Genomic DNA, 144,179 nt, shown 5'->3' on the forward strand with positions numbered 1-144,179 from the left:
ATTACCTCTGCTGCATTGTTGTACTGCAGTGTACGGCTTTGATGGAACACTTCCCGGCCGAGCAGGACACCCGGAATTGTGGGATACCGAGTGACCCTACAAACTCCACAGCTGCCTGGCAGTGATGGATCTGGGGCTCCGGGTCGTGGACGGGTCAGGGGTGGAGAAGGGGTCTCTGTCTGACCTTTGACCCGCTGGAGCACTTACAGGCATGTGGGTGAGAATGTGTTCACTCTGTGTGCTCTCCCTCAAATGACAGATAAGTGCATCTCACTAACCTCGTAACCGGCCCAAACATTAGCGTTTCATCTCTCCTTCGCGGCAAGCTGTGGGTCAGTGTAATTGAATCACTTTGGTGATAGACCGGTTTCTTTCTTCTCTCTTATCTGAATCTGTATTTAAGGGTGAAATCCAGAGAATATTCAAAATTCTAGCATATAATTATGAAAAGATGTACTTTTATGGTTAAGAGTGGAAAAAACAATATTGCACTACGTGATTAATTTAACAGTGACATTAAATAATAAAAAAGAATGGTCTGAAATTATATCCAGAGATATTACACTCAATAAATCTTACTGTATTTTTTCCAGTTTCTTAATTTCCTTGTCAGTACCGAACATGCCTGCTTTTGCTCTCGCAGTCGATCGCAATATCACAACCTGCTGCACAGATCAACTTTAGTATGTTGAAACTATCCCTGAGCCGGAGTTTTCTAACTTACCCAACGTTCGGCTCTCCGTAACTTTCCCCACAGCCGGTAACTCAAACACCCTCCCTCTCTCGCCGGAGCATTAGTGCGTTCGAACGCAGAGAACCTATTCCCTCGTTCCTCCGGCAGCGGCAGGAATATCTACATACTACTTAAACACAAAAGGGGAGCGAAGCAAAAAAAATAAATAAATAAAACAACCTAAAAAAAAAGAAAAAACTCCCAAAAGTCAAACACAAAAAAACCCCAACTTTTTTTCAAAGAAGAGCGCGTACGGTAAACAACATATTTTAGGGGGACGCGGTCTCCAACCGTCGCGGGCGGAGAAGCAGCTCGGCAGTCGACCGCGTGCGAGGCAGCAGCCACGTGGGAGTCTGTGCAGCTGCTGCCGGCACCTCGGCGGTCATCCGCGTTCGGGGAGGCGCTCAGGTGCGACCCCGCGCGCCACCGAGCCCGCGGCACAACTGCCGCCAGCGACGGAAGACGCCGGAACGCCATATGTGTCACTCGCCGACACAAAACACTTCCACTACCCCCGCACGCCGTCCCTCCCCCCCCCCCCGCGCGCTCTTCGCCACCGCCACCCCCTGAAACCATATGGAAATTCATTTACATTATGCATATGCACTTCGTGCGGGTCCGTGTCGTACTCCCGCTCTCCGCGTGCACCCAGAGTAGTTTTGTTCTTCTCCGGGTTGCGGCGCGAGCATCCAAAAAAAATCGCTATTTTGTTTGTGCCAGAAAGTGGAACAAATCGGGAATCTGTGAAAGGGACGTTGAAAAGGACCGTGGAGCCAGGTGCATCTGCAGGGCGTAGCTGATTTTGATCGTTGGCACCGGAGTAGGTGCACTATCCGGTGGCATTATTTCACAGGTCACCCTCGCTTCTGAGCTTGCGCTGACCAGCTTCGCCCAATCGAAGGATAAAGGCCACAGATATCGTTCCAGTTTTAAAAAGAGAACAGTGCTTAATTATGGTTCCTTTTCCGTTTTTGTGCAAATCAAAGTTTCCACAGATACAAGTTAGGTTATGTTTTCAAAACGAGTAATCTTTTGAGTGAGGTTCATTTGTTAAGACAAATGGAAAGTGACCACACTTTGTACAGGAGTTACTAAAATACATTGTGCAGAAAAGCAAAGGGGCGAAGCAAAAGACTTTGAACGCTTTATTTAAAAAGATCCCTCCGGTGGTTGGATGTGAAAAGGAAATTCAGGAACCATGTTCAGTTGGACATTTCAAATGTTCACGAATCCATCTTTGTAAGAGCCGTTAATGCGGAGTGCGCCCGGTACATCCAAATAAACAGCCTCCCTGGGGATCGTTTTCAAATACCTATCGATTCCCCCTCCCTCTAAAAAAACAAAATCAATTTCAGGTTTCAATTAGACATAGCCTTCATGTTCAATAATAATTGTAATTGTAAGGTAAACTACCGATCTTCCGTTGTAGTTTTTTCTTTTTTTCAGAGAAGGCCCTGGAATGCCTTTTAAAGTGTCTGGCTACGCCTCCACTTGCTCGTGTCCAGAGGGTCGTTGGGCCAATCCATCAGTGACAGCCTTTCTGCCTAAAAGACCTGCTCCTGGGCTGGATAAACCTCTACTGATCACAACCCCCCCAACCCCCCTCCCCAACAAAAAAAATGAAATGGTCCATACAGCACTCTGACCTCCATCTTACCCCTTGACCCGCCGCTCACCCCAGACAGGGTTCAGAATGGAGGGCAGACACAGGTCAGGCCTCAGGCATCTCCAGCTGACCCCTGGCATGGCCATTTGTATCAACATGCGTTCAACCCAAGCGTAGAAAGCAGAGCTCAGACACGTTTCTTTTCTTAATACTGTGAAAATCCGCTGGAGGAAAGCAATCCTGGATATGGTTTTATCGTGCAGCTATGTCAATGCCATTGGCTCAAGAGAAATATCATTGCCACACTTGTACTGATCATTTTGGTAAAAGGCTGTATGCCAATTATCTGCCCTTACCTATATGTTATTATTCGTATTATCATTTTGGTACAAGAGCAGGTTGTAGATAGTGGTGTATTTTTTCTCTGAGCTTGTTTTCCCAAAATATCGTGTTCTGCATTAAACTGAGTGCTGTACACTCCCAGAAATAAAGCGGGAGTGGAGGTATATTTTTCTTTTTCAAGGATTAAATTTCCCCAAATGTACCCTGAAAGTGCAGCAATGTTCTCATTGGGTGTAATATAGTACATTTTCCAAGCAAAAAAGGTACAAATGAATTATATATTGCTGGCTCAGGGGTCATTTTTATGTACCTACTCTACAGGATACCGTCCCAGCGAGAGGAATTTGTGCCTTTTTAGGCACTTTTCACTTTTCATGCCTTTATTATGTGTAATGAGAGATGAATAAGTGGCTATGCTGTAAGTGCATGTGAAGGAAATTGAATGTATTTTTTCTCTTTTGTCATCAAAACATGCTGCAATATTGTTTTTATTAATTCTGAAGAGTACCCCCCCCCCCCCCCCCACCCCCAACCCCACCAGACACTCTTCCTCAGGTTGACAAATTCCCGCCTGCAATCTTTCAATCCCTTGTCCGAAAAAAAAAAGCACCCTCTGATCTCAGGCACGGGCCTATATCGGGAAGCCGCAATTAAGCAACTTAATTAATAGCCATGTTCGAAGGAATAATATTTACTGTAATGGAATGTCCTCATCTGCATTTTTATATTAAGTCAAGAGAGTCGCTCTACCTACCCACCCCCTCCTCCGCCACCATCCCATTGTGATTTCCGATGCCTCGGCGTTGAGCTGATTCCCTTTCTCCTGCGGAGTGTCAGGGCCTAGCAAAAACACTTCCGCGACTCCAAGGGATTAACCCATATCTTGTGAATGTCTAGTCCGTCGTTGAAAGCCGGAGACTATCTGAGGGACGATTTTCTGGTGCTTTTGTAAGCTGAACTTTACATCAAAGTGCTTGATTAATTACTGATAAGGGGCTGATAAAATATTAATGCATTTTGTAATTAACTAGCTTCAGAGCAATGTCCTCATACCCTCAGCTACAGTAAGTCTCTTCTTTTTTAAGTCTTTTTTTTTTACTGTCTATTTCTGCTTCATTCTTTCGTTTTCTTTCCTTTACATAAAATTATTATTTTAAAATGTATGACAAGCTGGAGGGTTACAAACAAAACTGAGATTTCGGTCCCAGACTAGCAGAGGGGAGATTAGCCTTTTCTAATTTTAGTCAGTTTTGAAGACTATAGTGGAGCGGATGAGATGACAGTTGCTCCTTCTTTGAAAGGAAAGAAATAAAATAAACTTGGTACTGGCATTTTTACAGCACTGCCTAATTTGTCCAGTGTTGAAGGTTAATTTATGTTCTCCATGTTCTGCATATTCAGCTCCATTTTAATTGTAAATGAACAATGTCACTCTCTGGAGATTTCTTGCAAGCCTGTCACGATGGGACAAAATAAAAAAAGAAGTCATGAAAATAAAATATGGTATTGCTCCACAATATACTCAGTGATCACTTTATTAGGTAGACCTATCACACCAGCTTGTTAATGCAAATATTCCGTCAGCCATTCATGTGGCAGCAACTGAATGTATAAAAGCATGCAGGCGTGGTCAAGAGGTTCAGCTGTTTTTCAGACAAAATGGAATGGGGAAGAAATGTGATCTAAGTGAGTTTGACCGTGGAATGATTGTTGGTGCCAGACAGGATGGTTTGAGTATCTCAGAAATTGCTGGTCAGGGATGTTCCCGCACAACAGTTTCTCGAATTTTCAGAGAATGGAGCGAAAGAAAAAAAAGTGATAGCAGTTCTGCGAGCAGAAAGTCATTGTTAATGCGAGAGGTCAGAGGAGAATAGCCAGACTGGTCAAAGCTGACAGGAAGGTGACAGTAACACAAATAACCACACATTATAACAGTGGTATGCAGAAGAGCATCTCTGAACACACAACGCATCAAAGCTCTAAGTGGATAGGCTACAGCAGCAGAAGACAAAAGTCTAAAAATTCAAAATAAGTCCAATAAATACCCAATAAAGTGCTCACTGAGTGTATATACACCATTCAGTTGACCTATATCACATCACATAGTGTACACATACACATTAAAACTCTATTACAAGATGTATTTCAGTGTAAGAGAAATTCTGTATTGTGGTCATATGAAATAAGACTTTAGAATACATTATTAATATTTAACCAACATGAACAGAAATAGACATCTTCTACATCCAGAAAGGAAATGGCTTGTGCTAACTTTGAGTGTGTGGGTTTGAGTGTGCAGTGAAACATTGAATGACTTCACGTCAAAATAAACTTTTTCTGTCATTTCTATTTTCTTATTTAAATCTCCTGTCTTTGCTTTAATGTTGTCATACTGTCGGTTGTATTGTTTTGACAAAGTCAAATTCTTCAGCTTGGACCATTTTTAATTTCAATTAATCCAAATATTTAAAAAATCCCTGGAAAATCCCTGCTAAATATCCAGGTTTTAAGCGTATCAAATCGCATGTTTCCCTATTCTGGAAAAGATTGCACCTGTTAATGTCAGAAAAGAATAATGCATGCCAAAGGCAAATGCCAGTATGTATTGATGCTGTTTTGTAAAGTTGTACAGAACGCGAATCAGCTCAAGGCAGGACAGCTTGGATGTAAACATTTTGAGCAGAATTTTATTTCTACAGAAAATTAAGCATGTTTGCAGTTCTGGAAAACCACTATGAAATTTACAAACTAAAACTATTATCCAACATTAATATAAGTTTTATTGTATTCATGGAGTTAATTCTACACTGTCAGCGTACCAGTACTATTTTGAAGGCTCAGACTTTAAATAATAATAATAATAATAATAATAATAATAATATGTTCAACAATAAACCACAACATAAACCACCAATCACCCTAAGACATGGTATATAAATCTTATGCTGATCAATGAAATGAGCTAAATGTCCTGCAAAAAGTCTTACAAATTGTATTCCTTATGAATAATATAATTGATTTATCTGACAATTTTTAAAGTATACAAATTGCAGCTCTTCCCAGCTTTGAAAGGAATGAAGTGTGAAGCCATGTTTGGTACTGACTGTGTGTGTGTGTGCGCGCGCGTGTGTGTGAGTGTATCATAATATGATAAATGTGTTGTACCTCATAATCTATGTGCTTCAAAATATGATATATGTGAGCATGAACTTTGAATTATGACCTAAACAGCAACTCATTAATCTTTCAAAACTTCCATAGAATATATTCTTTAGGGTTACATTATTCATAGAATATAAAACATGGTGCGGCTGGCTGGTTGGGGGATGGGAGATAGACTGCGGATGACAAACGGCATGTTATTTTGGTGTTTATTTTGGTATTTCAAATTCAAACCCCTCAGATCCTCAGCAGACGACTGAAGAGGACACGAGACAACAATAGCCTAATAAAACCACATACACCAGGGTCAGCAGACATTGCTCTCCAGCTCCAATGTGCTAAAAGAGGTCAACGGGTTAGATAGGTCTTAATTTATGTATACTTCATGAGTGAATTAGTCTTTCATGAACACTCCCTGTAAATGTGTAAGTGTGTGTGTGTGTGTGTGTGTGAGAGGCCTGTACAACACACAGTGAATGCTTAGAGGGTGTCTCTTGTCCTCTCTATTGCTTTTGATGGAGTCTCGCTCCAGATTCCAGTGAATCTAATAAACTGGACCCAAGCCTAGTCTTGCTAAAACTGCATGACACAATTGCATGATAACAATTGAAAGAATACCAGCAATTTACTGGGGGCATTATGACCAATAATGACAGAACCATTATTTTATGTCTCATATGTCAAAGCAAAGTCACCAAGCTCCAAAACAACTTATTAAATAGCAGTAGAGCGTTTATAACTAGATTTAACCGCAATTACGCTAGCGCACACACGCGCGCACACACACGCACATGTGTGTGCACACAAAATGAACAGCAAGTGAAGCATTGCCTTGGTGGCTGACATCATCACAAGAGAACACACAGCCCCATTGTTCTTCTGCCTTCGACAATTTGCAGCTTGCTGAAGGTGTGACCTCACCCTAAATAGCTATCTCGCCTCCCGTCTGTTACCTGTAAATAATTGTTTTACCTGCGATACGTTCACCAGCAGCGGCACGTTCAAATGAGCTGTGAATATTCATCACCTGGATCTCTCTGTGACTTTTTCCCTTTTTTTTTTACACAAATACATTTCTGTCATTGTGTTCCAGAAGGTGCTGCCATACATTGCTTAATGATCATTATGCAAAGATCCCTCCTCATGACATCTGTCATCTGTCACTCATCGAACTGGACCCGGGCCCAGATTCAGTCTAACCGCACGGCACTTTGTCCTCAACTTTGAATCGCAAAATCAGGGGAAGTGTTTTCGTGTTTTATTTGTGACAGTTTTTTTTTCTCTTATTTTCACCAAATTCAAATAAAAAAAATAACATCTATTCATATTAACTAAGCCATTAGCAAAAGTGGCTAATTAGCCAGAGGTTGGGCAAATATGTTTCATAGTTGTAAATACTGTGGTTTTCGTGCAAAAGTCACATTGCTGAACAACTTGTTCATGTTAGGAAGTTCCTGAAGTGTTTCTTTTCACTATATTAAACATTGGTTGTGATGCCCCAAAAGAAACAAATAATTTGATGGAAACATATAATTGAATGGTACATTATTTGATACAATACAAATAAATGATTTGTTCAAATGGCTTGCCAATAGATTAGTTATTTGTGAAGTAAATTCATCGACCCAAGTCAGATGGTAAGCACCAGATATTTTTGAACTACACATGCTACAAGGATGTAGTTGTCCTATTTTATGATTCACAATGTTAAAAAGCATAATTCTATTGACATAAGGCAAGAAATAAGCTCTAAAAGATTGCTTACTAATGAGTCCATTTTCGGAATGAACACACACAAAGCGTCACATTTTGTGATGAAATTTATTGAGGCAGTAGGATACTGTCATCGGCTTTGTAGCATAGTGAAATTAGCATTGTTCGCTGTTCTACTGTGATCGCCAAAGGTAATGTTAATTACATAAAATGACTCGAGGATGTGTTGTGTTTGGATGCAACAACCCATGTTACAGTGGCACACCAATGCTCATGTAGGGCCTGAAAATGTAGTGTCGTGTCTGCCAGTTGTATCCTGGAATCGAGGGATTTTTTCTTCTTCTATTTTTTCAGAATAGGTTACCTCATTCAGATGAAAAATGACTCAAATTGTAGTAAGTTTGCATTGGTCAAATTTTACATGTTTCTTTTGTTGTCAAGTGCTGTCTGCTGCATGTTAGCTAGCTAATGCAACTTGCCGTAATGGCAAAGTTAGCAATATTGCTCCAAGTAGAGCAGGTTGCAGCTAGTGTGTAATGATGTTTATATAAATGCATAGTACATCATTCATTCACAATGTGGAGGCAAAGAACCACGCAGGGGATATATCAGAAAGCAGAATTACCGAGTTAGCTGGCTAAGTTCACAGAGTAGAACCTGGAACCCTTCCAAAACTGGAACATAAACTGAAGTAAAAATGGCTGTTATGGGTTTTACTCTGTGAACTTATCCACAGAGTAAAACATGAACTCAGTAACCCTGCTTTGTGATATACCCCCCGATGTGAAGCTAACTAGACAGTTAGCTAGCAAGACATATACTCCATTTATTCAAAACTGCCGCTATAGCAAGCCTACAGCTAGTATCAGCCTATAAATTGTAGCAAAGCTGTCTTCATTAGCAATGCTGTATAAAGCACTTCAGTCAACATGTGGCTATGTGCAGTAATATCTTTTACATAAATGCAAATATTGGGGTTGTAATGGGATAAAGTCATGCTCGAAACTCCACTTATCAAACCCAAAATAGTTGTGACTAATTAAATACACAGCTAGCTAGCTGGCTAGTTATGAAAAAAATAATTCCATAGCCTGTTTTACTTGATCTTCTCATCGAAATTGCAGCGCTAATGTTACTCCCTCATCCGTAGGCCTGAAACCGATGCACTGTTGCTGGGAAAAAAATCCTAGGGGAAACCCTGCAGTTATAATATAATATAGCGTTATTATAAATATTATAATACTGCAATACAGTAGCGGCTGGTATAAATGGGCTAACAAGGCTAAGCCCTCCCTATCTTTTTGAAGAAAAAAAAACGGAAAATACTTTTTCAAAAATTACTTTGTGTAGGTCTCGTTTGTCATTTTATTTCATGTCAATAAATGAATTGAATCAGATTAGTTTGAAGTATGGTGAAACCAACTACAACAGCACTATCTAATGGTCATTAGAAAAGCATAGGCTATTACCAATATGTTAGCTACAGGGCTACTTGTTCTCAGTCCCCGCATATTACAGTATCAAGTGTGTGATGTGCTTTATATAATGACATGCCCCCTCAATTTGCTATCCATTTGGGCTGAATCTATTCAGCTCATTACAGTCTGAAGGCCTGTGTGTGACATGCCCCCTCAATTTGTGATCCATTGAAGGCGTGTGAGTAGTGGCGAATTAAGGAAATGCCGACCACAAATAACAACAACGTGGACTATGTACTTCACTAATCATTGGTTTTCTAAGATGTCTTTGGAGGAAAATTAAGAGATTGAGGACCAAACAGGACAAATTACTAAATTGTAAGTGACTGGCTGGCTAACAGCGAACGTAGCTAAGAATTGGCTTTTTTGCGTCCCATGTTTGCTTTTAGAAGTAGACACGGCATGGACTCAGCAAGGCATTACAAGGCATTTATTGGAAAAATTTGGAAGCAGGATTTGGAAATTCATATTGGAAGTATTGCCGTCATATTGGCGTCAAACTGTCAATGCTGGGTAAGACAAAATTGGTTTGTCATCTTAAGGAAGGTAGCTAATCGTAACTCCATATATGTAATAATTTCTACGCTAAAAAAACTTGCCATTGGCTATGAAGCATGTCTTAACGAACTGGACTGTACTGAAGGGTTGAAGTTTCATTACAACGTCATAGCCCTGTGGGTCTTCAACTTGTGCGGCTATTCTCTGAAGAAGTGGTGGCTGCTTTTTGACTGACGTTATGTTAAGCAGCCAAAAACAGTACACTGCAGAACTCTGCTTCATGTTTATGGCATGTTGTATTTGTAAGTGTTTCCTTAAGTTTGTGGTATTACGTCCAACAGATTTTTTACATAAATTGCTGGTATGACTTACTGCTTGGTGCTAAAAACTAAAAACTTCCAGTGATTAGCAGTTCTGCGGGCAAAAACACATTGTTAATGAGAGAGGTCAGTGGAGAAGGACCAGACTGGTCAAAGCTGACAGGAAGGTTACAGTAACTCAAATAATGATGCATTACATAGTGGTATGCGGAAGAGCATCTCTGAACACACAATGTGTCAAACCTCTTAAGTGGATAGGCTACAGCAGCAGAAGACCAATATGTCAAAAGTATTGGTCTAATAAATACCTACTAAAGTGCTCACTGTGTGTATGTCTGAATTGACTACTACTGTCCCCTGCAAATTCAGGTAATTCAAAAAGTAATAAGGCAAGGCACTGTCTGATGATATTTTGGAAAAACTCTGAACATAAAATGTATAAATGTATCACTGTATGGTTGGTTTGTGCTGCTTTGTTGCTGCCTACCAAAGGGTAACTCTGTGAACATAAACAACACAGCCAAAGACAGATCCACGTTGTGTCTCGTTTACCCTACCTCAGTGTGGAGCTTCTATAGGCTACAAGAACATGCACACTGAATTTGATAGACAAATGAATTCACCACTCCCAAGCAGAATGGTTTGTCGCTTAGCCAACCAGACTATGAGACTTATTCCGATGCAAATTTACTGTATGCTTAAGCCTATGAAACATAATATTTTTGGTGGAGTGCGGCCACACCCTTGCCAGCGTCCTTGGTCCGAGTACTGATTGAAATCGGAAGCCATTGAGAAGAAAAAAAACAAAACAATAAAGTTCTGGTTAGAAAATTCTCTGCATGCAGTGAACAGTGAATGACGGCGGAATGGGTACAGCTGTCGGGCACTTTGACGTGGAGTTGGGAAGGGAGGGATGGGAGCTGGCACCAGTTGCTGGAGAGGGGCCGGGGGTACGGTGGGGCCTGACGAGGATGAGAAACAGCATGTGCCAGCCTCTGCCCTTGTCAACACTTCCCTGTCGGTCATCACTCACCATCTCGGCCGACAAGGCCCGGAGAGAGAGATCATCAATTGCCAATGCAATTCAGCAGATCCACCTCATAAATTTTAATTAAACAGCCCTTGAAAATAAATGGTCAGAAAATATAAAACATCTGCCGGGTGGATCATTTACATTTTTTAGACGGTAGATCATCAGCCATATTTCTGATAACAGCGAATCAATTAAATAAATTCAGCAGTGCGGGTGAAGGAGAAATGAGGCCAACCTTGATGGTGCAACTGGTGTCAAGGCGCGTTCTCTCTCTCTCTTTCTCTCTCTCCATCTCTCTTTCTCTCTATCTCTCCATCTCTCTCTCCCTCTCTTTCTCTCTCTCTCACTCATTCTCTCTCTTTCTATCTCTCTCCCTCTCTCTTTCTCTCTCTCTCTCTCCCTCTCTCATTCTCTCCCTCATTTTTTCTCTCTCTCACTCTCTCCTTTTTTCCTCCTTTTCACCTGCTCTCTCTTCCTCCCTTCTGGGATGTGTGTGGTATCAGGCATATCAAATGATATAATATCATTAATCATACGTCCATTATTTGCACTTCAGTAAGAACAGGAATTTATTTTAGAATATATGAATTGCAACACAATTGCTAGTAGATGAAGTATGGTTAATCTATGAGAGAATTCCTTTGTAATACATTCTTAGTAAAATCCTTAATTTTAGTAAGATTAAAAAATATGACCTGTGTGAGCTACATTTAATTGCTATAATAACAATGCCACTGTTCTTGGTTTCTCTATGGCCGAGTGTCCTGGTTCAGAGTTGAGCTTGCGGCCCTCACCAACCCATTGTGTTTGTGATTCGCTCTGTTGCTTTAATACGGAGTGAGCTGTGCCTAGCAGTTCTGGAGGAATTATATTTGTGCCCCCCGTCTCCGTTTTCTGGGCACGTCAGATACCGCAGTTTGTCAGGAAAGCGCTGCTGCCTTCGATCAGTTGTGACCGATGCCCGATTTTCAGGACTGATGTGTAGCGAGGCGCATCTCAGGGCCTTTCGGTCTTTGTCTCCTCGCCTCCCCCTTGTCTGGCCCCACGCGCCACAGGAAACCACACATGAGTGTCTGTTATAGCATCCGATGTGACATCCAATGTGCAGTGTAAACCCCCCAAATTGGATTGAATATGAAAGCTGAAAACGTCCGTAGTACTGAGGTTGGGACTGTTTATATGCCAGCCATTCATTGAGAACAATAACAGCAATAATACTTTACAACAACAACAAAAATAAGGATAATAATCATATTAATTATTGTTTCTGGAATTGTATACCCAATCTCATCATTAATACCAAAAATATTCTCTAAAAACACATAAATCGGTTATAATTGCGATAGGTTATATCTTGTTCTAATATAACAAAGCATACCGGGGGACATGGTATTAACTTGTCTTTTAGATGGAAAGGGGTGTTTCACCTTTGGTGTTTATTTATGATGTTTTCCCTGCCACCGGTCATATATCTCGAATCCTCTATCAGTTAATTGTTTCCCAGTTTCCAGCTTCCCCGCTTTACGGCGTGGCCCGTATATTGGGGGTAATCTAACTGCTCGTCTGATTGTGTCCTGAGTGAGAGTCATTGGGCAGACTTCGATTGGCTCTTGTCACCGTTCTGGATGAATGCTGCAGGTGCTATCGTGTTTGTTATTGGTTTGTGGCTGATTGAACGACAGTAGACTGCACTACGTCTTCTCATAATCGAGTAGCTCCTGAACGCTAATCTGATTTTCGGCAAGAAGGCCTGCTCACTACCGCTGATTAGGGTCGTTGGATATCATCTGCCTTCTGTGATTTGGCAAGCCAAAAAAAACAACGATATGGAATTACTGTTACTTTTCTCACAATTGTACATTATGTGGAGTGTTGGTGCGCTTCAATGTTGCTCGACTGTAATAATAAAAAAAAAAACGAAAACACAAAAACCCCATTTATCATAATTCCTTTTTGAACACTTTTTTCAGCTAAGGCCTGTGTTTGACTGATCAGACCTCAATTCTCTATCTGGAATAGGCTATAATGATGTCCCGGTGGTGCTTGTGGGTACACAAACGGGGGTCCTGGGGGGGTCTTGGCAGAGTTTTTTTTCACTTTTTGGTCACTTCATTCACAATCGTCCATCAATTCACAGCAGGATAATGGGCAATTCTGAACTTTATTCTTCCTGTAGTGTAGCTCTTTTTTTATGCCCACTCCTGTGTCTCCCTTTTGGGTGGCCAGACAACCCTTTTGGGGTAACCACGGCCCTGGAGCCAATTGACGGAATTGGGACGGTCAGGACTTGACTGTTCCGTATGCTAGAACAGTGCCTTAACAGGAAAGCCTCTAAACAGGCCCATTTCTTTACATTTAAAAAAAAGGCAGTTAAGTCAAGTCTGAAGAATCTAACTTGCAGTGTGTGTGTTTATCCATAGCTGCCAGCTAAGTACACCGCTGTTCAAAACCTAGTAACAAACAAAAGCATTGTTCACCAGCAGCTCATCAGTAGTACAGTAGGGACAGCCGGTCGCACAGCTTCTGCATAAATACCTCTGCGCCTTTAAGATTTGAAGTCGGGCCGCTTCTGTACAAAGAGATAAGTGTGGAATTATGGCCGTGGTCCTGTGGAGAGCCATGGTCCGAGGGTGATTTAAAACGGTCATTTAAGGCTGGAACCCGATCTGACAGTGTCCTCTTAGGTTACACGGGGGGGCCGATTGAAAACGGCGACGTGTAAACCCTTCTCTTTAAAATGTAAAGCCCATCATGTCAGACGGAGCCACGCTGTTTCCCACACAATAAAAAGTGATTTATTTACTGTTTTAGCCTGTCAGCGAGGCTTTCCGCCATTCCATAAGGTCTAATTTATACTTAAATTGCCCGGCTGGATATACCAGGCCGGGGCACGGTACGGAACGCCACGCGTGTTTTCCATCGGCAGAGCTGGAGAGGTGCAATTCCAAACCCCAACCATCCACCCCCTGCCCCACCCTGCATGCCAAACCAGTCCCCCACCCCCCACTGCCACCTCTCTGATGGCCGGTACACCCCCCCCCCCACAACTCGCAAGGCCTTGTAAAGTCCTCTTGGCCAGACATTACCACACCTCAGGGGTTAAAGTAATTGCATCGGAGCCCCATCCTTTGGAGAAGTCACTCACAGAGAATCATTAACAAGGGGGAACAATTATAGGCTGCTCAGATAATTGATCGAAAACCGTCTTGGGGAGGTTAAAAGGTATTAAAAATCGCTATTTTCCTAATTTACTGGAGCTGTCAAAAACGGAGAAAGGGAAGGAAATCAGAATCTCGGGCCTTCGCCCGGTTCCATAATGGCTTTCAATTAGACGCTTTCACTGATTATATACTGTGCTAACACCAGTATGTTGCCTAATCGACTAATTTTGTGCATACAGGTCATTGGATTTTAATTTATGACTTTGGTTTATGGATATTTTTTCTCACACTCGCCAATTCTAATGACTTGGCACTGACCATCACAAAACACTTAAACACTGACCCTCCTCTCAGCATCCAAGCTGACATGGTCTAATGTAGATAGGGAGATCATCTTGACCAAGGGCCCCTTTTATCTCCCATAATGTCAATTTTTCTTTGCAAAGGAGCCATAACACTGGTTATCGTGCTGTTCATTTTCTATTAAGAAATCCATCTGATTCTTACCAGTACCATTTTTAGTTACCTTTTCAGGCCGATAAGCTGCAACTATACAATATGGTAGCTCTCAAGCATTCACTAACTAAATAAATTTTCATTGCAATAGTCTATATATATAACAGCAATATAGTTACATTCTACATAGTTACATTCGCATAACTTTTGCACATGAATGACAATCATTTTGATACAAGAAATAGTTGCTGAGTCAGATTTACTGTTTAATATGTCTATGGCAAATGGCTTGACAATTCTGCTGAATCAAGTCTTTTTTGCAGCCTAGGCACCTCTACTTATATCCAGAGGCCAGTTTAACATATCACTAATTCAATTGGTGGCCCAGGTCAAAAGCTACATTTTAATCATCTGACTTTAATGCTTTTATGTTTGTGTCACTCTTATAAGTTGGAAGTAGTCATACATAAATAAACATAGGAGGGAGCCAGCACAATTGTAGCACAAATCAACTAAAATAAATGGCATTCCTTATCGGTTGCTGGTTTATACATTCATGCAGGATACACTCTTTTGAGCCAAGTGTTTTTTTCCTGGAATGTAATGTGGATATTAATGATTTATTTAATGATTTTGTTGGTACAATTGTTTAAGTTTGTTTAAGTTGTACACAAGTTTGTGATCACCTCAAACATAACTTATTCAAGCAGAAAAGTGTACAGTATGGTCTTCGTGGTAAAATTTCACCACTTCTGATTGCGTTACTTTGGAGTAATTAAGCTGGTTCTCCACTACATAAATATAATATGCTTCATGTGTTAACATGTTATTACATTCATTTTGTTCTGATGAGAAGTCAAAACACATCAGAACTTGAGTATTTCTTTCACATTTAACTTTTCTCGTAGAATTCACAATATTGCTGTTAACCGTCTATATAGCTGCCACCTTGTGGTTGAGTCATCAACGTCCCAAATAATTGTCAGTTTCATATTTCTGTAATAATATAAACTGCAACTATAATAAAACCGCAAAATGGTGATGCCAGGTTGTAAAAAAGATGCTCCACTTGCAAGAACAGTAGTTCAGATGCTTATCAGCCTCTTATTTGCAAAACAGGGTAATAAACCACAAGCCTCCACCTCGCCACGCTTACAGTTTACAATCCTCACCTCATCACAGACTCAGACAATAAAAGGCATATTCTAATAATCCTTGATACCATTTCTTTACGCCAAAAAATAATGTTCCAATATAAGAACAAAAGTATTCAATTCAGAAGTTGCATGAATAAACACATTGGTATTTTTTCTTAGCTCACTTTTATTGCACATCCAGCGAACATATTTCCATATAAAAATTATTCGATAGATATATTTATGGAACCAAATATCTCACCTGTTTCTGACTAACGTTGGAGTTTGTTTTGTAATCTGTTCAGCCATTTTTGAGAAAACTATCAATTTGTCTGGACTATACCTAAGCAACATGAACTGTTTCTTGTTGTTGCATAAATGCATTGCTAGGTCAGTTCAGTACCAAAATGTAAAACATGGTAAGGTTTTCCTACCCTTTCCAATAAGGTATAATGTATCAAATTCAGGTGATGGACAGTTTCGGAATATCGCTGCATTTGCATAGCAGAATGAATATACACTCAGTGATCACTTTATTAGGTAGACCTGTACATCAGCTTGTTAAAGCAAATATTTAAACAGCTAATCAAGAATCATGAAATGATCATGAAATTCTTAAAATCACTGGCAGCAACTAAATGCTAAATCATGCTGGTCAAGAGGTTCAGCTGTTTTTCAGGCAAAATGTCGGAATGGGAAAGAAATGTCATCTAAGTAACTTTGACTGTGGAAAGATTATTGGTGCCAGGCAGGGTGGTTTGAGTATCTCAGAAACTGCTGATCCCCTGGGAATTTCATGCACAACAGACTCTAGAGTTTGCAGATAATGGTGCAAAAAAAAAGCCATTTCTAAGACGGCACCAGACCACAGTGAGAGCCATTATCTCAAATGGAGAAGACTTGGAACAGTGATGAATCTTCTTAGGAGTGGCCAAGATCTTTAATGGCACAGCAACAACACATCCAGGAAGTACCAAAAGATCCCGGAAGAACATCCAAAGAACTGCCTCTCCAGACTCAGCTAAGGTTAGTGTTCATAACTCAACTCAACAATAAGAAAAAGACTGGGAATAAATGGGATTCATAGGAGAGTAGCAAGGCAGAAACCAGTACTAAGCAGGGAAACATCAATGCTTGTCTCACTTTTGCAAAAATGTACCTGGAAAGCAAGCACAGAACATTGCATGAAGAATGTTGAAGAGGAAGCATTCAAAATCCAAAAAGCATCTTTAAAATTAGGGGGGGGGGGGGGGGGTTGCACTAGCAAGCAATACCACAATATCCATCCATCCATCCATTATCTGAACCCGCTTATCCTGATCAGGGTCGCAGGGGGCTGGAGCCTATCCCAGCATACATTGGGCGAAAGGCAGGAATACACCCTGGACAGGTCGCCAGTCCATCGCAGGGCACACGCACCATTCACTCACACACTCATGCCTACGGGCAATTTAGACTCTCCAATCGGCCTAACCTGCATGTCTTTGGACTGTGGGAGGAAACCGGAGTACCCGGAGGAAACCCACGCAGACACGGGGAGAACATGCAAACTCCGCACAGAGAGGCCCCGGCCGACGGGGATTCGAACCCAGGACCTCCTTGCTGTGAGGCGGCAGTGCTACCCACTGCACCATCCGTGCCGCCAATACCACAATATGGAATTGCTATATGCAAGTGATGAAGATTGCTGTCAAGTTGGCATCTTAATATTTATGATACTTCATTCAGAATGCTCAATGTTTCTATTGTACTTTGTCAGTATCTGCAGGTTGTGGAACTAGTTGTTCTGTACAGTAGTAGCCTCTATGCCATCTGTATTCTGTACCCACAATAAGGATGTCTGCCAAATAAATAAATGATAATGAGAACAGAACCTTTCATTCTATCATTATTTTAACAACTCCAGGGTCAGTGAATAATATTCTTGGAAACATGTCTCTCTGCATGGGTTCTCATAGCATGCTTCAAAAATCTTACATTTTTCATGAACAATCCTCACATTAAATGGCATCCATCCTTTAATGTAAAAGCAATAACTGTTTGGTGAATTCAATTTCTGATGAGTATTCTCCTGATGTGAGCAATACTTTTATTTATTTTGATATACACTCAATGAGCAATTTATTAGATAGAGCTGTACACCAGCTTGTTAATGCAAATACTTAATCAGCCAATCATGTGGCAGCAACTAAATGCATAATTATATGCAGACATGGTCAAGAGGTCCAGCTGCTGTTCAGACCAAATGTCAGAATAGGGAAGAAATGTGATCAAAGTGACTTTGACCGTGGAATGATTGTTGGTGCCCGACAGGGTTGATTGAATATCTCAGAAACTACTGATCTACTGGGATTTTTGCACACAACAGTCTCTAGAGTTAACAGAGAATAGTGCAAATAACAAAAAAACATTGAGTGAGCAGCAGTTCTGCAGGCAAAAACACATTGTTAATGAGAGAGGTCAGTGGAGAAGGGCCAGACTGGTCAAAACTAACAGGAAGGTGACAGTAATGCAAATAACCACACATTACAGTGGCATGCAGTGGCAAGAGCATCTCTGAACACACAACGCGTCAAACCTCTAAGTGGATCGGCTACAGCAGCAGAGGACTTAAAAAGTTAAAAACTAAGTCTAATAAAGTGCTCACTGAATGTATATTCACAATTGCATGCATAACCAGAAAAAGAAAAAGGTGTGTCAAAAACGTTTCATTCCTGATACTGTCTGAATTATCTCATATATATATTATTAAAATGTTTATTTTGCACTGGCAGGACATCCTGAAAGACATGTGTATGTATCATAGCAGTCTAAAAGGGGCTCTTAAGTGAAAAAGAATGCCCGTATATATTATTCATTGCCTTTCACATTCAATCACAAACCTGCCATTGGAACCAGTGGAGGAGAGTTACTTACTCACAATCTGCTTGGGTTATACTGACACAACATCATGCCATTTGGTTTGAAAGCTGCATGCATCATGGAAAAATGCATCGCGCCTTCAAATCGGGTCCATTTTTCTCATTAGCCCACATCCTTCCCTCCTTTACAGCTGGCTGATCGGCAATCAGTGCCAGTTTGTCTCGGCCTTGGTGAACAGCAGTCACTTCTCATTTAGACTTGGTGTTGCTAGTGCAAGATGCTTTGTTTACTCCACCACAGTATGTAAGCCATGGTACAACAAAAATGAAACACTGCTGAAAAAAAACAGCTCAAGCTAGGTTTTGAAACAGCTAGTAGCTGGTTGCCCAGTTAGACCAGGTCGACTCAACACGGTTTGACCAGGTTTTGAAAGCTGGGAGCTGGTATTTCAAGCTGGTTATTTTACACCAGAGAACACAACCAAATCAATCCAACACTTGCCTGAATGAGGTTCCTCAACCATTCATTCATAAGCTTCTTCCATCTTGAGAAGCAGTCATGTGGCATGATGTTTGTTAGTGGTGCTTAAAAACCAAGGCTGCGTCACACTGGCACAATCTCAGTTGGGAATGTGTGGATATGCCAGTCAGATTGGGCTCCCCCTCCTTGCTTTGCCTCCTTTAAACAGGCAAATCATGCTTTTCAGCCAGGTGAAGAAAATGAAGGCTTTGAAATGGGAGCCTTCATTAAGATTGATCAGGGCGGACCCTGCAGGCTGCAGGCCAGTGGCTCCATGTGTTGCCATTCGCAATGCTCCATAGGTCCAGAACAGAAGCGGCTCTGTGGGTGTGCCTCTTCATAAAATTAAATGAAACACCTAACTATTTTAACCAGTGGAGTGAGTGGGCCCACATTATAGTAGTGTTGTTCTCTCTCTCTCTCACAGTACAACACCAGACAAACCTCCAGTACAAAAATGCATGGTTTAGGCCTATATCACTTCTCCAAAATGCATATGTTCAGAATATAAAAAGAATATTACAAGATAAAAAAGAGAACATTGGCAACTGCAAGTATATCCCAAATGAAAACAACCACCGAAACACAAAAGAGCGTCCATGTGGAAAACTAAACTGCCATTTGAGAGCACATGCAGGGGGGGGCACCCACAACTGGCTTATACATGTTAATCTAACGCTGCTGCTCTATTCTAACAGCCATCAATACGAAAGGGGACGGGGGTCCTATTTTTCCGCCTGTCACCCAGGTCTACTCACTTGTCAGGGAGAAAAACAGGAGAAATAAAATGAAGAATGATTGAAAAGACGGAACACCATCGAGAGAGGCCTTTCCGCAGCCCGAGCGTGCCCAACGAGCTCCACAAAGTGAGGTATGTCGAATCTACAAGCAAAGTATTTACTCTGCCTACGAGGGAGAAAGATTACCTCGCATGCAGTTGATTTATGGACGGTGAAAGCCATCCCTTATAGTGTGCACAGCCATCATCTCCTCTCCTTTGTAATTCCCTGCATTCCTTGTCTCAAAGCCCTTGATACCCAGTTAGCCCTGAGGTATAATGCTTGATAATATAACTACTGCCTCTGTCACCGCTTTTTTTGTGCAAATACATTATTTGTGACCAAGAACGCGAAAGATTTATGTACGGGTATGGCAAGCGGAAAAAAATCTGCATTGATTAAAAGCCCTAGATAGACCATCCCATACCGCCCAGAGAACATCCGTTATTTTGCATTTTGACACGTCGATTGATAACTCATAAATGCGAACAGGGGATGACAAATGCGGATGGAAACCGGCTTTGACAAAAATGATAACAGTATCAGTCTCGAGGGGCGACAGAGGTATAAGCGGGAGCTGTTTAAAATATTTAATCATTTTATGAAGGCTGCAAGATGTTGTTTGACCCTGAAGGACTGTGAATGTCACATGGATCAGGAATTGCCAAGTCTTTGAAGTGATGTTTTAAAAAAGCTGTGTTATTATAGATCCTCCTTGACATACTATCATTTTCTTACATGATTTTTTTTGAGGATATGAAAAATGGACTGTATTCCCAAGATAGATAAAAAGAAAAACCTCCTTTGTAGAACACACTAAAATTTCTCAAGAGAGGCTTTTGTGCTGGTTCTACCATTATTTACATATTAAATGCAAATAAAAGGATGCTATTGTCTAATGTCTCACTATCAAGCTGAGTAAAATAGCATCTAATACATCAGCCGTGGTGCTAAACCATCTATGAACAACTGAAAAACCCCAGGCCATTTGCTCAATAAAACCAGCTGGATTATCAGATCCCTAGTTTATTGCCAGTGCATGCTGGTATTATCATAGCCCGTAGAGTCTAAATCTACCGCATGTATCAATGAGCCGGGTCATCAATTCATCGGTTTCGGTCCCAGTTTGTGTCCTTTTTACGACAATATGAAAAACATGGCATGGCCACGAAGATTATACACAAACAGATTTGGAGGATGTTTAGGGGGAGTCATTCCACATAAAACCGGATTGCGAGGCAAGCCAGCTGACCGTCAGTGTTCTCCTCTCCTCTTATTGCCCATATCGCTTATGCCAAATGAGCAATAAGCATCAGCTATCGCCTCTCTTCTCTTCATCTGTGAAGAGTTTATCTGTAGAATCCTGCCTGGTTGTCTCAACTTTACCTGCAATAACTACAGCTGGCTCCTCTCCCAAGTATGACCCCACAGCAAAAAAACAAAAAACTAAATCCTACATAAAAAATAAATGTCCTAAATTGTTCAGATTGCTTTGGATTGCCCTGTGTCCAACTACTGTCTTAGCCTGCATATACAGTACAGTATGGGATGGAACTACCTCCACATGGATTGGTGCCTCCACCAAACATCTATGCAACCTGGTCACCATTCTGAGGTATCCCCCATAATACAGGTATATGGTGGGAATAGCCAGATGATATGAGGTCCAACAAAACTCCATTACATTAAATTACCAGGTTTCTTCCGAATTTAAAATGTCCACACCTATTTGTAGGACCATCCATTGAGCTATCACAGTATATTTCACATACAGTGTGCCTCACTCATGTGAAGTATAACAGCCTCTGGGATGTGACTGCTTTCACATGGAGGTCTTCTGATTTGAATGGCACTTCCCCCAACTGCCTAAATCAAAACAAATATGGTGTGACAATTAAAAGCATCTGACAAGTCAGGATATTATGCTAATTAGAAGATGTCATCACATCTTTAAGAGAAAAGCCTCTGGGCCTGACATGGAAGCCCCACCCCTCCTCAAAGCCCCCCCACTCCCCCACCCCCACCCCATAAATATGCTCATTTTGACCTAGTTCTTCAGACAAACCAGCATCTTGTCATATCAACTCAAGTCCATGTCTCAACAGGTAACAATGACGAATACTGCTCTTTAATTCAGACCTTAATTGCGGTGGCAGCCTGACAGGGGCATTAAGTGGGTAAAGCCGGCCTGTAACAAATCCCAAAGTGGGCAGGTCTTCAGGCGAAGGTCGGCGTCGGAAACGACCCCTAGCCGAGCAGAAGCGAGCACTATTTTTGAGGGTTTTCATCCTCTGGACTGAACACTCTGGGCACCTGTGATGAAAACGTGGTGTTAGACGCGGAGGACAGATGTAGCCTGCCTGTCCAGGCAGTGGCCCCGCTCTGACAGTTTGCCCCCGCGGTGTTGACCCGGGCAGTTTGTTGGATGCGCCCTTGAAAACACGCACGCTGCCCTTCACACCTGCATAGCTGTCACTTCAACTCAACTCATTATACTCGCCCTGTTTCGTGCAGATGGGTGGTCGCCAAGACAACACGAGAAATTAACGATTTATCTTCACCCATTAACATCTACATTTTTGAAGATGTAAAGCGCTAGATTCCACGTTGGATTTATTGTTGAAAATCCAATAAAATACCTCTATATAACGTATATGCTAATAAACTAACAAAATTATACATACTGCTGCTCCTAGATGAGAAATGGGTCAGCAATAAAGACCTTCCTAGTACCAGAAAATGTAACTGCCCTCATCACCGCCATTGTAATCATCCTACTCATATTTCATAGCAATGTCTTCCTCACTGTCATCAGATTGTGACAGTGCGTAATGACTCTCATTATATGTTTCTTTACTACTGTACAAATAAGTGTAAACTTTGTCCTTTATTCACGCTCATCATTGTTTGGAGTCATCCATTTATCAGTCTTCGTCATCAGAAATTGACAAAGAATGACGTCTGAGGTTCAGGGCCTTTACAGCCATTAAAATATTCCACCCACACACACTGCACTAATGTCCGCACACGTACATGCACACACAGACATCAGCACTCATTGTTTTTGACACAGCAGCCAAAGTTTTATTTATGAACCTACGTACGTATGTCTAATTATGATGACACCGTACATGTAAATCCATGTGAATAAAAGGCAATAATATTGTTTCTGCAGACATGACAATCTGCATTCTCCAACAGGGACAACATAATAAGTGCTTCATCCTAGAAACAAAATAATATTTTATTTTATCTAATGTCCTATTTTTTAGTTTTAATTGTTGTTTTTTAGAAGAAGGCGACGTAACGTCTGTTTGTCACTGTGATAAGCCTTTAACAACATTAATCGAGAAGCCTAACAGATAGACAGCATGCTCAGTATTTGGCATTTTCCCAGCAGCTAACGTACTCCTTCATAGAGACGGCATGGCTTTTCAATAGCGCACAACACTAGGGACGCCAGGGAACCAGCCTGAAAGGATGATCGCAAAAATAGCGCTCTGTTCAAAAGCCCCAGAATCAAGTGGGACAATGCACAAAGCAAAGCTCTGAAAAATATTGGGCAGAAATCAGAAAAGCACAAAAAGAGACGGAATAAAAAAACAAAGACACTGAAATTCTAAACAGCACTCCCTCTAAAAACAAACCTCACAAAAAGAAATGAATTTACCATTATGTTTTATTGTTAATTGAATGACAATATTTTTTCTCCACTAGCTGAGAGGAAATGTGGTCAGTTGGTTTAATCACCATCCTCACTTTGAGTATGTCTTTTAAGGAGGAGTAGGCTATGCATCAGAAATTGACATTTCTGTATGATGAATTTTTGGCAGATGTGATGACTGTCTCTCCTTTAGAAAAAAAAGAAACAACAAAAGCATAACAAGCAGTCCCTGTACCAGTGGATATTATGAGCAGTTTGCTGAAAATAGATAAAGTCCTGGATTTAAAATGTATTTGTATTTCACTTTGACTTTAAATGAAAGAAAGTGTTAAGGTTGTTCTTCACAAACTGTTTAGCCAATTCATTGTGATGAACACCTCAAACTTTGTTAATGAAAAACACAGCAAGAACTTCAATAAATCACCATTACAGCTTTAAGTTTCAATATTTGAGTCTTGCTGTCAGCTATGATTTTACCAATATTTTGCAGCTTTATTCCTGTGAATAGGAAGGCATTGAACACAGATGATATTTCTGTTAACTTCAGTTGTTTTGGCTTTTTTTTTTTCTAATCCGGCCATGGTAATTAAGAAGAGCTGTGAATCCATTCAATATCTGGAGTATGCCCTCAACACAATCATAAACTAATACTGACGCAAATTTCTGGGTTTGTGAGTCTTTGTATCTCTGTGTTTATGCACGTGCCTGTGTAATATTTGAAGCTGTGCAGGTGTATGTGTATGTATATTTGACTTTGTGTTTGTGTGCACTACTACAGCACACCCCTGTCTGAGGGCTCTCTATCATGGCCTGCAGCTCACAGAGGTGCCTGGGTATGCAGGCCTGCAGCTTCTTAGCACATCAGCCTTTCCCCTTCCCTAATCATCTGTCCTATACGCGCTACTCTCACATAAACAGGTAGATTAATCGGACCAGGGCCACGGACACATGCGCAGAGAGCGACCCGCAACGACCAGGCGGCTTTCATCCCACAGTAATTTAACCACAGGGGTCCCCATGCGCAGCAGCCCTTAATAGCAGTAGCTGTCAATACAGACAAGGTTACTGAACTTAAGACGGGCTGTCAGCTTCCCAAAGCGCCGGCTGCCACTGTGATATTGAATATAAACATGAATGGTCATTTGTACTGACTTGAAGAAAAACTTCCATGCTGCTTTAAACAATCAAAGTTGCCTTTGGAACGGATAAATACAGGCTGGCTTGTCCAACAAGCTCTTTCTCTGTTTCGGCTCTAATAGAGATGAAATTCATCTTGGAATTATTCACAGACACTAAAGAGGAAATGCATTGCTAGCCTACTACAATGAAAGGATTGTTGTTATTTGTTTATTTGTCATGGCAGATTAAAGGTAACTCATGGTGAGAGAAGGAGAAGATTAACACACCGTGATTATCATGGTATCATAAAACTTGCAACAGACTGAAGGTTCATTTGCATATTCATAGGGCAGAAGCATTGTTTTAAGTATGTAGGTCTACCTGTTAATTAGCGGTTGTTCGCGGATTGTTTTGATTTATTAAACACTCCATCATAAACATGGAAGAAACCTGCTAATGACTGGAATGGAAAAAAATGTATTTAATCAAAACTCGGCAGAAAGTGTAATAACAGCTCACAAAGCAAAATGGTACAAGGGTAGGAGCTGTTATTGTTTTTACCAAACCTTCAAATTCCAATCAAGTTGTAAAGTTGGCGCAAAAAATATGCTGCATAAAATGACACGTGGTTTGTGTTCTTTTTGACATTAGTAGATCGCTTAAATCCGAAAAGAATTGTCATTAAATTGTAATTAACACATACAGACAATGGAAGTCCTTGGATTGGCCTTTAAAAAAGATTTTAAAAAAAACATGTTATGCAATATGAGACAATAAGGTGACACAATGCTAATTAAAGCCACCGGTTATTGTCACTCTCGGTGGATAAACATTTCATACACATCCGGAGAGGAACAGGAAAAGCCACATGTTGTGAAACGAAATCGCCAACGTGAAAACAGCACTACAGCAGAGCAGTCGCTTCATTTGGCAGGTGTTGCAAAGCTGCAAAATATGGGGGTTGGGGGTGTAGGGAAGACTCGAGAGTTGCAGCTGACTCTGACTGCACCAAACAACTGCACAACTGCTTATTCCTAAAATGACATGCGAATTAGCATAACAATTGTAGGTTGGCCTACTTCAAAAACAGAATGTCGTTCTGTTCATTTTAATAGTATTAGCCTGCCACACAGGGCAATTTGTTGTAATTTTCTAATGTTGCGCAGCCTAGCCAGAGCATGATATCTTGTTTTTAACTTTTTATTCAAATTAAGTGTTTTTTTTAATTTATTTTTTATCTGGCAATGCTACCAATGGCTGCGTAAACGATCAATAAAAACAAAATTTCAGACACCAAAAGATGATTGGCTCAAAGAAGGAAATAATTTTGTTGTGGTTCAAGTCTGGGTCAAGACCATAGAATATATTCATTCACAGAACTATATATTTTCCTACATTTTGCCTATTTTTTTCTCTGTGTTAATATGACACTGATGACCACTGGGTAGCCTTCTATATCTTATATATTGCATGGATCAGTTAGCTCTCCAACTGCGTAGCTTGTCTGTAACTGGATCCATTCTGTTATCAACATGTGCTCTAGTAAAATGCAACAAGGTCTCCTGTACCTCCCATAAATTTAAAATAGTAATGAAGTTATTGCTGAAGTAAAGATAAGCCAGTTGTAGTGCACGTAATGTTTTATTTAACCCACACACTATATACAGTGCAGTCCATGAGTAAATACCCTCAAATTAAAGGTGGCAGTCTGCATTTTAACCTCAGTTGTTTCATTTCAAATCCAATGTGCATGTGTACAGACCAAAAAAACAGAAATTGTACAACTGTCCAAATACTTATGGACTGCACTGGCAGCACAGTGACGTAAGGCCGACTTAGGTGCTCTATCACACTCCTTCTGTGGCAGGCAGTTGCAACGTAGCATTTGCCCATTGGGAAGATGTGACGGCTATGTCGTTTACTGCGGAATCAGACTTGTGTCAAAATTATCAAAGCAAACATCATACTTTTGACACCAATTTGTGTCAACATGATCAAGCAAACATTTTTGACTGAGAGCGAAGAAATAAATACTGCAAGAAAAATATTGATTTGAAGACTTTTGTGTTTGGAACAAACTATGTTTGATACGTGATGTGATGTTTTGTTTGATAGTTTTGAGACAAATCTGATTCTGTGGTGTGCAGGTGTGTTCAGAACAGCAGTAGGCAACATGACGGCAACATCCCATTGGGCAAACATTTTTATTGACTTCTTTTTTATTATTTAAAAACCCTCTCCTTTTCCCAGAAGTTGAGGTGTGAGTCATTTCGGTAGCCTATTTGCCTTGAGGCACGGCTGACCTTGGCTTGCTGCTTCTGACAACTCAATGTTCCCAGCTCTAGGCAACATGGGCTTGGATTTAATTTGCCTATTTTGTGAAAAAAAGAAGAAGAAGAAAATCATGTCTTAAGTGCAACACTCTACACAGCATTTAATCTTAGTTTCCTGACCCATTGAGAGTTCTGTCAAGCTGCCATTAGTGGCTATGAGGGCCATTGATCTCAACCTGACTCCCTGGTCTGTGACGAATAAACGAGTTTCGGGCAAGTCGCGCCGAGCCAGACCTCACTCCCTTTTCTCTGTTAGTAACGACCTGTTTGTGTTCACTCTGGACAAGTCCCTGTCCAAAGGACTGGCTTGACAATCCCCTTCTCCCTCCCCCCAAAGGAAATCCCGTTTTCTTGCATTGTCTGTTCTCATATGGACTACACCGAAAGAAACGTAAGCAGAAACTAAGAGAGGAGTGGGTGGAGAAGCTGAAAGAGAGAGAGAGACATGGTGGAAAATACTATATGGAGAAAGAGAGATAAAAATGTTGCTGGGTCTTTAGAGGAAGAGGGAGGTGAGGGAGAAGGGTGGTGGCAAATCTTTTACAACATCCCAGACTCCAAAAATGACAGCCAAGAGGTGTGGTGAACTACACATCGTGAGACAAGGCAAGGTTGCAGATATCATGTGCCCCTACCCCCCTAAACACACACTGTTTTGCAAGTGATGGCTTGTGCAGATGTCTTTTGAAATTGTATTTTCTGACATCTGGATTAAATCATTATTTGTTCTTAAATGTATCACATAGTACACCTTTTTTGTGTGTTCACAGATGACCAAAAGTATATAAAAAATTTGTTTAAAATTAATTTTTCTCCAGGAGAATGCATATGTTCACGCTATAAATGCAGCAAAAACTAAACTACAGTAAAACTATACATTTGGATTGCTCCTAGAGCTATTTCTTTTCATGCAGGCACAACCAAAAGTATCTTCAGCCAATCACTCTGTACGTAGTAGTGAAAAATTCTTGTGCCGTATCTTTCCCTGACAGTTTCATTCCATGACAGACACTCCACCATCCTGCATACATTGCTAAACTACAATATGGCATCTTGATTGCTTGAACGTTTGAAAGTAGCTTTGTTTGACAGCACTATAACTATATTGTAAATGATATACAGTACGACACAAAGTTTCACAAGCATACATACACGCTATAGCAATATCTTTCGACAGTGTTCCACTGTATAGTTTGGTGAAGCGATATCACAGAATCATTTTTCTTATATTTTGAAGATGGAGAATGACTATTACACTGATTGCATACAACTCACTTTCTAAAATACACAACAGGCACAATCAACTAATATGGGTACATTAAGGGTACCTTATACCAAGGTGTCTCCCAATGTATGTTAGCTTTTTTAATAGTCATTTTATAATCAGGATTACCCATGACTAGATGGAAAACGGCAGGATAAATTAAGTGTAGGTAAGGAAAGGAAATTGATGCTGCGCTCAACTAGATTTCAGACATGAATGCACTGGATAGAACACAGTGGGAAGAAGTAATAGTGAATTTACTTTCTTGAGACTGACAAAGGAGAAATTTACTATAGACTGAAAGGACTTTGCAGGAAGGAGACATGCTGTTGAACTCCTAGATCATTCATGTTTACATGTATACTTCCACTTTTGCATATTCTTCTTGTACTCTCTAGTTATTGCTCTGCAGAGCAGTACTAAAATTTTTAGTAAACATAATTCAAAAAAATTTGTATGAACTGCACAGAGAAATGAGATGCATAAATGTTTGATCATGTGAGAAACTCAACATCTCCATGAGCAACCACTGTATTTGTACCACTAACTGTTATATTTGTACTACTAACTGTTGTATTTTTACTGTCTACTGTATTTAACACTCCTATTATGTTTGTGGTCGATTTGACCCCATTTAGTGTTTGACATCTCTTAAAAACCAGTTAACCATTTTTTATATGGATACTGTATGATTATTCTAATTTTCTAATTTGCAGACATTAAAATGCAATAAACATAATGCTATGCAAGTCCTGTGCCAACATGGCATACAAATATGTTGTGCGGTGTTATTTTGACCCTCTGTAACTGTATAAAATTTCTCATATTTCTTTGTTATTGATTCTGGGGTCACTTTCCCATACAGGTGACCGACTTTCAGTTACTGTACCTCAGGCTCTAAAATGAGATGTTTCTCACCAATTTTTCATATTTATGGGTAAAAAGCTAGTCATTTGGGAAACAATAAGAAGGCTACACACTATGGGTCAAAATGTGTCTATTACACATTTGGGCTCAATTTGATCCCAAATGTAAAACCAGTCATAAATTCTTAACATAATATGACAAGTTGTTTACAGTTATTTGTAAGTGTGATTGCTGTCAAAGCTCTACCCTGCACTTTGCACCTATTTGACACCCCTAGCCCTATTTTCCCAATCGCTCAGACCCCTCGACATCAGTGGCTGATGGGCCAGTTTTCACATCTAGATGTCCTCCAAGTGAGAAACACAATCTCTCACAAAACTTTAAAGGCTTGTTTTTCAAAACCACTTCTCTCAGGAATACATACTATAACAAGCCATATTATCTTCAAAATGGATTTGTAGATCCCAGCGAGTGATATCTCATATATATAGTCTCACAACAAATAATGTCTTTAGTAAATGGTTGGCATTTATATAGCACCTTTATCCAAAGCACTGTATAATTGATGCTTCTCATTCACCCATTCACACACCAACGGCAATTGGCTGCCATGCAAGGCACCAACCCACTCGTCAGGAGCATTTGGGGGGTTAGGTGTCTTGCTCAGGGACACTTCAACACAGCCCGGGTGGGGGATCGAACCGGCAACCCTCCGACTGCCAGACGACTGCTCTTACTGCCTGAGCCATGTCGCCCTTTAGTGATTCCTCCTTTACCATGCTTGGTCACAAACCTCTATTAGATCCTGGGGTTGGTTTGAGTCAACACCTACTGGAAGATTTATTTGTTGTGCAGAACAGAACCAACCATTTGGACATTGTCTGCAATACAGCCTCTTAAGTGTTCTGGGATTGGCCCCCCTTCATAATTTCCCGATTCTCTAATCTTTACAACATGGAGGGCTTATATAGCCAGGTCAGTCCAAAATACTACTGTAGTCATCCAGATTGTGTAAAGATATGTGGGTCTGCACTGTACCTGGTACCCGCAAAACATTGATCTCAAAGAAAAAGAAACATGCTTGCTTCCACAAGTTTCCTGAAAAAGGTTCAATGATAATAATAAAGAATTCATATTTTTCACAGAATGGTCATGTGTAGCATGTTTTCTTTTCAAGGGCACCCAGGTCAGAATCTATCGTTTTATATTTGGCATAAATATGTATGAAACATCAGCTTTATGACAGAGAATGATGCTTCCCAAGTGTAGGAGTACCGAACCCCTCCGCCTGCCACCATGTGTCCGGAGTTGGGGTGGTGTGCTGGGGGGAGGGCGGTGTTGTTCCAGGGAAAATCCCAGAATGTCCAGGTAAATATTGTTGGATATCTTTTCAGCATTGTTTTTAAGTCTCCAGGGACATTGCAGAGAGGATTCAGGACGTTCTGAACAATTCTGTTTTGTTCCTCCAGTTAAAGTGTGGATTGCCATCCAGTTTCTTTTCATGGGTAAAATTGATTCATGATTTTCATTCAAAGCAATGCTAAGTGAATCTGTAATTTCAATATTTAAATCCACAACACTGTTGAAGTCACTGACTGATGTATTTAATGTTTTTTCATGACTGAATGAAAACCATCAGAATGCTGACAGTGTATTAAAATACTCCAAATATTTTTCAGTGACAGTGACAAAATTAATTTTGAACATTAAATATAACACTAGCTGAGGAAAGTTCTCATAACATTACTTCACAACCAAATGCGAACCTAACCACAATGTTCTCCAACATTCTTGAATTTTCATTTTGTGTTAGCTGAGAGGTCAGTGGGATTTGCATAAGGTACTGAGGTAGAAGCACCAACCACTCACTCCATTGGTTTTCTCTACAGTATGGTCCAAGTTGTCCATGGATCTCCACAGGTTGATTCACGAGGAACCAAGGAATTAGTCACATTCACCACCAGAGAATAATACTGGGCCAGGATCCACAGAGGGCAGGAAACAGATCTCGCCATTTTTCTTTTGCCAACAGAAATCAGATATTTTATTTAATGAGTCTGAGTACATATTTTTCAACAAATAACTTTAGTTTACAGTGTGGTAGAACATTATAGCCCATAGGTCTGGTGGTTCTTTATTCATTGTTCATTATTTTTAGCAATGTCTTATTATTTCGGTAGTATCTTTTTTCTCACCTGATATATTTGCAGTTTTTTTTATCTGTTTTAATGTGACACTCCTGTATTTCTGCGCCTACTGGTGCAGCACAAAACAAAGATAATGTCATGATTACCTACAGCCTACAGATCACTTTGCATTTGTTTTTCATGTCTGTATTAATGAGTTTTTTAAATAGTTTTTTGTCTGCTGCTGGTGGTAAGATATATTCACCCACTGGGGATCAATGGAGTATATTCTATTATTTTCTCTCAATCGTTTTCCTGTTTGTTTTTCAACAGGGGGGCTGACCATTTTCCTGGTTTTGAGGGCAACAGGAAGAAGACTGATCTTGTGATGACTTTGATGTTCATTTTGTCTGTACTTCTCCTACGTCCTGTACGTATTCATTGAAAATCACTGACAGGATATAATTTTGCTCCTTGAAAAAAATCTGTTTTTCCTTTTGGTAACAGTCTTTTTTAACTTCCTTTTTAATATCTTAGTCCCTTCTTTCCTGGAAGCATAATTCTAATAAATTTGTATGAACTGCACAGAAAAATGCAATACATAAATGTTTGATCATGTGACTCAACATCTCCATGTTTGATGAAAGATGCGTCAGTATTCAAAAGTGCAGCAAATCCTTATGTGAATATGACTCTGCCTCTGGAGAGAATGGTCAGCATTAATCCTGGATAAACCCAGGTGCACAGAACATTTCTGTTGTGAAAATGGGTCAGGGGTCTAAAATCGTATGCTAAATAGTTTTGAATTTTTGAATAAAGGAAAAAACATGGCTGGTGTCAAATGTTTGGTTTATTCATTCATTCCCTTGGTCATTGTAACTCTTATCAGTGATAGATAGTCCGAACAGCGATGGAACTATCCATCGGCGATATTGATAAATAAGATCAGTTTGCTGGACCATTAGCATTCTAAAGACAGATGTACAGATGTAGCTATCTATCTGCCTGCCTATCTATCTGTACGGTGCCTTCCTGCCTCCCTGTCTGCACATCCAGATTATCCAGCTCTATCTGTGCAGGTCTGTTTCCGTATATACTTTATAGCATCTACCTCCTCAACAACTTACCCAACCTACCATACAGTGCCCAACCTACCTTACAGTGTAAAGTACAGTATGTGCAATGCGCAGTTTTATCCTGTTCCTCTTTGAGGGCCATTATATTCAGAACATATTTTGATTTGTTGTTTTCCCCCCACATCATTCTGTATACAGAAATAAAGTAGGTGACTTTCCTGTCATTGTTTTTGAAGGGGAGGCGGGGGGGGGGTTGTGTGGATTTTCACAGCCTTTCGTCTGATTCCCGTGTTGTCAGTTGACAGCACTGATCGCCGTGCGATGATAGGTGCGCGATGATAGGCCATCACTGTCGAAGGCGCAGGAGTCAGAGTGGAGCATTCGCTTCGGCATGTGTTGTGTCACACCTTCATCTTTGTCTCCGGCTCTCCCGGGCTCGGCGGCGGAGCGGGGCGAAACAGCTGGGGCGGGGAGAGAGAGCGCTCCTTCGCCACCGTGTCACATGCAGCCACATGTCACACACTCTGCCATTTTCGCGTTAGACAAATATAATACAACACCCGACGCCGCCTGGCAGCCTGGGAGGGCGGAGAGAGCCGAGGCGGAGGCTGGGCGGACGCGGCCGCCCGTTTCCTCCTCTTCCCCGGCTCCTTCGCCGGATGGAGCCCGCGTCTCCGGTCAGCCACTCCCCTCCTCGCGCCCCATTGGTCAGTTCCCCTGCTGTGTTGACATCGGAATCTAAATAAAGGATATGTAAAATGACAACAAAAATAACTCTGCTGTAGGCACCTGGGTTTCCTGGAGCTAGCAGGAAACATTCATGTTTTTGGGGTCGAATATCAACATCATTATCAGTTTAACTGATTCCCCGCCCCGCCGGTGTTATTATTAGTTTGGTTTTATCTACTCAGCAACTATGGTTATATTATTTAAATGTTTAGGATTATGCTATTTTTTTTTTTGTCTGAACAAAATGTAATTGACTTAGTAAGTGCTCAGTCATAGTCACAGGGCAATCTCATTACCGTTTGTGTCAGGAACACGCAGGCACACACGTGGCCGCGTCTGAAGCCTTGCGCTTCCTGACACCGTTTCAGTCCAGCAGCTAATTGGCAGTCACTGTGTCAGTCATTGATGGGGGAAAATCCCACCAATTAAAATCCTCCCTCCCCGGAGTGTTGGGAATGGTAGTATACCACTTGCCCAGCTGACTGTGCACAACCCTCCGGGCACTGGTAGGGCCGGGGTTGACACCAGACAGCGGGACACATCCACGTACCAGAACCCACTACTAGCAGCATAAGCCACCCAGCAACCCCTATTATTTTCCTTTGGTTGTTTGTTAGTTTTGCCTAGTAGGCACCTTTTCTAGGGCACCTTACGTAGTATGCACTTTTTACGCTTGGCCCATATATACTGTACAGCCGGATCCCAACTGTAGTAGTTGAGGATCAGCGCTTTCTTCAAGGGTACAGAGGCAATGTCCCACCCCGGATTCAAACCTACAACCTTCAAGCGACTATTCCGGTCCCATGCCCCGCGCTGCCCGCTAATCCTCATCGCTGCTATTAGCATCTATCTCGTCCTTTATCTATTTATATTCACGTCCTTGGTGCGAGAACTTGGTCCGCTGCGTTTAACATCGTCGCAGAGTGAAGCGCCGCCCCCCCCATCCCCCCAGTGGCTGATGACAAGATATTACTCTGCAAAGTGACACAAAAGTGACAGCCGGTGCCCTAAATCAATGCCTGCCATGTCACGGGAGCTGAGCTTGTAAAAACCAGCCCCGTTCACTTTGGGCACTTAGCCGATTGTTCGCCTGCCTATTAACGCAGCTTTTAAAAAAAGTATATACTGTATTCATTCTTAACCGTTACAATATTAATAGAGCTCTTGAATCGAAGATTTATAACCTGCATGTGTCCAGGTGTTGTTATTATTTTATTTTTTCCCCTGGCCAGCTTGGTAGATGGGAGAAAACTTTATCTGCTTGTAAGAGATGCAGCGGCTCATGTTTAACCGTGGCGTGAGTGAGAAATGCACATTTCACAAGCGAGAAGGCAGTTAACCTTTAAACAGATGGATAATTCCGAATAGCACCGTAAAATTAATAGACTCTAAACAACAGCTCTCAAAGCAGCCAAATCTGTCACCTAGTCCATTTCCCAAAGCATATCGTATATCTTTACATCTGCACATCTGTCTTTTGCGACGGTTATCGCTAACGCGCACAGGTGAAAATATGTCCCTTAGTACAAGCCATTTTAGCTGAGAAGAGCTCCACCTGCATGCCACGAGTCTTTCTTTTGTTAATTTGTTATTGTTTTGAAACGTTCAAGGATTTTGATGATGTTGACTATTACACTTTTGTTTTTCCAATGTACGTTGTGGAGAGCTGGATGCCCAGTGATAAGATTAGTTTAGTTTGACTTTTCAGTGTGAGTTTGATCTATCTGAGTCTGTCCATGCCAGCTATAGGATGTGTTAAAATCAGACTCTGATAATTGATAAGGTTTCTGTGTACAAAAGAACATGGGAGTGCACAAAGGCCCCAAAACTGTCAACCACTGCATGCAATAAAAAGTCAGATTAAGAGCTGGCCACTGGTCATCTTGAGGGTCTGGCGGTAAGAACCAGGTGCATGTTGTTACCCTGGTGAAGTCAATTAGGTAGTCTGCCAATCAGTCATTCAGAGAGAGAGAGAAAAAGTAAGAGAGAGGGAGAGATAAAGAGAGAGAAAGCGAGATAGAGAGACAGAGGAGATAGAGAGAGAGAACACTGTCGAAGCACGCTCAAACATCCCCCCCGCCTTCTGCAGTGTCAAACTTAACTGGAAGCTTGGGCGAAAGTATTTTAATAATCAACATGATGCGCCATTATAACACCAGTGAGTAGGCGCCCCACTGCAGGCGACGGCCTTGTCAACTCCAGCAAGCCTTTCTCCGCTGAGGTCAGTAGGAGTCCCCTCCGGTCACAGCAAACCTCCTCCAGCTCTCCTTAATCTTGTTATTATAGTTAAGATCGGGATTAGTACCGAGACGGGAGGCGGAAGCACTAATGAGCCTCTTGATATGCATAATTCATACTCAAAGTGTGGGGTGGGGGGTTTTTGGGATGTTGTGACGATGGTAGCGATGATGGAATACACACACCACACACAATCGCACACACGCACAATTTGTCATCGTTGATAAATGCATAATTGAGTCACTTGAGCAAAAGCGCCCTAAATAATGAGAAACTTCAGTTCGAATCTACTGCGCCAAACTGGCGACTGCATTTATGTGACTGCAAAGTGTGCCTTGTCCGTCTAAATAAAAGCGGTTGTAAGTCGTTAATTAAAGTGTAGCCGGGTATGCGCGCTTCGCCTACACCATTCTGGACCTGTGAAGTTCCTAGAATGGGATGAGTGGGTGGGACAGGTGCTATGAAGTGGTGTGATAATTCTAACCTCTGAAGTGACTTTTTTTAAAGCTATATCCATCTCCGCTCTAATGCGATGTTAGAGAGCGTAACCCTTAGCGCAAATTGTGATGAATATCTGCAAAACGTATGCGTGGGGCAGAGAGAAAATGGGAGATGGAAAAGAACGGTTTTATTTTTTACACCTATATACTTGATGAAATCCCACCTGGATCAAAACTCGGGCACACTACACATTTATTTCAGAAGCAGGAGAGGTGCTCACACACTAAATATGCGATATTTGAACGGTTAACGACATGGGTTTCATCAGTATAAGACGCCAGGCCTCAAGCCCTGAATCGCGGTTAGTTCTCGGTTGTCCTTCAGTTAATGTGACGTTTCCGGCTCTCGCGTGACTGGCTGGGCCAGCCGTGCCACTCTGATCCCGCCTAATTCGGCTCCCCCCCCCCCCCCGTAATACCCGATTGGAGACCCCTAGTTTGGAGAGCTTGTGCCGACAGTCACGGCGCACGTAAATATCATGTCACTTTCTAAATTATGCTGGCGGTGTCAGCTTCACGCCCGGGCTCGGAGCTGCGCTCCTGACACGTGTCAGACGCCGCACGGCTCAGCACACGCTAATGGCGTGGCGGCAGGCAGGCGCCCGCCCTCCCCGCCGGAGCATGTTTGCCCACACGTCCCCTTCGGGGGAGGGCGTTCCCACCTCTTTCGGTTTTCGGAGGAGGAAAAAGTTACCGCAGCACCGGTGTCCTGCACCCAGGGAAGTGTGGAGCAATGCGCTGTCCTATATACGGATCGACTTTGCGCTTCTGCATATACTTCTATGTTCTTTATTCATGTAAATGGTAAATGTTGACATTTATATAGTGCCTTTATCCAAAGCGCTGTACAATTGATGCTTCTCATTCACTCATTCACACACACTCACACAATAGTTTTCGTCATAGTAAGAAAGTCAATAAGGCCTTCAAATGCTCTTGATGTTTTTGTAAATATATACACAATATAACACAATCTATATTTATAATGATCTACCCTAAGCTATAAAGTTATTAATGCATATAAATATTCTGCAGTAAGTAGCTTCAGAACGTACACACACACACACACATAAGTTCCAAAGTAATAGTAAGCTGTACATCAATATGATGGCTGCTATCAAAAGTGTATTCTTTTAAGTTGGTGCATTCTCCTTATTAGATTTTCTCAAGGTCTGCGGTAATGCCACACCCTTTTCTTCCCTGCATTCTCACACTAAGGCATTGATCACCAAGGAAATGTCTGCCCTAATGTCTGGTGGCATTCATTTCAATATGTATGTCTGTGAGTGTCGATGTATTGTCCGATCCAATAGGATTCCCCTGCTTGCAATTCCTCTGCATCGAACAAGAAGCAAGTAATGATCACTTTGACTAAATGGGAATCATCCTTTCCCACAACACTTCCAAACACTGTCAGATTCAACTCACATGTCCCTCACATGTAACCAATAATTGGGTTATGCTACTGTCACAGTTTTTCTGCAATCTGAATAAACACATTCACATTTTATTTCAGAAATAATTATCGGTGCCCGTGCTAGTATGGGGCATATTTGGCACCAAAGAATATCTGTTGTTGAAAATCTGTGTCCGTACATTTGCAAATAGTGTTTCATACACATAAAAAATAGCTTGTTTGGCATCATCTCAGTTTTTACAGTAACAACCATCCACGCTCATTAAAATGATTCAATCTTATCAAGTGAATGTTCGCTCTACCTACTCTAGGTCAAACTGTAACTAACTATATACATTAGCAAGCAAAGCAAGCAATGCTGGAAAAAAATATTCCTGTAATGTAGAAAAGTTGTGACAGTAACAATTTATTCTATTTTCAGTGGATGGGTAGTAAATACAGTGGGCGGCAAAACCAAGTTAATCTGTATTTGTAGCTACGTAGTAATAATAATAATAATAATAATAATAATAATAATAATAATAATAATAATAATAATAATAAATTGTTCATAATAATCTGTTTAGTTTTAGAAGTTTGATTATTGATTGAAATCCATAATTGTTTAATGTCAAAGTAACTGTATTTTTACATTTAGATTATTTGAAATATTTGTATAAATTTTTTTTAACTTTTCATGTAAAAAAAAGAAAAAAAAGAAAATAGATATGTAAACTGCATAAAGGCATAAAGGTTATACCTTATTAATTATTAGTATTAATCTAACCTTCATACAACCGAATCTGAATGATCTGAATTAAACACGAGACCTGGGTTTTATGTTCTAAAAAATTCTAGAGAGTTTTGATTCACCTTTATTAAACAATGCTGTTTTTATGTATACTGTTCATTATGTTATCCAGCGATATATTTATATCGAGAAATATTAAGTATTATTAAGTATATTTTTATAGCCTCTTTACTTATCATTCTTCATTTGCCAGTATTTTATATTACTGTATATACAGTGAGCTCCATAAGTCTTGGGACAAAGATATACTTGATTTGCCTCTGTTTGCCTCTCTTTTGCCTCCACAATTTCAGATATATAATCAAACTGTTCACCTGTGGTTAAAGTGCCGATTTTCAGCTTTTATGAAAGACAATTTTTTACATTATTTTGTAAAAACATTATTTTGGTGTTACCATGTATAAATAACAGAACTTTTTATACATAGTCCCCCCATTTCAGGCTGATTAGCCATGTGTGTCCAATCGCTTTCTTAGTGCAGGTGAGATGATAGCTTCTTTCTTCGTGTTACAAACAGTTTATTTTTGGAAGTCTTTATATATTCCATAACGCAAATCATTTGTACAGAACCATCAACAGGAAAACTTGACTTTTTTTATTTGACATGCAAACCAAATTTGAAACATTACTGCACACACGTACAAACAGTGCCATGGTAAAGTATTTGTCCCCTTCTTTGTTTCCTCTATTATTGCATATTTGTCCCATTGAATGGCTTCAGATCTTTAGACAAAATGTAATTTTAAATTAGGATTTTATTTTTTTAATTCAAAAAGTTGTAAAACACCCAAATAACTCCTGCAAAAAATGTAATTGCCCCCTTAAACTTAATAACCGGTTGAACCACCTTTAGCTGCAATAATTGCAAGCAAACCATTCCTATAATTTGGACCACTTGGAAACAGTTGTAAATCTTCCCAGGAGTGACCGGCCTGGCAGAACTCAGCAACAACTCTTCCAGGAAGTCACAAAAGATCCCAGAAGAACATCCAAAGTCCTGCAGGCCTCTGTAGCCTCAGCTAAGGTTCATGTTCATGATGTTCATGACTAAGAAAGTGACTGGGAAAATATGGGGTTCATGGGAGAATAGCAAGACAAAAAAGTGCCATGTTGTGTCATCCAAAAAGCTGATACGGTACTTCACGTACCCAAAGTCAAACATGGTGGTGGTAGTGTGATGGTGTTAGGCTGCTTTGCTGCCTCGGGATCTGGATGACTTGCCGTTATTGAAGGAACCACACATTCAGCTCTATAAAGGAAAATTCCTAAGGAGAACGTCCGGTCATCTGTCTGTGATCTGAAGCTGAAGTGTAATTGAGTTATGCAGAAAGATTACAAAGGCAAGGCCACATCTGAATGGCTGAAAAGAAACAAAATATAAGTTTTGGAGTGGCCCAATCAAGTCCTGACTTGAACCCAATAGAGATGCTGTGAATGGTCTGTTCATTCAGTTCATTCTGAATTAAACCAGTTCTGCAAAGAAGAGTGGGCTAAAATTCCTTCATAGTGATGTGAAAGACTGATATCAAATTATATGAAGCATTTGATTACCATTATTGGTGCTAAAATGTGGTGCAACTAGTTACACATTTTAAGGGGGTAATTATTATTATTATTATTTTTTCATTAAATAAATAAAATTGTGGTTTAAAAAATGTGTTTTGTGTTTAGTCAGGTTCTCTTTGTCTCATATTACTTATTTTGTCTAAAGATCTGAAACCATTCAGTGTGAAGAATATGCAAAATGGAGGAAATCAGAAAGGGCGCAAATACTTTTTTGCAGCTCTGGACTAATGCATACACATACACATGTATTTTAGTAGTTAAATCCTGCTTTTTTTTTACCAGCGCTTCTTTCCACCTGGACCTGGGAAACAATTCAAAATGCTTTCCCCACACTAACGGGAATGGAGCAATTTCTGTTCTCATTAACGTGCAGGTAAAGGTTTTTTTTTTTTTCTTATCAATTTACAATGTCGACGGCTGAGAAATCCCCCAGCAGCAGCCAACTGCGGCCTGCTTTCTCTGAGCGGCCCTATGCAATTACTGGAATGTGCAAATATGATTTAGCCCAGGTAAGCTTCAATCAGTCACCCCTGAACACAATGAAATCCTTGCCTTTTAACCACTAAAAGCTTGTGGGAAGATGGCCATGAATTCATAAATTAAAAACCATGGAAAATGTTTTCTTATTTTTCTTTGTTATCGGGCGGTGTGGATTATACTGCGGAGTGCAGGAGAGGTGTCGGTCTGTGTGGACTAATTCCGTACAGAACATAGAATACAAAATATTACATATATTTATATGGAGCAAGGAGCATCTGCAAAGGAGGAAAAATATATTTTCAGCATTTTCCACCGTTGTGTTCTGGATAAAAAGTCATAAACATCGTGTCATCCCGCATCACATCGATAAGGTAGTCCTTGTCGAGGCTGAATCCATAACTAAGGTCTTGAAGAAGATTAAAACGTGGCATTTTAGCTTTGTTGTCAGCCATCATTATTCTGTAAAGACCAGACTTTGTCACTTCTCTGTTCCTTCCAGAATGTAACCTTGTTCCGATGAATTACCCAGAAATCCCATCTGAAACATTGTTGCACTTTGGCAGTGGCACAATATTTTACAAGGATGTTGAAGGTGCTGATATCGATTCAGGACAAAAGAATGCAGCTGCAGAACTATCTCATGTCTCAGGCTAGTATTTTGAAAGATTGGTTTGCCTATTGGTTCATTGTGTTCTTTGATGCCAAGAAAAAACAATGAGCACATACTGTGGAAAAAAAACTGAACAAAGCCATTACAAACCTCTGAAGTACATTTTACCTCACACGCTATCTTTGTACAGAGTGACTAAGCGTGTTGTACATGCAAACCAAAAATGCGATCAATTTGTATCCCTCATTTCTATTTCCTCCTAAAGTCTGAATGCCTAAACATATTCAAAGGTCTCTAACATTCCCGCAATGGCGTCTGAAGCTGCTGACTAGTGCTACTTTTCCACTCTGCAGTCCACCAGCTGAGCTGCGCTGTCATTTTGTCAGTGGAGTACACTTCATACACAGTTGACTGCTGGCACCCAACTGACAAGAGGATTCGACTTGTGCGAAAAAGATGGAGAAAACTCTCCCTACTGTATCCTACCCTCCCTGTGCAAAGCTGTGGGTAGTCTGAGGGGCAGCCAGCCACAGTCAGCTGCAGCGCAGTTCAAATTCAATGCTTGACTGTGAGCTTGTACTGCTGAAAAGCAGTGCCTTAGCGGGATAGCGCCCCAAGACTGACCCTGCGTGTAAACAATTTAGAATTATATGCTAAAAAAACATTTGATCACCTTGAGTCCCGGCAGCTGGTCCTAGTCTTTTTGTAGGTCTGCGAGAAATATAAATTAATATTGTCCCCAAAGTGCGGGGAATTCTTAATGAGAACAGGCAGAGTGAAAAGAAGCTTTGTAAGAGCTTATTCCAGGGGGGAATGACTGTAGCTGGTATTAGATTGGACTGTTTCCTACCCATTACACTGTGTCTTACATAATGAGGCTATGGACCGGCAGCTTCTATCTCTCGCTACAAAAACACACACACACACACACACACACACAAGCACACACGGGCGCACACGCACACATGCACGCACACACACATGCCGTAGATTTACAATTTTGTAAAGAACATACGGTCCATTCAGTCATGAGAATGTGTGTGATGCAAAGTGAAATTAGTGACTTAAAAGTGAATGGTCCATTGCATTTTGATGTAAAATATGGCTAAGAGGTGGAGCCTGATTCTGTTCAGTCTCATGCAGCATATTGCTCTGTGCTGTACAAAGCACAAGGCACTGCAGTGGAGGTAATCCTGGCACTGGATTCACATTGTGGGTTTAAATAGCATGCAGCACACTCTTGTTTTTACCCTTGTTGCACCCCTGAGTACAGTGCCAACAGACATTTTCCTGTATAAATGGGATAACATTACAATACCACAACAAATACAAGTTTTAAAATGTGCATTTATTGTTTTCAGTGCTATTTTTACTTGTTGTTTTAATACGTACAGAATCTTGAGTACATTCACTGAGGTCACGGTAAAAAGAAAGTTTTAGGCGAGGTAATTGAAAGCTTCTTCGGAACACTGATGTCACTTGTCTCCTAGCAACAGGGGTCACTGTTCGGTCATATGGTCATTAGCATATCTATGGCTCCTCCCTGGTCTGCCTGGTTGCTGTGATGTTGGTTGTTATTCATTAATGATTTTAAAAAAGTGTGCCATAGCTTATTCTATGGCCACAAAAATATGTTTTCAGAGCCACACTGATAGATTAGCACAGGGGTAAGTACCCCCTTCCACTTTCAAAATTACCATATTGGCCTTCCAATAATCCTAATTCCTAACCTTTAAATTAGTTTTAACTGTTTCAGCCAAAAACAGATCCCTAGAATAGTGAGAGGTTGTAAACAGAATATTTCAACCTGACTAATATTTATTTCACAGAAATTATGGTGCAACAGATTTCTATTTTATTAAAGCTATTATTTAAGATAACAATACATGGCCCACCACTTTCTGTGCATTACCATTTTAATTTATCATTGTTTTTGAATGCGTATCACTTCAATCTCTCCTGGTTTCCACAGAATTAACGCTACCTATGTTAGGTTTAATATTTAGTACTGTACAGTAAAAACCGATTCTATTTTGTATACAATGAAGATTTCTATATGTCTGAAAACATTTAATGCACCTGACTGAATTGAGTGTTTCTTGTTTGATTATCGAGACATGAAATAAATTTATGTTAAACTGTACATTAGATTAACTACTTATGAGGATTACTTTATTGAGTAAATTCTCCATATTTCTGCACAACAATTGTGAATGCTGGCCATATGAAATACTATGTATAAATAGCAGCATCAATTAATTTAATGTTGTGACAGATTGCTTTCTTTGTAATTTAGTACCATTATAGACCTGGAGGACTTCATTCAGAATCTCTGATTTATTATGCAAACAATTGCATATTAAATCAGAAGTTGATTGAGCACACCTGCAATTTTTATTTGTCAAGTAGAATATGTAAGTTGTTTTGGCTGTATAGTATTAAACCATTGGCCATAGTACAAGATCTGTTTCACATTCGTATTACACATCCATTAACATGTAAGCATTGTATAAACGCCGAAACCTTAGAATTATAAGGTTCCAACTGATATTTTTGACAAAAATTAGTTTGTGTCATAAGTATGTTAAATATATGTGTGAAGTTTTACACACAAAAAATGAAAAAAGGCTACATTTAAAAGGTTGTATCTGCTTGGAGCCCATTTATGATGGTATATTAGCTCAATATCTCAAAACCAGAAAGCAGATAGAACCATATGATTCAAGGTGTGCCAGAGCAGAGTGGACTGTGATGATTTGCATTAATCTTTTGTTTGCGGATGATTGTTAGAGATCTAATAGCGAGGAGTTCAGGTCAGACCTGGAAAAGTAATCTCTGTATGTGACCATGAACAGTGGAGATACCATTGAGTATCAAGACAAATGTGCAGAACACCTGTGTATTAGCAGGGTATGCATTTTTTTGTTTGTAGCCAGGCATGGATTCAGTCAACATTTGTTTTTAACTTTGACTTCCAAATAAATGCAAATGTTGGATAATTTCTTCATAAGTGCATTTTAGCAACTTCAGCAAATGGCACAATGTATTTGGCAATCTGTGACCACAAGAAAGTAAACCTGCATTTAACTATGATTCAAGATCAAATGAATGTTGACTGTATTCAGATCATTGCCCTATCCACAGCACTTTGGGTGAAAACAAAATAATAAACAAATAACTGCTATATACAGAGTGACCAATTTATTAGGGATACCTGTACAGCGTGTTAATGCAAATGTTTAATTAGCCAATCATATGACAGCAACTAAATGCATAAAAGCATGCAGACATGGTCAAGAGGTTCAGCTGTTTTTCAGACCAAATATCTAAATGTGATCTAAGTGACTTTGACCGTGGTTGAAGGTTGGTGCCAGAAAGAGTGGTTTGAGTATCTCAGAAACTGCTGAGCCCCTGGGATTTTCACCCACAACAGTCTCTTGAGTGAAACAGAAACACTTTATTAATGAGAGACGTCAGAGGAGAATGACCAGACTGGTCAAAGCTGACAGGAAGGTGACAGTAACGCAAATAACCACACATTAAAACAGTGGTATGCAGAAGAGCATCTCTGAACACACAACACATCATAACTCTAAATGGATAGGCTACAGCAGCAGAAGACTTAATAAGTCTAAAAAATAAGTCTAATAAATACCTAATAAAGTGCTCACAGAGTGTTTCTTTGACCATGTCTTATATTATCTCTTGGTGAAATTTTACACACTAAAATCTCAATCTAAAATCTTTTCATAGCAATATCATTCAATTTTTTTATAATGTATTCAAAAAAAATTGTATTCATGTTAGGCCATCATAGTGACAAAATCATACATGTGGTGTTAAATGACCTGGATTCAGTAGTCTACCAGGCTAAAAAGTACACTGCAAGTAAAATGTTCTGGATGCCAGAAAACAAGTTAACCTGACTAATTAGTTGTAATTATTGACTAAAGTTCATAATTATCATTTGGGAAGAGCAGAACAGGAGCACTTTTATTTAGCTTTTCTTAAGAAATGAACCCACCTAGAACCTCTTACATATCATCGTACGAAGGTGACATTTAAATGAAACCCTTGTGCAAGGATCGAAAAAAAAAAACAAGAAAACATTGGGATTGCTACAGAGGTATTTTTATTTGTTTAAAAATAAGAAGAGGCATTGCCTTGATTTCCTATAAATAACTTCCTATCTGCCGCTCTCATATCAGCAGTGAAACACATTTTTCTCAGGTACCTTTCAGATTTTCTACCGACGCGAATTTCCTTGTTGTTGTTTTGTCACGTATTGTCTTTTTAATTTTTTTTAGAACGCTAAACCTTCCATTCGCAACGCTTCCCAGAGTTTACGGCACAGCACGAGGCGCGCCAGTTCTTAATATTCTCCAGCATCCGCCCCTGGCGAGAGGTGAGGAAATCTATGCAGAAGCAGTGAAGTCATTTTGTAAAAACCTTCAAACCTGCCGTGCCCCGTTATCATGCCTGGTGTCAGTTCCCCAGGTGTCTGGGAGTAATAGGAGGCTTGATTTTGTAATACACATTAAACTCCTCCAGGGCTTATATTTTAATATCCATGTTTTCCTATTTAGGTGTTAAAAAGAAGAGGAAAAAATATTTCTTTGTTTCCGGTCATTGTACTTCACTCCTGCATTTTGGTTTTGATTTAACACCTATTGAGTCAAATCTTAGGTGACCCATTTACTCTAAAAAGTGTAGGCCTATACATGACATGAAATTTAAGATTCCAAAGTTATACAGTTGTTTGTTCTACATAGATGAAAGCTCTAAAGAAGTGGATGGGCCTGTGTAAAGCACCGCTAGTGGCATTTACCTGGACTGTACTGGCAGGTTCCTCTGGGGAACCCAATGTAAATGAAGGGGGATGCAAGGAGAGCCATTTCCCAGCCATCATTTTGACACGTCCCTGGATCTTTTGATCTCACAAAGCCATACAGAGTTGTGTTGGGCATCAATGCCATTCAAGAAAGACACAAATAGCATAAGTGTTAGGCTACTTATTTGTAATAAACATACAGTAGCTTGGCAAAATCACCTAAATGAATTTGAAGATGTGTTTTTAAAGAAATATAACAATTGCAATGAGCTGCAAGTCACAAAATAGGACAAATCTTGATTGAAATTCTGTGGAAATGCACAACTGGGTCATTTGAGGGCTAGTTTTAAGTTAGCTGAATTTTTAGTGAGACAAGGTGTTCTGTAGTGAACGCCCATATGCTTTATACAGTATATACACTCACTGAGAACTTTATTAGGAACACATGTACACCTTATTCATGCAATTTTCAGCCAATCATGTTGCAGCAGTGCATTGCATAAAATCATGCATATATGGGTCAGAAGCTTCAGTTAATCAACCATCAGAATGGGAAAAAATGTGATCTATGTGACTTTGACCATGGAATGATTGTTTGTGCCAGACAAGGTGGTTTGAGTATCTCAGAAATTGCTGATCTCCTGGGATTTTCATGGACGACAGTCTCTAGAGTTTGCAGAGAATGGTGCAAATAACAAAAAACATCCAGTGAACAGCAGTTCTGTGGGCAAAAACGCCTTGTTATTGAGAGAAGTCAGCGGAGAAGGGCTAGACTGGTCAAAGCTGACAGGAAGGTGACAGTAATGCAAATAACCACACATTACAACAGTGGTATGCAGAAGAGCATCAACACACAACACGTCAAACCTCTAAGTGGATAGGCTACAGCAGCAGAAGACCAATAAGTCTAAAAAATAAGTCTAATAAATACCTAATAAAGTGCTCACTGAGTGTATGTCCAAATAACACACCTGGCCCACACACACAAACACATTCGAGACATTGTTCTCTTTTGTATTATTTCAAAAAGTCCTCATGCATCATTTTTCTTTTTACCATTCACATATTGGGTCCCACATCCAAATATAGATTAGATGTACAGTATGATTGGGCCTATTATCAGTGCCCCCTAATTACATCTCCTCTATACTCCTATCTGTGCTGTGGTCACACCGCAAAACAGCAGTCTTTACAACAGATGTAAAATCGTGTTCTTGACAACAAAGGAAGCGAAACCATTGTCATAGAACCCATTGTGTTCGGGGTAGTTGGCTAGTTCTTTCCAGTGGTTTTTCCCTAACATAGGCCATATAGTCTCTTCAGACCCTGCTCATTGCAGAATTTTGCCCCTTTGAAACCCCTGGGCCCACAACACATAATCATTTGGTAATTGAGCTGAAAAGAATAAACGGTTTGATCCCCAGAAGGAAGCAGGTATTTACCGATGAAAACCTCCAGGAAATCCCATGAATCCCGAGGCGTGCACATCTCGTGCCACAAAAGCTATGCAAATCTTCTTAAACCGTGTTTATCTACCGCTGGTTTCCGCTCACTCCGCAGGTACCCGTATTGTGGCATTTGTCATGATTACCGTGTAATTTACATAGAATACGTACTGGAACTGCGCTAAGATCCCTAACAAAGGCCGCATCTATAGAACTGCCATCTCGTTTCCGGAAGAAGAAAAACACAGGTTTAACAGCATGGTATTAAACCAACAAGTTTTTTTTTTCCTCCCTTCCCTGTTTTAGCGAGGTCCATCTCCGCAAAGTGGTGGTTATCAGTAATGCTTGCTCCCTAGGAGACAGATTCACTCCAGCTTATCTTTATCAGTCATGTTTTCTTTGTTAACTAACGCTTGTACTGCACATAGAAAAAGTTAAGCATTTTGTATAATTAGCGTATAATTAAAGAAATATGAGAGCAATTTCTTCTATGGGTGTACACAAATTTGTGGGTGTACACATATTCATGATTCTGGCAAATTGGTTTTCAGAAAAAAATCTCTGTAGAACTGCAGGCAGAATGACCTGACAAAATGCAGACAGAATGCACACAAGGGAGTATATCTCTTATACCTGCTGTTTTCTGCAGTGTGACCCAGTGCCAGCAGATCAGCTCATGAAAGGTTGCACTAGGGCATGTTATGAAGTATTGGATCTTACATATTGAGGGGGTTACCTGTATGAAGGAGACAAGATATCTCTTTGAGGCCGCTTGCAAATAATTTGGATTTTATTTCTGAATGAACCTTTTGTGAGCTTGAAGCTACATTTGAGTTTATTTTATATTCTTTCAGAAGCAGCATTTTAAGCCCTGGATCCAGTGAGACAGCAACCCTTTCTTCTTTTCCCAAAAAGTTAGAAAGTTTCCAAGTTTTCATTCCCTTTATGGTTTATAAACCAGGGTCTGTCAAAAGCCAAGCATATAAGGCTTCTTGAACAATAACCATCTTTTTGCATATCGTAATCACTGTCATCATTATCATCACTATCATCACCATTATCACCACCATCATTATCATCATGACATACAAGCTTACTTGCTGGGTGTTGAGAACTTTTTCCAGCACATTTTTTATACAGTATTTTCAAATAACTGTGAGGAAAGCAAATATAAGCAAATAATTTTTTCTGACATTTAGCTGAAAAAGTTAAATTACCTGAAAAGTTACTACTCTACTTGTGGAACAAGACAGTCTCAGAGGACAATATAAAAAATCGGAAATATAAGCTTCCACTGACTACTTGTATAAGTAAATCCAAATTTTTATAAATGATACCTTGTAAAATGTTTAAAATGTTTATATTATTTCAGAATGTCAGTGCATATTGTAATCAGATCATTGCATACAGTACAATCCATGTTTCATATGAAAAGATTGAAAAAACCAACAGTATTACCAAGAACTGCTTTAGGATTTATTTTACAATTGAGGGAAAACTGAAACAAAAAAGTTTATTGGTGAGAGCCAAAACATTTTTACAACATTAATGATAAAACATTGAAATGTATATTCATTGTGCATTGCTCATTTATTTTCACACAATATCATGCATCAAACGGATGCAAGAATAGGTAAAACTATTTCCGTAAACCAGGCGGGAGGAGCTAAAATTTCATTTAAAAAAAACAAAAACAAAAAAACAAAAAAGGAAATCTTGAGGCTCTACAGTATATACTTATATACAGAATTTGTTTTGTTTTTATTTTTTATATATAAAATGACAATATAAAAGTTAAAGAATGCACACAGTCTTAAAGTACAAAGAATGCAGAGCTGTTGCAAATGGCAAGATATGTTCTATGTAGTTTTTACATGTTTCTAATCATTTGCCTGTAACGGTCTTAAATTTTCTTTTTATGGGCTGAAATTGAAGCGACACACAATAGAAAGATAAATTGTAACAAACCATATTCAGTATTTGGAAATTATTATAAAGTGATACTTTACAATGAAGAGAAACATCATGTGTAGTTAAAAACAAACTTGCATACTGTTATTTCTTTCAACTGTTTTTTTTAACCAAAAGCAGCAACTGAATTTCCCCTTCTTTAAAAGTGTTCATAATTTATATTTGTAGTATTTGAGAATTCCTCCGAAATGTTTTTTTTAAATGTTGCAGACTACTAATTCAATTGAAAATTGCCTAAAGAAAATCCATGGTCGATCATTGAAATTAATTAAGTGTGTATGATACTGACAAAATAAAAATACTGGTTTTTCTTTGCAAAATAAAACTTTTACACGTATTTAAGGTGCAACTTCAGTCTTCAAAAGGGCTCACCCGTTATTTTGGTGTATACATTTAATTTCAGTAACTTCATATTCATTATTTTACATGGTTCTCATTTTTTTATTTTTTATTTTTTGCTTCAGCCCCCTCTATAGTCTCCATATAGACAGTAGTGTTTTTATATTTTTATAATTTTTTATATTTTTTGGAGAGCATAAACAGAAGAGAAAACTAGTGTTTAACCTTGAGTCACTAAATGACATGCACAGATCAGACAAATAGCATATAAATATGTTACAAAATAAGTGTTAGAAAACAAAAAAAGAGAAATTAAACAGGAAAAAATCAACATGGTCCAGTTAGGCAGTTTCACAATATAAGTAAGACTGATTTTGAAGGCTCAGTTCAGGCCCAGTGCAGTACTGTGATCAACGTTTAGTGCAATGATTCTCTGGTCAGATTACACAGCTGCTCCCCTGGACTGTTTTTACGGTTTCTCCAGCCTCTCTAGCTCGGTGACGTAGATCAGGTGATCCTCTGGTGATTTGCCGTGTGTTTTGCTAAGGTGCAGTTTGACTGCGTGCTTGCTGACAAAAGTCCGGTTGCACAGCTTACACTGGAATATGGAGCCAGAGTCGTCCTCGGCAAGCCCCAGGGGGCTGAACGTCTTGTCCGTTATCGCCGTGGAGACTGCCTGCTGCTCCCTGATGTGGTCTACGGATAGCTTGGAGAGGTCCTTCAGACTGAAGCCTAAATGTGACTCCAGGTGGCCGATGTAGCTGGATGGAGTCCTGAACTGAGAGGCGCAGTCGCTGCAGAGGAACACCGGCTGGCCCGAGTCAATGTTCTTCAGGAACTTGGTCCCACCTGTCCGCCTTAGCTGGTACTTCACGTTGGCCAGCCAGTGAGAGATGGTGGTCATGGAGAGGCCAGTGAATTTACAGATGTGCACACGCTCCTGTGGGCCCAGGTCAGTCATCAGATACTTGCCCTCTGGGGTCTCCCGGAGGCTGGAGGCAAACTGGGCTTGGAGGATGAGGAGATGTTGAGGGTTCCAGTTGGACTGCCGTCCCTTCCGCTTCTGGACAGGGGACAGCTCCTCCAGCGTATCATCAAACGCACTACCGTCAGCATCAGACTTCTCCGAGACGGAGGACGGGGTTGAGGATTTCGGTGTCAGACGACCCGTGAGGTTCTTTACCATGTCAGAAATGTCCATCAGCGCATTCTCTCTGAGTGGCGATGAGACAGACTCTGACAGACTGGAGAGAATGGGTCGGTTGCCACCACCACCGTTGCTATTAACCGTAGTCGATGAGCTGTTGTGGTTGGTGCTACCATTGCCATTTTTTGACTTCCTCAAGTCAATGGGCTGGTCATTGCACTCATAGTAATATCTGTTTATAGATTCTGCTGGCTTAACCTGAGTAGGGTTGTAGACGGGCTTTTCCATCATGCTGTTACTGATTTTGTACAGCATGGCCAGGGGGTCCAGGGTGGGGCCTGCAGGCTTGGACGCCTTGCCCAGGTGAGTGTTCATGATGGACTGCAACGCACTGAGGGGATTCACGAAAGGCTGTTCTGGTGAATGATCAGTGATTATTCCCAAACTGTTGCAGCCATTGCTGACTGGTGAAGCAAGAGCCTCTGTCCCATTCTTCAGGTGGTTATTATCTACCGGGGTCTCTTTCGGCTCCCTCTTACAGACAGTCTCTGTATATGGAGCGGTGGCATGTCCATTCTTCGCCATCTTCCCACAGCTGAGGTCGTCTGGCCTGGGAGAGTCCCGGCTGTACTCGTTTGTGGACATCGGGGAAGGTACTTTGACCGGTACTGGTTTTCCCTTGTCTGAGGCCTTCTCCTCCTTCTCCTTCTTCACTGACGTTGTCTTCCCTATTACCTTCTCCACCAGCTCCTCCATGGCTGAGACGTTGTTTCTGTGGGGGTGTGGTGGAGAGGGGCTCTGGGGGGAATGGATCAGTGGGCCTGGGTCAGATGACAGGGCTTTCAGGCCGCTGTTGAACGTCGGCTGCACCTGCACACTCTGCACAGCAGACAGGGAGGATTTCATCGAGCCTTGGAGCTGGTAGGCAGCGTGAATGCTGGGATATCCCCCCCAAGTGGGAGTACCCGTCTGGGCCTTGCTGATTGCACTGGACACTGTGTTTTCAAGGGACTTAAGTATATCTATTCCCCCCTTGGGAGTTTCTTCCAAGTCCTCCTCTCTGAGGTACCTATATGTCGAGTTCACATCAGACTTCTCGCCAGGTTCCTCTTTCTCCTCTTTGATCTTTTTCTCAGGTTCGTTCACCTCCATTCGCTCTTCTTCCGGCTCTTTCTTGTCCTCAGACCCTGAGGAGGAGTGTGCAGGGGACTGGGGCTGAGACTTAATATTAGGAACTGGCAGCCTTGTTGTGGTGGGGGGCAGAGGGATCGACTGGATTTTTTCTTCTACCACGGGGTCAAAGACCAGCTGCTTCCCTTTTTTTGAAGCAGAGTTGGTGACTTTGAGAAAGTGTCCGGTGACCATCATGTGGGCAGTGAGCTGTTGCAAGGTATCGTGGGAACTCCCGCACTCCATGCACTTCAGGATCTGGGCCTTGCGTGCCTCAAACTGCCAGGTGTAGCTGGCTCCGTTCTGATAGCCATAACGGTTGTTGGGTGTGACATAGGGATTGACTACCTTTGGGTCTTTCATGCTGTCCCCAAGGGGTATGCCACTGACTGTCTCTGGAGAACAAGGAGAAACCAAGTCCTGAAGTGCTCGTTTTTTGGTAGAGTGAACCAACTTGGAAGCCAAGGCTGGCACCGGTTCTTTAAGAGGCACTTTCTGGTAATGTTTCGTTTTAATCATGTGGACGCTCAGGTCCTGCAGGGATTCAAAGGAGTGCCCACAGTACATACACTTGAGGACTTTCTGGGCATCCTCCTTGCCCTCCATCTCCATCAAGGAGCGCTTCCTTGGCTTGGACCATCTCTTGCCCCTGTCCTCCTCCTTGTCCTTGTTGTCATCCCGATAGTGACCCGTCTCATTCATGTGCACAGTAAGACCCACCAGGGTGTCATAGGCTGCACTGCAGTCCTTGCACCTGAACTTGCTGGCCCCGGTGAAGACAGGGCCATAGAGTTTGTTGTTCTGCCTGTACAGTTGCACGGTGCTGAAGAGGCTAGGCTCTGGCAGAAGATGGTAAGGGGTCTGTTGCAGGGTTTTAGCTAGAGCGGCTTGGTGCCAGTCATAGGTGATGCCCCCGCCATTGGTCGCACTGGTGCTGCTGTTGCCATTGCTGCCGGTGTTGCTGTTGTTGTGGATATTGGTGGTGGTGGTGGTGGTTGTGGGAGTAGTCGTGGCAGAGATGTTTGCGCTACTGCTGCTGCTGCTGCTGCTGTTGACGTGATTGTTGATGATGCCACTGCTCCTCCCATTGTGGCTGCTGCTGTTGCTGCCACTGCCCACTGCAGGCTTGGCCTTCATGATGTCCATGGCGATGCTGGACCAGGAGGCGTCAGAGATCAGGTTTGCATAGACGGCTTTCATCTGCGCCAGGCTGTCCTGCAGGGAGAGGGCACTGTCTGTGACGCAGGCCTCCTCCTTCTCCTGGCCATCCTTAGAGGAGGTGCTCTTGTAGTCGGCCAACCGCTCGCTGCCGTCGCTAAGCGGGGAGCCGTACCCGGCGTCTGGGTTGGTGGCCGTGCTGAAGGGGGAGTTCTGGTAGCTGGGCGGGTCCTTGCCGTCCTCCTCCTCCGTGCACAGGAACTCTGCATCCTGGCCATCCAGGGACAGGCCGTCATCCTGCAGGTGCTCCTCGTCTGTGGCTGCCTTGAGCTCATCCTCGGGTACATAAGCTGGAAAACAGAAAGAAACGACAAAAAGAAGGTCAAGAGGGGGAAACAAGTCTCTTAGCATCCTGGGTGCTTGGTTTGAGCATACTAAGTAATTATGACCTCGGTGTGTATACTTGTTTGACTAAATACTTTAATTCTGAAATGCTCCACATTTTTCTCCAGAACAAAACAAATGCAGTTTTCATTACATTGCATAATTTTTTTCAAACTTCAAACTCCTTCTTTTCAGGGTGCATTCTTTACATACCCTTTAAAATTGATCAACTTTTGTTGAAGGAGGCTCAGAATGTAGTATATCTGTATGCTCAGGTCAGAGCACAAATACAGGATTCTGTTTGCGCATGCTGTGTGTAATGATTCTCCAGAGATTTTTTTTGTCAATAGTCTTGGCAGGGCACACAGGTTGGCAATTATAAAGCACCAAATATCCATATCTTGACTATGATAGATGTTACCCTTCACGGGGCTGAGTAACAAAGCTATCGACTATTACAGGACAGCAGGGGTCAAAGGGATCAGGGACACACAGCTGTAGTTTTTCAACTTGAAAGTGACAGAGAGGCAACGAGTAAATGATGAAAGGAAAATTAATCTTGAAAATAAGGAGAAAACCAAGAAAATCATGTATGCTTTTATGTGATGTAATAATGCGCCATTTCATTACTGTCGTAGTACAGTACTAATAGTATGGTTTTATACTTCTGTGCTGTTTTCATTATTTCAACACACACACACAAGCTGTGTTTCCTCCCACCATGCAATGAAGTTGTATTAACACATAAAATGAAGTCTTTAACATACATGATAAGCATTCCAAACATTTATACATTTAGTATTTGATGAAAGTATAAACAGCAGTTTTATAGTCGCCTATCTTCCTAATATGGGGAAATTGCTTTCTCGTGGTCATACAAAGTTATTTCTCCTGTCCTGAAATGTCCTACACTCCCCCTCTCAATACAAGCTGTCAGCTAATGGAAATGCATAGTAGGATTATTAAACGTAGATTGAAAAACATAATAAACCCACCAAGTTTCTATGAACAACGAGCAATACTTGCTTCTGAATATACAGCACAACATTGTAAATAAATTGTGCTAAATTGAACAAATTTCTAAATAAATGCAGCATCGCTGGAAAAAATGAATATATCCAGGGTTCAAGTTCTGTCATTTTTCTTCTTTAAGTGTGACTTAGAATGGTAAACAAACACGTTTCAAACTAGTTCATAAACTCCAAAATCAATGGTGTTCCAGCATCAGTTGTGCTTGCCCACCAAATTAGGAAATAATTGCTAAAGAAAAAGCTCATACCTGTCCTGAGGGTGTCAAGTGGTATAGTGCAGCCTGGCTTTTTGGAGTGCTTACAAATGAGCTTGTAAGATGAGATGCCCTGTGACTGTGCTGCTACTGAGCCTGACTGCACTGAGCCTGATTGAGACACTCATTTCAGAGGGAGTTACGGTAGCTTTATCTATTTCGCTTTTATTCTAAACAGCAACATAACAGGTTATCACATTCTGTTATGTTATGAAATGTTATGAAGCTCGTATAGCTATCTGTCAATCAAACTACTTGCTGAAATCTGGCACATCATAACTAGATATTAATTTCTTTGTGATGCTAGGTAGCTGACAAGATACCTTGCTCATTAGTTGATTTGTTGTAGATTTAATCGCATTTCCTAATCAGAAATAAATGAACCAGATTCTTAGACCCTATGGTAATGTAGTGAAAATCAGCTAGCATGAGAAAATAAATGAATATATAGAGCAGTATACATTTATATAACAATGAATGTCTAATATTCCTGCTAAATAGGATGTTGTTATTATTATTAGTAGTAGTATTATTATTTGTATTATTATTATTATTATTATTATTATTATTATTATTGTTATTAATGTTACTAAACAGCAGCTTTTACTGTATATTACTGTATATATGAATATATAATGAAAACTGTACTGAATGGCATTGTGAAACTGCATGAGTTGATAGTGTTTTATTTTGTTTTGTTTTTTGGTTAAATGGATGTGTGAGCTTTTGTCACTGAGCAGTATAAGCTCTTTTGGTAACAGCTTATTACCCCACATTTTTTGATGTGGGCTAACCATGACGTCAGATAAATAAAGCTGTTTTAGCCACAAACAGACTCCAAGTTATACAGAGCTTGTTACCCATGATATTCAGTGACAATTGCTGCCTTCAGGGGCATGTTACATGAAAAGCTTATGGTCATGCAGTGTATGACAAGCATGAACCGCCGATATTCATGTATTCACAACATACCATCATTGTTAATATGCGCCAACAACACATATATTTCATGTTAGCACGAATAATAATCATAAAAAAACTCAGCATTTTACAAGGTTGCTTGACAAGGTCTTGTTGCCAAAACGGTATATATCAAATCACCCTCATTCCAGACAGATATCTCTTTCTCTCTTCCTCACTGCCCAACTCAAATCTCTTTCCCTGGGGAAATCTAACAATTGGCCCTGAGTAGATGTTTGACTCCCTACTTCAGAATTATCTACAAACACAGACACGCCACTGGGAGGGGAGGGTGCGTGTGTGTGCATGTGTGTGTGTGTGTGTGTGTGTGTGTGTGTGTGTGTGTGGGAAAGGGGAGGGGGGGTGCAACAGCTCTTGTCAGGAACCACAAGTATAGGACACTGTCAAGAAATCAAAATGCACCTTCTGGGATAACAAAACCAATTATGTTATTACATAAAAAAAAATATTCAATCTATTACTTTACAACTGCAGCTAAACAATAATTTAACAGCCATTGTTAATTTCCACTGCTACTTTCATCATTATGTGTCCCCTTTATTTTTTGTCCGAACATTTTTTTCATTATAAAACAAACCTAGTATGCAGTGGCTTACTTCTCTACATCAACTAGATTCACGCACACCAGACACATTTGGTAAAGATTAATCACAAAATTACCCAAGTGTGGCATTTTGTGGCCTGAAAGCTGCTGTACAAAAATAGCCATGTATTTAAACACATTTTTATTTCCACCGTTAGTTATAAGCACTCTAGTACAGTTCCCTCTTCTGCTGTGGCATGCACACAGGCGCCTCAGAATCTGCGATTGCGGATGAGTTATTGCCCGAAGAGGCAGGGGCCCTGCTTACGAAATGTTAAGTTGACGGCAGACAGAAAGTTCTCTCAGCTAGCGGCACTGAAATGTGAGTGGAAATGACATGTCATGTTGTCACGGTCCGTGCTGTGCTAAATCTCAGAAAGCCATGTGTTTGGGGGGGTGGGGGGTGGGAAGGAGGGGCAGGAGTAGCTAAGGGGCAGTAGACCCGAACTTGTCCGACGCTGGATAACCAGACTTGTAAATCATGCGGGCCTTACGTTGCAAAATCTGGACTGCTACCTTCAACAATTTCATTCCCAAATAGAGTCTTTTACATTACTGTCTGCCCTCTTTTATCACCCTAATCCATCCAACAATCTTAATTTGTGAGTAGCTTTTCACATATTTATATTTCACCCAACTACTATATAAAGTATTTGTTGTATCCTTGCTGAAACAGAATCATATACAGTCTATGAATGAGTGTTACATTTGGAGATATGAAAGCATACAAGATTACAAGAGCATGAGAGAAGACATCCAAAAAAATGTTTTAGCTGCTTCACACAAAGCAAGCTATGCCGCTTTCTGTCTTTTTTACTGCTCAGAATCTTTTACACCAGACAATGGGCACTGCTGAATAACAGTGCGTCTGAACGCTCAACAACATGGGCTGATTCTGCAGCACCAACTAAAAAGATGAGGAAAAAAGATGAAAGCGGCAACATTCCATTTTATTAATTTTCCTGATGAGCGGTGAATGGGGGCTATGTGTTGCTAAGCGCTTAACTCGGAGCGGTAGGATTAAATTCCCTGGACTTATCTGCTGCCTGTGATGCGGCACTGGAGACAAACAAAACGACACTTCCTTTTTTTAAAAGTAAAAAAAAAAAGGCAAAATGTGTTTCTCACAGCAAGAGTAACAGCAGCCTCTGGCTGCCTCCCCACTGCTCTTCAAAACATAATCAGATGCTGTGATTAAAGTTGGAGGTAGGGAGGTGAAAGAGAAAAATTATGGGGAGGGGGGGGTGGGGGGTTAGATGTATGTAGAGGGTAGCACTTTTCAAGTGTATTTCTTGCTAGAGGGTGTAAAGATGGTTGATAAAATTAGATTAGAAACCACTGAGAAATAGAAGACAGATCGAGAAACAAAACGAGGTAACACAGGGGACAGAGAAGAGCGAAGAGGAAATGGAGAGATTAAAGATTTTAGCCCTGATTTGGCCCTTGACAAGGTTCCCACCATTACGGCTGAAACTTGACATCTGCATGCCGGAATCAGACCGCGGTTTAACAGCGTAGATGGCGCGGTCTGTCATGTGCTTAAGAGCGAAGATGATTCATCATGCGAGATGTAATTCAATTCCTGGCAAGCCAGAAAGCCTTCGCCAGAATTTGTGAAAGAAGGTGTCACGCAAAAAAAAAAAAAAAAAAGAAATTCTGAAAAGGTAGGACCAAGCAGCTGGCAAACCTTGCCTGCGGAACGGCAACAAAGGAGTAAGGAGAGAATGGCTCGGAGAGAGAAGGACCGAGAAGTACGGTACTGTAAGCACGGGCACGTAAACAACTTGTGGACGGAAGCGGATTCCGAGGAGCTTACCGGGGCGAGCCGGGCACCAGCCAGCCTAAACACGAGCGCTACAAGCGTAACAAAGGAGCCGGGTGGCTCGGGCGACACGATAGGCAAATTTGTACACCTCTGAGCAAGCGAGAACTAAAGGACGACTAATCGCGACCGCATCCCGGGGTGATTATGTGCGGCGCGCTAAAACCCGCGCGGCACGGCGCGAAACTACAGCCAGATCGCATAATGAGACGGGCGCAACGGCAAAATCACTCACTTCTGATTTCCCCCAAAAAACACCGCTACTGCGCCCGGTTCTGGGCTTTACAGAGAGAGAGAGACGACGAGGGGAAGGAGGAGAGTGGAAAAAGAGATAGAGACAGACACAGGCTCCTCAGTTTCCTCTTCATCTCCTGCCCGCACCATGAAATGTGTGTCCTAGATGCCAGTATCAGTCTTTCCTGATGAACCAGATGTGCTGTCAGCTTCAAACGGTGCACAAACCTGCCATATCATAATCTGAGTGGACGTAATACCTGATACGTGTACGCTGCTACATTTACTGCAGTGTGAGTGTGTGTGTGTGTGTGTGTGTGTGTGTGCGGCCCTATAAATTATGTATATAAATGTGCTTTAAATCTAATATTATGGTTATTGCAATAAATCTGATGCTTGTTATTTTCCTTTCATTCCCAATGCGAATTATTTTGATCCACATTTGTTCTACATTTCATATTTTCTTTAAAGAAAGAAAACAATGTGACGCGCTGATTATTTTCCTAGAATTCCAGAAAAAGAACATACAATACCATCTATCTTCAAAGACTGGAGCACAGAATCACGCTCGAGTGACTGTAGCACTAAGGACAGGTAGTTAGAGTTATGAAATGCACATTTATAGTGCACTTAAGACAACAGATAGGTCATGCGGGGTATTGGGGACAAGAACGAAAGCCCCTCACAATTTGAGGAGATTCATCCTCCAGGCCAGGAGGCCTTTGATCTCAACCCTGGCACATTTGTTTTGTCATGTCTGCGTCATCTGTTAAAAACCGTGAATGTATGCTGGGAATTCTTGGGTCAAAGCGAGCACGTCCGATAGATAACACTCAATAACACTCCACAACAGCGTGATGAGACATGGTTTGCATTTCCTACTGTGTGGACAGCTGAAAACCTCCTGCCCACAAAACAAAACAGTTAGGGAGTATGAGAGGAGGCACCCTGTGAGCACTGCCAATCAACTGTCAAAGGAACTGAAAAACATCAGTGGCAAACTCAGTCAGGCTGGCCTGGATTCAATCAATATCTGTCCTTGAAGAGTCAACCCACAATTTTTTCATATTAAAAAATAACAAATTTCATACCTTCTTAAGATGGAATTTTTGTAACAACATTCAAGGATTCAATGCGTTTGCCATTCATAAATTGCAACTTTCACACCATGTATAAAGAGTTACATGTCTAGCTAGGGATTTGCTTTTGGTTGAGTCATCACCCTGTGTGGCATCCATGAGCCCTATGTTCTTTATGAAATCTGGTCTGCGCCAGTGCCGACTATGGCCGGTAGCTCTGTAGGGCCACACGTAGTTGGCAATTGCATCATCCAAGGCAGATCCTGTAGGTTTTCACTCCAACCCTAACAAAGGACACCTCATTCAACAGCAAGAGAGAGATATCCTTAAGCTGCTATTGCCAAATTATGGTTGAAATGAAAACCTATGGACCGCAGATCTCCAGGAACAGGGTTGAGCAGGGTATGGCCTAGGGTATGGAAGGGTTCAGTCAGTTAGGGGGCCACATTAAATCACTCTCTAGTAACTACCGCCAATTGATTGGGCGCCCATGGCCTGCATATCTAAGCAACATATGAAAGGTCTTCCTCTGACTCCACCCTATGCCAGCCTAGCTGTATGAAAAGAAGCAGACGGTGACACCACGTATTTCGGGGGGGGAACCGCGGATGTCTACACTGTCCCGAATTGGCAGCGGGGTTCGCCCATGAGCGCGGCAGAGGTTGCAGATAATTGGACATTCCGAATTAGGGTGGGAATCGGACATGTTCAGCCCCAAAGTTGGCTGCCAAAAAAAGACACAAGAATGATAAGTTGCACCGTACAGGTTTTCTCCTGGTGGGGGGGGGGGGGGAGGTTCAAACAAATAAATTCATAACTGGGTTTCTTCCCGACACACATAATTAGCCCTGCGACTGCGTTGCGCAGACTTCCAGAGACCGCATGGGGCCCGCACGGACACGCGAGAGGCAGGGGAAAGGGAGTCACGGAGCCGCGGTACGCATCCGCCTTCTTCCGCCGCGGGACCGGTGACGGCTGGGATGGTGGAGCGGGGCCATCTGTGCCGACAGAGCGGCTGTCACTTCGGCTCTGGATGTCCCCGGTTCAGCCAGAGACAGGTGACACCGCAACAGGACAGGACCGGGCCTCAATGTCACAGGCACCAGAGATCAGACTGTCCGACTAGCCAAGCCAGGTCAGATGACATGACATCCATACTTTATTCCCATCACAATCTATCTATCATCCCCCACCGCATGCACGCTTGCCGGACAGCCATCCGGCAAAATTTAAACCTAAGTTTGTGTTTTTTTTTTTTTTTTTTTTTTCATATTTTTTCCCCCAAGTGAGGGGTTATGTTTTTGTGTGTTTATTTCCCCTGTGTTTTCGAATACGCGACATATTTGGCTGAAATATATTTTTACAACGGACACGTACGGGAATAAAAGTTTGCCTCTTTCAATTATTACCCTGACAGAGGGGGTGACATTTTATCATTGTACGGTATTGACATGCTATATAGACTGAAGCTGGGGTTCTCGATACACGGCTAATTTTCTCTCACGCATAACGACGCATCAACCGTCTCATTGCTTATTGCATAGGAACGGTCTGAATGAACTAGTGCAGACATTTTTCAATCATCTCAAGCCTGGAAAACATTTTTGGCCCTAAGCAGGCATGTCAGTGCATGTATAACAAAGAAAATGAGGGTGGAACTAGAAAAAACTAGAAAAATCTCCCCTCTTCCAAATGACCACTGCTTACAGAATATTTCTGAGAAAATCCTGCTGTTTTGTTTTTTCCACCCTCATCTTTTTCCCTTCGTTCAGAGTGTCTGCCAGTTGCAAAATCAATGAAAATATCTGTCAGGCTGTGAGCGCAACAGCATTTGGCCGGTGTCAAACCTAAATAAACTGGATAAGGAACCCGGGCCAGCGCTCGAACAAAAATGAAATGGGATGAGACCAGTCGAACTGTAACTCGCATGGTTCACTGGTTGATTTCTTCTCTCCCCCCCTCCGCCCCCCCCCCCCCCCCGCCCCCCTCTCCCCGGCTCTCCCTATCCCTCTCTCTCGGTTTTTTTATTTATTTATTTATTTTATTTGATTTTAGAAGGGGGCAATCACAGCAGTCATTTGTGGTACTAATGTCCAATTCAGCCTGGCTTCATTCATCTGATTTAGGTGGTCAGAGTGGTTTTTGAGTGGTCCGGGGGAAACAGGGCCTGTTTAGCGGGCGTTTTAATGGGAAACTGGCAGTCTTATTTCTTTTCTAGATGCGGTTTGTCACCAGGTCTCCATTACATGCCACTCAGCTTTGATGTCTTTGGACAGGGCTGATCAAAAGATGTCATTTGACCTACACAGCATGGCAGAAACGTGGAGGCGGCGCGTAGCAGGGACACTCTGGCTGTAAATAAAATGACATTATTATTTCCTCTGTGCCATCATGTAGAAAAGCCAATTATGGTAATGTACTGCCATGTCAGTGGAAATACGGCAATCTTTTCTGGAGCGGCTAATGCAGCGCTTCACAGCTGCGGAGCTGCCGTCTCTGACCGACTCGGCAAACAGCAGGCAGTCAGTGCGGCCCGCCCGCCGTCCGCCAGGCCCCGCCGCTGAAACTATTTAACAGCCGCACAACTAAGACATTATTTATCTCATTTACGTTTATCCATTAAGGGTCTATAATACGTGTAACCTGTGCGGGATGCCCGGCCACTGTATTTAGCTTTAAAAGGGCTTCTCCTTACCAGAAACGCAGCACTGAATAATGTCATAACAATAGAGACTTGGATATGTGTTTATATTTAAAAAGGTGATTCTCCTACATTTTGAGGAAAAGGTGATATCGTTAATGATCTCGTACTAGCATGGTCCAGGCTGCAAAACGTGTCAGTTTGTAACACTCTCTGTCAGCGTTGAATAAAATACATTTCAAAACATAACATTCCTTTTGTAATCTAAACCACTATTTCTTTTATTATTTGTTTTGTCTTTAACGCCTTTTCCGTTCAAAAAGACAATGTCTTTTGTGAAGATTCCATCGTGTAGCCTTTCTAAATTTGTTTGGGCTCTGCTGTTCTGCCCACCCTTGTAAACGTCCGCCCACCCACCCCCTTCACTGTGCAGAATAATGGACCATATGGTAGAATACCTTCAGGGCTGAGGGGAACTGGTGTGGCATCCAGGCTGCTGAACAGATTTATCTCCTTGGCTTAAGAACTTCCGGTAGAGCAATAACCACACAATTTCTACACACCCAAGCCAGGAAACATGCTGGATCACATGAATGCAGTTTGCAGTACTTAGAAAGCATTCTTGAAAAATCACAAGCCGCGTTGTGCCCTAGTGTAACCAGCTGGGAAAGGCTGGTCAAGACTTACACCGCAACGCCCTCAGCATTGGTCCAGTATATTGTCATATACCAGAAAATATACTGGACCAAAACCAAAATACACTAATGCAAACAAGAAGGGCATTCCCTAAGCAATTGAGGAGTGGCACACACTTGAAAGTTATAAGTGTACCATGACTAGAAAACACAAATTACTCAAGCTGTTTTTGAATATCCAAATGAAACAGAAGGCGTGATATCACCACACAGAAGTCCTTCGATGAAGCCTTTCAGAATGAGGGTGTGTAGTACACACAAGTGCGAACCAAATGATTTGAGAGCTCAATTGAAGAAGCTCTGTGCACTAGCCAGCAGCCACCTTTGCAATTATAGGATGCCAAAATAACTAAAAATAATGGGTCATCTGCAAAATTCAAAGCGTGGGGAGGCTTAGTTTGAAATCTGTAAGGAACATCCAAAAGGAAGCATCTGCCCTTCAAAGCAGCCTCCGTGCTCTGTAATTACTTTCAGCGGGTAAGTAATTGTTTACAAGGTAAGCCATTCCGTGGCAACAAGCACTCCATCAGACAATGACATCAGGAATAATATTCAATAATACAAATTTCCCTCAACTGCAAAAAGATCATTTACACTGGCCCTCGCTAATAACAATTCAGAGACCGAAATAGAAAAATCTAGATCGCACATTAGCATAATCTTAAACACCATTTCATCAAAAAGCGGTAGAAGAGAGAGGGAGAGGGAGAGAAAAAAGAATACACAACCTTGGTCACGCATATACGCAGTCTGCCCGTGACACGTCCGCACTAATGCCGAGTGCGTCCCACTTCATCATTTAATTTTTAAAAACCCTGAGGTCATATGACACACTATCCCCGTCATTTGCAAGTACATTAACTCGCTGGCCGAATGCGACAGCCGAATTATGTTAATGGGCTGCTAAAATGGGTCATATAGACAGTGCACTTTACATTAATTTCAAACAATGGGGAGGAGACGAGAAAGGAAGGTGACAGCTAAAGGAGAAGACTCCTTCCGCCACCATTAAGGACCTTAGAGGAAGGCGAGTAGGGAGAGAAGGAGCGATGGCTGGCTTAAACTGTTAACAAAGGCAAAGGCGTAATCCACTGCCGATTAAGACCTTACATGTCACATGATATTGGTGTAATTTCTCAACGGGGGGCAATAAATAATAAGCACATTTAATTAACTAGGCTGATTACAAACGGATATTATTCCACAGAGCTGCTGTATATAGGAAGGTAGGCCTACATTTACCCCACAATGCATTGTTATATTTTTTCGTAAGCAGTTTCACAAGTTAAAACTTTAACATCATTTACATTCAAATATTAACCATTGAAGTGTCAATCTCTACTTTTTTCATATGAAGAAAATAACAGATTTGATACCTTCTCACAATCACATTTTTAGCAATAACGATTGAACATGTTTGTGTTCTTAAATTGCTCCTCTATATGCTGTTTTCCACTGCTTGTGTCGAGTATGACATCCCCACCACATATATAAATTTGATGATGTGTAACAGGCTAGAGATTTACCCAAGGTAACAGACACATACAACTTTGCATGACGAATGCAGAAGAGCAAGCATCTAAAATCCAAAACGTGTCTTTAAAATGAGGTTTGCTATGTTGCTCAATATTATCCTGTCAGGCGACAGTGTTGGTTGTTTCTAGGCAGTTTTCTTTCTCCAAATATGCTATCACTGGATTACCATTAACTCTGGTATTTGGAGGGTGATCAAAATTTTGTGACCAACAGTGACCACAGATGTCACTAAATCCGCCAAAGCTGAGAAAAAAAAACACCAACAAGAATATTAATACGGATGAAACTGGATAGCAGAAAAGGAATACAACATCTGGGAAGACAGTTTAGATATAAAATCTTTATATTATCTCAGTTATATCATATAATTGAATTAGTGTACGAAATGTAATGTTTATGCTCTAATTAGACAAACCAGAAACAAAAGATTATCAAACATCAGTAAATATCTCAACTCAAACATTAGATCATATGATAGTTTTGATCATATTAGACACTACTTTGCTTCTATTCAAACATTCCACAATTGTCAGTGTTTCACTGTATTTTGCAACAGCTGGATGAGTAAAGGTTTTCTAGTACCACATGCAGTTTTCTGGGAGCTGGTGGTTACGGTCTGACTTTTTAATTGAACCCATACATACTAAGCTGCCGTTGCTAACTGGCAGGAGTAGCTGAGGACTTATAGAGCTGGCAGCTGGTTGCCCAGTTTGAACAAGCTACCTAGATTTAACCACCTTGATTACTTATTACTATTGTCACTATATTCCTATGTTAAACTGACTAGACCCTTTAAAAAGCCTTCTTTCAGAAATGCTTGTGCTAAGAATTGAGCACCAGCAAATTGCATTTTTCCAGCTTTAGCAAAATAAAATATTAAAAGGCAATTTACTGCCACTGTTTACAGTTTCAATAAGGATGATAATAATTGCGTGTAAATACTGTATTCAGCCACAGAAAAGTTATATAAATATTTTACTTTATTCAGGCCAAGTGCTTGTCTTGTACACAGTGACATTTGGTAAACGGAGCTGTTGTTTGGAACCCAAGTGCCATTACCTGTACTACAGAAATCCCTCTGTGTACTCACCACCGCCAACATCTTTTCAATAGAGAGTCTTTGATAAAACCGTGAAATCTCTCAGAAATTGCAGGTTGTAAGAGGTGATCTCACAACATGGTTGAGGATGGGTGGACTTGGTCCTGCCGTTTCATCAGTGGCGTGGCATGGCATGGTTCACTCAACATCCATCTCACAATAGACGCTCTCTAGGTCTGAAGAAGCTTATCCCCTTACATAAGCTTGTTTAAAATATTCCAAAGTGCGACCTTCCAAATGGCTAGCACATGCACACATCTCACACCATTGTGTATATGGAGCTATTCTCAATCCAACTGCTCTCTAAGAAAGATTCAACACAGGGAAAATGTTCCAAACAAAGACTGGTTAAGTGGCACCAAAAACTATTTGAAGAAGGCAGCCTAATAATACTTTGAATATTCTGAGATATTAAAAAAGAAAGACAAAGTCATGTTGCATCAATAATACATCAAATCAATAATAGCTTTGTGATAACTATGCACAGTGTCAATATTAAACAATTACTCTGACTTAAAAGCTTTTTTTCCCTTCCAATTTGTACATTTATATTACAGGCAAGTATGACACTTTGTCCAAAATTATACTGGATGTCAACTCGGATGACAAGTGACTTACTGGATGAGCCTGCCTTTGTCCCACATCAGATACGAGCTCCCAGAAAGAGGTATTCATCTGGCTTTCAGTCGTAATACTGCCTGTGCATCTTGCTGAGAGAGTGTTGCTTGGGCATCAACACTGCATCATTTATAAATGCCATTTTAAACAGAGCTGCCTACTTTCTCCTTCGCCAACTTCACTGTTACTCTCCTGGAACCTTGTGGAAGCAACAACTACCACAAATTTAGCTTATCCTCTGCCTTTTATCCAACAATTCTGAAATAAAAGTATATAGCTAACGATTACTGCTAGGCCTGTCGAAGCAACACAGTGGCTTTTTTTCATTCATGAATAAATACCTTTAGTATGTTTTACATGAAGAACATCTGTTTGTTTTGTCGTTCCGCACACCCACAATTGAATAAAAGTGTTTAGTGTGTTGTCTGCTGAGTGTTGACATGCATGCATATGATACAACATGATTTCTGAAGCTTGCCAAGTTCTCCTGAAACTATATCCACTTCGCAGGTTGTGCCCCAGTATAATTCAGATATAATTTTGTTTGATTCAGCCTTCTCCCAGTTAAGATTCAGCATTCTCTCTGCTCTCTAGATAAGGAGTTTGCTCAGTCTGAAACAGATAAATAATGCAAACAAGCTCTTAAGCAACTCTATCACTGGATTGTGGTTGAGCCAGAAAATATTGTGCTCAAGACTGACGGTCAGAGCATAAAAAGTAGGCCCCGATCCTTTCACAGATTTCCACACAACGGCTACATTACATTAGCTGATGCTTTTATCCAAATCGAACAGTTGGTTAGACTAAGCAAGGGACAATCCCCCATGGAGCAATGCAGGGTTAAGGGCCTTGTTCAAGGGCCCAACAACTGCACAGATCTTATTTTAGCTACACCGGGGCATGAACCACTAACCATCCAGGTCCCAGTCATGCACTTTAGATAAAATTAATACATGGCAAATATAATTTATAAGTCACTGAAAAACACAGTATTTTTAATAGGGTGCACAGTTCCATAAATAACAAACACCATTGTAGCTTTCTTATTTGGCCTTCAAGGCTTCCTTAGATAACTAAAGTATGAAGAAGGTAATGCCCATCACTCACTAATAAAAGGTTACAGATTCTGGTGAAAGCACATATCATTTTTAAACATAAGTGATCGACTAATCATGATGAGGGATATATGTTTTTGTTTTTTTTGTTTGCTCATTTGTATATTTTTAAGGTGTGCACACAGTACACTGATTGAGTGTCAGACCCTAACTGCATGTAAATAAAAAAAATTAAAAAGGCAAGCAAAAATAAATCATGATAACACTCATTCGATTGACATTTGAAGCATTGGCTGCAATTAATTTGGTAATTCTGTAAATATTCACAACAGAGGTCTTGTATTGACATCCCCAACCTGAAAATAGATGGATGAAAATTAATTTGGCACATATATGTGTCACATTTAATACAGCATGAAAGACTTGGACCGTTCCAGTGCAAGTCTGAATCAGACACTTGTACGGCCTGAGTCCAAGTCAGTCCTGAATCATACAACTGCTCCTCTGCCCTGTGAACAGGATGGAGAGGAATCAAGGCCAAAGCTGCTTCTAATGTTACAGAGCAGCAGTATGCAGACATCCTAATCCAATTGGCATTAACAAACATATCTTTAAAGCTTTACCACACCCCGAAAAGAAAACATCTGTCACTCTTGTTAATGTTCTCGTGGTTCAGGACACCGTTTTGCCCTCGGTAACTGGTCAGTGCAGGGATCACAGTGGGTCTTCATGGTGCATAAGCACAGGAATCTCTTCCTAGAAGAGGCCCTGTCTAGTTTGGAGTGACTGACAGAGGGAGGAATGAAAGTGAGGGAGGAGAGGGATTGAGGGAGAGAAAGAGTGAGAGAGGGAAGGATAGAGAGAGCTAGGTGGTTCTTTTTTATTTATAGAGTTGCTCTATTTATATCCCACTCAAAGATCAGATCAGAGGAGCAGCTCGTGGCAGAGTGCCAGGGTGGCGTAGTAGAGTGCCTCTCACTTTCTTTCTTTCTCTCTCTCCGTCCTCCCAAAAGGGGGTATAGGGGTTCACGTCTCAATATCATACTGCCCGGCGCCCAACAACCCCAACCGTGTCCGTTTGTGGCCTTCTTTCCCTTAATCCTCTCTCTGCCCTCTCTATGCTCTCTCTCTCTCCCAGGCCTCTGCCCGCTCCTGTCTTCATGCAATATGTCTGCCTAATGCCTCTCCTGTCTCTGTCTGTCTCTGTCTGTCTCTGTCATTGAGCCTCCTATACACAGCCCAGCCTGGCTCTCCTTTCTCTGGGAAGCCTCACAGGGAAACGGTCAGGATGACGAGGCTTTTTCCAACCACTGCCAGCAGGAAGTGAGCGGGGAGGGGGCAGGGAGTGGAGTGTGGAAGAGGGGCTGAGAGAGTGTTGGGGGGGGGGGGGTCTTTATCTGCAGCGCAGGGGCAGCCGATTGGACGCCTTCTCCCGCGCACACATCCGCAGCTTTCAGGGAAAAAAACGTGTTGTATAAAATTTGAGGGGAGGACGAAAACTAAATAAACATTCTTTAACGGTGTGCGGGCAGCCGGGGGATCGATGGGCCGTGTTTGTGGCGGTCGATGAGTCCCCCCCCCCCCCCCCCTCTCTTTCACCAACTGCTCACACCGAGGTGGCGTTGGAAAACAGCAACGCGACGCGACGCACCTGCACAGCTGACCCCAGATCAGCCGGGCGCGCAAAGGTCCCGACCGACAAGTTCAATAAAACGCGCGACCGCTTACCGACCGCGTCAGCGTATCCGAAATACCTACACATTCACCGGACGCCTTTTCAATTCCCTCGCATAATTAAGACGACGAAACAAACACGCTTCTGACAGGGGTATTAATAGGATCCGTACGTTTCAATCTGCTAATTTTCAGAGGGGTGCAAAGATTATCCTGTTAAATCAAAATGGCATAAAAACACGGAACAACTGAACGCGCACCACGGCACTCATCTGTAACGAGGAAAACAAGGCCCGTACTCTACGGGAAAGCCGCTACAGTCAAGTGATGCTTCAGAGAAATGTCAACAAAAACAGCTCAATTAGGAGAGGTTGGGTAATTAACAAATGGGTGATTATAGATTAATAGGGAGAAGAGTTTTTATTCTTCACCTTAATACCTTGACAAACAATTACAGACAGTAATTAATGTTCCACAGGGGGATTTTTGGTGCCGTTTCAGGAACGTACGACAATAGCGACCGCATCGGGAGCTATTCGTAAGGGCAATTCTCATTATTCAGCGGTTGAGGTGAGGTGTGAAAGGGTCAAAACTCGGGCACGATTAAGCCACAAGCCGGAATTAACATTTATACAGTGCGGCAAATCCCGCGAATTTCAGAAAAGCGACCTCACACTGACATTGTGAGTGCTCCAAAGAGCACGGGCCCAATTTTCAAAATGCTGCCGTAAATTGCCGGGATGAAAGTGGCGGAGCCTGAGTTTTTTTTACGCTACGTATCGGGCGGGCTGCTCAGCCCCGAGCCACACTCCTTTTCATTATTATTCTATACGTTCACCGCCGGTTATTTGGCTAATAAATCAAATCAATAAAAGTGAAAAGTGAAATGATTACAGCTTTATTTTAGTTTGAGCTTTTACATTTTAACTATTTTTTCCCAACGCCCACTGCAGATTTATCCGATCTAATAAAAAATAATCTATTTCAATGTCCCATTTTTTCCAAAGACAATTTTTCACAGCACTCTATTCTCTTACGGCTCACTCCTCCGGTGCCACACTTTTTTTCCATCTCTCTGCTTCTCTCTCCCTCTCTGCCTCCCCCTCTTTCTATTTCTTCCCCTACCTCTCCTTTTCGCTTCCCCCTTCCTTTCATTCCACCTCTTTCTCTCCCTTCTCTTAAATTTAGTCTTTTCTGTTCCTTTCTACAGTACGCCGGGTACTCCCTGTCCTCTCCACATCCCAATCCCCACCTCTCTATTCTCTGTTTCTTTCTCCCGTCCTCTCTCCACGCCTGCTCTCCCTCTCACCGTCTGTCCAGATTCCCCCAGTACCCAGCTCTGGGCTGCCCTGACGAGGGACACACTCCATAAATCCCTGTTTCTCCATCAGAGCAGAGCTGCTCGGTGTTGAGACAACGGCCATTATATCATAAGCACTGCAGCATAGGCTCCATCTGGTCTTTTATGTGGAAGCAATTTCATAAAAACAAAAGAACATAAGAACATAAGAAAGCATAATGATGAGAACAGGCCATGCAGCCCATCCCGGATCATCATTTGCGTGTAATCTACAGTGAATCAACGCGTCAAGTTCGGTCTTGAAGGATCCCAGGGATCTTCCGACTCTGCTGCAAAGTTAGTCACAGGCTAACAACTCGGTGCAAATAAATGTTTTCTGAAGTCCTGTGAGTGATATTTCTTGAGCTTAATTGCTACCTCTGCTCTATGGTTCCATTTTTGTAACTTCGTTTAACTTCTGAGGCTCATCTTCAAAGTTAGGGATTTTAAATGGTTCCAGCTATCTCTGACTGAGCCTTCTTTAATCACGCTTCAGAAACCTAAGTGCCTCTAGTCATCTCAGTAAGACCTGGGACTAGTCTTGTTGCCCTGATTCATATTTTTCATTAGTTCTTTCCGTTCTTCTTGTAATAAGAGTATAAATATAATTGTGTCAATACAAGTTTTCAGTTTCTGACATTCTCGAACATATCCTCTGTCGAATGGAATCTAAATCTGATCTAAATTTGTTGACTGTAATGCGCAGCTCTGTCTGAACAATAATACGACCTTGGTAACTGTGAAGACGAGGAAGAATGCCCTTTTCAGTTTGTTCCCCCCACTGCAACCTGTCCCCTTGTAAGTGTACCTTGATGAACTTTCAACTTAGTGTGTGTGTGAGAGAGAATGTGAGTGTGTGTGTGACAGTGACTGAATGAGTATGTGTGTGTGTGCATGCTTGTGTGTGTGTTTGTATTGGGGTGGTGGGGGGTGGGGGGTTAACTGCAGAACTCAAATATTGACAGAAAGTTTTAAATTATGTCACAAATTCCAGGAATGCCTGCACAATTAATAAAGGTATTCCAAGCCTTTGTATTACCCATCACTCTGTCATGTCTGGAAAGTGTGTTTGCAGCCAAGAAAAGAAGTTCAATTCCGCATAATATACCAGCAGTAATCATCTGATTTGCATTATTTGTTACGTCCCAGACAGTTAAATTATGTGATCGACTTATCCAGTTGCTATCAGCATTTTTTAAGATCTGTTCAAAGTTAATGTTAATCATTTTTAGGAATAGATAACAAAAGTGAAATGAAAATCCCCCAAAATTTCACCAGTGTCAAACTCATCCATAACTAATAATACGTAGCTATAAACAGAAGACAACAGCTACGATAACCAAACTTATGTTGAATTGATTCAGTAGGTTTGTGCATGCTTGGTATTAGTATCAGTAATAGTCTTCTTTGGTATACTCTTTTAAACTGAAAATTTCTCAAACTAACCTAACTAACCTGGATCATGACTCCACTATCAGTCTTCAGTAACGACTGCGAATAGCATCGAGTGCAGATGCAAACCAAGTTCAGAACAAAATTTGACTGTTTAACACAGTTGTTAAATCCCAACTCTGGCAGACCTAGCCGTGCTGTGAAATAAAGGTATTCTCTGTCCCTTTAAATCCCTTTTTTTCCACCGCCTCACCCAAAACTTCACCTGTGTGCAGCGCCTGTCAGACAACTTTGCAGCTGAGCTGAACACGAACTGCAGCTGGCTCCATTGCCTAGCAACTGCAAGTTAATAGATGACCCCAAAGATGGATAATTACCATAAATCACCCTCACTCAGACGCTTGGAAGGAGAAGAAAAAAGAGCGAGAGAGGGAGAGCGATGAAAAACAAAGAGGGGTGTGACTGGCCGCGCTCACGCTAATGCACCTTGATCAACCCCAGCGTCTACCCATGATGCACTGGGAGCCTCGCTGTAACCCGACACCCTGGAAATAACCTCCCCGTGGAGCCGGTCATCCGTCTCCCTACCGGCCGCCATTCAGAGAGCCATCTCTTTACACACACCGCCGTTAATCAATGACCAGATGCACACCAAACCACGAAGGCAGCACCCAAAAACTTCACTCTGAGCAGCACACAAATGCCCGGAGTTCTACTAACACTAAAAATCAAACCAGGGAAGAAACCAGGGAATCACATGTTCACTAACATATACATTTTAAATCAAACTTACATTTAGGAATGCCAGAAACTTGTTCCAAACATGTGGGGCTATTTCAAAAATCAACTGTCAAGCAACAGGTTTACTTGCAGGCAGGAGATAAGGGCAGTAAACTACTGCATTCTGGGATTTTTTTGTTGCCTCCTTCTTCCCCCGACTTGCTCTCTATCCATCTCCGTCTCTCTGGCGTACTCTCTTGACGGCTCTTGGTTCTTTGCCAGTGAGACTGACAGGTAACACGGAGAGTGATGTGGGGTGTGGGGGTGAGAGGCAGGTGGCAGTTAAATCTTGTCTGTCTCTGCCTGTTTTGCTCCTTGATTCACTCCTTTGTTACAATCCAATTCTGCCTCTTTTTTCTGTTTTATTTCCCTTAAAACAGTGCTCCAACAAACAGCAGAAGCTCTAGTTTCTTAGCATGGAATGTTATTATAGTTCTGTGTTTCCACAAAATATGCTTCACTCTTTTTACAAAAAGTATAAAAAACATGTAAGTTTTGTGTTGTCTGGTAGATGTACAGCAATGTTCCAAAATATGATGTTAAGCAAAATATTAAAAGCAGAATATTCTTCAGAGATGGCAGACGTTGACACCTACTAAATTCTCTACAATTATCAGAATAATTAATTCAAATAATATGGGCATTTCTGGGCTTTTATGCAAGCAGATCTTAGGTAATTACCCTCATAATATTTGGAGTCTTTTACAAACGCGTTTCAACAAACCCCAGCTTCAGTGATCCAGCGAACGCATTTCATTTTCTGTGAAAGTCATTTCAGTGTTCGCAAGCAATTAATTCCGTCATCTGACTACCCCAAAGTCATGGCAGGCAACCATTCTTTATACTTCATTACGTACAAAAATCAGACTTGTTTTCTGATTTAGATTATGCCCCAGTGAATTTGAGTACAAGCACACCAGCAACAATAAAAGTGATTTATCTGAATGCTAACTGCATCGTCTCTGAAAATGATCTATGTTCAATAGGTCTGCGATTGTTAAATCATATGCACATTATAAGCATGTTAATTTCTTAGTTAGTAGCACAAATATGTAATTAAAGCTAAATAATAACCAAAACCAAATACAGTGAATGTGTCAATGGAGGAATTGTGCCAAACATTTTTTGTTCAATCAAAATAAAAGTCACTCATGCCACAGCATGTATTCACTGTAAGTAAGAGGGGCGGTGGGGTTATAAGTCAACAGTTGTATTGCCGCAGCTAAGATAACGGCACGCAGAATGTCCCCAAACCTGAGAGGGACAAGAAGAAAAACGGGTGGGGAGAAGTAAACATAAAAAAGATACTTAAACGGGGCCTTTCACAAGCATAAACATTTCTACGTGGAACGCCATTTCTAAATTTCTCCTTCTTTGCTTTTCCGCGACGGGGGGCAAAGAGCGGGGGGAATAAACACCACATCTGTTCACTTATCTGTGGGAGGAATGGCGAGTGAAAGGGGGATTAGAGAAAAGGAGGGGAAGAGAGAGAGAAAGAGAGGGTGGGTGGAGGAACAAAGAACAGCACCTCACCGGTTCTGTCGAGCTGCATCTGCAATAAGCCATCAATCAGCCCTCCCATGTGCCATCAGTCTGCCCTTCATTTCACGGGGCCACTGGCATGTACGCCACACGCAACAACACGCCAAGCGCAGAAACAAACAGCCGTTCCCCCCCCCCAAACCTCGCCGCGACCAGGTACCTCCCCAGGTTACTGCGTTAAAAGACAACCGTAGTTCATGTTCCAAAGCTAAGCAATACCATTCTCGATCAAGATACCCTCTAGAGTATGCGTTTTACTTTTCAGTACAAAATACATACAACAATTATTTTGGTTTTCCTGTCACTTTTTACATTTGAAGAAATGTTCAATTCATATTTATAAAGTTCATATTTGGGAAATTCTACGCAAGTCATTCTATTTGTCTTGATGAAGTTCATTCGCAATGGGGAGCCAATGTCAAAGTTGGCCATCTCGCCGTAGGGCACACGCCCTGGCTAGGAATTTATGTCACCCAGACAACACAAGCTGCACTTGAAGTACCGATTACAATTTAATGCGTTCAAAAGCATTGAGTGTCTATATGTGTACAATGTTAGGGTATAAATTCTAATTCTTTCATCTGTTGTGAAATAAAACACAGATGGCCATTTTGTCACTCGAAGGGGGAAAAAAACGAACACAAAACTATACTTTGTTAAGAACTGCAGCTATTACTGCGTCAGACCCTGAGTGCTATTTACATACATTCTGCGGAAAGGACGCACATGGGATGAGGAGGGCGGCCGTAAAAAAGTCAGGTGACGGTAAATAACTTTGGTGCACTTTCAACCCAAGACAGTTACTGCCCGGTGTCGAGTTATCCCGCGAGTCCACTTCCACCCTGTACCGCCGCCGAGAATTGGGGCCATCCTTACAAATCACCGCAGAGTTTTACAGCATCACATAAAACTCTTTCGGTGCTACAAATCACGGCCAACATTTGAGGAGGCCACAAGTGAACGTTTTACGTTTTCGGCTCTGACACCTTTTTTGTGAGTCTTTACAGCTCTCTTTCTGTCTCTTTCTCTCTCTTTCTTTTCTCTCTCTGTCCTGTGTGCCCGTTCCCACTGCAAGGGACAGCTGTGGCTTCGCGACGGTGTGTAGACCGCGGCGTCGTTTGCGTGGACTGAGAGCGAGGCCCGGTACTTAATTCTAATCGAATCAGGATTCTGAAAACATATTTCTCGGTTTTTTATCTTTTCTCATACATCTGCATGCAGTTTTGGTGCGCGGTTTGAGAACTGGGCTTGTAAACAGATGACAGTTAGCCTTGAATCTCAAACGAGACAGCGCCCTTGTCCTTTTAATCAAGATGCGTAACCTAAGATACTTCAGTTCACATTCAGCCAAGCAAATAGAGCATATGTAGAAAGATTTACATCGTGGAAGGCTGTTGCTAAGCAAATGTATAATGAAATATAATGTTCAAGTATAATCCCTATGCACCTAACAGAGCAACATTTAATGTTAATGAGAAAACATGTCCATGATGAAGGGTGTTTCGCAAGGAAATTATTTATATTGACCCTTTTTCATCCTCTTTTTTGAATAAAATAACATTATCAACATTTGAAATTCTCACACGCAAGCCCCTAACCCTTCAAGGAACAGATTTCCTGCACCCTCCTGTTCATAATTAAATGTATACATTGCGTAACAAAGAAAAACAACATTTCCGAGCTCAATCCAGTCCCCATTTAATTTGGAGTTGAAACACCGGTCTCCAAAACAAGCTAGTCAGTGTTTGAGGGACTATTTTTTCATATAATGATTAGGGCCTGGTTTTTAAGCCCTGCCACATATCAGCTGTCACATAACTTGAGAAGTGACAGAAGCCGTCAACTTAGAGTGCTTCAAATGTTCCCTTCTACACTGGGGAAAAAGGATTTTGAGAGAAAAATATATTCTTTTTTCAGCATAATTTGCAATAATCCTTTATGGGAGATAGTAATATTCCTGGCATATCTGGATAATAAAATCCGTCAGTGGCAGGTATTAATTTTATATTTATAACCATTTCCATCATATCATGACGATATAAGTACCACAAGGAGGCATGATTACCCTCTTATTTTAATGTCTGCATGATTAAAGTTCCGTTCAAATAATCCTGCGTGAACAGTGTCCAGATTTTTAAATAACTCTCTATGTGGTGTGGAGAGGTTGGCCTAGCCAGACTACGACAGAACAGATATCATAAAAAACAGAAAGGAAAATGAGGCAAGCTTCCCTGAAAATCCTCGCAGTTTGAAAAAAACCAAACCAGTTTGAAACTATTTGCTAAATAATGAGATACGTTTGGATGCCAGTTGGGCATTCATTCATTTGTCTAAACTAAAGGGACAATAAAACATGACAAAAAGTTTCTAGTATTTTTTTCTATGGACTGTAATCCTCAAATGACAAGAAGAGAAAGCCAAAATGTCTGAAACATATTTGGATACGTCGAAGTCTTGCGAAACAGGACTCGTGGATGAAATGGCAGGGTTTGAGGGATAAATCAATAAATGTAAAAAAAGCACTCGGAAAGAAAAGGCTAAAAAAAAAAACGCCAGCGCTACCACCAAATAGTAACAATCGTGTAAACAAAAATAACGTTGGCTCACACAATGGGGTTGGGGTTACCACAGACGTCCTAACGGTCCTGAATCCCCCCCTGACAAAAGAGCAGGGAGTGTAAAGGAACCTAATGAATCCGTAAATCAACCGGCAGACAGGAAAGACTTTCAAAGAGGGTCACGTCACTGGGGATCAATAGAAACGTTTTGGGGGGGTCAGAGACGACATTTCACAGGGTGAGACTCTTCTCTGGCCGTGCCGCTGCTATAAAAGCCCACAAGCGTGAGGGCGAGCGAGAAAAAATAAAAACGCACAACGCCGATCACGTGCTGAAATCTGTAGAGGGAGTATTACAATGTCTTCTAAGCATTGTTTTTTGTTTTCATGTTTTTCTTTAATGTTCCCCCTCCCTTCCATCTATTAAACTTTCCGCTCTCAAACCTCCCCCCCCCCACCACCACCCCCACTCCACCTCCTCCCCCCCACCCTGGAGAGCTCTCGGGTTACACCTCCTTGTTCAGTCCCCTCGTCTGAATAATATTTGCAGTGATAAATGACACCATAACTCCGATATCCACAATCAATCTGGGCTTTAAAGACGCATCCATCTTCAATAATGTTGATGGGGGATTCAGTGAAATGGGGCGACGTGACTGTTTTCCTGACCCCCTGACGACGGGAGGGAGGGAGGAGGGCGGCTCTGAGTGATGCCTGTCAGCTCACATCTGGTTGCAAAAATAAATTAGGCTTATGAAGACAAATGAAGAGGCCGGTCCTGCGGCGGGGAGAGAAAGAGAGCGAGGGAGAGACACAAAGAGGGAGAGAGAGAGGGGAAGAGAGACGCTCGGCGGAACGGAGAAAGGGAGAGAAAGAGACCATTAAAGTAGCCCTGCCGCTGCGCCGGCCCGACCGGCCGTTCCGGGGGGAAAAAAAAGCCTCCCTTTCTCTCTCCCCGGCCGGCTTTCTTTTCCTCCCTGTCTCCAGCCTTTATTCGGGGGGCTCTGCGTGGGAAACGCCGACGGCGGGGCCGCTCTCGGAGCCCAGGCCCCGGGCGACGCGGGGCCACGTCGTTTCCGCGGACGACGGGAGCGTTTTTGGCGGGCAGAACCGGGGCTGAACCGCTCCTGACCTGCCGAGGACATTTCCTCGCCGCGGCACCAGATCGAATACTCCCCTTAATGATGTACAGAATTCCTTCACGGAAGAAAGCAGAAGAAAAATAAACCATAGGGTTAACCCGGAGGAATCTCAATTTTTTTTCCAGCCTCTCTCTTTTTTTTTTTCCCTGTCACCCTCCTCGCAGAGCCCTAGGTCTGAATTCAGTTATTAAATATGTACCTTCACATACCGATTTTAGCAGCACTTCCTGCTGTGCTATCCTTTACCTCGGGAACAAAATTATGCACCAACCACCGAGCGCGCTACAGAATAAAAATTGGAACTTTTTTTTTTTTAAACCAAAAAGCCATATAAGCAGATTAATCCTGACAAAAAAGGAAAACCTTCAAGTGCACTGCTGGAGCACTTTCAAAACTTCACCATGTAATAAAAACTTTGAAAAAGCATGCTCTTCCCACTGTTCTTAACATCCTTAACAATCTGAGGCATATTTCCCCAGAGAATTTCTGCGAGACAAAATATATGACAAAGGCCTATATCTCAATAATTTCAGGTACTGTACTGCATGTAGTGAATTATGCTCAATGCTCTTATCAAAATCCTCCTAGTGTGGAAAATTACCAATAATCTAAAATGACGAAGCCATTGTAAGAAAAATGAAAAACTAAGGTCTGCTTGACACTTAACACAAAATGGAATGCTCTTACGATGTATTAGGAATACACTAGAAAGGAGCAAACAAGCTGTCTTATGTCTGTTTATAAATAACACGACACACATTTCTCCAGCTAGTATTTCATAAGTAGTACGTTCTGCTGTTTACTACCATCCACTTGGACAGGGGTCGTTTCAAACAAAATAACACTTAATACCAGGCATTTGACCGAACAGGGTTTTCCAGTGTGTTGGCCATATTTTCACCATATTGAGAGGTAGCCGCCATAATTAGTTCTAGTCAAGAACTTTCTTTCCGCGGGCAAATTCGCTAAGAGGACGGATGGACGCAGTACTGCAACATCGGTGAGGCAACACTACATTACCCATCTACCTCAAACTTTTCATTCCGTGACATGCTTTAATGAACTTGTAGCCGCTGATCTTTGAAAAGAGGAAAAAGGAGGGGGGGGGGAAACCGTGTTATTTTGTTGTGACGTGCCGAGGGTTCTGGTGTCACCGTTTGCTCATGGGCAATGTACTGTCACTTCATCTGCCGCGAGAGAGGCGCAGGAAATCACTCACTCGCTTGATGGCTGCGGCCCGGCGAAGCTTTGCCTTCGGGCGGTCTTGATGCTGCCGTTTTTCTAATATCAATTTGCGTCACCATTTTGAATCTGATTTTCCGATTTGTCTTTAATAAGCGTAAGAATAGCAACGGGGTTCGCGTCACGATTCGGTGACATCACCAGTCAAGGCGACAATGGCAAGGGAGTGGGAAATGTGTACGGACAAAACGTCTCACCGGTAGCATCGTGTCATGATCTAATTATCCGATTTGAATAGGGCCCGTAACTTATTGGTCCTGCCATAATAGATGTGCAATATATGTATATTTATGTGTCCAAACCTCCTGCACAAAGATTTAGGTCATTGCCTTAGTGTAGCCACATACTGTATGTAGCAGACATGTACACTCAGTGAGGATTTAATTAGGTATTTTTTAAGACTTCTAGGCTTCTGCTGCTGTAGCCTATCCACTGTGTTCAGAGATGCTCTTCTGCATACCACTGTTGTAATGCGTGGTTATTTGCATTACTTTCACCTTCCTCTCAGCTTCAACCGGTCTGGCCCTTCTCCTCTGACCTCTCTCATTAACAACGAGTTTTTGCCCGCAGAACTGCTGCTCACTGGATGTTCTGGATTCTCTGCAAACTCTAGAGACTGTTCTACGTGAAAACCCCAGGAGATTAGCAATTTCTGAGACACTCAAACCACCCTGTCTGGCACCAACAATCATTCCACGGTCAAAGTCAATACCCTTCCCTATTCTGACATTTGGTCTGAAAAACAGCTGAACCTCTTGACCACACGTACATGCTTTTATACATTTAGCTGCTGCCACATGATTGGCTGATTAAATATTTGCATTAACAAGCTGGTGTACAGGTCTACCTAATAAAGTGCTCAGTGAGTGCATACGCTGCACAGAAAGCACTCAGGCTAAAATGCACACTTAACAGGCTTTCGTATAACAGTGCAGGAACTGTGCTCGCATTGCGCCAAATCACCGCCGTAACTGGAGACCAACTGTAGAAGGTTGTTGTTGATCCCTGAATCAGTACGGCAGCAGATAAGACACCGCCATTTAAAGAGCCATAGATCCTCACCGCATGTCTAACTGTAGACATTTGCTAAGGCAGACCGCAATAATAGCTCCACAACAGCAGGGTAAAGCATACAAAAATACATACATTATATTCAGAGATGGGATTTGTATGTGTGTGTGTGTGTGTGTGGGGGGGGGGGGGGGTGTCAAACAGCGAGGCTAACCCACAGAAAACACAGCTGCAAGGTTTTGATCCAGTGGACAGGGGGTTAAAAAAAAAAAAGAACAGAGCATTGGTGTTGGGAAGACAGAAAACATTACAGGCCTCTTTTTTTTGGCAACAGGCAAGGCAAGGAGGGGGTGGGAGGGGACTGTGTGGAATGAACTCTCTCAGGCTTTGTCATGCGCCTTTCCCAAGGCCTGGCTGGCCTCTTTGATAAATGACACATGTCATTCTGTCAGGCCCTGACAGTGCAGCTGGGAGGCCTGCTGATGTATGAGTCCACTGAAAAAGGAAATCAACTTTTTTGGCAGGGACTGAGGCTGTGCCCTTTATATAGGGATTTAGGTTTCTTACATAGTTATTGCTCTTGCTCTCTCTCTCTCTCTCTCGCTCACTCTCTCTCTCTATCTCTCTCTCTCCCCCTCAGTCTTTCCCTCTCTCTCTCTCTCAAAAAAAAGCTTTCATAGACAGTAAATATACTAAATGGTAAATAGCTTTTATATGCTAAATTGTACAAGATAATAGTAAAAAAAATAAAAGCCATGATGTTTAAATGTATTACTTTTGACCAACAATAATGAATAAACATTTTGAACAATTTATGAAGGTTCAAGTTTTGCATGAACATTCTTTTTGAACTGCCAGCTTCCTTATTCCACTGTGCAGGGTACAGGGAGAGCACACACACACACACACACACGTTTCTCAGGACACACACAAACACGCAAAAATACTCACACTCTAAAATAAGGGTACAGTGGAGGTACATTTTTGTTTCCCAAATGTATGAACATTTTACAAACAATTAATTATTAATCCAATGGCAAGGGGTACAATGTTATGTATCTACAGGGTACCACCCCAGCAACAAGCTTTTGTTTTTAACCTTTTTATGCAGTTTTTGTAGCTTTTTTTCTGAGAGTGCAAACACGTCCAAACAGGCACACACAAACACACACACACACACACTCAAAAACACGCACAAACAGGCACACAAACACACAGCGGCCTGGTGCTAGTCACAGCCAGGCGCTGGTGATTTAAACTCGCTGAAACGAGTCAGGAGGCTTCAGGAAATTACACCACTGGCACACGGCTCGCCAAACCAGCAGGACCCCCGTTAACCGAAGCGCCCCTTCGGTCGAACGCAATATGAAGCATTTTACATTTCTCCCCTCCGATTGTTCCCCTCCTCAGACTTTCCCAGAGTGTCAGATCTCACAGCTCCAACTGGCCGTATCAAAAAACACAGAGAGAACAGGGAGAAAGCATCTTATTGACAGATAACACAAAAAATAACAAATCATTTACTTTGTCTCTCCTACTGTGCCCCAAAGTCTGTAAAAAGGTTGTCGGAGGCGCAGGGGGGAGTGAATTGGAGCGTTATTTCGCATGTTGATGGCTGATGGTTCCCAGAACCGGCCTGCTGAGAAGAAGAGCCAATGAGAGCACCCCTGCTGAAAGCGATGACGCCATCTACCCTGTGCCGGCCAATCACGGCGCACCATCAACCCCTTCAACCACTACACTGCCCACTCAAAAACCAGAAGGCTTAGACCGCACTGCGAGAAGTTATTTTTTTCCAAGGCAGAGCTCTCCGAATCATTTCCTACCTTCCTTTCTTCCCAGAAAGAAAACGGTCGCGTTTCGGTGATCTGAGACACAACGCCCGAAGCATCCATCAACGCATCATCTGTGTCAGATATCATTTCTCCAAAGGCACATCCTGTAGGTTGAGCAGGAATATCTACATGCACTGATGCCTTTAAGGAAGTACTTCTTTTTTTTTAAGTAAAATAATATGGTGACAACTAAAATGGAGACAAAGCAAACTGATGGATGCCACAACACTAGTTACAGTTCCTCTTTCCACACTTACAAATTTCTAGACACACACACACAGACACACTCGCACACACACAGAACTGGATGGTCCACTGGGCCCTGTGGCATGAAGAGTTCACAAGCCATCGCTATTGAGACAGGCAAGTTCAGAAAGTGGAAAGAAAGGGAGCAAAATCAAAGAACTTAAGCTAATCGATCTCTCCCCTTTTTAAGTGACGCGTCAAGAAAAAACGACAAGGTTTAGGAAAAGCCTTACAAGAGGACGTCTGTACAGTAGCTGTTAGACTGACACGATAAAAAATCTATAAAAACACCCCTCAGGAAGAGAAAATATAGAGCAGGGAAAAGTGTGTTATGAAATTAAATAGCTACGCTCGCATTAAGAATTTATGCTTGTTTTTTAGGAAAATGCATATGTTAAAGTACACATTCTTAATAAGACCCAACAACCGCACTGCAATAAAGAACATCCCCCATATTTCAGAGCAAATATACTACTTTTCCGAATTAAAAAAACAACAGCCTGGGCATCTTTAAATCACTATTAAGAGAGCGTCCCCCTCCATCATGAAAAAAAAAACCTGGCGTTCGGTGGAGTTATTTTACCCGGAGAAAGATAAACTGCGCGGACAAACAGATGAGAGGGAGAGAGAGAGAGAGAGAGAGACGGGAGAAAGGAAAACAAGCAGGGATCCGGGAGGCCTTGAGGATCGGCACGAGGAGCCGCCACCTGGGGGTCGTGAACTCTGGATGACCCCGCTCCATTTGCACGGGCGCTCCCGATCCCTCGGAAAAGCGGGAGAAAAAGTATCATTACGAGTGAGTGATGAGTGGCAGTCACAGCTGACCTCCTCCAGGGCCCGCGCTCTCTGCCTCGCTAATAAGCGCCCTTTATTAGCGCCAACGCGCCGTAAAGAGGGTGTGTTCAGTCACAGGACAGCGGGCTTGTGATGCTCCGGAACCCCACCCCAAGCGCACTCTATACACACACACACACACACACACACTCACACACTACACACACACACACTACACACACTCACTCACTCACTCACTCACACTGAAATATACACAAACTCACACACACACACTCTCACTCACACACAGACATACAAACACACTCAAACACACACACGCGCGCACACATACACACATACTCAAATATACACACACAGACACACACTCACACACAAACACACACACACGCACACATACTCAAATATATACACACACTCGCACACATGCGCACACATACACACTCACACAGACATACACACACTCAAATATACACACACTCACACACATACACACACACACACACACACACTACACACACATGCACACACTCAACACACACATGCACGCGCACACATATACACATATGCTCACACACTCAAATACACACACACATGAATGCATATACACATACACGCACACACTCGCTCACCGACATACACACACATTCACACACTCAAATACAAACACATAAATACACACAGACACACATACACACATACATACATAAATACATAAATACATGCACTCTCCTATTCACACACACACACACACACACACACACACGCACGCACACACACACACACAGACACGCTTGCATACTGAAATACACACACACACACACACACACACACACACACACACATCTTGTCAATAGATGAATTGCAGCACTTTCTTACCATCCTTGTGAGTCACAGCTTTACAGCAGAGCAGTGAAAGGGAGAAGATTACACTTTAAACTGCATGGAAAACACACACATACAGATGGACTCATACGCACATACATGCATACACACGCATACGTAGTAGACACATACATGCATACACACACATAAACAAGTAAATACACACACACACATACAGACACACTAATGCAGAAACAGATGCACACGCACACGCATTCATAAAAGCACTCAGTATACGAGCATAGGCAAACGCAAGCATGGATGCACACATAAACGGAAACACATGATCACAAACTTGCATAAAAGCATGAGTACGCACAAATCCGGCCACACGCAGAACCGCTGCAGGTTATGTTATTAGGCGCCACAATGTTTCCTTCGGATAAACTTCAGAAATAAACCTGATCTCTTCATAGAACACTGAAGGCCTTGTTACCATTCAGTGATTCTAGGCAGACATTTCTAATCACGCAGAAGACATACTTTCATAAAAAAAATCCACATATCAAAGCCTCTTTTATACTTCTATTTTTAAGAGATTATGCCGCACAGGTCACAGAATTATAAATGTTTTACAAACCACCATTGTGCATGAAAGCTCTCCTCCCTTAAGGCTCAGATCTTAAACATGAAGGCTGCCACCCGGGTGAACCCTCAACAACACCTTTCCAATCTCTATTCCCAGGTAGTCCACTTCCGAAAATAAGCTAATGCCGGCTTCCACACCGGAACGGGTTTAAAAGGGGGGCATTCCACGCTTTTTCTGACATCCGCCTGCCCCCTATCTCTATCGCGCCGTCTCTCAGTCACACGTTCACACACACACACACACACACACACACACACACAAACCGCACCTAAAACTACGTGCTCCTTCGTCAAACCGCAAGCCCTCCGCCAGTACAAAACAGCTACCTCTCTGCATATCCCCACTGCGACACAAAGCTGTTGATCCAGGTCAACATTTCAACAAAATACCTAAAGATACAAACACAACTAGGCCAGCGATCGATATCGGCTTCACCCAGCATGAGTGCGATGCAAAACACTGCCTAAAGTCAGCCGCATGAAGTTAATATTTAATCCCTGGATCCATCTAGCTCCTATCGCCCTCCTATCTCGTTTTTGTTTTGCTTTACTTCCAACTGACGCGCGCGCGCGCACACACAAAAAAGGGCCGATACGATGGCGGGATTATTTGCATGGAACGTAGCAGAGGTTCAGGCTGGACAATAGCCTGGGGAGGCCTGGGCACTTGATATCGTTCACCAGGCGACGGGCAGAAAGAGAGTGAGGGAACGAGGGTGAGCGAGGGAGAGAGTGAGAGAGAGAGAGACACCGCCCAAGCCAAAAAACGAAAAGCAGAGCATCAGTAAGGCTTCGTTTCTGAAACCGAGCTTAGAGCGTGCGGAGATGAAAGGGCAGCCATTCGGGATTCGGGTTTGATAGCACCACATGTCTTCGATCAGGCTATTCTCCAGCGTCTGTCGATACCAGCTCACCTGCAGTACATGCAGATGCGGAGCGCGCCGAACACAAACGTCGAGCTACAGAAGCCAACGTGTCGGCTGCCGTCGATACAGCTCCCCCAGCTCCCCGCGCTGTATTTGCACTGATATTAACAATAAAGGTTTTCTAGAGAGAGGTAAATATTCTGGACTGTACCTGCCACATAATGTGAAGATTGTGCTGATATTGATCCGCATTAACAAAGGTAGAAAGAGGAATAACTCACAGTACAGTTACAGAAACAGCGCCGTCAGGTAAAGTTTGATCGCACCATTTGAGTTATAGAATTGATATAAATTTATACAAACACAAGAATATAAGAATGACATTTAGAAGGAAGCAGTTAAAGGCTCATTTGTATTTGAGTGTGTGAGTGTGTGTGTGCATACACCATATTTTTTACAGGATAATGAAAGCTTATCATGTAATATGTACTCCCTCGTCTAACTAGAGCAGTTATCATTACACAGAAGAGAGAAAATTCCTCTCACCTTCATAAAACAGACCCACGCCAAGCATGCCTTCTAGTTTAGCAAAAAGAGGTACAGAGAAGATAGTTTTTCTTTTTTCTTTGGCCATTTTATTTTTATTTCTTCCATTTTTTTTATTAAAATCCCCTTAAGCCTGCCATCTGAGGCCTACTCATGGTTTAATTATATTCATGTGCAGCAAATTATGCCCTTTTCTGGTCTAATTGTCCAGAATGTATGACAGAAACTATATAAAGTCAAACCGAGTTAAGAATCTAGAAAGACCATGTCCAGCCAAATATCTAAATTTCATGGATTTTAGTTCAAGGAAAGTCTGCATCTAGATGATCTGTCTGAACAATGCTGCAACCCATTACCAGAGCGATCCACTTTCAAACGTATGAAGGCCCGGTTTATAAAAGGGACGTCTGTCCAAAGGGCAAATGATGTGGTCCAGCAAAGAGGTCCACAACGGCCACACTGTAAATAAGTAAATAAATAACTCCTTTTTAAAAACATTATCAGTTAAATCCTGGTCACAATGACTCACTCGCACTGTATACTGGTCTTTCTTCACCATGCTTTCATTTTATTATTAATTTGTTTTCTTCCCCCCAAACTATTTTCAAAGATTCTTCATCAGCCTGGTCCTTCCAATAAACACCCCCCCCCCCTCTCTTATTCTTGGATGGGAAAAGTTTGGGACTTTTTTCAGCTTGTCCAAAAGAATGACAAAGCACAAATGTACTTCCAACTGTTAGGACTTATATCAAGCTGCTTGGAAACTGGCAGACAGTTCTGTGCCAGGGTGAAAGACAAATAGCATGACAAAGAGGCCATCACTTTCCGCCCACAAATTAAAGGCAGCAGAAAACTAGTGAAAGTGAGTCTTTTTATTATGATACAAAAACTCCCAGAATGCCGTGCGGAAGCCACTGGCATCCCAGACAGGCTATTTGTCCATCCTGCGCCATGAACGGGTATGACAGCCCGAAAGTGTGTATTGTCTTTGTCGAGCTTCATGTTCAATGTAAGATTTCGAAGGACATTTTTATCCTTTAACCTGACATTCGGATTAGCCGTAATTCAAGCGCGAAGTGAATCATGTTGGTTTGGATGTGACTCTTGTGTCATGGAATCAGTTGTTCTTTATTCCTCGACTTTATAAGCTTTAAGTCACGCCACTCTTACAACCACCCTCAAACTGTATTTCTGCAAACGTAACAATCCGTCATGTGCCAACTTGCCTTTGTTTTTGCCTTTTACAGTATGTACGACATGAAAATGTATATATAATATCTGACTTTGAAAACGAAAACTGCTTTAAGTTTTATAAACTACTGTATAAGAATAAGATATAAACACACACACACGTTCATGCACATGCCATTGGCGTGCTTCCCCTCAGACATACATACACAAACCCATACGTACATTCACACACACACACACACACACACACACACACACGCGCACACACACACATACACGCAGACACGCACACACGCACACACACACAGACACACAGACACGCACACTCATTCACTCATTCACTCATTCACTCACTCACTCACTCACAGACAGGCATGCACACACACGCACGCACGCACGCGCACAGACACAGACAGAGACACAGACACAGACACAGACACAGACACACAGACACACACACACACACACACACACACACACATACACACACACCAAGTTCAAGCAGGCGCTGAAACGGTCCATCAGCCCGGACAGAGAGGCTAGGTCAAGCATGGCGTCCCGGCGAACCCCAGCCCGACGCCATCATCCCCTTTCAGACGGCCCTGACCCGCCGAGCCTCGCTCTCGCCCTCCCAACACCGCCGCCCGGCCACGCCGCCCACCCCAGGCTACACCTCCCCACCTCCCCACCTCCACACCGCAGGTCTGCGTGTGACTGAGGGCCTGAGCCCTCCACCACCCTCCCGCCTCGCTCCCCGGGAAGGCTGTCTCGTTAACGCCGCGCCGTGATGAAGAGGCTTAGCGCGCTGGCAGAATCTGGCGGGAGATTGTTCTGGAACCCCCCTCGGCCTCCCAGCGAACATACATCCGCCCGGCGACCAGAGGGCGCGGGCACATCTAATCAGGGGCTAATAAAGGCGCAGTCGGGAGTCACTCCCCTCCATAAATCAAGGGGCAAAATAATTGCTAATACACCGCTTATCGATTAGCGCACCAGTGCTCATTTCGGGGGGCTATAGCTAAGAACTAACAAAGTGACAAGGGTAAAGTGTTATTTCTTTTGCCGGGAAGACAGCTGGGCTGGAAAAATGACTCCGGCAGGCAGTAATTCTTAATTGACACCTGTCAAGATAATGGCTCAAGTCACAGCTGCTGCAAGAGAATTTGTCCCTCGTCCTGGTCATCTGTCAGTTTTAATATCCTTCCCACCAACAGTCCCTCCCTCCCTTTGCCTCCCTTCCCCCCCCAACCCCCACCCCCACCCCTTTCCTACCTATAATCTACCTATGGCTCTCTTTAAAGGGGCAAGTGAAAAAGGTTTCCCAAAGTTATTTTTTATTTTTCCACTTCCCTTTTTCCTTTTATTTTTTTCCTACTAGTTTTTGACGGTGCGTGGTAAAAAAAAACGCAACGTGAAGAGGAGGAGCAAGTTCTGATCCCAGTACGTGTTGCTCTTCATCCGGCGGTTGTTGCCATTGCTTGTTTGTTTGTGCAATGACATCAAAGGGCATGCCTATTGTTTCATGTTCCGTCTCCCCCAACCCATTTGACGGATAGATTAAGTGACGCGTTTTAAGGTTTCGAAGGAATTAGCAGATTTATTAGACAAAATATTTGGTAATTGCTCATATTTTATTCATAAACGCAGCATGTTGGATTTTGGTCTTCAAACCGTGTTCCAACTCCGCGCAGCTGTTTCTATAAATATTATTATAATTGAGAAAGAAAAGCGAAATTACACATTCTCGTTCGAGGATTATTGTTTACGCTACTACCCCCGGTGCTTCAGATATCAGTCTTTACAAAAATATTAAAAGCAACGTATCTAGATACCGAAACGGTCAAATGTTCCTTATGACAACAAGGCAAAAAAAAAAAACAGGGAATGGCGGTTACCAACCGAATGCATTCAGTTTGCTACACTGGGAAGAAATGGAGGCGATATGGGATATGAAAGGAGTGGAAACCGAGGTCAGCGCACAGCGAACAGAGCAGCCCAGATATGCGTTTCTGCGGTCATCTGCTGACACCGGGTCTCGTCCTCGAGTCGGACCTTAAAAACCCCTGACTCGGCACAAGGGAACCGCTCGCCTCGGACCGCCGTGACCTCAGGATTCCATTACCAGAAAATACGCTGAGATGCCCTCCTGAACTTTTCAGTAGCAGTCGAGTTTAAATAAACTCCAAAACAACCGAAAAACAATAAAGGGTTTTTTTTGGGTTCGGGCGGGGTGGGGGGGTGGGGGGGTCAGGGGAAGGGGCTAGACTGCAGTTTATGGATCTCGTTTTTGATCTGTGTTCGTTCCCAGACTAATTCTGAGGGAAACTGGTTGGGAAAATCTAGTTCAGAGGAGAAATAAAAGAAAGAAAAAAAAATATATATATATATATAAAAACACACCACATGCGGACACGCTACTCTGACAATGCTTTTCCCATCATCCTCCAGTGCCCACACTCTGACCTCCCACAGTGACATGCCCAATGCTTTTTTGGTATTTGTTTGTTTGCTTGTCCTGTGTGATGTTCTGAGAAATGGTGGCATACTACTGCACTGATGGCAGCAGCCCCAGGGGCAGCTTAGAGAGAATGACCAGACGCAGAAAATGTATAAGAGACAGGGAAGTGTGTGAGTGTGTGTGTGTGTGTGTGTGTGTGAATGTACATAAGTTTGTGTGTGTATATCTGCGGGAAAGCACACCAATAACGTCTATGAAAGTGAAAGTGTGTGAATGAGTGTGTGTGTGTGTGTTTGTGTGTTTGCGTGTGTATGTGTGTGTGTGTGTGTGTGTGTGAATGCACGTATGTGTTTGTGTGTTTATACCTGTGGGGAAGCACCCCTATGGCATGTCTATTAAAGTGTGTGTGTGTGTGTGTGTGTGTGTGTGTGTGTGTGTGTGTGTATGCGTGCACGCGTGCGTGCGTGAATGTAAGTATGGGTTTGTGTGTGTATATCTGCGGGGAAGCACCCCAATGGCATGTCAATGAAAGCGTGTGAATGTGTATGCGTGTGTGTGTGTGTGTGTCTCTGTGTGAATGTGACAGAGTCTGTGCATTTGTGTATATCTGAGTGGCAGTGTGATATAACGGTTACGGGCTTGTACCGGGCTTGTAACTCAAATGTTCCGTCCTCGATTCTCAACTGCTGCTGTACCCTTGAGCAAGGTACTTAACGTGAATTGCTACAGCAAAAATATTCAGCTGTATAAATGGATTGTATGTAGAAAATAATGTAATCTGTGTTAGCCCCTCTGGAAAAGAGCATCTGCTAAACGTTGAAACAAAGAGACGAGCCACCGAACGAACGTGCGTACAGTACATCAGTGTGCCTGAGAACATACGTGTGTGTCTGTGTATGTGTGCGTGTGTGTGTGTGTGTGAGGAGCTGGCCAATGTCACCGTGAGGAGAGCAGAAGCTGCTTTTTACGAGGTTGGAAGCTGCCTTGATCAAATAAGCCCCACATCTAAGCCAGAGATATTTTTCACTATAACGCTGCACAAGTACAGTTCCACTAGGGAACGGCTCTCCGCGTGTGGACCTGCGAGGGACAAAAAAAGCGAGCGCCTATTTTCATTCAGGTCTTCCTTTCTCCAGGCCTCCGTACGTTCTTCATTTGTCCCCCGCGTTAGTGCAGAGGGTAGGGGACGCGGATTAGGGGGAGAGGTGCATGTCTGTTCTTTGATTTCCGATAGACGACTGGCACAATTCCCAAATGCAAATTCAGCTATTAGTTTTACACTACGAGAACAAACCTTACTATCGACTAAACAAATCAATGTCACCTGTTAATGATACAAGTGCCGCCATTAGCATATCCACCGACCGAAGAGAGGGCTCTCTGAAAGAAATAAGGGCGCTCTTATTTCTCAGCTAATGTTATTATCCGACTGGATTATAAAAAACTAGCGCATAACAATAATGAACATCTCATTAAAATGTAAAATGTTTAAACATATCAGGAGCGGTTAAATATTTTTTTAAAAGCAAACTGTGGGAACAGAGGATACGTGTGTTCTGTGTTGGACGTGAGCGTGCGGCTAAACGGCGACTGCGTGGTGCGAATGCAGCCGTTGAGTGCTGCTCACAGGGACCCTCAGTAGGCCAGGAGACTGGGAACGCTTCAATTTGCTAACGGCTCTGGCTCGACGCAATTTGTGGGATCGTCTGATCTCACGAGCCCACGGCCGCGTGTTCTCCTCGCAAAAATGCTTCCCTCTTCTCTTCTTATTATCTGACTGAATGCTAAGCCAGCACATTTCTGATGCCATATGAAAAGGAAATTAAAATACCCAACTGCTCCACCTCACTCTGGTGAAAACGGCTATGAGAGAAAAAAAACGCAAAGCAGGAGAGGTGCTGGTTAATAGCACAACGACCTACAGGCCCTGCTGGGCATTCCACAACTACCCAAACGTGTCTATTTTAACATGCAGTTTCAAAGCAAAGCTATTCTTGCCGTACATTCTGTGCCTGATTTTATAATAATAATAATAATACAACTAATAAAATAATAATAATAGCTACACTGTTCCTAGCTTTGTGTCATACAATGTTCCATCAATATGTACTGTTGACTAATCGATTTCAAAAACATCAAACTGTAACTTTGTCAGAGCCTGAAAGATCAAATGTTAAAAAGAAACTGATCTCCAGCTCAACAGGCCTACACACACACACACACTCAAAATGCAACTAAACTGTACTATTTACAATTGCTCATTTCTACAGGAAAGAAAAACCAACGAAAACCTCACTTATGCGCAGTTCCTTTGCTGGCGATTAATTAAAGGTTTTATATATAAATCCATGCTCGCCAATTATTTACAGTTGAGGGTATCATATAGCAGAATCACCAACAAACCGACTCAAAGGTCGCTTTTGTAATCGTAGCTACCCTGGGGATGTAAAGCATTGGATTTGGGGTCGTCAGTGTAGTTTACAACTCCAAACGAATGATTTTTCCCCACTTGATTAATAAAAATCAATGGAGGAAATCGATTTTGATGTCTCGAATGTGTTTAATAGTCTTAAAAGTTAAAACCATACCTTGTTCTTATACAGTTACACTCAGTGTCATGTAAAGCTAATCTAGAAGGTAAAATCATCGGGCCTATTCCGTAAAATGATATCTATCAAAACCGTTTCTGGGCCATTTACTTCATTTTCTAAAATGCATGAACATTTTGATAATGCATTGCTGTGATTTTAGTAAAATATATTGTTTAAAAAAAGACAATGAAGCACTGCATCAATGTCAAGACTACAACAGAAATTGAAACTAACATATTCAATTGTATTAAAGTACAAAACACACACACACACGTGCGGGTGCACACACGCACACATATACACACGGACACACACACAAACACACATTTACACAAACACACATGCAGGGGCACACACACACATACAAATACACACACACACACACACACACAAAATGCCGTGGAAAGCAGGGCGGATAATATGTGACGTCTCAGCTGATTTTATTCTGTAGGTCTGGGCCTTTTCTGCACCGTTAAAAGCAAAGGATTACTGAGGTCATTAAGCAGCATTGTCTCTGTGACATGATTAGTCAGGTAGCAAAGTCCATTTGTCACCTGCAACAGCAAATTGAGTTAATACTCCACTACAGGCAACGGGGACTGTATAATATCAACTTGATTACATCAAAGCAGCTGTGAACTTGACACCTTACTGAATTTGTCAGCATTAATCGTTAGGCCTGTCACGAATCCATCAGGTTTACAGATAATTAGGGCCTTCCTAATGAAGCCAGCAAAACGACTTTACCTTTTTCTCTGATAATTAAGAAGCCTCTCCGCCAGGAAGGGGCCGTTCTCTCCGATGACTGGCGCTGCAGAGCTAGGATTAGCGCTAATATGATTTTTTTTTTTTTTTGTCTTGCCTTCTGAGTCCTCATCATAATTGAGCGACTGACAATCTACTCCGAATCAGTCCAGTCTTCCCTCGGCCGAGCACGCAACCCGGAGACAGACACACAACACAAACGCGCCAACACACTCGCACCGCACCAAGAACCGGGGCGTTCGCATCGCTTTAACCACCCCAGAGACAAAATATTCAGTTTGAGGGGTGTGTTTGGAGTAACGGTGAGAACGAAACGCAAACAAGCACGACGTAGGGTGATGAAATGGCACCGCGTAGACGTCGGCCAACTATAAACACGAGCTGAGTAAAAGTGAAGTGACGTCCATGTTGAGAAAGGCACGGGTGCATAACTGAAGATAAAAAACACCAGTCAACTGTGTGCAATGTTCAGAGGAGCAACCATCAGTGAGGGAAGTTAACTCAGCTCTACTACCCCTCCATAAACACACGCTCAAGCTCTAAAGTCCCCTTCTCTTGTTTTGATGGGGGTGGCACCGTGATTTGTCCTGCGCGACTCGTATTTTCTGGTTCATCCCCTCCCTAAATGTCATCAGTTTTTTTATTCCCCCCCCCCCCACCCCTTCTTTTAACTCCCTCGCCATTTCACCTGCTCGTATACCGACTCTGGAGCTCAACGACGTTCCCCCGGTTTTGTTTTTTGATCTTTAAAGGCTGACAGAGGCAGTCCGTGGGCCCTTTTCAGACGTTGCTTACTGCAGTGTTTTGATAAAGAATGCCAAATGTCGTGTTGGGGAAAGAATGGCAAAGCAGCGTCTGCCAACATTTGATTGACCATTAAAGCAGATGAAGAATATGCCTGTCAAAAGAGAGACAATTAAATCAATATTGACGGGGTTGGGGGGGTTCGGGGTGGGGGGGCAAAAGTCGCCTTGACGGTTTGTTTTTTTTTCTGCTGGGGGGGGGGGGGGCAGAATGTGTTATCATGCACCGCAATGCCCTCAACTTCCGTTAAAATTAGCAAAAAACATTTTTAGACCACAAAAGTATCATCCCATGTTTTCAAATTGCGTATGTACATGCGTGTGTGTGTTTGTGTGAGTGCGTGTGCGTTTGCGTGTGTGTATATGCGCAAGTGGATGTGCGTGCAAGTATGTAGGCGACAGTTTACAGAATGTTAAAACAAGATAATGCTATAGAATAATGCTGTAGAATATATAATGCTGTATATTCCACCCCAGCTCACTTTGCAGTCCTTGGTCAGTGAGTATTAAAAATTACAAGCCCGCAGAGTTCAAAGAATCCTGCGCCTGGACTCCTGTTTAGCCTGCTTTGCACCTCATATTTCAAAATCTGTTTAAAATTCTACAACTGTCTTTTGTTCACTGCAGTTGTTAAGGCCTAACTTCAAAGAGAGAACCTCATTAGTGAAGAGGTAGAAATCCTTGTCAGTCATTTACATTTGTTGAGCGTAAAAAAAAAAAACCTTGAGTCCAAATCACTAGACCTCAACCTTGTTTGTCTAAATGCAATGACTGATTATCAATGTTGGAAATCACTGTCTTGAAGTGAGCACACACCAAATTCATTTTTTCTTTTTACATATTTGCAAAACTATGCACAATTCATGAAGACAGAAAATTTGATATGCTTGCAAATACATAGGCCTATCCCAAATCTGAAAATGCACAATTTAGGTGGTAGGCAGTCCACTGAACCTACCTCTAAGTATTGAAATGTAGGCACTTCCTTTATCCTTACACGTCTCCCCATTAACGGCCAATCTCTCTATCTCTCTCTTTGATTGTTCGATAAGGATATTCTTAAAACTTTTTTTCCACCTCTCTTTTTTTAGACGACGGGAAAAAGTTGTCCTTTGAGCGGCTACAGCTGTCAAGAGCATGTGTGTTTCCATGGTGAGTGATTTATTGATGTTTATCAGGGATGAATAGATCAAAGGCCGCCACATGACAGGCGATCAATCACGCATCAAATCAAGGATGGCAATCCTCTAATAAAACAGAAATCCAGCCCCTGCCAGTTTTTGCTTAGTTTTTTTCCCCCTCTCTCTTTCTAATACAATGATTTATTTTAACTCTCTATTTAACACTGCGATGAACCCAAATGCCCCCTTTCCTGATGTTGCATTTAATTTGTTCAGTTAACTGAACGTTAGATTATACTTATGTTAAATATGCATTTACAGCGCCCAATATGCAAACGCACGTGCATTTCAGCTCCTTATTAAATTGTAAATAACGAACGATATCAATACATTTAACGTTTGAAACATAGGTTATGGTTTAGAGTATAAATTGGTTAAAAATGTCAATAAAATTCACCAAGTTTTTCAGTTTTTCGGTATCTACAGTATTATTTTGAAATAGAATACATATATTCCAACAAAAGGCTATTTTATTTCTTACACGTCTGATACGCCCGGTGTCTATGACTACCTTTCTAAATCATATGGCAGGAAATAGTATTCACATATGTGATTAAAACATCCAGTCGTATAATGGTTTTTCTTGCGAATATTAAACAGGCTACGCGAAATGTCTTTGCTCGGTTTACCTGCAGATCGCCTCGGTTCTTGTTGCTTTCTCCGCGGCATACTGCTTCCCTTGACTTTCCACTGGACTTTTCATGCAGGAATCAAAATAAAGGTCAATCAAGTGTGGGAAAACAACAGGGTGGAGAATATTGATTTTCTGAATGTTTCTTCAAGTGCTTTTTATTCGTTTTTATGGGGCTCCTTTTCGTGATGCAGTTGTTTCACGTCTCCAAGTGAACTGAAGTCTCGCGAAGAAATAACAAAGCTTAATTTGTCCCTTTGTAATTTTACCTACTGGTAAAATAAAAATAAAATAAAAAATAAAGGAAAAGTCCCTGTGATATCGTTACGACGTATGAATTTCGCCAACTCCTCGCATGTTCATTATGGACCATCTCCGCACATCAGTTTATGGCAGAAAAGAGAGGCAAGCATCAAGGCTGAGTTTCAGTTACTCCCCCAGCTTCCATTGGAAAGATCACGATCATTCGTTGGTACTTTGCAGCGTCTTCTCCCAGAATATTTTTTTAAGAACGATAACAGGTCCAGAGCAATCGAACACCTTTTCAATTGTATTTCCGTACCAATGCTCCTTAAGCGTGCAGCTCTGAAATCGAAAGGAAAAAAGGAAGAGAAAACAGATTATTTAGGCATTTCGATGGTTAATGTCAGTTAGTCACTACGCCACCTCTAGAAGCCTCGCCGTCAGTGAATAGTTTCTCTCTCCCCTCCCGCGAGTGGGGTAGCTCCGAGTATAGTCATAAAAATAATTTTCGCCGCTGATCTGAGCGCAGGCGGGCGCTTGATGTGGTGCGACGCCTGCAACTGAGAGAAAACAAACAATGCGCTCACATACCCTCTCGCCCAGATATCGACATGAACTAATTTCTCTTCGCTTAAACTCCAGGGAGTGGACCGGGGTCTCGTCTACTTGGCGAAAAGTGTAACGCACACTCGGGATCCAGAAGCGTTTTCAGACAGTCTCAACTGATAGACAGACACATCGAGTTGCTGTTCCTGCTCCACGTTTACTCCTCCCCTTGCTGCTAGCGTCACCCTGACAGTAAAGCCTACCTGTCAATCTTTTTAATTGTCTTTTTTTCTCCTTAACTGAACGACTTGACAAAGAAAGGCTTGGATCACTGATGTGGAAAACGGTTCTTGGAAACGTCAGAGTTGCTTACAACCCGTCCATATAATGATCTATAGCCTTTGTTGTTATTATTATTTTAATGATTTTAATAATAACAATACTATTCATAACGACAATAAAATAATAATAATAATAATAACAACAACAATAATAATATTAATAATTGTATTCTATGGACAAATATGATTGAGAAAAATTTTTTGGGGGGTATTTTCTTTTATGAAATTGCATCCAAGTCCAAATGTCAAATCCAGATGAGGAGTTCATTTCATCAGGCAGTGTTAATAACTATTTAGTTAATTTTAAGGTTTGTGATATGCCCTCCGTCCTTTTTCAGAATTGTGCTGTCAGACTAGCTACTTAAATACTATATTTTCAGTATTTTGACCAATATTTGTTGCCATGCATTTACCCTACTCACACACTAAGCTACTTTGAATTGTCCGGTCAAAAAGGCTGCTCGCTCACAAATGTGTTGGGATTGGTCTGTAATCCATAGATCACCATAGAAGCAGCGCGGAACTGTTTGCGTGTGTAAGGGCGCGTTTTGTGTTTTAACTGTGGGCATGTACAAAACAAAATGTATAAACTGTGTGGTTGTACTTTGAAAGTGTAACCTTCTAAACCAAGAAAAATACTTCCTCTTGCATTTGTGGAGTCCCATATCCACCCTTTTTTGAAGGATGTTGGAAACTACAGATTGATTTGTTTCACCTTACTAGGAAGTGAACACTTCGCACAGGAAAGGGAGGGACTCCGCAGAGCAAACCCGCTGTTAAGGTTGTGTACTGTAGCCTTCTTTACTCGTGTATTGCCAATACACACATAAAATAATCGTATTTACACAATAGCTTACGTTTCCGTCAGTAGGCTACTGATCACGAGAAACTATATTTCCGTTTAAACACATCTTTAAGTTAGCCTAGGTTACAAGAGCCAGCAAAATATAACCAATGCACGACGAGTGTCCGTGAACTTTGTCTCTTTTCACCCCCTCTTGCCATGTCCACTACTCTCTTAGCCGTGAACAGTAGGAAGGTGTTTCTAACACTCGGCGGGGGACGCGGTGTGACAAACGCTGTGTTCAGATCGCATTTTGTTTCCGTCCCACGCCGTTCCATAATAGACCTCTCCTACTCCACCCACTTCATGGATTTTAAAGGTTCCTCGATACCTAGCTCCATGAAAAAGCTGGTCGTGACGAAGCTCAGCCAAAATTTCAAGGAAGCTGTTTCCTTGCAAATTGTTCCAGTGCCGACTCCGGGTGATGCGGACTTGCTCATTAGAAATCGGTAAGTGCTGCTTTCGAATAGCCAACTGTGTACGTACCACCGATCTATACAAAGTGTGTGTGTGTGTGTGTGTGTGTGTGAGTGAGTGAGTGAGTGTGTGTCTGCGTCCGCGCGCGCGCGCGTGTGTGTATGTGTTAAAAAGAACATTGTCGCTAACACTTTCTTTAGCATATAAAAAATGAATATTCAGAATGTGAAATGCTGCTGATAAAAAAATAAAAAATAAAAACATTGTAGGCTAATGTATGCACATGCTAGCTGAAACTATAATATAGCAGTTGTATATGGTTAGATGGCATTGCTGATTTCTAAATTAGCTCCTTACCTCTTTTAGTGCAGGCACAGTCACGACTTATTGATTGTGGTAATCAAACCTATCCTTTATGCAGAATGGGTTTTGGAGGGAGCAAATAGTGCGGAAAGATTCCTAAATTCCGCCCCAACATCTGTCTGTCAATCTATCTCTGTATTTCGCTCCCTGTCTTACTTACGTCACAAACCTGCATTCAGAAAGTAGCTACACAGAACAGGGGGACTGGCAGAGGCACAAAGATGTTGAGAAATTACTCTGCTTTGCATACGGGCTGCAGTAATATCATACACATACTGGGTTAATTAACATTGCGTTAGGGCATTTCATGATATAGTTTTTATTATTTTTTATAAACAAAGTAATTGTCATCAGCTATCATGTAATGCACCTGAGCTTGCGGGCTTATTGTCACGATGAATGTCAAAGGTGTGGTAAAATGGTCATTGTTTCAAGAGATTAATGATTGACTTTTCCAGAATGGTAGCCTGAAATTCTGCTTACATTGCCTACTTTACATCCGTTTAGGAATTTGCGAACAACTTATTATGATAATCAATTCCTTTGACATAGTTTATCCATCTCATAAGTAACCTACACAATTTGAGTGTTGTAACCTGTTTACGTCCTTTATGCAATATTCTGCTTTAACAGCAGCCTGTCACTGATCAAAAAGCTAAGAAAAGGTAAGAAAAGGTATTCACAAATGCGTAGCGTCAATGACAATGCTTTGGAAGTTATAATGATAACAATAATAATAATAATAATACTAATAATGATAATTGCCATTACTGCTACTAATACTACTACATTGGAGCGAAGCTAATTATGGCTAAATATTTAGGCTTCAGCAATTATGGGAACGTTTGAACGCAATGACGTGCTCTCCCATTCCTGTGTACATTTTAATAAGATAAGATGTCTTCCAAAAATTTTGAAGGATTATAAATTACCATAAAATTAGTGCGACTAAATGTAAATCCGCTTTATTTAAGAATTAACGGATTAAATGGTTGTTGTAATTAAAACGAATGAAATCTAACCTCGTGGTCGCGTTACAACGCGCAACATGTAAAAACTGGTGTAACCTTTATTTCACCTTTTGGGAGTTCATGGTGTATGTGGGCGTTTTTTACATTTCTGCATTTTTTAGTTCTAAACGGCATTGATTTTGTATTTCCCTATAATTAGCATCAAATCATCTTTGAAATATAGTGTGGAACGCTTACGTTAATTTCTGTGCTTGAATAATTGATATGGTAATACATGTGCAGTGAAAATTCTTATTAATAAAGTGTTACACGTATCACCAAATAAAGGGAAGGCTTCCCGTTATTCGACTTAGCAAAGACTGCCATTCCAGCTCGGTTATTTTCTATTCTGCATTCAAAGTAACCTTGTGCCTATTAGCCAACCTCTATCACGTTGCGTTGGCCTATTATTTTACTTTGTTAATCTTTTTGTTGTTTGAACCCAGTGGGTGGGATTGCAGCGCGTTTAAAGAAGCCAGCATGACATCTTAACAAAGTCACCGTCTATATGACTACAACTATAATGTATCAAACACCTATCGTGTCTCAATGTTACTCTCTTTTACACATTTATCAACGATTTTACAATAGCAAATAGGATAACTGTTTTTGGGGTATATCTTTGGGTATTGGTAGATAGCCTAATATACGTGGCAAGGTTTTTAGTTTTTTTTCTTACGTTTTTTTTTATCCAATTCCCCTGTGTTTAGTTCGTCGCGTTGAATTTAGTCTACAGGCTGTGCCGTGTTTTGGATTAGTCACGTAGTTTATTTTCTACTTTAAAGTTTTATAAACACCCTATTCATGGTATTGAAACGTCAAATACGGCTGCTCTGACTTACAATCAACTTGTGTTTGCCAGTGTTTCTTAATCAGAGATTTCTAGGTCATCTTGAGGCAAACTCATATAGATAAACTTCAGAGCGGCCCATCGAACTGAGCATGTCCCCAAGTCTTGTATATACTCTTTAAGCCCTGGCTTGCTATTGAAAGAGAATGTTCACCTACATTTTAAGAAGTCGTTACAGGTTAACGCCAATCTGATTCTTAAATGCGAGTATTACGCACGCAACTTTCATTAACAATGAACAGTCCATACACTGGCGGACAGGCTGCGTTGCTGCCTTGCGAAATAAGTGAAGGTAACGATTAAAGGGGGCTATTTGCATAATTACGCAATGATGGTATGCCAATAGAAGTTTTATTATTCTTCAATGCAATTTTTAGCAGGATAGTTATATGTTCCTTAAGAAATGAATTTCCAAATGCATTTATACAGTAGATACAACTTCTAGACTCGTATGCACAAGTACAATACATTGCGAGTTCATTAAGAAGGTCCTATGTTTTTTATACAGTAATGGTGGTAGTAAAGGTGTTTGCCATGCCTTTGTCACTGTGTGTATAGCACAGTGTACGTGGGTGAATGTCTTTTTTAAATATTTTTTTTATTTTTTGACAGATTCCAGGTTGTCACACCTGCCTAGGGATAGCAGGACACCTATTTGCTTGGAATGATTTTTGTGTGATTTGCACACAAAATAGCTATATGCATTTCATATGCAATAATGACATTGTATTTTATAAAACACAGCAGAAATACACAATAAAAATACACATTATATGCTACGCCATATATGAAAGCTTTGTATTTTTAAAAATATGAAACCTTTTTGGGGATGCTTTCATATACTGATGCATTTTCTCTCACTCATTTCTTATTTAATTCTAGAAAACCACTTAAAGTTTTTGTTGACCTGATTGGTAATAACGATATAACTGTTTTAAACAAGTGTTCAGAGATAAAGTGGAATACTAAAATATGTCCACATATTTTAATTATATAAAAAAAAAAATTTAGCGAGCATTAATCCTCTGAAAATCTGACTGGCTTAATTGCAGTATTTTAATTATATTGAAAACTGGCTGTCATTTTACTAATTTGAGCTGTGTGTATATGTCATGCACAGAGATGAGTCACTGCACGAATTCTGGGAGGCAGATTTATTTTTTATTTATAAATGATTCAATACTTATATTTTTATCCAGCATAACAGCTTAGGTGAAATCATCTTTCAGGGACCTCTCTAGGAGGAAAACATGCCTGATTAAGAAGTGTATTTTATACTTAAGTGTTTTCACTCAGTGATTTTTGTTTTTCGATGCGACCTCTTTCTGTCAATTTCATCAAATATCTTCAATGAGAATGGGAATCAAAAGTGAACTCTCTCTGAATTGTCTGAGTGCTGAGATTTTGTGCAGATAATGCCTGGTGATCGCAACTATTTGAGTTTTTTACTCTGATGTTTTGAAGAGCTTGTTTTTGAACAAGAGTATTCATGCAGCCTACGGTAAACACATAATTATCCAAATTGCTTGGAATGTGTTTAATTCACGATGGCATCACAAATGTTTCCATCAATTTGCATGTCAAGATGTATAATTTCATAAACAATAATACATGTCAGTTTCTGATTTTTTATTTTTTTATTTTCCAGCTTTTTAGCAGTCAAGCTTTCAGTTACATGCGGTGTCACTGCTTTTTAAACGTTCTGTGATCACGTGTCCCTCCTGCGTGTGTTAAGTGTGTATTTCGACCGGATTCATTTGAGCCTTTCCCCTTCTCCCGCCCCTTTAGGTTCGTCGGCATCAACGCGTCTGATATCAATTACTCGGCCGGCCGCTACGACACCTCGGTCAGGCCGCCTTTCGACGCGGGGTTCGAGGGCGTGGGCGAGGTGGTGGGCCTGGGCCTCACCGCCAGCGCCCGATTCGCCGTGGGCGACGCCGTGGCCTACTTCAGTGGCGGGTCTTTCGCAGAGTACACGGTGGCGCCGGCCAAAAGCATCGTGCGCGTGCCGGCGGCCGAGCCCCGCTTCCTGACGCTCCTGGTGAGCGGCGCCACGGCCTACATCGCCCTGAAGAAGCTGGGCGACCTGGCGCGGGGCGAGACCGTCATGGTGACCGCCGCGGCCGGGGGCACCGGCCAGTTCGCCGTCCAGTTCGCCAAGAAGGCCGGGTGCCGCGTGCTGGGCACGTGCTCCTCGGACGAGAAGGCGGGCTTCCTGAAGAGCCTGGGCTGCGACCGGCCCGTCAACTACAAGAGCGAGGACCTCCGGGAGGTTCTGAGGCGGGAGTGCCCCGGCGGGCTGGACGTGGTCTACGAGTCGGTGGGGGGCGGCGTGTTCGACGCCGTCGTGGACAGCCTGGCGCAGAAGGGCCGGCTCATCGTCATCGGATTCATCTCGGGCTACCAGACGGCCTCCGGACTCCTGCCGGTGAAAGCCGGCGCTCTGCCCGTCAAACTCCTGCAGAGGTCGGCCAGCGTGCGTGGCTTCTTCCTGCCGCACTTCCTGTCGGACTACGGGGAGGCCATGGCGGACATGCTGCGGATGTGCAAGGGCGGGGAGCTGGTGTGCGAGGTGGACTTGGGGGAGATGACTCCGGAAGGGAGGTTTGTGGGGCTGGAGTCGGTTTTCCGCGCCGTCGACCACATGTACGCAGGTAAAAACCTCGGCAAGGTGGTGGTGGAGCTGCCGGCCGTGCTGGAGAGTAAGCTGTGATGGCCCCATGCACTGGAAATGAAATAATGATCTTGTAAATTACAGCTTTTTGGAAAATAAAAGGTTCAATATATTTTCGCTATTCAGAGGAACATTTAGTTTGAATGCAGTGCGATGGATGTTTCTCCATTTTAATGTAATGTTTTCAGTTCTAAATTTAGCTCCTCTTCTGATGTGCCTTTAAAAATATTAAATCTAAAGATTTGTTTCTGATGTACTGTGATTGCAGTAGAATTCAGTCCACCTGCTTTGTAGCTTCAACCAATCTTTGACCAGCTGTATTGTATTCCTTCACATATTCGTGGGCTAACTGCACATAACCTACGTATACGTTGTAGCATTAATTAAGTGATCAAAAATCATATCACCAAAAAGAACAAATACAAAGAAAGCCCTGCGCAATGAAAATAAAAGTCCCTTTAATGAAAATAAACTGGATCATTACTTTAGCTAGCTTGTTACTCCCTTCCCTCGGGTAAGTTAGATGTAAACATCAGATAAAGATAAAAAGGAACTATACCAGTTAACTATGCCCCTTCCACTTTTTCCAGAATCTGCTTGTTAAAACATTTAATGTCCTGCTATTTGACGCCTATTTGAATTTGACCTTGCTACTTGAAAAATGTATCCAAGTCCATTAGCTGGGACTGAACCATTGGCCGTTATTATTAGGCAGGCTGTAATGTGTAAACAAGTTATACACCCTGTGTTAAAACATGAAATGCCATACATTGGTAGCGTTATGTGACAGAACATGTATGTAACTTCATCATTCTGTTATTGTTGTTGTTGTTTTTTTGCAAATTGTCAAAGAAGGCAGGCCCAAAGAACTGGCACCTCGGGGCAGATGAAATCACCTAAGGCCCCTGTCCCCACATCCACCCCCAGGTCATAGCACCGGCACTGCATTGGCTCGGTCTGGGTACCTATACAAAGGGGGAATTCACAGGGAAGTGACTGGTCGTGGGAGATTACTGTACAGCACACAGTGGTACTAATCTAAAATTTAAATGAAAAGGTATACAAACATGTTTATTGAAAAAAACATAAATAAACGTGAAAGAAAAAGAAGGTGGCACATGAAGACCACAGAAGACATATAGAATAGTATTGAGAGGACTGTATAGTATTGAGGTACTGTTGGTGATAAAGACAAGGCTCAGGTTCAGTGCTCTGCTCCCTGCACTTTCAGATGAAGGTTAAATAACTACTGTCAGCGAGAGTTACAGCTGTGCACATGTAAAAAACCTAAGATGCAAATTCCCTTTTCAAAACTGTGGTCAGAGTGCAATTAGCTTACATGCGATTTTGCAATAACTTTCAGTCATTTATGTTCTGGAGTGGATTCAATGCTTTGTTACAGTATGAAATTAGAAGGACTTAATAAATTAATAAATGGGATGTATCCCAGTAAAACGAACATACACGTGTGCACATCTATAAATATATAACATGCACAAATGTAAATGTTCTGTTCTTCCAGCATCTGACAGCTCCTTCCAATCAGATCCCCCACTGCAGAATTCACTCCACCTTAACACTGGCAGCACTGGTAAACAGAATATTTGTTCAAATATATTTTTTTTTTCCTAAAACAAAAATGTGAATAATTGTTTAATCATCTCTGGTTATTGTTCCAATGTTTTGCTTCCACATAACATCTGTCAAATTAAAGCTGTATGATCATTATGTTCTATTTTTCTAAAAAAAAAAAAAGGAAAAAAAGGGAAAAAAACTATGAAAGCAAACTGCCATGTTATGCTTTGAATAAAAAAAAAAACACATTTTGATTTGGCAAAGCCTGCCTTGCCTGTGTGTTGTAGCCGCGAGTGTTTCTTTTCTCTCCGCACTCTTTGGGAAATACGTTACAGATGCAACCCCTTCATTTCATCCAGAGCCGCTACCACCACAGGGTCTGCTCTGCCAATTAACCGTTTGGGTGAACGGAAACCCTTAAATTTGAGCCAGTGCAAAATTAGTATCACAACCCTCCCCCCCTCCAGTCCTCAACATTGGTTTAGTCCATCTAAAGCTAAGCTAACTGTCAGTGGCCTTGACCAGCTTCTTCCCACTAATATTGTTTTAGCCATGCAGCCGTTAATCTATGGCAACGTGACTCAACTCCACGTCCTGTGGGCCGCAGTGTCTGCATGCGTTTGCTTCAACCTTGCGCTGCACCACCTGATTTCACAAATTAGCCTGAACCGAGCAGGTACAATAATTAGTGAAATCAAGTGGTGTAGCGCACGGTAGGGGCAAATGCCTGCAGACACTGCGGCCCACAGGACGTGGAGTTGAGTAGCGCTGGTCTATGTACTCGATGTAGCAAAAACACCAGAACATTTATTTTTGCTCTTTGGCTTGTTTACTTAGGGTTGCAATTTACAATTAAGTTCCGAAGAAATTGGTGTAGCTAGTGCAATGCTGGTGCAAACATCTCTGGTGGGCACATGCACTTGCATATTATAGATAGATATATGCTTCCTGTATATGTCATTTCAATAAGGTTGATCGTTTGACATGTTTTTAATTGTTCTCCCTGCATTTGGAATAATGAGACATTCAAATAATTCAATGGTCTGATATAATCAGGTATGGACTTACCGTATATAATTGGGAATTCTGAAGTTTGAGCGATTCTCATCTTGCTTTTGTCATAAATTGGAAGAAAGTTCTTCTCAGTTTCTCTAATATACTGATCTATCTGTTTACCTGGCCGTGTGGTGCCCTTGCCGCTTCGTGGTGTTATATATTTCTGCTCGGGGGAAGGGGCTGAGAGACAGGCAGTATGTTGTGAAATGACTAACGTCAAAGCTACGAACGCCTTCCTGCAAGGCAGAGGTCTGTCGAAATGAAAACAGGGGAAACAAAAGACACCATTTATAGTCAACACTTCAGACTAGACAGGGGATGATATTTTTGCGACAAATTGGGCTCACCATCAAAAGTAGAACTGACAATGGCTCTTAATATTACACTCAAGTTCACATTGTGAAAAAAATACACACTACCATCAAAATAATTCCTCTTGAAGCCCACCGAAAAAGACATTTCTGTGCGAGTGCACCTGATTGTGCTTGTGTGCAAGTGCGTGTGTGTGTGTGTGTGTGTGTATGTGTGTCCGTTTTTCAGGTGGGGTCAGGACTCCAGAGGAATTTGGATATTTAGAAATATGTTACAGTTAAGAGTTCACCATCCTCCTACCCATATAATCCCCCAACCCAATTCTGCTCGCCAAAAATGGCAAACGCTGATGCCCTGGACAGATACATTTGAGCCGGCTTGTTGGCACCGCCCTCGGTTGCCCCTCAGGACCCCCTGCCGGGCGGGGGGGGGGCGACCCCTCCGCCTGTGTGTGTGAGGCGGCGGTATGGGCGAACGCGTCCGTTCCCTCGGTCCACCGCCGCGTCGCCACCGGCGACCCTCCGCCCAGCAGATGCCCGCGTATTTCCGCTTGTCACAACGCGGCGTTCTCACGCCTCGCCTCCGTGCCAGGCCGGTCCGGGCCGGCGCGTCCGATCCCCTCGCCCCTCCGTCTCCCCAATGTCACCGCCCGGTCCACGTCCGACCGTGACGCTCTCCAGAGTTTCTACTCGAACCTCATACCTCCCACCCCCTACTCCTGACCTAATTGCAATCTCTCCCTGCGCTAATTAATCATAGCGGCCCAATCAAAATGACAAGGTGGAGGAGGTGACATTCTTTAAAATCTACAATTAGGTTTTTTTAATCATTATAATTTATTTTCGTGAATTCCTGAAGTCGCCCCCCCCCCCTCTACCCCCCCACCACCTTCTCCCACCTCCCCTCAAAAGCACCTTTTAATCCCAATATACGATCTGAGCCAGCGTCACGGCCAACAGTAAGGGAATGCAGTGAACTTGTCAGCCATTTCAATATTCAGGATTTTTTTCTCTTTTTTATTTTTACCGTAATTGGCGAGCGCCTTTATTTAGTTCTCCTTTTTGGAGGTGAGACGGGCAGAGGTGGTTGATGCCGGATGGGGGAGGGTGCTGTAATGATACATTAATCAAAAAGAATGACAAAACCACACTTATCACGACAGCCGCGTGCTTCATTTAGAATGGGGGGGAATAACTTTATTAATCAAGCCTCCTGATTCATTGTTACAAAGTGTCACCCATACATTTTCTTCCAATTTAATAATCCTTTTTGTAGACTTAACAATATCCCCAGTGATTTGAGTTTTTTATTGAAGAGTGTGCAGAAACAGTCACGGCAACACAAATAGCTCCTCTAAGCTAAGAAAGCCGCATAGACACAGCTGCCATATAGATAGCAGTTAGCGGCGAAATTCTCTTAAAGGGCAACCGAGGCTGTAAAAAAAAAAACTGTTAAAAAAAAAGATATGTGACCTTAAATTTTAATTTAAAAATGTTTTTGTGAAATATGTGTTAAATAAATTTTATTTCAATTTGTAGTTCCAGAATTAACCCCATGTAGGCATCGAGTGTTTCTAGAGCACTGCCTCAGTGCGGTAATGCACTTCAGAATTGAATCCTGACCATGCCAGTGCCAACTGTGGGCTGTGGAGTCATGTGGGCAGAGCCAGTGCCAACTCCATACACGCTGGAGTCCTGTGGTGCAACGGCTGCACAGTTCAGCTGCTCGACTGCGCCGTGGAGAGTAGCGGCTGCACTCGTTTTGGTGGACGCTCGTGCTGGCCTGCACTTTGACTTGACGCAGGCTCAGCTGAGTGGCTCGGTCGCCGAAAGGCAGATGCCTGAAGCACAGGCTTCTCCTTATACATTAGACATCAGTGGAGCTCAAACCAGCAATGTGACAATCCATGTTTAACCAGGGCTCCACTGTTGAGGGGCACAATTGACTTTGTTCCACCAGGGGAAGGGTGTGTTTCAGGGCTAATACTGCTGTATTTGGATCCTCCCATTAATGTATTCTCCATACTTGTTTTTCAATCAAATTTCCAAGACAATTTTTCTTTGCGTGTTTTACTAAGCATTTGTCACAATATGATTCATGTTTACCTTGGCCTAAACCCCCACAGACTAAACGAGAGGCAACAGTGGCAAGGAAGAAGTTCCTGGAAGACATGTAGGAAGACCTTGGAAGGAACCAGATGAGCAGGGAGGCCCCAATCCTCCTCAGGCTGGGTCAGGGTGTAAGTTCACAAACATGAAACCGGTTAATTTTGGACAGGTTACATGAAGTGTCTAAAGGTGGTGGTGGCAGGCTGGAGCGGTGGACATATGGGGAACAGGCAGAAGGCTTTGGGCTGACTGGGGAAAGTTACTGAGAGGAACCCCTCTTCTAGTCTGTACCAGATCTCTTGCAGGACTATTGTGTGGCCTGTTGTGTTGAAAGCAGTCTCTAGGTTGCTGTCCAGCACATTGTAGGCTCCGTTTGTAGGGTAGGGTTGGTGTTGACAGCACATGAACGGATGTGGTCTATCCGGAATGTTCTCTCCAACCACAGTGGGTAGAATAATAACTCCTTCCGCAATGGCATCATGCTGCCGTTTATCTGGCTGCCTTTATTCAGAGCCATGCCAGATGAGTTGGCAAGTGTGCCATTATTTCACCACATCAAGTGCCCTTGGGCAACCTGTAGTCTAGTGACCACATGACTGGAACCTGGAAGGTTGGTGGTTCAGGCCCCCAAGTAGCCACAATACGATTCCCATAAGGCCCTTAACCCCCACATTATACCGGGGGGGGATTGTCCATGGCTTATTCAAATCAACTGTAAGTTTCTGTATTTATTTATTTATCATTGATCCCTCAGTCCAGAAGTAGCTGGGAGGAGCGCAGGACGGACTCACGGTTCGGGCGTCCGCTAGGCGAGGATGAAGAACCCCCGGCTCCCCGTGAGTGATGGGCAGCTCCCCCCCGAAACCCAGCGCCGCTGGAGTCCGTCTCCTTCCCCTCGGCAGATGCCATCGCGGCCAAGGACACGGGGTGTCAGCGAGCGTCCGGGAGACCCCGTTCATCAGGGCGTATCGGTAATGGAAACACACTGTGACAGTGGTCATCAGGACAGGAAACAAAGGGCTATAAACATTAGCTGACAGATGGCTCCGGACAGCACACAGAGATGGAGGGAGGGAGAGATGGAGAGAGAGAGAGAGAGAGAGAGAGAGAGAGAAATAAGGGAGGAAAAAACTCATTTCCATCACACGTTGTGAGAAGTACAGGATAGATGTCTAGTGCCCAACCTGGTCCAGCTATTAGATGGGACGTCTCGGACAGTGTCCGTAAAGGCTAATAAACGGCAACAAACAGCTACCACGTCTACCGTGAGGTCATTGGGTATGAAGCTTAGTAAGCACAACGTGTGCCATGTAGCGAGCAACAGTAATATACAGGTGGTGTACTGGTTCAGGGCTTGGACTTGTTGCCAGAAGGTTGTGGGTTCAAGTTCACTGTTCTACCCTTATGCATTAAAATAAACCGGAATTGCTTCCAAAATGATGCACTGCTGTGTAAATTGATATATGGAATGAAGGTTAAGTAAAACTGAACTGTGGAGATTCTACTGAGCCAATGGTAATATTATTTTATAATATTATATAGATTAATGTATGCCCTGCTGTCTCTTTTAAAATTATGCAATGGCTGTAAACTTTGCCATTGAGAAAAAAATATATTTTTCACAATGGGGGGGGGGCTGGTAGTATTTGGAATGTATTTAACAGCTGAGGATGGGGGAACCACAAACCTAATTGGCATTTCCAAAACAAACAACCAAAAGATCTGCATTTTCACAGGCTCTTCCCCTCCACTACACAGACTCAAAGCACAAGGAAATTGTCGCGTTCTTTTCCCCCACCCTCCAAATAACGTCTAATTAGTGAGTGCCAAACGTAAAAGCAGAAAGTGTGTTTTCCACACAGGGCAGCTTTGCTCTTTAATTTTTTTTTGTCAGGTCCCCCCCCCCCCCCCCCACCACCACCGCCACCACCACCATCACTTTAATTAGCGAACATTTTTCTCAGCTCTCCCATGCTCTGTTTGTTTACCTTCATGTCAGGACTGATGTCGACCAATTAGTACAGTGAAATTGTTTAACCTCTGAAACGCACAGAGCGGAAGCAGGAGAGGGATACTGCTCGCGTGCGGAAACGGGGCGGGGCCAGCCGAGCGCGGGGGAGGGCGGGGTGTTTGTATAGGGTGTGAACGAAGTGTGCTACACAGTCAAAGTATGATTGTGATTGTAACTGTTACAGTCATCTGATGTTTTTTATCCAATGCGACTTACAGATGACTGTATCTATTCCTAGCTCTTGTGCTGTTTGCCTTACATGTGAAATGCACTTGTGTAAGTTGTTTTGGCTAAAAAAATCTAAAATGCTTACAAAATTGTCAATTTTAAGTAGTAGTAGAGTTTGGGAAAGGGGATGGCAGTGATGTGTTTGCTTTGAGCAATGTGTGGAATAACACTGGTCTCTTTCCTAGACAAGGATTTCTTTAAACCAATTGAAACACTCAACCCAGTTATTAAATTAAATTATTTGCACCATTCTGAAAGCTGGGACAGTCTGATGGAGAGCCATCCCAAGACTTGCTCCATGCAACCTCTCTGGCAACCTCTCCAAATCTAACTAAATTGACTTTAATATAAAAGTGGTTTCTGTCCAGCCCATCAGAATTCTCTTTTGTTGAAACTTGTGTGAGCTTAATTGAATTTTGATGTGACTTTAATCTGTCTAAGAAAGTATTTTCTTCCTTGATATCCCAGTTATCAGCCAGTTTGTAGTGGAATTACAACTATCTCAACATGACTGTCTCCACCCATATTCATGCCTCATCCAGGTCACATCCATACTCTATACAGTATCCAATATCTGCAAGTGACTTTATCTTTTTTTCAGAATGCTGGTATGACCTGGTTAAGACACTCAGATTGCTGCCAAAAAACTGAGATAAGCTGACTGTGATTTCAGCAGTGGCATGCATACTGAAGCAGTCATTGTAACACACAATTAAACATGTAGTCCAGTTTTCCGGGCGGCATTATTTTTAGAATCCACAGTAGCTGTGTTATCCGGATGAGATTCCAGCAATAGCCAATTAGCTGGAAATGTCTTTATTTTCTGTCAGAGCGAGCAATTGTCATTAATGCGCGGATTGTGAATGTTTGCAACATTTAAGTTAGCTGAAAAAGCACAAATTCAGCGAGCTGTCTCTTTGACTTATCAGTCAGGGTAGATAGCTTTAAATAGCGACTTACTACCGAGCGTAATGTTATGTCAACTGGCCTGCATACCTCCAGAATGATAACACAATAAATCAAGGTTCACCAAAGGGGACAAAATCAATGCTTTGAAATTATATTACTATTATGAGTTATTGTGCTACTACGAATACTCCCACCTCTATTTCTAAAGCCATCACCGCATGATTACTTTTATTACTACTACTGCTGCTGCTGCTATTACTACTATCACTTTTACTACTACATCATAACTAATAATTCTACTGCCGCTATTATTGCTTACAATAAATAAAGTACATGATAATAACATAATAAATCATCAATTATGCTAATCGTAATCATACATTCATTTATTTTTTATTCTTCTGCCTACATAGACTGCACGTACAAAACCTTCAAAAGTCTCGATAAGCGTACTGAGATTTGTGTCTCCTAAGTGACGGGTTGAGGCCTCTGAGTCTCGTGTCAGTCACAAATCCACATGAGGGGGAAGCCGATACTCCTTGTGTGAGCTAATTTGTTTACGACCGCCTGTTACCTGCGCCGATGTCATTAATTATTACAGATGATTTCGCTGGGATTGCGCAGGCTTGAAGTAACAGACAGCTGTGTTGGGAAAACAAGCCTGCAGCAGAGGGATGGAGCATATTTGTTATGCTTTAAATGAATGCCCAGTTGGGCCATGGCATGAGCTGCTCAGAGACCTTCTCTCTGCCTATCCGGAGCTTTCTCTCAGTTACGCTCTGCCTTCCTCTCTTCTGCCCCCTTACACGCTGAAGTAGGAGGCCATTCCGCCTCAAAATGTGGCTCTGACACAGTGAAAAACACACAGCAGCTGCATCGCACGGACCATTCCTTTCACTGCTTGACCTTCTTGGTTTATGAGAATATTTACTGCATACGGAAACCCCACAATGTTCATTGTTTTGTTCAATGTCCAATACTGCACGTCTGGGGCAGTGCGGTAACAGTAACTGTGGTTGTGGAAAAGGGATTGCCGCCCCAAACGTTTCAGGTTTTGATTCCTCCATGGAGTACTGTCATTGTGCCCTTGAGTATAGCACTTAAACTTAATAGCTCCAATTTATATATTGTGACTATGTACTATATTGGATAATAGGTTTAAATGTAAGGATGTAATGCAAGAAGAGGTTGCTACACTCAGATAATGTAAACAGTGATGTAGTAATGCTGAACCTGTTCTAATGGATTCCCTGGATGCTTGGCTGTTGGGTTGTCAGAGAGGCTCTTGTCAGTAGTCAGTTGTCAGCTCCTTTCTGCGAGGCAAAACTGAAGTTGCACATCTGTCTCTTAGTTTTTAAATTCATCAAACAGGCAGTATTCAAGCTGGGCACGTCATGTAGTAGAAGGCTGCAGAGACCCTTGAGGTGTTTGAAACGAGGCTTGTCATAGTGTTAAATACTTTTCGCAGCAGGTAAAATGGCGATTACATTACTTTAAAATATTTTTGTAATAATAATATACTGTTTAGCTCATTAACTGTGTTGCTTATTTTATACAATGCTCTTAATAACGGGTGAATGATTTTGGAAGGAACTGTATTGAGAGTTGTTTATCTTATTTATTTTCATCACTTTCAGGAATCTAATTGGTAGTAACCTGAATATAGTGAGTGTCAATCACCTGTTGAAAAGTATGAATTTGGTATTCTACCATAGATAGAAATTGAAATGATTTGAATTCCTGTTCATGGTAAGGATGTTTATTTGTATACAACTGATATCAAACGACAGTTATAGATGTTTAAAGAAGTACCCACAAGAAAGATGAGACCTGAAATATCCGGTGATAGCTAACACCAAATAAAGAATATTTGAAAGGTCTAAATGTGTATGCTCTATTTTAATGTCAGGGCAGCAGCTCTGCAGAGTCTGGACTACAAGAAAATTGGGTACTGCAAGTTTGAATCCTGGGTTCACCTTTACTGCGATTGTACCCTTGAGTAACGTAAGACTAAGATCATTTTTAGTACATTCTAGAAAGAAAATACAAGTACATTTTTTAAATCTTTTTTTTGTTGACAATTTTAATAATCAGACTAAACACTAACACCATTTTACAACTGAAAAACTTCTAAACTCAGTCAGAAGTACAAGGTTTGCCTACATTATAGCTCATTTCAGTAAAAAATTCTTAATCTCCATAATCCATAATCATGGAATGTTGGATATTCAGTTTGTCTAATTACTGATACAATGTCACAGAAAACACAAAAACAAGTCACGGCAGAAAATAATTGTTTTCTTTTAGACTTAAATGTTTTCTCTTGCAGGCGTTTGGCATAGTTAATTCGTCCTCTGATTTTTTTTCTTCTTCTTATTCTCTTCATGTCGGTGTAAACGTCAAAAACTGAACGACCGGAATGTGGGTGGGAGTGGACAAGAAGGAATTAATTGACCGGGAGTTTGGTGGTCTGACGTGAGGCGTCGGCAGCTTTCACGGCCCGGGATGGAGACAGGTGACTGGGAAACATACGGAGCGCTTGGAGGGAGGTACGTGACATCTGTCAGAATGGGAGAATAAATGCGGACCCTCTCCGGCCCAGGGTCAGATCTCCCGCCGCAGTCGCTAAAGTTGTCACCGCGCCATGACACTTCTTTGGCAATGTTGGCCAATGCCTCGACTCGCAAACGTAAATGAACACAGATTGTTGAATAAACGGGTCTGAAAAAAGGGATTATTGTTATTTTTATTTTTTTCCCGCAAGAGTCGCCCCGCTTGAAGAAGCGACACTGGCTGTAGAGGAAACGTCAGAATGCTGGAAGGTCAGGTGACATGGCAAGGTCGAGAGAAAGAAAAAGTGCGAAAAGGGAAACCGCGGAAAATAAGAGGAAAAAATTATTTTAAATGTGACGCTACTTTTCTGTTTGTCCTTCCACCCCCCATTGGTTCTGTCACATCACGGTAAAAGTGGACTTAGGTCATGAGCTCCGTATTGTGTGGATGTGTGAATTCACAATGAATGAAACAGGGATAGGCTACTGTTTTCCGCTGGTGAAAAGATTAGTTCTTTTTGAGGTGAACAAAATGAAATGTTCCTCCATGTAACGATTTGTAAATTTGGTTCTTATAGCCTAGGCCTACTATTCGTGTATGACTGTTAATAAGCACTTTGTATTGGTTAGCATTAAGATAAATATGTTCATAGGTTTGATCGTTGTTGGATGAATTTATTAGAAACGTTATTGGCAAGGATTCACTGAATGTAGACGACCCCAAACGAACACAGTCCGTAAACAAATCAGCCTATCCAGTTCTGAACTGACAAGTGAAGGGAAATGTTGACGTCAGTGAACGAATTGGTGAACAAACTGGAAGAACACTGAAGGATTTAATCAGTCAACAATTTGAAAGAACCTGTCATTCAAATCATTTGCAAAACAAGGGCTACAGATTGTTTGGTCAGGAGCCGTATTTCCGTAATTTCCATGTGCAGCTGTGGAACTTGTATACTGCAATATGTAAACATGTTTTTCTTTGAAAACGAAACGCTGTCTGACTGTAGGTTGATGTGTGAATAGGTAGGCCTTGGCCTACTAACCTTATTAATTTCCATTAATAAGGTTAGCATTTCCATCCAAAACCTTTTTTTGATAGCGTGTTTTAATTGCATATGGTTTTTTGTTTTTTTTGCATATGTATTTGCTACAATAACATATTGGTATATTAACATTCATATTTCCTCAGCCCGCCTGAGAGCCTGCTGTCAAATATTCAATAAATATAAATATATCATCATTTAAAACAGAAACCTAACATAATTGACACAAAAATGGTTTTGTAGCCAAAATATATATATTTTTTAAATCATGGTATAGCAGTCACATAGCACATAGCAACTCCAGCTGGAGTTGGTCATGGCAAAGAAACTAAATAGATCCAGAATATCTGTTCTGTACTTACACCCACCTCTATACTTCCATCCAGTCTGAACCAGTTTAGTTAGAATCAAAACCCAGCCCCTTCCATCCCACTTAACCTAATGTACCACATCTTTTAGAAACAATGGTCTATTTGATTGTGTACTAATAAAACATCAGTGATGGAAGGTATTTGCAAAACTCATGTAAACACTTTCAAGTAATCTACTTCAGTCAGGAAACCCACATAGTTAGATTCCATATTTAACTATGTCATTGAGTATGAGAATGTGTAGTGATATGAGTGATAGTTTGAGTATGAGAACATGTAGTAATGTGTGAATGTGATTGCTTGAGTATCAGGACATACTCTGATACTTGCTGAGGCTGTTGGCATCGGGTTTCCTGACTGAACTTGCTATGTGCATTTTATGCATGACACTCATTTGTCACAATGATGTACTATCAAAGTCAAGCACCGTAATGTTAATAAATGTAATGCAGTATATAAAAACTGATCACAATTGAGTATTAAGTGAGTAAGTGGTGAATGGCAAGGAATCATTGAAGTAATCTGTGCTGAAGGAATACAGGCCGCCCGCACGTGTCTTCTGAGTCATTTGAAAAAAAAGACGAATCAGAAATACAGCAGAAATGAATCACTGACCAATTCTTTGTAATGAACTGAATCAAACAACTCGAGTCACCAAAATAAACTGAACCAGGGAGCCACAATTGCCACAGCTATATTACCAATCCTTGAAACCACACCATGAAAAAATAAAATAAGAAAATAAATGAGGTAAAACAAAAATAAAAATCTTTAGATTTCAAAAGGCTATGACATAATTAATGTTGTTAAAGTTACTATATCAGAAATTAGTGTATAGTATGCTGTGCACACGTGAATAATTTTGGCTTTGAGAAAAAAATAGATTACTAAATAAAAACATTGAAGCATGAGAGTAAATGTATTGGAATAAAAGTATATTGTTTTCCTGTGTGTTTGAACATAAAATATTATCCATGTTGTTTATTATATGCAGCCTTTTTTCTCGGTTTTTATTAAGGGTGCCAATAATTGTGGAGCCCACTGTATAAGGTTTGAAAATAATGCTTTCCTTTATTTTTAATGTTAACAGTAATGAAGGTGGGCTAAGCAACAAAACAATATCTGCCTGTGGCTGAAAACAGCACACAGCTGGGCCTTCAGCTTTTAGCTTGGGGCACAATATCAGAATCACAGTGACTTCTGTAACCCTTAAGGCACTAGTCTGAAGTTGTTACTGTCAAGCGCAGCTATTGTTTATATAAGTCCACATTTTCCCTCTATTATTATTTTTATCACTATTATTTTCTACTCATTATTGCCTTAATTAATGAAATGTGAATACAGAATCACTATCCAAGAGTTCAAATGAAGGAAGACCCAGTGAAGAAAAAACAACTTTATTTTATATTTTCAATGTAATTATCACAATGAATGAAATACCACATTATTTATACATGTTTGTCAGTGTTTATAATTTGGCAGGTATTCTTAATTAATTAATTCATAGCTGTAGTAATTCACTAGCCTCACAGTACAATGTTCTGTGTTAATTAAACTCTGACAGACCTCACTATATACTGCATATATGAAGATATCTGATTTGTTAAAAACTCGAAATTACCTCCTAGACCTTAACCAGGCTGGCTTCAGGCCACTCAATAGACATGGCCCTATTTACTGTCTTCTCCGCAAAGCCTGTTTCTCTCTCCTTGTGATCATCCTTGACCTCTCTGTAGCTTATGACACAGCTGACCACAACCTCCCGCTGTCTTCCCTGATTACTCTGGGAATCTGTGGCACAGCTTTCAGCTGGTTTACTTCCCACCTCAGTAGTCACTCCTTCCAGGTTGTATCAGGGGGCACAATTTTGATACCTCATATCCTCTCTACAGGTGTCCCCCAGGGTACGGCCCTTGGCCCCCTCCTCTTATCTGTCTATGCCTACAGTCTTGGTTCTGTCATCTGAAGGGATATAAGCTTAGTCGGTCTTATCACCGCTTCACTGTTGACACACAACATTTTCTCTCCTTCCCTCTGATGCGCTGGTCTCGGCTCATATCTCAGCTAGCCTACAACACATCTCCAGCTGGATGGCCTGAACCTCACCTTGGCTAAAACAGAGATGCAGTGTACTAAACAAACTAAACAAAGAACTTGGGCAAAACAGTACTTTCTAGTTAAGTCATCCCCTTGCTTGACCTTTTGGTCACCCTTGATGGCATAGTATCAACCTTTTTCCCTTAGGAATTTCAGGAGTGGTACAGTACAATAAAGTGTCTTCTTAAAACTTCCAAAAACATCATGATTGTATATTGGGTGGAATCTACATCTTCCTCACTACACAACCCAGCTCTTATTCTGCACAAGGGTCATTTCCTATCTGGTCTACTGTAGCTTCCTCTTCAATGGTGTCCCTCTCTCCACCATCAGACCCTTTTAGCTTATCAATAATAATGCTTACCTGATCTATGACCTCCCCTTGGTCAGCATTGGTCGCCAATATCTACCGACATCATGTCAAATTCAAAACCTTAGTGCTAGCCTATTGGGCAACTACAGGAATGATCATAAAATCTATGTTATTTTTGTACATTATAATATTGATAGTAACTACATGTGGTATAAGCAGAATAAAGCATTCCATACACACGGCTCTTAAGATAAATAAGCACTTCTGGGGTGGGAACCCATTACCACCCCCGGCGTGTGTGTATCACGAGAATTGCATAGCTTCTCATGGTTTATGCCTAATTAATTATAACCCACATGATATCACACCTTCACATGTGCTGGTATGAAAACATACTGTAAAAACTCTGCATTTCTGACAAATGTTTGTACAATAATAGCAAAAATGGGTTGCCTTCAGTTATAAAAAATGTAAGTATTAAAATGTATGTCTTTCTGCTCATAAATAGGTTTAAACAATGAGGGAAAAAAATTAAGCAGGTTTCCTTTTCAGAACATCCATGCAATGCACAAAAACGTAATTAGGACTTTACACCGTTGCCGACTAATTTAACTGGGATACACAATAATCTCTGTAATCAGCTACTAAAACGGAAGGGTCACTTTGGCACTGATGTCCAGAACACTGTCTTTAAGGCCTATAAGGCCTGTGCAGGCTCGCAATGTCTCCTCTCTGTGTAATTTGTGACTGGTCAGGCGCAATCTTTTGGCAGGCCTTATTGCTACTTATACCCCCAACCCATGTTAGAGAAGGAAAGTGTTGACACCAACATGGCAGGGCAATGGGTGTGGGGGGGTGCCATCATCTTTGACATTCTATTAGGCTTGACCTTAAGAGACCAGTATATTGTCAAATCCTTAAATGGAGCCTGCTCAAGGCTATTCAGAGACAGGGAGGACACAAGATCCCTGATGCCATCTCTGACCCTTGTCAATCACAAACACTATACAGTGCTAGCTCTGCCCCAGGAAGTTCCTCAGAAATATTTAAGTCAGGTGTGGGCCAGTCTCTAAGTGGTCGGAGCAAAGCATCAATCTAACAAAAGCCTCAATATGTGTCTACAATATGCCTCTTGGTCACTTGTGATTAAATGTTGCGGCTAAGGTACATGACTGAACCTGGAAGGTTGGTGTGTAGCCACGATAAGATCCACACAGCTGTTTGGCCCTTAACCTGGCATTGCTCCAGGGGGGATTGTCCCCTGCTTAGTCAAATCAGCTGTAAGTCGCTTTGGGTAAAAGCATCACAAAAAAAAAGAAAAATAAGTTGATTCTACCTCATCCTGCTTGCATCAACTGCTTTCCATAAAGTGTGAAAATATAAACTTTGTGAAGCTAATGTATTCCACATGCATATAATAACAGATAGAATAATGTGTTTAATATCTTAAGCATGATACAGGCTATACATTTAATTTTTGATTTTTAGATATGCAAAATTATTTCGTATATTTGTTGCTGACACTGCATTTCTGATACTGTGAATCATGGACAATTTGGCTCTGTGATTTGTGTTAATGTATCATTTATGGATTTAATTTGAATATTTATATTCATTGAGTCACCTCCTCATAATCACTTTCAAACCAATAGAAAATAAGTACCCACTCTTTCCTCCATTTGAAGACACTGTAGTGTATTTGGTGTGTTAGAAAGAAATTCTCTTTTGAAGCCTAAGCTGTAGAATTTAAAGTGTGTAACCTGGAGGCATTTTGAAAAAAACTGCTAAACTTATCCCCTATGCACTTAACTTTTTCACAATCTCAGCAGCATCATTATTCAGACAAGAATAGAAAAGGGAACTGGACATTTTTGAGAAATAAGCCATCAAAGAATAGAAATTACAGTGTCCTAACAATGTTTATCTCTTATCATAACTTCTGTCCTGGATAGATGTTATAAAAATGCCTGGTTTTTGTATTTAAATTTTGTGCGTATTACCGGGTCAGGTCTGTTCATAAATTCTGTCGATAAACTCAGCACCCTGCCGTGCATGTCTCCCATTAGTCCTGTTCCTAGCTCCTCTGTCAGAAACATAATCACTTTCACCAAGCAGTTTCTTAAGAATTTTAATACCAGCTCAACTGTGGAGTGAAATTTCACACAACTTTTTGCGTTAATGCATGATTGAATGCAGACTCCACATATTCTCAGTGTGTAACATAAAATTGTATTGAACTGTGGAATTTGAGGTGACAGGGAGGCCCTGAGTTGAGTCTGTCACACCGAGGTCCCAGAGATGTCATAATGTATCCACATTGGTCCGTATCCATGCACTTCAGCTTAGTTCAATTCAAATGGCTCTGTTGGCTTGAGAGTAATAAACTGTTCCCTTTAATTTTGGAACAGACTGTCAAGAGGTTGGGCTATTCCATGTGAAATGACTGGTTTGGCTAGAAAACCATCAAATTTGGTCTGGCCTTATCCAGGGATGAACCCACTCTTCCGGCTTTTTTCCTGTTTCTACCTGACGGTACAACTGTGTACTGTGCTCTGTTATTAGCTTCGCTAATAATATACACAGCTTTCTTCAAGCAACCTGAACCCACATTACATGGTGTATTACTCCAGCGTAAGTGTGCTTGTCTACTTCAAGGAGAGTATGCTGTTTCAAAAGTGAGTATCATCACTTCATTCGCTAAGAGCTGTGAATCAATAAGCCGCGTTAGCTGAGCGGACTCGCTCAGTTCCTTCATTCATTAGCTACAGTAAGTGTTAAGTGTCTGTAGAGTCGTATGGGCTTAATTCAATCCGGAGGATTAAGGCGATGGCATTGACCTTTCATCCTGTTCATACCATGCGCACGGTCTCTGAACAAACATCGCTGTTCGATGCTGAGCCAGAAGTCTCCCCAACAGCTTCGCTTGGTGCGTGTGAACCGCTCAAGAGGCTCAAATGGAAAGTATCCACCTTTCCTGCTCTTTATACAGTGAGCACAGTCTCTGAATAAGTGTCTGCGTTTCATTCTAAGGTGTGAGTCTCCCCCACAGGCCCTTTTTGTATGTGTTTGAGCCACTCCATTGAGTGGAGGAGCATGCTGACCTTACCGGCTATTTGTACCATGTCTCTGCCTGCACACTGCAATCCTTTCTGCTGTCCTGAGCTCAATCTTCCCCACCAATTGTGCACCAAAGAAACAGTATGAATAAGGAAATAACACTGAGCATTGAATGCCTGGCTGTTTATTGATAATGTCTTTACTCAAGTGTAACAGGCCTTAAAAAACAAATATATACCACTGCATACCATGTGCGTAGCTGTAGTTTGCTTCAGTGGCAGTTCACACATTGAACTGAACTTGCAGTGTACTGTATCCACAATATTTATGAAATATTATGAATGTATACTGAGGCTGTGGACTGGTGTCATCTTCACTGGTTTAAGTGATAGCAAAAGAAAAAGGAGCATCAGAAAAAGAAGAAGTTGCATCTGGCCTGGTTTTGATGGCATCTCACTTGTTGAGCTAAGGTTGTTGCAGCATGCCCTGTACCTGGCTGTGGACCTTTAAAAAAAACAAAAAAACAAGCAGAATGTCTTCTTGGCACCCATGGCAACACTGTCGTGCTAATCTGCTTCTAGAGCATAAATACCTTCTCTGTATGTTGTGCCTCAGGCCCCAACATGCAATGGCTGCTCTCACAGAGGATAACTTCCGTGATGTTTGTGCTGCCTTCCAGCGGCGTTGATTGGAGAAACTCTTTAAGCGTGCCCCTGGCGTCATTTGCTCCCGTTTCTGTCGTTTTAACCTCAGACAGTACAACGCCTTCAGGGTCAGCCTCTACTTCATCCCATAAGCGACCTGTGACCCAGGCTTCAGGAAATTATGTCCGTTATGCCCCACCCCATAAGAAACACAGGAAAGAATGTTCACAAGGAGTTTCTTGTTTTGAATTTGCTGTCTTATCTGGACAGGTGGCAGGCACGTCTGCCACATTAAGCTCTATTCTTGGTAAGTTCTCAGTGCTGGTCCCAGACTAGCCCCTTGACACTGAGCATCCTCAGGTCTCTAACTTTCTGCTATATCTCCAGATGCATCCAACAGTCTTGAGCCGTATTCAATGCCAGGTGCAACCTCTTCACTTACTCTTTCCCACTTATCGGAGTCTGGAAGTGATCACACATTATACCAGGGGGACTACCCATGTGGAGAAGCCTCATGTTGACTCTGAACTGTTTGTGATTGTAGAACGGGAAACATAATTCCTGGGGCAGGAATGGTAGGAACCCCCCCCCCCCCTTTAGCGTTTGCATTGAAAAGTTTAACAAAAGTTTTTAGGAAGGCCCTGCCCTAAAAGGCCCCCTCCAGGCCAATGCTTCCTGGAACCCCAGATGTCAGCTTCAGCCCCCTGTATTGGTCTTGCTGAATTTATTGAAGTATCTGTCTTCAGAGAGTGGCTACACAAACCTCCTTCCCATTGACCCAGTAATAGCAGGTGTGATGGGCCTAACCTCTGTCTCTCTGGATTGTCTGACCAGGCCTCGCACTCAAACAAACAATGTAGATGCACTGAGGAGCTCTTCAGGAAAGCTCACCTGACCCACAGACTTTAGCTCCTCAGTGCTAAAGTCTTTATGCTACACACTAACTGGGACTGCTATTCACATACACCATGGACATCATGTATCAGTGGACAAAATAGTGCCACAAGGCAGCTAAGCCAAATGCTGTGTCATGAAGACCACCATTACAGGGTATTGTTTCTGAACCAGGCTCACACTCCAGAAGGGGCCTATGGCACCCTCTTAGATGGATTCACTATATACCTCTGCTGTTCTGCTCCAAGGTGCTCACACAGCCCATGGTCCACCTCCCTCATGGGGCCAACCTTTTCAGTGCCCTCATGCTGGTATGGCTCCTAGCAGCAGATGTGCTTCTCACCACTCCCACTAGCCTCTCCCTCGAGCTTAAGGCAAGTGGCCTCCACCCCCCACACCCGAGCTGCCAGTTTCCACTTAGGGGTCCTCTGCCTCCTGCTTCCCCAACCTGCCCCGCCAATGCATCTTCATCACTGTGCAGAAATGCTCCTTTGGTGCTGTGTGCCAGGCAACGTAGTTATGCCCTGTAATTTCACGAAACGTCCCATGTTCAATGGGATTGAGGTCATCATTATGCAATCAGACCAGCTTTAAACCCTGATATTAGAAGTAGAGGCTCTTCCAAGACCAAAACAAACATGGTGGTTTTTACTCCCAGTTCTTGTAGTGCTAAGATTAGATGGAGGCCTACACCTTATTTTCACATGCTCAACAAGCATGTCTGGTCAGCTTCAATATCCTTGAGGTTCACTTTCATAGATCACAAAGACACATACTTCAACATTTCACTGTACATTTCAGTACTGTCATCAGTAGTTTCTGTAGTTCATGCTCCAAGGCTGTACTTAGAAATTCTGAATGCTTTCCTTTGGTCTCTTCCTAGCCCCTGACTCAAGTGCTCACAATTGTGATAACAATTGCAGCAACAAGGATGTAACATCCAAAATTGCATTGATGATTAGCTGGAGATGGAAATTAAGGAATTTATTTTGTGCCACACAAGCATGGTCATAGACTATCTGCATTGTATCTTGTCCCCATCCAAAACATATCAACAGTTGGCTCTCATATCAAATCAAATATTGTCAGTATCAGAGGGCCTTGGGCCTTCTCCATTTCTGACCATTTCAGATTTGAATGAATATATCAGATCTTCATCCAATCTGTAACCACATTATCAGCTGTTAGCCAACCACATATGAATGACAGAACTAAGCTGGTGGCTGAGAGTATCCTCCATCTTGTTGGGTATTGCCATGGGACCCATTTTGAATAGGGACATTATAATGACTAAACTCCAAGGGCTGTGATGCTACTTGGAATGGCTAACATGTGGTACACGGAACACTCTATACAACCTTTCCCACATCTATCACTAAGAATTGATGCCAGTTTTTCTAGCCATATGCCTCTTACTTCCAGTGTTGCGGGGGAAGGATGTGTTGGTAAAAACAGACACCACAGAGACGTCAAATATCAGTCACCATAGCAGGCTCAGATCCTCAGCGTTACACACAACAACAGCTCATGTTGTCAGTAGATGATCGCTTCCCTCCAAACTATGCCTCTCCCAGGGATCTTCTACAATGCAGCAGAAATCCTATCTGAAAGAGTCCCTGGAGTATCTGCCCTATTTCCCTGTTTCTATATTTCTCCGTAGTGGGGGTGGTCACGCCACAGGGCGTGGATGCCTTCAGGCTATGAGGCCTGCTATGTGCCTCCCCCACATGAATCTTCCCTCCTCACAATCCACCAGGAGAGGGGAGAGATCGCCCTAGTGGCCCCAGGTGACCACAACATCTGTGGTTCTCTGAGCTGGGAACATGCTGGATGGCTCCACAAAGGCAGGGCTTGCTCTCACAATTCACCAGAATCCTAATTTATGGAAGTTGTGGGACTGGCCCCTGAATGGGAACACTTCCAAGCAGTAAAGCTTTCCCGAGATGTATTTTCCAACCAGGTAGATGCTGGTGCTCCGTCTACACAGGGAAGTGAATGTAATTACAAGCAGTGGTGTCCTGATGCAAAGCTTGACACTGTTACTGTACCTGTCTAATTGGGGCTATCTGTTCTTCTACCGTAGGACAATGAGCAATCTCCATCTACACTGAAGGAGCCTTTGGTGGCTATATCAACAGGTCATATAGGCATTGGTAGTGACAATCCATGTAGTCATGCCCTTGCTAAATTCTTCCTGAAAGGTGTTTGTCTGCTAATGCCTCAGTTATGGTATATATGGTATATATGGTATATATGACCAGCTGACCCAATAAGTGTGTGCACAGCACCAGCACACTGGCCCCAAGCTAAGCTTTATAGAAGATCACAGCACTGCAACTCAACTGCTGTATGAGAGGAAGGCCTTGTCAGACATGCCAGAGAGGGAAGGGGGACCCACAATACCCGCTTTTAACAAGTCAATGGGAGGTAGATTTGTATAGTCACTCTCTGCTGTATTGTCACTTATTTGAAGTAAAGATAAAAATGAAAGTAACATACAATTAACACACTCAGGCTGTGGCATATTTCAGTGATAGCGGGGCTGTTTTAGCTCTCATATTCAATAGGGAAAAAAATGGAAATGAATATGAATAATACATTGTCAAAATTTGGGAGTTTGCCTTTCTTATTTCATGACATGTATTACAATATTCATTTTATTTTTTCCATTGAGACTTGCTGTAGTTTTGCTATCAGTAGTTCATTAAAAAGGAATCAAATAATATGAAATCATGTGATGTAGTCAGTCAGCCAGTTCACACCAGTGTTTTATTAGGTTTTGCAATACAGAGAACAAGTAGTAAAGATGCCATACAGCAAGTTTGCTTCTGATCACAGAACAAGAGAAAGTGGGTTAAGGGTTATTATTAATCCATGGAATAATTTGTGAGGATTTGCTCTGTAGTCAAAGGCCCCGGGATCTGTCCAGACCTAAATCAGTGCAGGTTTGCAGGGATTATGGGTGAAATTATGAACATGAATGCTAGCCTATTCTAATCAATTTCGTTTATTCTGTTATATTTATTTAATTTTGCAAATCTAATATTTGTTTGGCATAATTTCATTCATCTTCAAATACATCTCACTCTATTTACAGTGTTATTTTGGTGGTCCCATTTTCACACACTTGGCGAAAGGATCAAAGACACACACATACACATCCTCAACCTGTGCATTTAGTTTCTGTTTGAAAGCAGCTATCATCAGCCAGCTCGCAAAAGAGGTTTCCTGCAAAGTGTCTCCTCCATGCACCATTTGAAAGGCATAATTTGCAGAGATGCTCACTGCAGTATAATTAAGGCTCATCATTTTTGGGGTTTATTTTTTATTTAAAAATCAGGGAATTTTTCGAGTTTAATTTTTCATTGAAAAAATTGGGTGAAAATCGGATGAAAAATTTGACATTTGCAAAAATAATCGGGTGGAAATTGGGTTATAATAATCCACATTCCCGGGAAGATCTATTTTAATTTAAAACATTGTCCTTTCTTTTAACCATAGGCTTTGTGAATGGAACAATGAACATTCCAGGAGATTGGATGCGTTTCGCCTGCTATTTCAACTGCACATTTAATGAGCGAACATATACATATACAAGAAATAGGCCTAACATTGCTGTAATAATGACGAAGTCATTCTGATACAAAATACTAAGGAATCATGTTTAATCCCTTAAACCGCACGACCAGAGTGCATTTATTTCCATTCAATTGTTTTTAACAAGGTTCTTTTTGTGTAAATTATTTTACGAAAACCCCTGTTTTCAAAAACAAGAATGGGGGGGACCTCAACTTCTATGCATTCTTCACAGACAACGTGAATCAGGAGAAAATCAGTGCTACTTTTTTCTTCTTCTGCCTCTGAAACCTAGTTGGGAGACGCAGGAACTGAACCACTATTCCTTTCTGATTCCAGAGCCGAAGCTGCTAATTATAGCTAGTTAACTGTAGCGTAAACTCACCATGTTCCGAACGCCAAGTTAGCTCACTATGTTCCAAACAGTGCAACTTCCAGATCAGCTTTGGGTTTAGTGTGTGTAAAGTTTAATTCCTTCCATTTTAATGTTACTGGGCACTTACGTAATCCATTTCAGCGTACAGTGACCTGGTAATGGTAATCCACTGTAACATTGGTGGGGAAGCTGTTGCTAATAAGTGACTACTCACCCGGGCAGGCTTATACAGAGTGGATAGGTGTTCGGACCATCATGAGCTGACATGGCCTTCCGAGCACAGTTATTTTACATTTTCTCTATAAATATTGGTACAATTCACGTCAATCAGTTTTAGTGTCTGTGATAGTGACTAAGCAAAAATAATCATGAACCACATTCCTCGGGAGAAAAACTACCATTGTAAGGACATTAATTTCTAGTGGAAGCGACTGCTTCTCTGCGTTTGATTCAGAACACTTTGAGTTTACGTTAGCTGCACCGTTCACTCATCAGCAACCACAGAGTAACATTTAATGACCTAGCTGGTTTCTGCTGCAAATAATTACATAAACTCCCTTGCATTACTGTCTTTTCTCCGCGACTATGCTCTCTTTCAAAACGCACACACAACAGACGCAAAACACCACTCACTCTCTCACCATTCTCAGCGGCCTCACATACACACACAGACCAATCACCAGATTCCCACTCTTAAAACTGTATACCTTCATTTACCAAAAATGGCAATGGTCTAGATAACCAAATCCATAATAGATTTTATTTCCAAAAACATGGGTGGAGAAACTAAAAAATCTGGGCGAAAATCGGTTTAATCCGAACTGCATGGACGTGTGTATGCACGCAGGCCTGTGCAGTGTATGTACATTTGTTTGTCTTTACCTCATCCTCTTAGGATGGACTGACATTCCCTACTCTTTTCTCTGCTGTCCCTTTCTCCAAATGACCCTGCGGAGGAAGAGGAGAGGACTTCATCCCGTCTGCAATATTACCAGACGGGATGAAGACCGTTACAGTATTAACCGTTTCTTTTAATTTGCCTCAGTCTACTCAGAGCACCGCCACAGAGAAACCATGACCCGATTTCATTTTACATGTCCTCTTTCCTCCATCCGTCTTTCTCTCTATCCACTCCATCCCTCCATCTTGAACATCTTCCATTTCTCTCTCGCAATCTCTCTTAATCTTTGTCTCACCCTCCATCCGTCTTTCTGGTGCTCCCTTCTCTCTCTCTTTTTATTCTCACTGTCCATGAGACTGGAATTATAAAAAGTATTATTGACCTTTGAAATGCATAGGAAGGCCGGCACTAGAGAGAGCCTTTCTTTGTGTTTTAAGACCCCACACAGCTCATAATACTATTAACATATGCCAGTCTTAATAAACGTTCCTTGTCACTTTATTAAAAAAAATTAAGTACAACAGTATAATTTTTATGGACCCCATAAAGGCGGGGGGAGCACTTGTTAATTGTTTCATGGCCGGTGAACTTTCGAAGCGGACCGCAATAGGTTACGTAATTAATTCCTGCTTTACGTTGGCCCCAAAGCTATATATTTCAGCCCATTCGGTGCCCTCTGTTCATTAAGGCGCTCTTGAGGCACACCTCTGGAGCATGACACGGGGTGGCACAGCGTGCGGGGTGACACGCGTCCGTCTGCCCTCTATCTCTGTTCGCTTTCCAGGCGAAGCGAGGGATGGCTTTAAAAGGAACTGGTGTCTGTCTCTGACCGGCTTGGAGGAGCCTTTTTTTAATGATGGTTGAGCTTCCATCAAAGCGGACGCCCCCTACAGCTCAAGCAAGCCCCTAAGCCTCAGTCACACTGTTTCCCTCAGTGATGTATGCTTTTGTGAATAATGAAATTGTTTTTTTTTTGTTTCATTTTTGTGTTTTAACTTTTTTCTCTTAAAACACCAAAAGTGGCGGTTTCTTCTAGATTCTGCTGAAAAAAAGAGAACGCATTGTTTAAACAGCATCGTTTAAACAGCATCGTTTAATAGGATTTGTGTCTGTTTCAAATGGCATTTAAAAAGAAACGCAACAAGAAAGGCAGAGTTTTGTGCTTTTTTGATTCATTTTAGATTCTGCATCAAAAAACTCCAACTGTTTTACAGTGGGGTGCAAAAATATGGGCACCCCGGGTTTAGAGGAGGAATTACAAAGTACTAACTGAAAGGGTTCCCTAACTTTTGCACAGGGTCTTTTTATTTTTATTATTTTGAAAAATTCAATAAAGAGTAATCAATCATTCAAAATTTGAAGAAATGCGTCATGTTTAACTTTGTACCATTTAGAGGTCAGGTTCCCTTCTGTTCACTTAGATATTCATAGTAAAAAGGCTTTTTGACCAGGGGTGCCCAAATCTTTGTACACTACTGTAGAAGATCAGTAGCTTTACTTCATAGGCTGTTGTCTTTCCATGAGGAAAAGCAATTAAACTGAAGCGTAGTATGGGCAAATGGAGATTAAAATGTTACAGCCTAGTGGTCCAGTACAATGGACTGAGTTTCCATTGATTTCTTGCCAATACAAGCCAAGGCGCCCAGAGTAATGTGTCTATTTTCATCTCTCTGTGGTTCAAATACAGAAGAGATGGAACTCACTCCACTTCCCATGTATAGCGTCTATAGAGATACTAACTCAAGAGAGACTGAGTCTGGCATGGTTCAAAGGAATCCGATGCTTAACTGCCACTATCTCCTCTCTCTTGTTCTCTCTCCTTCTTCTGTTTCTTTCTATACTGCACCTCCCGCTCTCTTTCTATTTGTCTCCAGCCTCCCATTCTCTCCATCCTGTCTCTGTTTCTCTCTCCATCTTTTTCCCTCCCACCATCTTTTATTCCTGCTCTCTCTCACTCGCCTCTACTTCACTGCTACCTCCTGTATGCTTTGCTATACTGCTATGCTATCGCTCTCTCTCCCTCCCTCCCTCTCTCTCTCTCTCTGAACCATACCATTTGGCAGAGGGTGATTCCCGTCTGTTCACATACACTCTTGGGTGTAACACCATCATTCCTGTTTTGGAAAGAGGTCAATCTGTCACAAAAAAGAGGGAAAACTGGCACTCTGGGATGGCTTCAAAGTCAGCCTGCTCCTGGTAAGAACGAGAAAAGATGAGGAGTCACTTATATGTGCAATTTTCCCTGCTGAAACTATGACAATCCTATGTTGGAGTTGAAGGTACAGTTTTGGCCTTGTTCTGCATACAAACTGCACTGAACCTGACCAGCTCAGGCCTGTTAAACTACAAGAAGGACTGGCGACCATGAATTTGTGAAAACAATGTCATTGTTGTTAAAGCTGATGAATGCCACAGTGTATGTTTATTTATTCTCCTCAAAAGACCAGCTGGGTGATTCCGTGCTTAACCTGACACGATTACCACGACATGGAAGACCTTGATACCGTGTCGGTTGAAAACGGTGAAGTTACAATCATTTAGTTACATGTGCAATTACTGTTCAGCTCAACCTCCGTCGATGATTTTGTGGATGTTTGTCTCCGTGTTTTCAGTCTTTATTGGCTAACTTTAGCCTACCAGATAACTGCTGTCGTAGTTCCTGCAAATAACATAGAACTAACACAAGGATCACACCCTACAAGTGTGAAGCAGCAATTCTACAGTAAGCTCCTGACCCCCGATTCCCTCCTTAGGAAAAATAGACACAAGGGTATAATTATTCTGTCTGTGTAAGGTGCACTTAGCAGATGGTACACTGTTTCATTCACAAACTCCCACTCACCCTACACTGCTGCCAGGCAGAGATACTCTGAACACTGCGCAAGATAGGCTACATGGTCCACACAGATAACAGACCGTTTACAATTTACTTTACACCAGCCATTTCTTTAATAAATGAACAGGAGTAATTGGCCTTTTGATCAATATTCTGAACAGCATTTGTAAAAAAAAAAAAAAGAAAAGAAAAGAAATTAAAAATGGTGCTTATATTTTTAGACAATTGTGTGCGTTGTTTGGTGTCTTTTTTTCCTTACCATGCATTCTAACGCCCTTTGTGGAAAGGGACAGTGCTCTCAGACTTCATCTCATATGCTGTTATGTACATGGTTGTGGTGGTTTGGTATCCCTGGTTACCGAGATTACCTGCTTTACTTACCTTTTAATATTAACTTTCGTGTCAAAGAAAGAACGAGAAAGAAAGAAAGATTTTTTTCGAGAACAGTGTGCATTTTGATGGGTCTGATAAAGAATAATGTAGAACACTGATTGCACACATAACTTCAGCAATAACATTGTTCCCAAATTAAGGACGGAAAGTTGAGTGCACGCTGGCGCTTTGCGCCCGACCCTTATTTCATAGGTGTGAAAAAGTGGAGCCATCTACCTTGCTTCAGGTGATAATTGGTTTCCGATGTTCCATTTGCCTAGTGCAATTTATCTCTCCTTTCTTAGCCTCTCTCTCTCTTTCTCTCTCTCTCTCTCCCTTCCTCTCACTCTTTTTCCATTTTCTTGTAAGGTTAATTTTCTATTCCCTTTGCTTCTAATTAAAAAAGTAAGTGAGTATTCATTTGTCATATCTACAGTGATGAAACACACATTATCTCTCAAGTTTTTTTACACCTTTAATTATTTTCATGTATTCTAGACTTTAGATCTGATGGGATAAAATTTTACCGGATTGTAATGAACCTCTAAACGGCTGCACCTGTATGGACTTTGCCAAATATATGGTAATGCATGTATTTTGTGTGGTATTTAACAAATTATAGAACATTTAGCTTTTATTAGGACTGTTAAGAAGAATACACACCCATACACAAGCTCAATTCTTAAAACTGAGTCTCAATCTAGCCTGCTAGTGGACATACAAATGATATGGATTTCAGGAGTGACAAATGGAATTATGCCAAATTAATTTATACAAACCTGTTAAGAGCCAGCTAAAATATGACACAATGCATTAGCTATTGCTGCTTTCATCTATGCCTTCAAATGCTCGGAAATATGTACATAAAATGATATATATAATCCAGGTATTGTGTTGGTATTATACACCGACTGTATATGGATACAGGAGGAGTATGTTTTAACATATTTAACATACATGTTACTTGATAAGACTTGATAAATGCATTTATTTTTCATTCAGAACAGATACATCATACTGTTTCTGTTCCCACAGAATTCACAGCAATTTTCCCTAGAAACAAAGGCAGGACTGTGTCAAAAAAAGAATTATATTTTGATTCAAACGATGTGTTGGTGTGAGCCGACTTTGTTCTTTGTGTTACCAGTGACATCCCACGGTGACTTTCATTTGACTCTCAGTGTGTGTGTCACATAATAATTAGATAAATGCACACATACAATTTTGCCGTGATTACATACTGCGACAGGCGGAACAAAGTCACAACTGGCAGGAATAACTTGGTGATTAGAGAAAAGCCTTTAGCACAAGGTATGACACAGAATGTGGTTGTCTTTGAAGCTTATTTTTGAAGTTTCATCTGACCTCCTGTGGCTAGGGGGTAATGTATTATTTATTAAACTTGAGTTGGGAAAATCCAGACTTTTAAAAAATAATAATGCAAAACAAAGTGAATGACAATTCCTCTGCAACATTTAAAAAGGCTAGTTATTTTCTTCCTTTTCTTCTGTGCACGCAGACAGTTAATAGCCAAAGGAAATGGTCCAGAAGACCTCATGTTAGCAGCATGTGGACTGAGAACACAAAGAAGTTGATTTTGATCAGACTGCTGAATTTCTTAAAGCGTGTATTTAATGGAGCGATCTCCACATTCAGATATACTAATGATTATTCAGTGGGAGAGATACTACAATGTGGAACCAAAAATCACATCTTTTACAACTCTGGAATAGAAGGACGCTTCTATATTACTCCCATCCACCGCCCATTGCCTATTTCATATCCAATTCCCTTATAGGGAACCAACTGGAGAAGCATTTAAATATTGCCATTTCATGTGCGTACTAACAAACACCCTGTGAGGCGAAATGAACTAACTCTCACATATTAGCTGTGTGAGAGAACTCAAATGGCTTTTTATTGATTTGCAAGCCATGCAGCAGTTCAGTCAAATCAGTTAGACCGAGACTGTGCTTTGAACCATGGACAGAACCATTAGCTGTATCAGTTTATGGCGTTCGTAAACAGTATGAACCAACACACAGGTAAGTACAATATCCAACAGCACAAGCTTGCCCATTAGCAAGCAGCTCAGCACAAGAATGTCCATTAGGAGCCAACAACCCCCCCCCCCCCACCTTCCCTTTTTTCTGTAAAGAGAACATTAACTGCTGAAGATTGTTGATTAAACTGTGCCATAGTACTAAAAGCCCATTTGAACCATTTGTCATTCATCCTACTACTCTTTCTGGGAGGAAGTTAGCACACATTTATTTAAAGAGTAAGAAATCTCCCGGGAATGAAGTTAGATGAAGTACTGCATTTATTTAAAATGAATAATAACTTAAAATACTGATTACTTTAAAAATGGCATGACCAATCATACGAGTTTCTAGCCTTTTTTTTTTTTTCTTCTTTTTTTGTGAGTCCTGAAATCAGGTGGTGACAGCTCACTATACTTGGCGGAATGTACTGGAACTGACACAGTGAATCAAAGAGTCCACATATCTCAGAGGACTGAGCAGGACTAAGTCACTGCAGCCCCTGGGAGGGGAGAGGAGAGGGCGGGGAGAGGGTCACTAAAGGAGGGGAATGCGCTTTGAACAAGTTTGAGAGCTCGGGGCAAGAAGACGTGTGTGATGTTGAACATCAGATTATTTTTTTCTCCGGGCCGAGGACCGAGCACTTGAAGAAAATGGCCTTCCAAGATTGACCCTGCCTCCCCCCCACTGTTGCACCTTTTGGTACTGAAATCTCCTGCCCAGTCTGGACCAAATCAAAAGAACATCTTCAGGTACAGTCGTTGTGTAGTGGCATCAGAGACGCAAGCCTGGATTCCATCCGGCTGTAATTCGCCCTCTCAGTTTTGTAAAGCTTTTCAGTTCCAGACTAAATATTTTCCCTCAACATTTCAGCCGCTGCCGACTCCGGTACATTGTGTAAGAGAAACAAAAAAATTGAAGGCGAGATTAAATGTCCTTCTCAAACATAAGGAGGAAGTGCTCTGCTGTTTATTTGATTGAAGGCGGGCCGGTTTGTTCAGCATTGGCATTCGACAGCAAGACAACCAACATCACAAATGGAAATGGAAAATACAGGATACAGAATTCCTGAAAACAGGAAAACGCCAATGATATTCATGTGACAGATCGAATCCTTTCTATGGTAGGCCTCCTGCGGGGGTAATTAACTGATGCCTACCAAACATTTGTCGGGTAGACCTTTGCTCATGGAGGTTGATTAGTCAATTAGTCATATTACAAAATGTTTGTATATTACATATTACATATGTATGCGTTCTACTATAATATTACATATTACAGTACAAAGCACTGATCTATCATAGGTAGAAAAGTGGTTGTGAAATCGACTCAACGTCGATCAGCCTTATAGCCATGCCGCAGGTCGCCCGATTGCTTGAAGGTGTCCACAGCCATTTCCACAGCGTAACTGCACACGTCGTCTGACGCAGAAACAGCGCAGCTCCTACGGCTTGTTGCCGAGTGACCAGTGGGAGCAGCAGACGGCCTGTGTTCCAGAGGACAGCAGAGTGCTCTCGCGTGGCCCCCTGAATCCAATCGCAGCCATCGGCCTGGAATTATGACTGCGCATTACTGTGAATTTTGATTCCGTTTCTGAACAGTAGAGTTATGCAGCAATGACAGCTAGAGGTTTAATCGCATTTAATCTCATGAATTTGGGCTTCACGAGGATGTATGATCTGGTTTAAGTGCTTTTACTTTTGTTCATGCGATGTGAGTACACGCTGTGACAGTTTCCTTGCGATTTTTCTTTTATATGGCAGTTTGGCTTTATGACCTTGATTTCCTTGATATTGACCATATGGCCCAACCATTTATTGCACAGTAAAGCCACAATATGTAACAGCCTTTTTCTTCATTATGTGAAAACGAGGTAATTTGTGCCATAAGGGAAACATTAATGAATGCAAATGCTATTTTTAGATGCAATTGTTTACATCTAAACCATCATAAAATTGACAATGTACACTCACTGAGCACTTTATTAGGTATTTATTAGACTTATTGGTCTTCTGCTGCTGTAGCCTATCTATTTAGTGGTTTGACGGGTTGTGCATTCAGAGATGCTCTTCTGCATACCACTGTTGTAATGTGTGGTTATTTGCTTTACTGTCACCTTCCTGTCAGCTTTGACCGGTCTGGCCCTTCTCCACTGACCTCTCTGATTAACAAGGTGTTTTTGTCTGCAGAACTGCTGCTCACTGGATGCTTTTTTGTTTTTCACAACACTCTCTACAAACTCGAGAGACTGTTGTGCATGAAAATCCCAGGAGATCAGCAATATTCAAACCATCCTTGTACCAACAATCATTCCATGTTCAAAGTCACTTAGTAGATCTAATTTCTTTCCCTATTCTGGCATTTGGTCTGAAATACAGCTGAATCTCTCATCCACATGCTTTTATGCATTGTACTGCTGCAACACGATTTGCTAATTAAATATTTGCATTAACAAGCAGGCGTACAGGTCTACCTAATAAAGTGCTCAGTGAGTGTATAATAAACATATATAAATAAACATGTTTAAAACGTATTAAAACTAAATTAAGACAAATTTTAAAAACAATTCTTGCCATCTAAGCTTTTCTACAGTGTCGAACACTTTTTAGAAGAGCTTGAAAACAGTGAAAAGCAAAACAAAATCCGAAACAATAAACGAAAACAAACTAAACGTCGAAGGAAAAGGAGTCGCTAAAAACCATTTCCTTTTCGAGCAGAGCAAGCCCTGTGCCTCTGCGAGTTAAAAAAAGTGACATTTGAGGGGCGCTTTACAAAACTCGGCCAGGGGAAGATCCTCGGTATCACCTAAAGAGCCTTTGTCAGTCATCGGGAACCTGTCACCTAGCAGTGAGATACTGCAGCGGACGGTATGACAGGCCCGAATTAATGAGATGCGCGTGACAGCGAGGAGAGCAGAGGGAAGGGAGAGAAGAGGGCGGGGGAGGGAGAGGGGGGTGCAGGGTGACGGGCTTTTGTCTTGCGCTGGTAAGTCTCTGCAGGCCCAGTTTAGGCCTCTCCGGACATTTGCTGAGAGGAACAAGGAAGGGAGGGGGGATATTTTTTCGGACGGGGGGAGAGAGAACTCACCTGGTCCCAGGGAATGCAGAAAGGTGGGTGTTTCTCGTCAGTGGGGTGAAAGGCCTAATTTTGTCGCCGGTGTCGGTACAACGTGCGATTCCGGCAAGCTGTACCAACACGGTACAGGAAACTTAAACCTCGGTTTTCCGTTTTTGCAGCCTGGTGGTAAAACAAAGCGAGCCCCACGCGGAGATGGTTTTTGTCATTTGAATTTGTTGAAACAATATGACTGAGTAGTGTAAATGGTTTTATAAGCGGGGTAAACTGATGAAGAGACGCTGAAAAATGTGCCGGTGAGGCGTCCAGGTGTTGGCTGTGGAATTTTTCATGGATTCCTACAATAGTTCAAGAGCCTGTGTGTGCTTGAGGTCTGCTGTGCTACCATAGGGGTCACACAGCCCTTTGCTGAAATGTAGGGTGACCCTGAACAAACCACCATGTTGTCAGGGTCCTAATATTACTGAGGCAAAAGCTGGGCAAGGCAGACACACACACACAAACACACATACACACACACACACTCACGGTTTAAAAACAGTACTCCTATTATGGATGAAGTGTGAAACAAAACATCCCTGCTGACCAGGATGTGACCTCACACACCTCAGCATGGGGCGGGGTCAAATGACCCCCAGAGGGTATGATTGACAGCCACGACAGCGAAGTGATAGAAACATGGAGGCAGTGTCTAAACTGCCAGATAAATCCTTCAACCTAAAAAAAAAACATTAAAGATGGTTCAAAACATCAATGAAACACCAATAGTCTTTGATCTATTTTTTAAAATGTTAGCACGAATGTTAAAGTACGAATGCTTAAAGGTATGCTTTGGTTCAGCAGAACCTCTCCGCTTGGCAGCGAGGACCAACTGCAGACACCCTCCTATCCCCGGGGATCTGTTTTTGGCATCATATAACAGATGTGGTGAGCTAAGCAAGTCGGAGAGAAAGTGGGAAATATAACAGAAGAAGACCGAGCAATTTTCAAAAGAAAATAGAAAGAGAGAAAGAAAGGCAAAAATAAGGACAGAGAAATCCGAGGGGAAACGGGGGCTTTTAATGGGGGGAAATCTCTGTGTGCCCATTTCCACCGACGAGAGAGAGAGGGGAAAAAACACGGAGTGAGTCTCTCAGCCAGGCACCTGCTCCAGAACATTCCTGATGAAGCAAAGGTTGTCTTCATTAAGAACATTAATATTCATGACGCATGGTAATTTTGACACAGAAAAGGTCTCAGTAACCTTTTCCTGTGTGAGAATTTTTTACTTCTCGGAGGAAATTACAGTCCACCAATGGCTTAATTAATGCTTGCGGTCCGCAGTGCAGTTTGAGGGCCTGTCAGTTTGTGTCTGCCGTGTGTGTCTGACAGGCAGGTTGGAGCTGGAGGATGAGAGGCAGACTGGCTGCCCAGACGGAAAAGAACACAACGCGCATTCTGTACCGTTTTAGCTGCCATTTGATCCTTTTTCTCTCCCTCCCCTGTTATTCCTCTGTTCCTCTTCTTTTTATCTCCCTTCGTTTTCTGACATTGACTTTGCAGCCCCGAACATGCCGAGCGTCTTGTTATGTTCATGTCACATTTCTGTGTCATATTTTGCGTGTTTGCCACAGACTAAAGGACAACATTTGAATGTTTTAATTTTAATCACAATACATAATAATAATAAGTCTAATAAATACCTTGCAGAGATGGGGAGATCGATAAATAACATGGCAATAAAGTGCTCACATTGTATAATATACATGTTCAAGTAACTACACTGAGTGAGCACTTTATTAGGTATTTATTAGACTTTCATTTTTTTACTTATTGATCTTCTGCTTCTGTAACCTATCCACTTAAGAGGTTTGATGTGTTGTGTGTTCAGAGATGCAACAACCACTGTTGTAATGTGTGATTATTTGCTTTACTGTCACCTTCCTGTCAGCTTCGACCAGTCTGGTCCTTCTCCTCTGACCTCTCTCATTAACATTGCATTTTTGCCTGGAGAACTGCTGCTCACTGGATGTTATTCACCCAATTCTCTACAAACTCTAGAGACTGTCTAGAGACATTATTGGCATTATTGGCAAAGAGACGGTCCCAGGAGATCAGCAGTTTCTGAGATAGTCAAATCACCCTGTCTGGCACCAACAACCATTCCACGGTCAAAGCCGTGGACCTTAGAATCACTTAGATCATATTTATTCCCCCTTCTGACATTTGGTTTGAACAACAGCTGAATCTCTTGACCATATCTGCATGCTTTTATGCATTTAGTTGCTGCCGCATGATTGGCTGATTAAATATTTGCATTAACAAGTGTGTGTTGTACATGTGTACAGATCTACCTAATAAATTGCTCACTGCGTGTATAATATTCATGTTCAAGTAACCGTATTTGTAGATGAAGAAGAAATCATTTATTTGGAATAATTTGAATTACAGAATTAAATAAATAAGGCACACACAGAGAAAATATTGCAACATGTTCTAAATGGTTTGAGTATTTGACTGTATCTATTCATTTTGAATGTCATGTCAATGAAATCCATCTCTAATAGCACATACCTTCATAACCGTCACTGTACAATTAAAGCATTTCACATGTGTCTCCCTTTGAACTGCTGCCCTTCATTCCACACAGCTGTTGGATATCCTGCATTAAAAAGACAGCAGAAAAACAAGAATATCCTTGACTGACCTTTGATGGCCCTTAATAATATTCATAAGCTGCAGAGGAAACATTAAAACATGCAGGCCTCCTGTACTCCAACTCATTCAGGGCAGTCGTATTTATTCAGATTTATTTAATGAAACTTACATTTATTTTTCAAACGAAAAGTTGACATCTACCTCTTTTATGTCTGATATTTGACATTTCCCTGTGAGGAAGAAGTGAATTGAGTATGAAACAAGTCAAAAATAGTGGAAAGACATGCGTGTGTGTGCGAGCGTGCGTGCCTGTGTGTGCCTTTGTGTTGGGTACGTATGTACAGGAACAGACACGGACAAGCAAGGATACACAAACAGTCAACAATGGATTTCAAAAGCAATGAATTACGCACATGCACACACACCCCCCCGCTGCATTAGACAGTAAAATATTTGAACATAAGGTTGCATTTTCTTTATCATGTCCCATAAAAATAGCAATTTGCTGGAGCCTTTGTAGCACAATAGGGAAGGTGGTGTATTTTACTGATAATGTACCGATGACGGATAGTCCTATACTGGGAGGTTTCAGTTGTGTCTGGCTGCCAGTGTAATAAATCGTACAAGAGGAGGGAGAGAGAGAGAGAGCAAGAGAGAGAGAGAAAGGGAGAGAGAACAAGAGAGAGAAAGAGAGAGAGCGAGAACAAGAGAAAGAAAGGGAGAGAGCGCTTTAGAGTGTGAGAGAAAGAGAGAGATTGAGAGAGAGAAAGCGTGAGAGCTTTGGAGTGAGAGAGCGAGAGAGCTTGAGAGTGAGAGAGAAAGGGAGAGAGCTTGGGAGTAAGAGAGCGAGAAAGAGAAAGGAAGAGAGAGAGAGAGAGAGAGCTTGAGAGTGAGAGAGAGAATATGAGGATGGCGTCTGCTCCTCCAGCAGCCATAGCAAGCATGGCGGGCCCAGTAATTACACGGCGTGGAAATAAGGGATTAATTAGGCCGGTGCAGGAAGGCAATGGCGTCTCATTACAGCCAGAGAGCCATTCTCCTCGATAGCGCCACTCAGACGAGGGATGTGGCTAATACGCGGAGACAAAGTCCCCCTCTTCTTCCCGCTCCTTGCTTATTATCGTACTTAAGGCCACTTAAAGGAAGTCCCCGAAGGTTCACTGACACCAAAGGGCCTGTGTCCCCTGGGGATCTTTCATCCCGCTCCACTATCACCTGCTACAGGAGGGAGAGAGAGGGAGAGGGAGAGAGAGAGAGAGAGAGAGAGAGAGAGAGAGGGAGAGAGAGGGTGTGAGAGACAGCGAGGAAAAACAAAGAGAGAAGGAAACACAAAGTGTGTCTGCCTTGGGAAAACTGGGTAAATAATAAAAAAGGGACCCCAGATTAACTGTTAAACACACCAGAGAATCTCGGTCGGATCTCCGACAGAAATAATTAGTCTGGAGTAAACAATGGCCGCCTGCGCAGGGGCACCAAAGTCCTTCTCAAGTGGAGCTTTTATCATCCCCGCATTTATTTCCCCCACCTTTCACTGCGCTTCCCTCTCCCTTTGTGGCTGCCTCTATTTACTCCGTAATGGCCGCCCTTTATTTCCGCACAGCTCCAGTTGCCGAAGTCCTGTGCCCCTTCCCAGGCAAACTTCTGAAACGCTTAGAACATTCAGGGACCACATTACGTCGTGAGTGATACCAATCTGCCTGGTAATTTTACAGTAAGGCTGGGGACGACCACAGTGAAAACATTGGCTCTAGATGAAAAATAAGGACAGCTGTGTTTGTTAATTGTCAGGTGTGTCTCTATGTGTGTGTGTGTGTGTGTGTGTGTGTGTGTGTGTGTGTGTGTGTGTGTGTGTGTGTGTGTGTGTGTCAAAGCTCATTACCTTCTCTACTTAAGCAGTGATTCTTTGTCTATCCCTTGTGATCGACAGTGTCCTCTTTCTCCCGTTGGCCCCACCGTTCTGCTCTATTCAGGTTCTTTCTCTTGAGGCTTGAGAAGGCCTCATCACCTCTAGCCTAATTACCCTGGACCTTACACCACTGCCTGAAGGAAAGTACCTTATGTTCCTTAATGGGGAACTACGGGAGTCTTTGCTGATGCAAATATTATGGCTTCTGGAGTCAGTGTCCAATCATCTCAACAAAAATAAGTACCAATGTAGTTGTTATGGCTATAAACATAAAAACTATAAGAAGTGTAAGACTCGTGCTTTAGACAATGCTTCACCAGGTGCTCTCAAAAATGTGCTCTCAACATTTCTGTTATGCTTTCCCAGCATTACTGTGTCAGCAGAACATTTGGAACACAATTTCAGAATGTTCTACCCAGATAGGAATGCACAGGACAACCAAAGATAATTTCATTGACAACACACAACTTCTCCAGCTCTGTTACTTCAAAGAATGTGACTGTTACAGGTTGGATGATGTTTACTGACTGCACATTATCCATGTCTGAAAATACTGAACATCTCTACCCTGCAGTAGCACATCACGGTTAGCCATCTGGACCGGCTGTATGTTCACAAGTGTGGTTGAATGGAGGCACTCCACACTCTTGGGCATCATGCCAGCCACAGTATATTTGCATGCTTTTCTTGTCAAAGACAATCCCCCAAAAAGAATGCAATGACAGGGGTGCAATGGAACACAATGAGCAATCGCTCTGCAATGTCCTGTAATTCAGTGCTTCAGGTTTCGTGGCTTTTAAACACAAAATGGTGGCCGTGATGGCAAAAAGAACACCATAATCTTCAGGGGCCTGCTCTCCCTGCCGTAAAATCCAGCTATGCCAGCTTGACCAACTTGAAAATTAAGCTGGTCAAGCTGGTCATATGCTGGTCTAGCTGGGTATGAGCTGGTCAAGCTTGTCTGAGCTACCAGCTGTTTAAAAACATAGTTTGAGCTAGTCAAACCATGTCAAGCTGAGAGCGGGTATGAACTGCTCAACCATCTGTTTCAAACCTAGCCTGAGCTGTTTGTTTCAGCAGGGAGTAGAAAGGAACACAATAATGGCTTGGTAATGTCGATACCTGTATTTCAGTTCTGTAGATTGCGAACACACCCAAAATGGTGACCGTGATGACAAGAACACCGGAACCTTCCAGACTGCTTCTGCTCTCCCCGGTGAGACCGGACCCTCTCTTTCACTCCGCTCTGGTTCCTGTCACAAAGCCCTAGCCTGACACAATGACGCCCCCCACCCCTCCCCTCCCTTCCCTACACATGTATCAACGTGGCCCCCGGCTACACGCTTCCGACGCAGATAAATGGAGGCCAGGCCGAGGCGGCCGATTGTTTCTGGTGCGCTTCCTTTATCGCGAGGAGCGTTTCTTTCTTCACTTGGTTTGATTTTTTTTTTCTTCCCCGGCAGAATGGAAGGCCCGGCGATTGTGAAACGGACAGAGCAGATAAAGGGAGGGAGAAGCAGGAGCGGCGCGGAGCGGCGAGGAGAGGCGCGTTAGCATCTTGGGTCCGTCACAGAAACAGGCCCGTGGGCGCCGACCCAGGAACGCGGACGTAAATGGGCAGTCACTCAGCATTAGGGGCCGTGTAAATTACAGCACGGCAGCCGACGTGCACAGGGTCTGAATCGAAGCGTGTCGTGGCACGGCAAAGGCACGGAAACATGCACTGCTGCCTGTGCATCGGGGATCACCGAATCTGACCCACGAATCCAAATCCAGCTCTGGTTTTCTTTTCTCCCGGGAAATTAACTGAACAGTTAGCGCTACTGATTGGCCAAACTGTCTTCACACCTGAGTTCCAGGTAAAGGGTGGGTGGAAAATCAGCAGTTCTCAGCCCTCGTGGATCGTGATTAGTTTTCCAGCATCCCTTTTGCTAGCCAAGTCCATGTTCCAGTTGCTTTTCTGGTATATTCTTTGCCATGGTGAACCTTTCCAGCTAAGCGTGCTAGCCTTAGATTGATTGCCCACTTAGGAGCAGGTTTTGGGCAGGGTCTGCAAAGCAAAGGGGTAAAAAAAGCATGCCACCATCACTGATCAAAGAAAACAACCAAAGGTGGATAGACCCAGGCCTACTTTCCCCAGGAAACCTCAGCCTTGGAGTTTAGACAAAGTCCAGGCAGTTGCATTAATCTGGGCAGACGTCAGTATTCAGCGTAACGCAACTCTGTGTGCAGGCAACGCAACAGAAAAGCAATTATGCTGTACATCATCAGCTGGAATTGGCTGAAGGTATGCAGTGGAAAAGGTGTGTAATAATGTCAGAGGAAGGGAACGCACGACAGACACACCACAGATGTTCTCTGCATTGACCAGATATTCCTTCATGTGTTCAGGTGTGAACGCTCACAACACCTGGCAGAGCTCCTCGCAGAACATGTACGCTTAATGAAATGTGAACATCGTACACTGCATCGCTTACGGTATGTGGCAAAAAGCACGGCGACACTCTGAAGGAAGTTGACGGAAACATTAAACATTTTTTTTAGTCAGCCAGTAAATACAGGAAGTGAATATTGCGAACTGCACAGTATGTTTGAGCATTCTTTATTCCCCACACGCTTAACAGAATGTTCTGCTTTTGTTAGACGGCAAAGATCTCCGATTGGCTGACTGATTATGAATATTCATGAGGTGGTAGCATAAATGCTACAGCAGAATATCTGGCCAGTAAATTTTATATCTGAACTGATACTTCACACAGCTGTATTTCCTATGCAGCTGTGTCTATGTCTCAAACAAAGCAAGAGGTCAATCTTTGGCTAATCGAATAAACCTCCATAGCCAAACACAGTTTCATTAAAAACATTGAGCTACTGACTGCACCCAAAAGCTCCTCCCTGCTTAAAAGACCAGCTCCCAGGTCGACAATCCCAGCTAGACCGGCATATGACCAGCTGGACCAGCTCAATTGTCAAGCGGGTCAAGCTGGCATATCTGGATTTTACAGCAGGGCTCCCATTTTGTGATTCGCAACACCTCCTCTGCCAGCACTGAGAACCTGAAGGAAAAGCCTCCCACTCCGTTATCCCGATAATAACGTGTGTGCGACAGACACCCGGACTCCGCTTCGCACGTTCCTGTCTCCAGTTGAACCCGCGGCGGGATGAACCCCTGGCACAGCAGGAGAAGTCCTCACCTGCCACTGCGGTATCCGAGCGGCAGGCCACGCACACACACATACACACACGCACACACACACGCATGCATACACACACACATGCATGCACACACGCACGCACGCACACACACACACATGCACACGCGCACACGCACACACACACACACACACACGCACACACGCACACACACACGGAGCCTCAACATCCGTGTGGATAATCAACATGGCAAGACACGGCACCTTTTCATGAGCGTGTCGTCTATAAATTAATGAAGCCAGATCACAATTGTGGCTATTAAGAGTGATGTATTATTTATCAGGAAACCAGAGCTGGGGGAAGGACTATTTCTGTGTGCCTGATCTGTCCCGGGCAGTGATGGTCTTATTCATGCTGATTGTTATTGCCTGTTGCTTCTTGATGCTTCGTTGGCATACCCTCCTGTTCAGACATCTTATTGTCTTGACTGTTTCAAAGGATAATTATACAATATGCCAATGCATGGCAAAATGCTCCATCAAAAACTAAAAATAACATACTTTAACATATTCTTAAATATGCAAACATACAGTACAGGCACATGATGAAACATGTCCTGTATAAGTCGAGAATCTCTCATATTGTAAATGGATATAGACACAGATATTGCAAAATATATTTTAGAGTACGTGTTGTTTTATAATTTATTCTGGGATACTAAGCATATGATGCAGTATACATATCAGTTATCAAATACAGTATATACAGTGACATTGAACATAAATACACAAAATAGATATGTTTTTAAGGTTGCTATAATGAGCTTTATATCTTTGTTAAATTTTCAGTAATGTTTAACTGTTGAATATACTATCTACAAAACAAGGATATTTCAAAGATGGTGCACTTTTAAGCTAGTGACTTCATAACTTTTCTCGTGTTCAGTGATTGCCTTCATTCCGTCTTAGTCTGTTGCCGATAAACAAGAACCAGATCGAGTCCCCCCGCACTTCCTGAGTGCCAGGATCGATCTCCATATCCCATCATCCCCTTCTCTCAAATCAGGGTCTATTGTGGCGAATCAGGGCGCAGGGCCTCTCCTCCTCAATCTGCGCCCCATTCAATCTGCACCCCATTCTCTGGCCTGCAGCTGCCAGCACTCCCCGAGAGGCAGTCCTCTCACCCCCTCCCTCCCTCCCTCCTCCTCCTCTCCCCCCGTCACGCACCTCCTCTCCCTGCCCCGCCCCACGCAGGAGCGTCATCTCGCTCACGGCTCCGGCTGCCATCACGTCTTAATTGCCCTCCTCTGAAACTCAAAACTCTTCCTCCTCCTCCTCCTCCATACACTTTTCTCTTCTTAGTCATGTTGAAGGCAAAAAAAACCCCCGCCAACATTTAGCTTCTTTGTGCACATGGCACAAAGTGTTACGCAGACTTTGAACAAGATGAAACATTATACAAAATAACATTTCCTCTTTGTGAATATTAGAAGACATGACAGCGGTGAAGTTGAGGGCAAGTATACACTCACTGAGAACTTTATTAGGTAGGCCTGTACACCGGCTTTTTATTGCAAATATTTAATCAGCCAATCATGTGGTAGTAGCTAAATGCTTGAATGCAGACATGGTCAAGAGGGTCAGTTTTTCAGACCAAATGTCAGAATGGGGAAGAAATGTGATCTAAGTGACTCTAACCGTGGAATGATTGTTGGTGCCAGACAGGGTGGTTTGAGTATCATGGAAGCCGATGATCTACTGTGATTTTCACACACAACAGTCGCAAATAACCACACATTACAACAGCGGTATGCAGAAGAGCATCTCTGAACATACAACACGTTAAACCTCTAAGTGGATATGCTACAGCAGCAGAAGACCAAAAAGTCTTAAAAAGTAAGTACAAATGAATACCTAATAAAGTGCCCACTGAGTGTATGTTAAAAATGAGGATACAAATTAAAGAACAGCCCCCTTTGTTGGTATCTTCATAACCCCTTTGTAAACTTATAAAAAATGGAGACGTTGAGAAACTTTTATTAGGACAGTAGGCATGAGCCATCTGGTCACCCTCTTCCTCCTGCACTCCTTCTTTCTCATCGGTCCACTTAATCATTCTTTCCACGCCACTCTCTCTT

General features: G+C 42.0%; 2 protein-coding genes across 3 annotated transcripts; one reads left to right on the top strand and one right to left on the bottom strand.

The window, feature by feature from the left end:
• Positions 1–48,307: 48,307 nt before the first annotated feature.
• On the bottom strand, positions 48,308–95,681 carry tshz1 (teashirt zinc finger homeobox 1). Its single transcript, XM_061244650.1, has 3 exons — positions 95,542–95,681; positions 94,706–95,292; positions 48,308–52,988 (listed from the first exon to the last, which is right to left on the bottom strand). The coding sequence occupies exons 2-3, from the start codon at positions 94,743–94,745 to the stop codon at positions 49,633–49,635; spliced, it is 3,396 nt and encodes a 1,131-aa protein (XP_061100634.1). The 5' UTR covers positions 94,746–95,292; positions 95,542–95,681; the 3' UTR covers positions 48,308–49,632.
• Positions 95,682–96,540: 859 nt separating this feature from the next.
• Positions 96,541–103,843, top strand: LOC133135697 (prostaglandin reductase 3-like). 2 transcript variants are annotated; one of them, XM_061252895.1, is made up of 3 exons: positions 96,541–97,130; positions 98,095–98,136; positions 101,110–103,843. In XM_061252895.1, the coding sequence occupies exons 1-3, from the start codon at positions 96,841–96,843 to the stop codon at positions 102,032–102,034; spliced, it is 1,257 nt and encodes a 418-aa protein (XP_061108879.1). In that variant the 5' UTR covers positions 96,541–96,840; the 3' UTR covers positions 102,035–103,843. The 2 variants fall into 2 exon arrangements, with proteins under 2 accessions (XP_061108879.1, XP_061108885.1); XM_061252901.1 differs by lacking the exon at positions 98,095–98,136.
• Positions 103,844–144,179: the final 40,336 nt, after the last annotated feature.

This window comes from Conger conger, chromosome 1, assembly GCF_963514075.1.
Source record: "Conger conger chromosome 1, fConCon1.1, whole genome shotgun sequence".
Lineage (NCBI taxonomy): Eukaryota > Metazoa > Chordata > Actinopteri > Anguilliformes > Congridae > Conger > Conger conger.

What these genes read in the sequence shown, in the direction of transcription:
- tshz1 (XM_061244650.1), bottom strand. Translation starts at nt 94,745, where the DNA reads ATGCCGCGGAGAAAGCAACAAGAACCGAGGCGATCTGCAG. An exon ending in AGAACCGAGGCGATCTGCAG is followed by an intron (nt 52,989 to 94,705) that starts GTAAACCGAGCA and finishes TCTGTTTTCCAG; the next exon opens with CTTATGTACCCGAGGATGAG.
- LOC133135697 (XM_061252895.1), top strand. Translation starts at nt 96,841, where the DNA reads ATGTCCACTACTCTCTTAGCCGTGAACAGTAGGAAGGTGTTTCTAACA. An exon ending in GACTTGCTCATTAGAAATCG is followed by an intron (nt 97,131 to 98,094) that starts GTAAGTGCTGCT and finishes CTGCTTTAACAG; the next exon opens with CAGCCTGTCACTGATCAAAA. An exon ending in CTAAGAAAAGGTAAGAAAAG is followed by an intron (nt 98,137 to 101,109) that starts GTATTCACAAAT and finishes CCGCCCCTTTAG; the next exon opens with GTTCGTCGGCATCAACGCGT.